This window comes from Nicotiana tabacum, chromosome 11, assembly GCF_000715075.1.
Source record: "Nicotiana tabacum cultivar K326 chromosome 11, ASM71507v2, whole genome shotgun sequence".
Lineage (NCBI taxonomy): Eukaryota > Viridiplantae > Streptophyta > Magnoliopsida > Solanales > Solanaceae > Nicotiana > Nicotiana tabacum.
In genome coordinates, this window is record NC_134090.1 from 12,531,130 (window position 1) to 12,675,308 (window position 144,179).

The 144,179-nt window shown below is 38.5% G+C and overlaps 2 protein-coding genes and 1 long non-coding RNA gene across 3 annotated transcripts; 2 read left to right on the plus strand and 1 right to left on the minus strand.

Moving 5' to 3' along the window:
- Nucleotides 1-2,615: 2,615 nt before the first annotated feature.
- Nucleotides 2,616-56,388, plus strand: LOC142166495 (protein FLOWERING LOCUS T 1-like). The gene is made up of 5 exons (XM_075225892.1): nucleotides 2,616-2,813; nucleotides 5,354-5,419; nucleotides 52,301-52,358; nucleotides 52,856-52,887; nucleotides 56,185-56,388. The coding sequence occupies exons 1-5, from the start codon at nucleotides 2,616-2,618 to the stop codon at nucleotides 56,386-56,388; spliced, it is 558 nt and encodes a 185-aa protein (XP_075081993.1).
- A 966-nt stretch (nucleotides 56,389-57,354) lies between these two features.
- Nucleotides 57,355-61,315, plus strand: LOC142166220 (uncharacterized). The gene is made up of 2 exons (XR_012696413.1): nucleotides 57,355-59,917; nucleotides 60,171-61,315. It is a non-coding gene; the product is annotated as an uncharacterized LOC142166220 (long non-coding RNA).
- On the minus strand, nucleotides 57,355-61,420 carry LOC107789641 (acyltransferase GLAUCE). The gene is made up of 2 exons (XM_016611499.2): nucleotides 60,811-61,420; nucleotides 57,355-58,529 (listed from the first exon to the last, which is right to left on the minus strand). The coding sequence occupies exons 1-2, from the start codon at nucleotides 61,264-61,266 to the stop codon at nucleotides 57,618-57,620; spliced, it is 1,368 nt and encodes a 455-aa protein (XP_016466985.1). The 5' UTR covers nucleotides 61,267-61,420; the 3' UTR covers nucleotides 57,355-57,617.
- Between the last annotated feature and the right edge of the window lie 82,759 nt (nucleotides 61,421-144,179).

The following is a 144,179-nucleotide window of genomic DNA, read 5'->3' on the forward strand; positions in this document are numbered from 1 at the left end:
TTTGAAGGTTCCAACAGGTTCATATGATGATTTTAGACTTAGGCGTATGTCCGGATAGGGTTTTGGATGACCCGGGAGCATTTCGGCGCCTATTGTGGAAGTTAGCATTTTTGGAAGAATTTCATAAATTTGGGTTGAAGTGCATTTCAATGCTATCGATGTCCGTTTGGGATTTCGAGTTTGGGATAAGCTCTGCATGGTGATTCTGGTATTGGGAGCATGTACGGAAGTGGATTTGGAGGTCGATAGGTCATTTTGGAGTCGTTTGGCGAAAGTTAGAAATTTGAAGGTTTTTGAGAAATTTGACCGGAAGTGAACTTTTTGATATCAGGGTTGGATTCCGATTTTGGAAGTTAGAGTAGGTCCGTAATGTTGAATATGACTTGTGTGCAAAATTTGAGGTCGATCGGACGTGATTTGATAGGTTTCGGCATCGAATGAAGGAGTTTGAAGTTTTAAAGTTCGTTAAGCTTGAATTGGAGTGCAATTCATGGTTTTACTGTCGTTTGATGTGATTTGAGTCCTCGAGCAGGTCCGCGTTATATTTTAGAACTGGATGGCATAATTGGATGGGGTCTCTGGAGCCTCGGGTGGATTCTAGGAAGTTAACGGATCAAATATGAAATTTGAAGAAGAATTGACGTAGCTGATATCTGGTGTAACGGCACCTGCAAGGTTTTGGCTGCAGGTGCAGAGCCGCAGGAGTAGCCTAGGTGTCGCAGAAGCGGATCTGGGCAGTCAGGCGATGGACCGTAGGTGCGGAGTTGTGGCCGCATCTGCGTAAGCACAGAAGCGAAGAAAGGGGCGCAAAAGCGGTATTTGGTCCGCACCTGTGGAAGAGCAGCAGCGGTATTTGGTCCGCACCTGTGGAAGCGTAGAAGCGGTCAAGTGACCACAGGTGCGAAGAATTACTGGCCAGTGTGTTTATTTAAAAGATGGGATTTGGCCCATTTTCTTTTATTTTCTCTTGGTTTGGGCAATTCTTGGAGGATTTCAAGAGGGGGTTTTCATCATCAATGGCAAGGTAAGTTTTACCCCTATTATGAGTTAAATATATTGATTATGTATAGATTTTAACATGGAAAATAGTGGGAATTTGGGGTTTGAAGAAAAACCTAAAAAATTGGTATTTTTGAATTTTGACCACGAAATTGTACATGGAATTGGGAGTAAAGTTGAGTTCGTAATGTTAAGAGTAATATTTATCTTTAAAAAATTCCGGAATCCGGGCACGTGGGCCTGAGGGTAATTTTATCGATTCTCCGAGCAGAGTTGAGAATGTTGTAAATTAAATTTTTATGAGTATTAGAGTTTATTTTCATGGGTTGCGCATTGTTTGGCTAGTTTTGGAGCATTGGGCATCGGTTTGAGTCGTTGGAAGGGCTTGGAAGCCGGTTATGAAACTTCGGAGCGAGGTAAGTCTCCTTTCTAACCTTGTAAGAGAGAATTATCCCCATATATGAAATAATTAAATATGTACTTCTATTTGTGGAGGCTACGTATGCACGAGGTGACGAGAGTCCGTGTATAGCTACTATTATGCTTAAGTCCGGGTAGTCTAGGACCCAAAAGTATGGTATACTTGCAATATTTGTAACCTTATTGTCGATTTAAAATGCTTAATCATATCGAACTTGGTAAATAAATTTCTAAAAGTCTAAACATCATTTTCTTGACTTTTAAAAGAAAATTGCCCTTTTTCTTAGATAATTGCCCTTTGATGAATTCTTGATTGACTGTTTGAATATGTTTATCTTTTGTGGAACGGGCCGAACACCTCAGTAGATTAAATAGATGCATCTATGGTTTGCGCCATTTGACCCTCTGGCAGTGCACAGTTAAAATATTATGTTAGATCAGGTCGTATGACCTCGTCATGATTTGCGCATGCTTGTATTGCTTGCCTTGAAATTTATAAATAGTGATATTGCCTTCCCGGACCGAGATAAATTGACAACTAATGAAAGTAAATTTGGAAATCACCCATTAACAAAAGGATTGTTCACTTGCTTCATGATTTTCTTGAGTTCACAATCGTTTTTAATAAAACTAACGACTAATTATACTATTAGTACATTACTGTTGGACCACTAATAAGAGTCGGAGTCGACCTCTCGTCACTACTTCTTCGAGATTAGACTGGATACTTACTGGGTACGCATTATTTTCGTACTCATACTACTCTTGTTGTACATTTTTTTGTACATGCATATACATTTAGTGGCCTTGCGGTGCAGCGACGTGGTTGATACGGGGACTTAGTGAGCTGCATATTGTGTCCCGATCCGCAGCCTGCAGAGTGTCCTTCAGAGTAGCTATATTTTTTATTCCTGTCCAAATTGTATTCTGGGCAGATGTTGTATTTATTTTATTTCTCCTAGTTGATGCTCATACACTTGTGACACCGTGTTCGATTATGGATTTTTCATTATTGACATGTTTAAAAAAGTATATTATTCATCCTTAAATTTCACATTTTTACTATTAAATTGAAGAAAAATCATGATTTCGAAAATACTAAAATGAGAACTAAATTAAGTATTTATGGTTGGCTTGCCTGACGGCTGTATCCAACGTCATCACGACCTTTATTGGATTTTGGGTCGTGACACATAATGTCAAGAGGAAGAGACACATTGGTACTTGGTAGAGTGATTGGAGATGTTTTGGATCCATTTACAAAATCTATTGACCTAAGAGTGGTTTATAGTAGTAGACAGGTTATTAATGGTTGTGACTTTAGGCCTTCTCAAGTTATTCATCAGCCTAGAATTGATATTGGAGGTGCTGATAATTGCACCTTTTACACTCTGGTAAACACTCTGTATTCATTTTATATATCACTCTTTTCGTCTTTCTGTTTTTGTCTTTTCTACGAAGAATGACATTTTTCTGTATTGAAACCACTATCAGAAATTTTTCCGACAAACCTTTTGTCGGAAAGCTTAGGTTTTCGATGGATTTCGGATGGACACGTGAGATTTGTGTCTTTTGATCGGGTCCAACCCTACACCACTATAGATTGGCAAGAGCGGTCGATGCAGTTTTTACCCAAGAAAGTCGGGATCGAATCCACATGGACCTAGAGGTATTTGGAGTTGGATTCCTATCTAATCTAGCAAAGTGTAGTTCTCTTGATTGCACTTCAAATCATTCTTGTTTGTTTGTTACTTCTAATTTTATACTAATGATACACAAAATTAAACTAAGAAGATGTTTTGGTAGGGTTTTCTAAATGGGTAAAAAGGCACTAGGGAAGTGACTTTCTCCTAGGTGAGTATCTAACGGGATCTCAAACTTAGAGCAATAATGTTATAGTTGGGTTCGTGATATAGCCAATGCACGAAGCTACTTACTTTATACCTCTCGGTAGTTTAAGTGACTTTTCCCTAATTGGCTTTCTCAAGCCCAATTTGGTGTTCAATTTATGAAAGCAATGTTGGCTCAAGTCGGGTATTATATCTCTAGGTTTAACCCTTTAATTGAGGCTATCAATCTCTTGAATACACCCTAATTCCTTATTGGCCTGAAATTTCTAGACTTAGTCTCTCTTTCTCAAAAAGAGCCTAAGTCAAAAAGGCACAAATTAGTATTTGCAACCACTAATTCAACATAGAAAGCATAAATCAGGCCAAATATCCATCACCCATAAACATCTAAGCCCTAAAATAAGAGGCTCATTAAATACCCACACTAGGGTTGAGCCGCAATCCTAGCTAATGGGTTTAGCTACTCATAATTGAAGAAGAAATCATAGATTGAGATGAAGAATAATCCATAAAATGTAATTACAAGATAAGAAACTAAGATTAATTGCTAAACTAGCTACAAAATTACTCAAAATAGGTAAAAGTCGTCGTTCACATGCTTACTACTGATAAGATGACCTAAAAATCTGGAAAAAAAAATATTTATACACAACTAAATTTTTCGGACAAAAATGCCCCTGACGAAGGTACCGCTTACAGAGAAAAATGGACCTCTGTAGCGGTGAGGCTACCACGGCCGCATAAAATCAATCGCGGACCACAGTCTTCAATAGTTGGCTCAACTGCAAGTTCTCTGAACTTCTTCCCCGCGGACCACAGTAAATGGACCATTGTAGCGGTAGGTCCTTCGCTGCCGCATAAAAGCATCGCGGTTAGCGGTAACTTGAATTCCAAAAATGACAACTCTCTGAATCCTTGCCACCACGGACCGCGATAAAAGGACCGCGGTCGTGGTGGGTCTTCTGCGTCCGTGGTGGATTTTTCGCTGTAGGCGCTGCTTTGAATTGGCTTTGAACTTATGCAGGTTTCTCTCCTTTTTGAGCTGGTTATGACATCCTTATCTCTTCTTGACCAAACACTGCAAACAAGCACAACAAGTTAGCCTTTGGGAATACTTGTACACATTTTTAATCCAAAACTCAAGCAAAAAGGAGCATAAAATAGACTAGAATCCCTAGTTATCATCTTTCACTATGATTTTTTATTTTACCTTTAATAACATATTTTTATAGCGATAGAAATTTCATAACATGTTCTGGGAGGGGCGGATGCTTGCACTTTTACACTTTGGTAAAGATCCTATATTCATTTTATATATCACTCTTTTCGTCTTTCTATTTTTATATGTTCTGTGAAGAATAACACCTTTCTGTATTGAAACCCATATTAGAAATGTTTCCGACTAGCTTTTCATCAGAAAGCTTAGGTTTTTGACGGATTTCGGATGGACACATGAGATTTGTGTCTTTCTAAATGTGATTTTTTTATTTTACACTTAATAACATATTCTTATAGCCGGAGAAATATCATGACATGTTCTTGAAAGGGCAGATGTTTACACCTTTTAAACTCTAGTAAACATCCTATATTCATTTTATATATCATATTTTTCGTCTTTCTATTGTTATCTGTTCAACGAAGAATAACATCTTTTTGTATTGAAACCATTACTAGAAATGTTTCCGACGGACTTTTCATCGAAAAGCATTGATTCCGATGGATTTCAGACAAGGACGTGAGATTTGTATCGTTCTATCTGTGATTTTTTCATTTTACCTTTAGTAACATATTCTTATAGCCATATAAATATCATGACATATGTAACAACACATGTTCTGATGATACTTTTGATATGTGCAAATAGTTGTTTCTTTCATTCTTGAAATGTTGTGTCCGATCAAATAACATCATGTAAAATAAAACGGAGGCCAACCATATACCATTGTTTCTTGTTTCATTGCACCAGCTGTGCACAAGCAAGTGTATAATCTAGGGTTTCATAATTTTTTATATAGCTTTCTTATTCGGGAAACATTTATCAAGCTAGACATGTTGAAATTGCTCTTCACTTTTTTTATTGGAAGGTAATGGTGGATCCTGATGCTCCAACCCCAACCAACCCAAACATGAGAGAGTATTTGCACTGGTCAGTATATTGTTTGTCGATTTATAAATTTGCATGTACTATAATTAAATTTTTAGATTTAATATTAAAATTTTCGTTTTACTGTTCTTTCTTCTGATGCTTCTGGAAAGTGGCTGGGTGGGGGGGGGGGGGGGTTGAGGTCTAGGCTCTGAGGGTGCAAGGGTAGAGCTATGTATATTAAAAGGGGTTCACTTGAATTCCATTCGTCAAAAATATATATTGTACTAAAAATAACAAAACAATCTTTTTTGGTACATACATAAATTGTTAAATCTCATATAAATAAGCTTTTGATTTAATTAAAAAATGTGGCATAGAAATATAATCACTTTAGACTGCATGTTCAAAATCTTGAGTATTGCATTCTTGTACTTTAAATTCCTTCACTATTATTTCTCAAAGTTATATGATGCATTATTTCTCAAAGTTTAAATTCCTTCACTTTATATGCGTTATATACGCGTATCTGTGTATATATATGTATATGGGATATGGGAAAAGGTTACGGCGTTATATACACACTACCACCTGATCAGTTGGTATACGATGATAATGTTGCCCCCCGATGGCTGAAATATGACTCAGACGGCATTATATATGCGTATATATGTATATATATGTATATGGGATATGGAAAAGGTTATGGCGCTATATACGCAGCACCACCTGATCAGCTGGTATACATTGATGATATTGCCCACAGTGGCTGAGATGATATGATGGGATGCCCTCAGAGGCCTGATGATGTAATGAAACATGTACCTATGCATGACATATCATTCATATGCATATGCATGACACTATAAGTATTTCATGATTTACTAAGCTATCCAAACTTACAGGTTGAGTCATGTACTCCTTGTTTCATCCATGTCCTTTATATACTGATTTACTTGCCTTACATACTCAATACATTATTTGTATTGGCGTCCTTTTGTTGGGGACGCTGCGTTCATGCCTGCAGGTATAGATAATCAATTTGACGAGCCCTCATAGTAGACGAGATTGACATTCAGCAAATGATCGGTAAGACTCCACCTCATTCGGAGTGCAGCCGAGTCTATGAGTCATCGTGTCAAAGTTCTTCTAAAGACTTATGGGTAGGACGGTATCATATCCCATTTGATGTCAAATAATCATAGAGGCTTTGTAACAGAGGTTCATTTCGTATAATATGTCAGAGGCCTTGATAGCCCATATATATTCATGTTTTAAGAAATATGGTTCAGTAATACTGTATTTTCCAGTTATGGTTATACATTATGAGTTGTGGCCATGTTGGCCCATGTTACAGAAGAAAAATAAATAAGTTACAGAGTGGTTCGTTCGGGCTAGTGCAGCACCGGGTGCCAGCCACGCCTACTCAGGTTTGGGGCGTGACAATTAGGCCTAAGCATTTTTCCAATTTTTCACCCCAAAGTCGAATTTAAATGACAAAACTAAGATTAGATTATAGGAATATAACTAGAAAGGGATTAGAAATCGTTACCCATTGATTTCTTCTTCAAAATCCTCCCAAAATTGCCCTCAACCGAGCTCCAAATCGTTTTTCCAAGTTTTGATTTCAAACCCTCGAAATTTCCCTTTTTTTGACCAGTGAAACTGCTTCTGCGGTTAAACTACCGCACCTGCGGTCCTGCCCCTGCGGAAAAGGCATCGCAGGTACGAAAAATCACTTAACTGGCTGGGTCCACATCTACGGTCCTTCGGCCGCTCCTGCGGTCTCGCATTTGCGGTCACCCAGCCGCACCTGCGGTTTTTCTTGGAGCTTGGACCAATTCCGCTTCTGCGGTCACCGAGCCGCTTCTGCGGCACGCACCTGCGGTCCCACACACGCAGGTGCAGTTATGACAGGTTTAGCACTCAGATTTTTGCCTAAGTCCAAATTCAACTCCCGTTAAACACCCAAAACTCACCCGAGGCCCCCGAAACCTCAACCAAACCTGCTTACCAGTCCTAAAACATCATAAGAACTTATTCCAACCCTCGAATCACATCAAACAACGCTAAAACAACGAATCCCTCTCCAATCCAAGCCTAAGAATTTCCAAAACTTACAAATTCCACTTTTGATCAAAAAGTCTATCAAACTTGGTCCGAATGATCTGAAATTTTGCACACACATCACATTCAACACTATGGAGCTACTCCAACTCTCGAAATTCTATTCCGATTCCTAGATCAAAATCTCGCTATCGAACCGGAAACTTGAAAAATTCGACTTTCGGCACTTCAAGCCTAATTAAGCCACAGACCTCCAAAATACAATCCAGACACGCCCATAAGCCCGAAATCACGCAACGGAGCTAATAGAACTGAGGTAATTCCATGCCGAGGCCGTCTTTACACTGCTCCGACTACGATCCAAATTCTAAAGCTTAAACTCTCATTTAGGGACTAAGTGTCCCAGAACACGCCGAAATTCAAAACGAACCCTCTCGATAACTTACAATAGCAGAAACAAATACAGGGAATGCAGCTAATAAGGGATCGGGGCGTAAATTCTAAAAATAACCAGTTGGGTCGTTACATAAATGATATGAAACAACCATCCAAAACTAGTTGTTAATAAGAAAATAACTTTTAACTTTTCTAAACTTAGTAGGTATGTTTCAATTTTTCCATGGAGCTTCCAGAAGTTTGTCACATCTCCCTTTACCACCCGAAAGGGGATATATGAGAGTTTTTTCAATTAAAGTGACATAAATCGAAATGGGATTATTTTGTTTATTTCAGAGTCGCCACTTGGAATAGTTTATTTTGTGTCCAAAGTCACTGGTTTGTTTTAAATTCCAAATTGAGGAAAATCGACTTTATTTAAAAGTCTGCGAAATTAGAAGTTCTAGATAAGAAATTCTGTTAACCCGGAACAAGGTGTTAGTCATTCCCGGGTTCCGTGGTTCGAGCACGGTCGCTTAAACTATTAAAATTGTCATATTATCTTATTTACTACACGTTTTAAACCTATTGTGCATTCTAAACCTTTTAAAATGATTTTAATTAATTATGGAATTATTCTGGAACAAGTTACAATTGTCGTACACTTGTTTCTTTGATACACATTGCGAATTTTGTCACTGGAACTGTACCCACGATCTACAACACGTTTAATTTATTAACATTATTAGAAGTTATGGCCGGGTCCCATAAATGTATCCCCGAATTTGGAAATTATGTATCATAACTATGTCGTGGGAACCGTACCCGTAGCTATGATAGTTTTATTATAAATGCGCCTAAAGCAAACTACGAATGTTCAAAGTGTTTTCTACACTAGTTTTTGCATTAATGTGAGGGCAATAGATTGTGGGATTTATTTGTGAATGACACACCTCAATTTATTTTAAAGGATTGTATATCAACTAAAACAAACTACAGATATTCATTTTTTTTAAAACCAATTTGAAGTTCAATGTAAAGCTATTGATTATGTACATGCTTAGGGTAATAAACTAAGCCTTTAATCATTTGAGAAAAATGGGCCAACGACAGGCCCAGTTCATTATCTAAGAAAAGTCTTGAAGGAAAAGGGGCTGGTGAGAACTGGGCTTAAAATTAAGCCCAAGAAAGAGGACAAAGAGGGAAGACGGCCTTGTAAATTTAGCAATTTCGATTGGGCCTACACCAGACTCATCCCTTTAAAGACAAATTCTCAACATTTAAAACTTGTTCTGATCATATTAGAAGTGAACTTCATGAAATAAATTAATGAAGTTGATTGGGGCTCTGAATCAAGCCCAAAACAGAAATTGGGTCATGGTAGAAGGGCCCTAGGTCAAAACTCGACTGGGTTGTCTTATCTGGGCCAATGCCAGGCCCAATTGAGACTCAAATTCCTCTAAATCACATGCAGCCCAGGGTATTAAGAATTTCAACACAAATCAGAGGCATATTTTAAGTCTAACTATTAACAAGTTGTTAGTATTAACAATGAAAGATTTAAACCACTTATTCATGAGTCACATTAATCTTAAACATGTGATCACTTTAATACTGCTGCAATTCGAGAGGCATGATGAAATTTCTGACTCTAGACATGCATGGCATGATTCAATATGAGTACATACTGCATATCACTAAACTCAGTAGATCAATACAACAAAAAGGCTAAATTATTGAACACATTCATGCATTATCCCAAACTTAAACATGCCATTAATCTATAATATTGAAATTCGAGATGACTCAACTGATAATACCCATGTATACAATATACAGTCAATAGTTTTTATCAAAGTCCCATTAAATTACAACTGTTAAGACTAGCAGACTATCAAGCCATACATGAAACGACTACACTAACTTAAACCTTAAACACCTAAACATTGTGAATACATTATAGAGTAGAACACCAATGTCAGCAATATTTAATCAAAATTGAGAAAAGAAATTGAATCCATGAAAGGGAGAACATCAGAAAACAACTAGCAATGAAAGAAGAAGAAAAATCTGAAGTCATATTCCAAACCAACATGCTACAATTCCATTTTTATCACTTCAAAGCTCATGAAGATACCTGAATACAGCAAAGAACAATGAAAATAAGAACTTCAACAAGGAATGAATGAGAAACAACAGCAAAACAACAGCAGTAACAACTTCAACTAGATCCAAACTCAAACCAGAAATTTCAGGGAAGATTTTCTAAGTTTTTGCTAAAAATAAAAGGAAATAGAACGAGCCACCAATGGAATAGTATCTGAGTCTTTTTTGTGCTTTTTTAGGGTTCTCAAATTTTATTAGTGTGTGTGTGAGTGAGTGCAGCTTTTCTTTTCTTTTTATAGAGTGTGCATTTAAAACAGCATCAAAGAATATTCTACCATAATTATTTGGATGGTACAGTTGCTGTGACAGAATAGTATCTAGCTGTCCATTTTTCAGCATCTTTTAAAACTAATTTTGGACAGCTGGTACTTTTAGAACCTTCCTATTCCTAGATACTTTCTAAAAATTACCCTAAGTTTCTTTTAGTTCAATTAGGACCCTACAGGTTTCTAAAGATTTACAAATCAAGGCAAACAAGGACCCCACCATAAGGAATCAGGGTCCAGATTCAAATGACAAACAAAGTTGAAATGATGCAATTTAAACCCTAATATTGACCTAATCAGTTAATAAGAAAGCTCATCTAATTAACCCTAAGCAAACACTGAATTTAAACGACTAACCATCTAAACAGCAATCAAACCAAGATTAAAAAGAAAACTGTAAAGAAATCCTAAAAATTAAACTACTTAGTTTATAAATCAAAACAAATTAATAACTAAATTAACATTTAGAAATCTGACTAAAACTAACTAATTGCAGAATACAGGAAAGGAACAATCAAACAAAAAATGGAAGCAAAAACAGAATAGTCGTGCAAGCATAAAATCATTCTTAAAAGAAACTTAGGTATAATCTAGCCAAAATATCAAAAATAGAGAAAAGAAACAAAGCGATAATTCCAACCGTTGTTTTTTTAACAAAAACTCAAACAATTAAACCATGCAAAGCAAAGAAAGTTTTTTAAAAAACCTAAATATGCTGATACCCAGAAATTTTAAGAAAAGAAGAACAAAGAGGAGGGTTATTACCTAAAAAACAACAAGAAAGTCTTCAAATATCACTGGATCAAAACACGGGTTTGAACCCTTCCGAAATGACCCGAAATTAATGCTAATCGGTTGTTCTTGTCAAGAACAATCGACTAGCATACATTTTAGGCCAACTCGAGCCTTGAAACTTAACGAATCAGACAGAGAAAGAAAACAAAGAAACTCGATGCTTTTTCTCTCTTCTTTTAGATCCGATTTTGAGAGCATTTGGTGGAGATTTAGGGGAACAGGGTAATAGCTTGATGACAAGGGGAGGTTAAGGAGTATAAGGTATAGATTTGGGTTAGTTTGGAGGTGGTTTGAGGCAGCGCCGGTAGAGAGCATTTGGGAGTGGCTAGGGTTTAGGTTAGAGACAGGAAATAGGAATCGGTCTATAGGTATAGGGGGAAAGCCTTCGTACAGTTTTATAGGGGATTGGGTAACCAGTTCTGAGCCATTGGATCAAATGAATCCAATGGCTGAGATGAAAGACAAGGGTAAACGGAGTCGTTTTTGGAGGGTGGGGATTGGAAAGGGTTTTGAAGGGTTTTGGGCTTGGGTCTGGACTGATTTGGGTATAAGGTTTAGCCCAATTTCAAATTACCCCCCCCCCCCCCCGCCCATTTTTTTCTTTTCCAAATTCTTTTTCTTATTTCTTTTTTTTTGTTGTTTTTCCTTTTATTTTAATTAAAATCCTAAATTAATTTAATTTGTAAAATTAAGCTAATTATAATATTTATAAAAATTAGTTGATCCAAAATTAAAAAGAAAAAAATTACTAATCTAAAAATAAAAGCTAAAATGTAAAAATGAGCCAATTTTTTGTGATTTTTATTTTGATAAATTAATTAATTAACTAATTAATCCTAAAATATGAACACAAAGTCTAATATTCAATGCATGATGGTTTTTTTGACATTTTTGGGGCATTTTTATGATTTTAATAAAAATTAAACATGCACAAAAATGCAAATAATTAATAAAATCCTACAAAATCCTATAAAGTTGCAAATATTTGGAAAAAATCTATTTCTTTAATTTTATAGGAGCATTTTGAATAGGCCAAAAATCACATACTCACAGTTGCCCCTCTTTGCTCGGAAACACGAAGGGTTTTCGGGCAAAGATAAAATGACCAATTACGAGCGATTTTTGCCTATTTGAAACTTCATGGGAAGCATTGTTTTTTTTGGAAAAAGTCTGACCGAACCTTGCTTCGGAGGTTGCCTACTTATCCTTGGCTATAAAGGAATCAGGTCAGTTTAGTTCTGAAAGTTTTGGTAGATTGGACTACCGGGAAACTATGATTTCATTACTATTGCTGTTGTTTCTGCTTGTTGAGTTCCATATTACAGCAAAATGAAAGATGAAAAGCTAAATTAGCTAAGCCTATCAACTATGAGTTACAAGATTCCTATCTATAAACCTTCTACATCTTGATCTTGAGTCTTGGCTGGTTCTTCATGCAGACTCTGATCTGAATCTTGATGCTCGTTAGCTGCAACCGTTGGTTCATTCTTCTTCAGCTTTTTGGATCAAGGCGGAACATGCAAAACTTGTAACTTCAATCATATCTTCAGCAGGCCGCATCTTTTCTTCGCTTCTATACTTAGAGTTCACTTCTTTTCTTGTTTTTCTTTTCTTTTATTTGAATCGAGACTTCTTCTTTTGGTCACCTCAAAACTTGTGCCTCAAGGTAAAAACCTGCTCAGGCACCAAAACAAACAAACGAACGAAATTTTCTGCCCCAGTTTTCACTAGGAAAACTTCGTGAGTTATTGTAACAAAAATCTAAACTACTTCTTTATTGAAAGCAATAAAATCAGGATTGTGTATCCTTGGGAGAAAAGAGATTAGGGAATGGAGCACTATATCTAAAATGAAATCAAATGGGGATCGAAGGTCCTAAGTTGGAAATATTACCAGGTTATGTTGGCATCAACTAAGGAATGGGACCCTGTGCCGGAAAAAATTACCAATTTATGCTGGCAAATCTAGGGAGTAGGACCCTATGTTGGAAAAGATTACGAGGTTATGCTAGCATCATCTAGGAAATGGGACCCTATATTGGAAAAAATTACCAGGTTATGCTGAAACAATCATCAGGTTATGCCGGAAAAGTCCTCGGGTTATGCCAGGAAAGTCATCGGGTTATGCCGGAAAGGTCCTCGGGTTATGTTGGGAAAGTCATTAGGTTATGCCCGAAAGGTCCTCAGGTTATGCGGGAGAAGTCATCAGGTTATGCCGGAAAGGTCCTTGGGTTATGACGGGGAAGTCATCAGGTTATGCCAGAAAGGTCCTCGGGTTATGCTGGGGAAATCATCGGGTTATGCCGGAAAGGTCCTCGGGTTATGTCGGGGAAATTATCGTGTTATGCCGAAAAGGTCCTCGGGTTATGTCGGGGAAAGCCATCGAATTATGCCGGAAAGTTTCTCGAGTTATGCCAGGGAAGGTCATCGGGTTATGCCGGAAAGGTCATCGGGTTATGTCGGGGATCAACTAGGGGGTGGGACCCTATGTTGGAAATGACTACCGCATTATGCTGGAAGCGACTAGGGAAGGGGACCCTATGTTGGAAAAACGTAGCTAGAGATTGGAGACCCTATGCTACCATGGTTTTGAATTTTTCTTCTTCTTTCTTTTCATTTTACTTTTAGCATTTTATTCAGGAGCATGCATGAAGAGTTTGAAAGGGACCTCCCTTTTTGGGTTAACTTTTGCTGCAAGACCGTTTTGGTCTCTGCGTACCTTGCTTTTATTGCACCTGATTCTCACGAGGTTGTTTTGGATTATACCTATTTTCCTGTTTTCAAATCAAAGAACAATTTGTCAGTTTGAAACAGTGGTTGGTTTCGTGGCCTTGATTGTTTCAATCACTTGATCTAGGCCCAGTTCTTTCAGTAAAATCTCCATTGCTCGCTGGCTCTCTAGAAATTGGTCTCATTTCTAACACCCGGGGTCTGGACTTTCTCAGATTCTACATAATGATTGACCCATGTGGGGCTTGGCCTTTTCCATCTTATTTTGCCTTTATGGGCCCTTGACTTTGATTTCCTTTATTTTCAAGAGATTTTTTTTTGACTTTGGAGCATCGGCCATCATGGCCAGTTGAGGTCGACTTGATGCATCTGCTGAGGCCGGGTGCTTTTCTTGAATTTTAGCTTTCTGTCAAACAAAAACCTGTAAAATCAATCTTGCCATCTTTTCTTTGTATTAGTTTCGGAAGAGAATTGGACCGAAAGGGATTCAAAGAAAAGCAAACAACGGACAGGATAATGAATTTAAACGAGAAGTGTCCCTTTAGGGAAAAGAAAAGAAGGACTTATCTGGAGTGCATACAGACTTCAATAGACATGATATGCTTCTTGGACTGGATACCCGATCTGTGCAAACCACCCAACTCTCATAAACCCATCATAACTCATACCTCAAAACCGAGAAACCCTTCCAGGACTCTATCAGTGCCAATGGTTGTAAGGGATCCCTTTTTCGATCAATGGCGCCATTTGCGGGTTTTCACCAACTAACCTCTCTCATTTCACTTCTCACTGTCGCCTTATAGTGCTCTTTGCGAGTTTTACTAACAAGACTCTCTCATTTTCAATTTCTCTTCTTACCATCGCCTTATGGTGCTCTTTGCGAGTTTTCACTAACAAGACTCTCTCATTTTCAATTTCTCTGCTTACCATCGCCTTATGGTTCCGGTGTGGGTTTTCACCAATAAGACTCTCTTATTTTATTTCTCTCATTTGATTGCATCAGATACAAGTAACCATATTCTCCAATTTTAAACATCTAAACCGATTAATCGGAAGGGCTTGAACAAGATTTTGGGGTAAAAAGAGTTTGGATTGAATTACAACTTTGGAACCTTTCTGGAAAACCATCATCGAACCATTATAACATCTGCCCCAGTTTCAAATTTTGAGAAAATGTGGATTTTTGTTTTGGTATGACTGAACCCTGGAGAGAGGCTGCCTACGTATCATTTCGGAATCAAGTCGAACATAGTTCAGGGAACTTGTTTTTTTATTTTTTATTTTATTTTTTTGACAAACATTTTTGGGTTCCAAAGAGGGTATTCAAAGAAAGGTGACAGACTCAAAGGGTTTGCAAAGGTTTAACAGTGTTTGGGTAGCGAGAATGAAAGCCTTCGTCATCCCAATTGGGGAATATTTATACCGCAGAAAGGTTAAACGTAATACCTTTTGACCGCATCCGTATTGACAGCTGTTTCGGATTCATTTCCTTCGATGTCTCCCAAGTACAATGCCCCTTTTTGGCAATAATTTTCTTATAATGTACGGGCCCTTCCAGTTTGGAGCGAACTTTCCGTTTGCCTCCTTATGATGCGGGAGAATATGTCTCAAAACGAGTTGCCCCACTTCAAAGTTCCTAGGCCGCACTTTCTTGTTATAGGCACGGGCCATTCTTTGTTGATACAACTGTCCGTGGAAAATTGCAACCATCCGCTGTTCATCAATCAGGGTTAATTGTTCTAGACGGGTTTTGACCCACTCATTATCCTCAATCTCAGCTTCAACGATGATTCGAAGAGATGGAATTTCAACTTCTGCGGGTATTACGGCTTCAGTGCCATAAACCAATATATAGGGCGTTGCCCCAGCTGATGTACGCACAGTGGTGCGATATCCCAACAATGCAAAAGGCAACTTTTCATGCCATTGTCTAGAACTTTGAATCATTTTCCTGAGAATCTTCTTGATGTTTTTGTTCGCTGCTTCAACAACACCATTGGCTTTTGGGCCGATAAGGGGTAGAATTTCGATGCGTGATCTAAAATTGTTCGCATACCTCCCTCATCAAATAACTATTCAAATTTGTAGCATTGTCCGTAATGACGGTTTTAGGAATACCAAAATGACAGATAATGTTGGAATGCACGCTTTCTTGGTAACGGCTTTGAGAGTGACTGCTTCAACCCACTTTGTGAAATAGTCAATAGTAACTAAGATGAATCTGTGCTCGTTTGAAGCTTTTGGCTCAATTGGCCTAATGACATTTATACCCCAAGTAACGAACGGCCACGGTGCTGACATAGGATGCAGTTTTGAAGGAGGTGCATGAATCAGATCACCGTGTACTTGACACTGATGACACTTTCGGACAAAATTAAAACAATCATTTTCCATGGTCATCCAGTAATAACCTGCTCGAAGGATTTTCTTTGCAAGGACGTATCCGTTCATATGGGGCCCGCATACTCCTGCGTGCACTTCATTCATGATTCTTCTTCCCTCTTAGGTATCCACACATCTTAAAAGGTTCAAATTTGGAGTCCTTTTGTATATGATTTCTCCGCTCAAGAAGAAATCACTTGCGAGCCTTCTAATGGTTCTCTTTTGGTTTCCACTAGCTTGCTCGGGATATTCCTTTGTTTTCAAAAATCTTTTGATATCATGATACCATGGTTGGACATCTGGTTCCATCTCAACTGTATTGCAATAACCGTGTCTTTCTCGGATTTGGATTTCCAATAGGTCAATGTGGACATTTCCTGGATACGACAGCATCGAGGCCAAAGTAGCTAGTGCATCAGCTAACTCATTGTTAAACCGAGGAATGTACCTGAACTCGACGGATTTGAACCGCTTGCTAAGGTCTTCCACATGTTGCTTGTATGGAAGAAGTTTGATATCCTGAGTTTCCCATTCACCTTAAGCTTGTCGGATAATCAAGTCAGAATCTCCCAAAATTAACAATTCTTCCACATCCTGATCGATTACCATGTTCATGCCCATAATGCAGGCTTCATACTCAGCAGTGTTGTTTGTACAGAAAAATCGAAGTCGGGTTGTGGCCGGATAGTGCTGACCAGTGGGTGAAATCAAAATTGCCCAAATCCCGACACCTTTTGCATTCACCGCTCCGTTGAAGAACAATTTCCAAGCATTGGTGTCTTCTGGAATTACCTCAACTGAATTTACCTCTTTATCCAGAAAGTAGGTACTCAAAGGTTGATATTCACCATCAACAGGATTCTCGGCTAAGTGGTCCGCCAAGGCTTGAGCTTTCATTGTCGTGCGGGTGACATAGATTATGTCAAACTCGGTGAGCAGGATTTGCCATTTTGCCAACTTTCTGGTGGGCATCGGCTTTTGGAATGTGTATTTCAACAGATCCATCCTGGTGATGAGATAGGTGGTATAAGCCAACAAGTAATGCTGAGCTTCTGAGCGACCCAAGTTAGGGCACAACAAGTTCTTTCCAACAAAGTGTATTTGGCTTCATAACTAGTGAACTTCTTACTCAAATAGTATATGACTTGTTCTTTCTTCTCGGTCACATCATGTTGCCCGAGAACACATCCAAAAGAATTCTCCAATACAAAAACAAAGGCCTTCCTTTCTCGGGTGGAACCAATACTGGCGGATTCGACATATATTCTTTTATTTTGTCGAAAGCTTCCTGAAACTCATATGTCCATATAATCGCCGCATCTTTCTTCAACAGCTTAAATATGGGCTCACATGTTGTAGTCAGTTGTGCAATGAATCTGTTGATGTAATTAAACCTTCCCAACAGGCTCACAACCTCTTTCTTGGTTCTCGTAGGGGGCAAATCCCGAATAGACTTTATCTTTGTTGGATCTAGCTCGATGCCCCTCCGACTGACTATAAACCCCAAAAGTTTCCCAGATGGAACTCCGAATGCACATTTAGCCGGATTTAATTTCAAATCATACTTACATCGACACTCAAAGAACTTTCTCAGATCCCGCACATAGTCGTCATGTCTTCTAGATTTAATGATCATATCATCCATGTACACCTCAATTTCCTGGTGCATCATGTCGTGAAAGATGGCAGTCATGGCTCTCATGTAAGTTGCCCCAGTGTTCTTCAAACCAAATGGCATGACCCTGTAACAATAAGTACCCTCAGGTGTGGTGAAAGCCGCCTTTTCTATGTCTTTTTCATCCATCAAAACCTGATGATACCCAGCATACCAATCCACGAAAGACTGTATCTCGTGTTTGGCACAATTGTCAACGAGAATGTGGATGTTTGGTAATGGGAAGTTGTCCTTGGGTCTCGCTTTGTTTAAATCCCGATAATCAACATACACTCGGGTTTTCCCATCTTTCTTTGGCACTGGGACCACATTAGCCAACCATGTGGTGTATCGGACCACTAGGATCACATCGGCTTTTAATTGTTTGGTGACTTCTTCTTTGATCTTGTCATTGATGTCTGTTTTGAACTTTCTCTATTTTTGTTGAACAGGGGGATAACTGGGGTAAGTTGGCAATTTGTGCACCACTAAATCAACACTCAGTCCTGGCATATCATCATAGGACCAGGCAAACACGTCTTTGAATTTGAACAAAAGTTGGATCAATGCATCCCTAGTTCTTTCATCGGCATGAATGCTTATCATGGTTTCCTAGACCTCTTCCGGACTACCCAAATTAACTGGCTCAGTTTCAGTTAAGTTTGGCTTAGGCTTATTCTCAAATTGTTCCAGTTCTCGGTTTATTTCACTAAAAGCCTCATCGTCATCATATTCTAGTTCTTGATTCATTATTTCACAGTTAGACAATGTGTTAGGATCTGGGCATGAAGTGCGCAAGCATGTCATGTTGTTTAAGCCCGCATAATTAGAACTGAAAAGAGAGATAAGAAAAATAACAAAAATTAGAAAGAATAATGAGAGAGACTCATAGACGATAAAATATTGATTTCATTTCATTGAATTTGAAGATAAAAGGGTTTACATTGGAATTTAAAAGATAATAAACTAAAAACATTCGAGTTACACCATAAAATAACTCAGATTGCAGAAAAGATGGCAAGACTAAACTACCGGGATTCCCGCCTGACTGGGAACGAAGTAGCCTTCTAATTTTGAAGCTTGGCATTTGGCCCCATATATTGCACCTCAGCAGTGCTTGAGCCTTCACCCGGCTGGACCATGTGAGCCTCATATAACATTTGCCTCATTACTTCAGAGATGTCTTCAATTTCTTCGATCGTGAAGGCCTCATCTTCTTCCTCTATGTATCTTGGTTTGACAAATGTTCTTGCGAGATGCGAGAACGGCTGAGGTAGAACCCACTCATCGTTCTTACATTCATTAGCCCATTTCACGTCGGATTCTGTAGCTCAGAAACCGACACCAAAGAAGTTCTCACTGGCAATCAAGGTGATGTGCTCTGTAATGCCTTGCAGAGATGCCCCGAGCCCTTTCCCGGGATTGTAGCTATGCTTGATCATCTCACTAGCGACATTGACGCATTTGACAAGAAGGGTTGAGGACACGGGGTTCCTTCCTCACATTGGTCTGCGACCACAATCTCAAAAGCTTGGTAGACTATGTGCTCGCTACCTTCTCTAGCCTCCAGACATGGGACTGAGGGGTCCCTGTAGATTGATTGTGCATCCTCTCCGTGGACCACGATTTCTGGTCTTCATGTTCAAACTTAACCATTTGGTGGAGAGTAGAGGGTACGAACCCTGCCGCATGGATCCAAGGCCTTCCTAGTAGAAAATTGTAGGAGGTGTCCATGTCCAAAACCTGAAATGTGACTTCAAAATTCACAAGGCCGATGGTTAGGATCAAATATCCCCTATCGTGTCCCTTTTAACGACATCAAAAGCACGTACACAAACTTTGTTGGGTTTGATCCTTTCATTCCTAATTTCCATTCTCTATAAAGTCGAGAGAGGGCAGATGTCAACCCCAGATCCGCCATTCAACATAACTTTTTCACATAGTATCCTTCACACTTAATGTTCAAATGAAGAGCTTTGTTGTGGGCAGCCCCTTCTGGTTGAAAGTCATTTCGGCTGAAGGAGATCCGATTGACTTCAAAAAATCATTCTGCCATTCTTTCCAATTGCTCAACCGTGGTCTCAACCGAAACATATACTTCATTGAGCATCTTTAACAGCACTTTCTGATGCTCATTCGAGCTTATCAGTAGGGACAAAAGTGATACCTGAGAGGGGGACTTCCTGAGTTGATCGATCACAGTGTAGTCTGTTATTTTTATCTTTCGAAAGAATTCCTCAGCCTCTTCAGCACTGACTGGCTTTTTAAGTGGAAAACGCTTCTGTTTGGTCTTGTTCAATTCCTTCAAGTTGAGGTATTTCCCAGACGGGTTTGTTTCATTCACTTTCCCCATGATTTATTTTCCCCTGTACGTAACCACTGCTTTGTTGTAGTTCCAAGGGACTGCAGTGGGGTCCTTCATAGGCTTCTGTGGCGCGCGGCTGATTACCATAGGCTCGTTCAACCTTGGTAAAATTACCGGCCCCCCCCCCCACCACCACAACCACAACCACCAAATAAGTCCCCTTCGTTACGTACTTTTTGGTACCTTCAGTGTAGCCTTGTTTTGCTCGAACTTTTTGGGAGGACTCAACACAAACTGTTCTTTTCTAGGGGCCTTAGGAACATAAAGAATGGCATCTTTAGGAGGTACTGCCCCTTTCTTGTCTTCCACAACCTTTTCTATGATTCGAGGAGTGGAGTAGATCTTCTTCTCATCCTTAGCTTGATTTGTTACTGCTTTGGGTTTTTTTTCAACATCAGCAATGGCAATGATAGCTTTCAACGTTGGGTCGGACTCGCTGTCCTTACAAATCATCCCAATAACTGGCCCATTGTTGTGAGCTGGCAATGGGTTATTGGTTACATTGGGAACCTCCTCATCCCTCAACACTACCCACTTTTGCTCTATTAGATTTTTGACCGCCCTTTTAAGGGTCCAGCAATCCTCAGTGTCGTGCCCTTCTACCCTTGAATGATAAGCACATTGGGTACCGGGTCGGTAGGAGGGTGACTCTGGGTTTTATTTGTTTGAAGGTACGAACTGCAGCAAACCCATTTGGACCAACTTTGGGAAAAGACTGGAATATGATTCACCGATTGGTGCGAAGTTGGTTTTTTTGGTAGTTCACGGGCACGGGTGTTATATGTGTAAGCACGTGATTTTTGCCCTATGTGAGAATTACTCCCAAAAATTCAAAATAAAACAATGTTTCTTTGTGGGCAATTTTGAGAATTTTCGTGGCATTTTTGGATAATTATTTATATTTTGTCCGTGCATGTTTTGTTAAATTAATAAAAAATACAAAATATGTCTCATTTTGCATTTAGGATTTAATTCTACAATTAGGAGCAGTTAAGTTTGTTTTACAAGAACAAAAAATCATAAAAAATAATGTACGTCGCATTTTTAGCATTTAATGTCCAGATTGTGTAATTTTATTTTAATTGGTGTTTAATTGTGTGTGTTAATTGTTAGGAGAAGTTAATTAGTATTTTTGTAAGTTAATTTGATTTTTTGTAATGTAATTTAGAGTTTTAGTTTTAATAATTAGGAAATAAAAGAAATAGAAAAAAATGGAAAGAAGATAAGAAAACCACGGTCTTTGGGCCATTTCTTAAAACTGAAATAAACCAGCCCAAAAAACCACCCCCAACCTAGCCCAATACCTGCCCCAATCCAGTCCAGCTCAGGGGCAAACCAAACGACATCGTTTGGTCACTTTCCATCGAGGTCATTAAATTAAATCAATCCAGCGGCTAAGATTCAATCACCTTACCCGCAACCCCATACCCGACCTATTACCCGGTTCAGACCGACCCCCCTACTTAAACGAAACAACGCCGTATGGTTTAACTTCCTTGATCTTGGCCGTTGATCGTAATTGATCTAACGGTCGAGATTAAAACACCCCCCCCCCCCCGTATATATAGCCTTAATTCTTTACCCCGCCCCTTCAAACGAACCCCCCCTTTACTCTGTGTCGTCTCCAAGCAGAGTCGATCCCTCCCCAAACCCTAGCAGCCGCTACCCCTCCCCTTCGCCGTAAACCCGGCGGCAACGATGCTGGTGACTACCAAAAACAAACCCCTGAACCCCCAGACCCTCCCCTCTATGAATCCATAACCCTTTCCCCGCGAGTCCTTACCAAACGTCTCGAATCTTCATCTGAAGAATCGGACAAAAACCTTAGTTCACCCAACCGCCCCCAAATCAACACCGAACATCCACCTGACTTCCCTCGTCCCTAAACCATTAACAGGTTCCCTCGAATCTCGTTGGATTTTCTTGAATCTTAAATCGAAGTTTGACCCCAAACCCTAGTTCTTTCAAGCTCGAGGTTCAGTGGACAGTCGAAGATCTGAAGACCAAATTAGACTTTAATCGTGTGTTTTCATATTGAAAACACACGATTAAAGTCTGCTTTGGTCCAGATCAAAGGATCCAAGGATGAGTTCACAATGGAGTCCGTTTTGGCCCCCAAATCCAAAGGTCGGAGGTTCGAACTCGGTCCTCGTTTAAACTGGTAGGTTTCCGCTTATTTCTCCTTTGTTAGTTTCATTCAGTAAGTTCATCTTTTACCCTTTTCTTTAGGATCGAATGCTTTGTGTTTGTTCTGTATTGTGTCTCTTGTTTCTATTGTTGTTCAAATCGAATTGTTCAGTGTCCATAACGCTTTGTCTAAAACCACGGATACTCCTGAAATTGTCTGATGGTTACCGCTTGTTCAAATTGGCCAAGTTTGTTCTTTGTTGTTCATTATTTGTGTGGTTTCCTGCTCATTTTTGTTTGTCTAAGCTAATTAGGATTGGTTCCCAATATGGTTAGCTTATTTCCTGTGCATGTGAATCAGTTTAACTTTAGTAGTTCAATACAGTTTGCCTTGAATCCGTAGTTTCATTTGGGTACTAATCTGTGCGCAAGTTCTAGTTAATTTTGCTAAATTGAATCTCAATGTTTATCCTATATTGGATTCGGTTTTGATGTGCTTGTTAGGTATCGGTTCATGTGGCTAGGTAGCTAATTGATTAGTTGAAATTAGTTATAGCTGATAAAGTACAGGAAATTGGACTAGGGTAGTAATTTCAGGACTTTAGGGGGTAGTTTGGGAATTGAAAACAGGAAGAAATGGGTGGTTTGAGTGCCATGTCCACTAATTATTAAAATAACATTAAACTAATGGATTGATTAGTATTAGTGAGGAACAAAACATGATGGCATGGGAAGTTAATTGTTTATTATAAGCTGCCCATACCCTTTTGGGCACAAGACACCTGATAATGGGCTGAAAAAGGAATGATGGGCAGAAAATCTGATAAGGTAAGGGGGCAGGGTTAGTGTTTGGGGATAAATAGAGCCATTGATAGGCAATAAAAGGGCTGGAAGTTTGAGAGAGGGGAAGGACTTTCTGAAAATAATTTGATCCCATTTTGAAACTGAAAGAGCTCCAGCTTTAACTGTGGGGCTGAGTTTTTGAGTGTTGAAGAAAACTGGGAGTTTGTTTGATAAGGTTCTATTTTGAGGGTTAAAAAAATCAGGACTGTTCCTTGCATCTTTTGCATTTCTGAATACATTCTGGTTCTGTTCTAATTGCTAAATATTTCTGGGGTTTCACTGAGGTTCTAAGTGGTTTATTGAGCTGTTATTTCCCGGTCTGCATTATTTTTGTATTGGTGTTGTTTCATTGAGTATTCTTGGGACTCTACTATTGGTTTTTAAAAGCTATCACTAAGTTGTTCTGTTATACTGCTGTTGTTGTTTAGCTGCTACTGATCTTCCTTTTCTCCCATTGTAAACATTTCTAGGTACACACTTCTGAAACCATGTGTTGATGTAAGCTTGAACTTGAAGCTGAGGTTGAAATGAACTGAGAAATGCACGTTTGCCTGCTTCATAGTATCTGTGGTCAAGATGTAGCAATAGGGCAAATGCTAGGAAGTTTGTATTTGTTTAGGCTCGTTCCAATTGTATTTATTTCGTGTGAATTGGAACATACTCGAACTAATGTGGAATGTTAAATTGTATGATGTTAGACTAATTAGATGTATTTCCATATGTTTAGCAATTTAGTTTGGTTTAGCTGATGATGATAGTATAACGAAGAATATCAATAGGCCTCTGTACGTATTCCGTTGGATCTTTGGACTGTTTAAACTTGTTATGGCCCGGTCCAGTTTGATTTTAAGATAAACACGTATTTTAAGAAAAAATTTCATATTGCGTTAGTTAATACCAACGGATTAGCTATTAATGTCAACTCTCCCGTCCTGTTGAATTCCTTATTTCAACATAAGTTTAATAGTGTAGATTAATAATTAATATCAGCATCGGCTCACCATTTAACGAAGCGGCTGTTTGATAAGTGGACATGAATGAAGTATTTAATCTGAATAAATGTATGGTGTTGAACTCTAATGCTGTTTGGTAAACGCAATCAGGAAAAGTGGGACTTTTGTCCAAAGCGTACATTATATGGTCTGGGCCTTTTGGCAATTGGCTCGTTAGTAGTCAAGCAGCCCAGTGTGAGTTTTAAGTTAGGTAGCGGTTCCAAATTGAAAGGCGCTCCTTTTTTGTTTAGATATGGACTTGAACTTGAAACTCGAATTTTATAATATTAACTAATTAGGATTTATTTACTTTTTTTGAGACAAATAATATAGAAAAATCATAGTTACTTTAGGGTTGACCTTTAAAAAATACGAGATGAGCCTCGCCCAATATAATATGAAATTGCGGGGCCCTCATTAAATGTATATATAAAATACTTAGAACTCAGGATCGGCCGCTTAGCGAATTTCACGGTCTTTTTCCAAAAGTAATAACGTGTTAGTCACCGTTAGGCACGTACTTTTCATAATTTACTTTCTTAAACTCGGGTACGTATTTATGTGACCCAAATCCAAATCTCAACGGGGTCGAGATGTGTCGCTGATCACGGGTACATTGATTGTGACGTGGTTCGAGATGCATTTCCACGACGTTGCAAATTCCTTTTAAAAGTAATGAATGAGACGAGCCTTGACAAACAAAAGTACACCAGTTGCGAGGCCCTCTATACGTGTTGGTAAAATTGCTTAGACTTCGGGATGGACCGTTTAGCCAAATTTCACGGCCCTACCCAAAATAATAATACGCTAGTCACTTTAGGCGTGTATTTAATAATGTTATCTTCTTAAACTCGGGTGCACATTTATGTGACCCAAATCCCAATCTCAACAGAGCTGAAATGTGCCAACAACCACTGGTGCATTGATGTGACGTGGTTCGAGATGTATTTTCCCGATGTTGCAATTCTCGGTAAAAATAATAATGATAAAAGCAGTTAAAAGTTAAAATTCGCACGTAGGTTCAACATGTATTAAAATCAGATAATCAAGCCGAATATGACAGTTGAGCGACCGTGCTAGAACCACGGAACTCGGGAATGCCTAACACCTTTTCTCCCGGGTTAACAGAATTCCTTATCCGGATTTCTGGTGCGTAGACTGTTAAACAGAGTCAATATTTTCCTCCATTCGGGATTCAACTGGTGACTTAGGACACCATAAATCTCCCAAGTAGCGGCTCTGAATCTTTAAATAAAATCCCATTTCGATTGTTCTTTAATTGGAAAAACTCCCTCTACGCCCCTTTGCGGCGACGCGGGTAAAAAGGAGGTGTGACAATATGTAAAATTATTTTATGGTGAACGGGGATTATATGGAGCTTGGTGAGGAGGTTTATTTCAAGGAGGTGGAGCTCGGTTCTGGTTATAGTATTGTTGCGGCCGAGCGTATGGTTGGGCATTCATCACTGCATAAGGCTGAGGAGTCATGGCATATGCCGCATCTTGGTGAGGGTAGTAATGTTGCGAGGTGCTGGAAGAAGAACCAAAGTAACCTCGGGGTTGACGGGGGTTTCTCAGACTTGAGGCCATCATTGTTGCTTCTTCTTTCTTTTTCCAGTTTGCTGCACCCCCCGACACGCTCTGGATTGCTTGAGAGGTGGCTCTTATGGCCGACTGGCTCAGAATGCGACCCGTTTTCAAACCATTCTCTACCATTTCCCCAATCTTTATGGCTTCTTCAATTGTCTTACCCATAGTGGACATCATGTTTTGGAAGTAATCAGCCTCTTGGGCTTGCAAGAAGACGCTGACCATCTCGGTCTCATCCATTGGGGGTTTCACCCTGGCAGCTTGCTCATGCCACTTGATGGCATACTCCCGGAAGCTCTCTGAAGACTTCTTTTTGAAATTGGATAAAGAGTTTTGATCTGGAGCTATGTCCACGTTGTACTGGAACTGTCTAACAAAGTCTCGGGCCTAGTCATCCCATATGTGCCAGCAGGAGATGTCTTGATCCATATATCATTCGGATGCGATTCCGGCTAAACACTTCCCGAAGTAAGCCATCAAGAATTCTTCTTGTCCGCCCGCTCCTTTTTACTAGTTGCAATACTTTTTCAGGTGGGCTATGGGGTCTTCGTGTCCATCATACTTTTCAAACTTGGGCGTCTTGAAACTGATGGGCAGATGAACATGCGGGAACATGCACAAGTCAGCATAGGAGACACTCTTTTGGCCACACAGACCTTGTATGTTCTTGAGACTTTGTTCTATGCTTTTCATTTTCCGAGTGATGTCTTCTTGCTCGGGATTCTTTTTAGTTCTCTCCTATCCCGTGGTAAACTCATACCGAGGTTGTTGAGGGTAGGAGTTTGGGGTAACATGAGCCGTGTCTGATGGAAATGGTGGTGTTTTGAAAGTAAAGGATGATGGCTCAAAACTTGGCCTGGGCAATATTGGTTGTATAGCAATCGAGGTTGGTGGTGCGCTGAATATGTTAGAAGACACTCCCGAAACCAGTGCCTGGGGGCGAACCTCAGAAGGCATTCCAGTGAAATGGGCTGACATAGTGGGGTATCCGAATGGGGTGGTCGGGTAATTTATAAGGATATTGGAGGTCCCACTTGTTCTGGGAATTAGTTCAGGAAAATCGGATATTGCACTAGGCAGCTCTCTACCGTTAGACCAAGCTTCCCACATTTCCAACATGCGGAGGCGCAGTGCCCTGTTCTCTTCAGCAGCTGCTGACTCTAATGTCGAGATAACCGACAACGGACTATCCTTTGAGGGGGTAATTGTTGGTAGCTGACTCTCTGACGTCATTTCGACACTTTCTTTGGATTTTGTAAAGTAAGGGTCCAAAGCCAGGTTACCACAAAACCAACCACCTAAAAACAGAACCTGGTCTCAATAGCATACATAACAAACCAGTTAGTTTGAGACAATTAACACATAGTGAATAGCACATTGGGGAATGCAATGAACCTAAACAGTTAAATGTTTTTCTATATGTTGTGCAACGGTTGCGTGTCTCATCCCGGCTTTTGTGACCTCCCAGATCTTTGAATCTTTCTTCTCTTTTTGCACTTTTCATTATTTACTCTCTTTTCCTCGCACTCTCTCTTTTGCATTATTTTCTCTCTTATTCTTATTTTCTCTCGTTTTTCTCGTGTTCTCTCTTTTCGTCATTTTCTCTCTTATTTGAGTTATATAAAACCATGACCGAATTTGATGGGGATTGCCTACATATTACGACGCCGCATGAATCAGATCATCACGTAGTTCAAGGGATAAATACGAATTAAAAGAAAGAAACAATTTTTTGGGTTTTTTTTTTTCAAATTTTCATTAAAATAAAAACTTCTAATTTTTCTCTATTACAATGACTCCATTATACCTAAAAACTGAAAAACTAAAACAGACTCAAAATAAACTCTAAAAGGAAACTAAAATACAGACTCGAAAAGAAAAATCAGGAATACATAAGTGCCTCCAAAACTACTCTAGGGGACCACGGGACATCAGTCGGTCTCGATGCAGGCCTACGTGCAAGATTTCCTTGGAGGCAATCCAGATCATCCATTATCTGGCGAACAAAAGTCATCACTGCGGCGAAGAAGGTGGATCTAGTCATATCCTCACACTCATGGCATTTCATGACGATGTAGTCAGCAATTTCTCTAACCCTTTCTCTAATGATGCCTTTCTCTTGGAGCAGGCATCCAATTTGTTGAGACCTAGCTTCCAGAACTTGGGTGTCATGATGGCTCTTCCCCTGCAACTGTTTCATGCCCTCTTCCAGTCGAGACATCAATGCATAACAATGTTCCCTCTCTGCCTTAAAGCTCTTTGTCTGTTTAGTCATTTCATTCTCAAGGGTGGTAGTTAGTTTTTTCTTTAGATTCGTGACTTCTCTATCATATTTTCCTTTTAATTGCTGAACAAACTCTGCCCTTCCTTCCGCATTCTTCGCCAACTTTGCACGGGCTCTTGCCAGATTACCTTCGAATTTTTCCAAATCGGCCCCATGCTCACATACTTTCTGCCTAAGACCGTTTATAAGTCTTTCATCTGTTTGGCTCCTTCCCGAGTTTTCAGCAGCTATCTTCATTTTCTAGATTTGGGCTTGGAGGGCTTCATTTTCTTGCGCCAGTCTTTTCTTTTCACCCTTATCCGCAGCAGCTTGCAAACCACTATCAAATTTAAGATCTCTGACTTGCTTTTCCAACTTGCTTATGGTAGCCCTGTATTCATTTTCCTTGGTCAACCAAGCACATTGTTCCTGCGATGCTTCAACAAATTCTTGGATGTGAGGCCTTTTGGTTGGCCTTTCAGGTTCATCCCTTGTAGTGAACTTCTTTCTATACCAAGCAAGATAACCAGGCAAGACCTCACCTCTAGACAAGTCACGTACTCGGGTGTTTGCTATCAAATATTGGCACTCGTTCCAAATATGACGAACCAGTTCTTCATGAAATTGGCCATCAGAGCGAATTTCAACTGCATGAACACTAATATCCTCATCTTGGGGAACTACCTGGAATCTTCCCAACTATCTCAACATCCGGTATGGGGCATAAGGTTGGATGCCCCGAAGGCCCATTAGGAGGAAGTAAGGACCGGTGGAAGGCATGTACACAATTTCTTCAACAGGAAGCCAACCCAGTGTCCACTCTATCTACCCTGCATCTATGGAATGAAGGCGAGATATCCAATCTCCGCCCCTTCTGGCATTTTGAACCCCGAGACCCTTGTGTCGAACTCCTCAATGCAGTTTTTCATTGTGGATCTGTAATTCATATATGGAGGCCGATGACATAGGTGCTCAATCATCCACATTTGTAGCAATAAATTGCACCCTTCGAAAAAGTTTGCTCCAGCTTTGCAAGCTGTGAGAGCTCGAAATATCTCAGATACTATCATAAGGGCGAGGGTGCTCTTGACATTGGTAATCAAAACTTTGACGACTCCAACTACTCGTAGATCAATATTCCCGTCCTTCTTGGGAAACACTAGAAGACCTAAGAATGCCACCATGAAAGCGAAGCATCTATGCTCTTCCCACTTTGACCAGTTCCCTTTGCTACAGATTCCACTTTCCGTGTCGTCAAATCCTCTTACATGCCCGTACCACTGGTATATGAAGTATAGAGTGGAAAACCCACTTGCCAAGTCTGCATACTGGACCTGCCTGCTTATTTTTAACAAATCCAAAAACTTGTGAGTGGTGACGGCCCTTGGAGTGATCAGGTATTTATGTCTTATACCCTCAGTACTCCCAGCATAACCCGATATTTCCTCCAAAGTAGGTGTGAGATCGAAGCCCGAGATGTCACCAGTGCTTTTATTATGTCTTCCCTAGGCCTGATCTTTAGTAATCCGGTGAGCGCCCCCAAGTAATGGTTGACCCTATCTCGCCCTTGCTTTCCCAGATCTTCCCACCACATGTGTAGTTCCAATGGAATCTTGGTCATAACTTTCATTGGTAAATTTTGACTCGTGTTCATTCTGCACATTTAGATTAAGGTGATTGGTTTAAAACAAAGTGAATTTTATTAAGCTGATAAAAAGGGGTCATTTTACAAAATTTAAAATTCAAATAAACATGGCTACTTTTGCAAATACGACCCTTCAGCACTTCAAAAGGGAAGATTTTAGGGTTGTACTTGCTAGGTGGCCAAAATTTGGCAAAGAAACCGTCGATGGCTATTTTTGCAAAAAGGGCCTTCCGGCGTCCTGTTAGGACGTTCGGCTATTTAGACAAAAAACGGTATCACCCACTTTATTTATGACAACAATGATGACATTTTCAAATTTTTGGGTTATTTTTGCAAAAGCGAGGCTGGACCCGATGAGGGTTGCTACGTAACACACGTCCGGTGAGAATCAAACCCGCATAGTTCGGTTAGAAAATATGAAGTATTTTGAAACAATTTTCCCTTCTTTTCTCTTTTTTCAAAATTTCGGTAGAGTTTCGGTATATTTTGGACGAAAGATTTTTCAAAGGTGGGTAATTATCTCTCTCATACCTCAATTTAATTTTTTCCAATTTTTTCTCCATATTCCAGAAATTGGTCAACATGCAAACCGAAAGCAAATAATTGTACAAGTAGCACGTAAAAATGCATCATGATGGTCTTTTAATTTTTGGGTACACCTATCCTAGACGGACACAACCCCTGTGTTGAGTCCCCAAAGTCAAATGCACATGATGCAAACAAGCGTTCCTACTAGGGATCTGGCATGAGGTTGTGTTATTCTGGGTTTAAAACCTGGTTGTATTATTCTAGACCCGGCTTACCTGAGCCGGCAACTCGAGCCGAGGGGAGGCAGCGTACCAATAACCAAAAGATCATCCGTCTTTTCAACTTGTCTAAACCTTGTTCCTAAATTGAGATATGACACTAATAGAAAAGAAGTCATGCTAGCGTGCACTTCCCAGAAGATTAGAAGAGAAGGGTTTCGTAGCAGTTTATATACAGTTCAAATAATATCAAAGCAGTAAAAGCAACATTTAGCACATTAGGCCCAATCATGTAACAAAAATCAGATAATAAAATCCAAATATAACAATTATTCTAAGCTCGAATTCTTGAACCCTGAACCAGAAGTTCTGTGTTTTTATCCTCAGCAGAGTCATCGGAGCTGTCACACCTCCTTTTTACCACCCGAAATGGGATATATGGGAGTTTTTTCAATTAAAGTGACATAAATCGAAATGGAATTATTTTGTTTATTTTAGAGTCGCCACTTGGAATAGTTTATTTGGTGTCCCAAGCCTCTGGTTTATTTTAAATCCCAAATCGAGGAAAATCAATTTTATTTAAAAGTCTGCGAAACCAAAAGTTCTAGATAAGGAATTATGTTAACCCAGGAGAAGGTGTTAGGCATTCCCGGTTTCCGTGATTCGAGCGCGGCCGCTTAAACTATTAAAATTGGCCTATTATCTGATTTAGTACACGTTTTAAACCTATTGTGCATTCTTAACTTTTTAAAATGCTTTTAATTATTTATGGAATTATTCTAGAACAAGTTACGATTGTCGTACACTTGTTTGTTTGATACACATTGCGAATCATGTCACGGGAATCGTACCCACGATCTACAACACGTTTAATTTATTAACATTATTAGAAGTTGTGGCTGGGTCACATAAATATACTCCCAGATTTGGAAATTATATATCACAACTACGTCACGGGAACCGTACCCGTAGCTATGATAGTTTTATTATAAACGTGCCTAAAGCAAACTATGAATGTTCAAAGTGTTTTCTACACTAGTTTTTGCATTAATATGAGGGCCATAGATTATGGGATTTATTTGTGAATGGCACACCTTAATTTATTTTAAAGGATTGTATATCAACTAAGGCAAACTACAGATATTCATTTTTTTAAAAACCAATTTGATGTAAAGCTATTGATTATGTACATGCTTAGGGTAATACACTAAGCCTTTAATAATTTGAGAAAAATGGGCCAACGATAGGCCCAGTTCATTATCTAAAAAAAGTCTTAAAGGAAAATGGGGCTGGTGAGAACTGGGCTCAAAATTAAGCCCGAGAAAGAGGACAAAGAGGGAAGACGGTCTGGTTAATTTGGCAATTACGATTGGGCCAACACCAGACTCAGCCCTTTAAAGACAAATTCTCAACATTTAAAACTTGTTCTGATCATATTAGAAGTGAACTTCATGAAATAAATTAATGAAGTTGATTGGGGCTCTGAATCAAGCCCAAAACAGAAATTGGGTCATGGTAGAAGGGCCCTAGGTCGAAACTCGACTGGGTTGTCTCATCTGGGCCAATGCCCGGCCCAATTGAGACTCAAATTCCTCTAAATCACATGAGGCCCAGAGTATTAAGAATTTCAACACAAATCAGAGGCATATTTTAAGTCTAACTATTAACAAGTTGTTAGTATTAACAACGACAGATTTAAACCCTAGTTATTCATGAGTCACATTAATCTTAAACATGTGATCACTTTAATACTGCTGCAATTCGAGAGGCATGATGAAATTTCTAACTCTAGACAGGCATGGCATGATTCAATATGAGTACATACTGCATATCACTAAACTCAGTAGATCAATACAACAAAAAGGCTAAATTATTGAACACATTCATGCATTATCCCAAACTTAAACATGCCATTAATCTATAATATTGAAATTCGAGATGACTCAACTGATAATACCCATGTATACAATATACAGTCAATAGTTTTTATCAAAGTCCCATTAAATTACAACTGTTAAGACTAGCAGACTATCAAGCCATACATGAAACGACTACACTAATTTAAACCTTAAACGCCTAAATATTGTGAATACATTATAGAGTGGAACACCAATGTCAGCAATATTTAATCAAAATTGAGAAAAGAAATTGGATCCAAGAAAGGGAGAACATCAGAAAACAACCAGCAAGGAAAGAAAAAGAAAAATCTGAAGTCATATTCCAAACCAACATGCTACAATTCCATTTTTTATCACTTCAAGGCTCATGAAGATACCTGGACACAGCAAAGAACAATGAAAATAAGAATTTTCGCAAGGAATGAATGAGAAACAACAACCAAACAACAACAGTATCAACTTCAACTGGATCCAAACTCAAACCAGAAATTTCAGGGAAGATTTTCTAAGTTTTTGCTAAAAATCAAAGGGAATAGAACCAGCCACCAATGGAATAGTAGCTGAGTCTTTTTTGTGCTTTTTTAGGGTTCTCAAATCTGATCAGTGTGTGTGTGAGTGCAACTTTTCTTTTCTTTTTATAAAGTGTACATTCGAAACAGCATCAAAAAATATTCTACCCTAATTTTTTGGATGGTACAGCTGCTGTGACAGAGAATAATGTCCAGCTATCCATTTTTCATCATCTTTTAAAACTAATTTTGGACAGCTGGTACTTCTAGAACCTTCCTCTTCCTAGATATTTTTTGAAAATTATCCTAAGTTTCTTTTAGTTCAATTAGGACCGTACAGGTTTCTAATGATTTGTAAATCAAGGCAAACAAGGACCCGACCATAAGAAATCTGGGTCCAGATTCAAATGACAAACAAAGTTGAAATGATGCAATTTAAACCCTAATATTGACCTCATCAGTAAATAAGAAAGCTCATCTAATTAATCCTAAGCAAATACTGGATTTAATCGACTAACCATCTAAACAACAATCAAACCAAGATTAAAAAAAATTGTAAAGAAATCTTAGAAATTAAACTACTTAGTTTATAAATCAAAACAAATTAATTAACTAAATTAACATTTGGAAATCTAACTAAAACTAACTAATTGTAGAATACAGGAGAGGAACAATCAAAAAAAAATGGAAGCAAAAATAGAATGGTCATGCAAGCATAAAATCATTCTTAAAGGAAACTTAGGTATTAATCTAGCAAAAAAAAAAAGAAATAAAGCGATAATTCCAACAGTTATTTTTTTAAGAAAAAGTTAGACAATTAAACCATGCAAAGCAAAGAAAGTTTTTTAAAAACCTAAATATGCTGGTACCCAGAAATTTTAAGAAAAGAAGAACAAAGAGAAGGGTTATTACCTGAAAAACGACAAGAAAGTCTTCAAATAGCACTGGATCAAAACACGGGTCCGAACCCTTCCGAAATGACCCGAAATTTACGCTAATCGTTTGTTCTTGTCAAGAACAATCGACTAGCATACATTTTAGGCCAACTCGAGCCTTGAAACTTAACGAATCAGACAAAGAAAGAAAAGAAGAAATTCGATGCTTTTTTCTCTTCTTTTAGATCCGATTTTGAGAGCATTTGGTGGGGATTTTGGGGAATAGGGTAATAGCTAGATGACGAGGGGAGGTTAAGGAGTATAGGGTATAGATTTGGGTTCGTTTGGAGGTGGTTTGAGGTGGCGCCAGTGGAGAGCATTTGGGGACGGCTAGAGTTTAGGTTAGAGACGGGGAATGGGAATTAGTCTCTAGGGTTAGGGGAAGCCTTTGGATAGTTTTATAGGGGATTGGATAACCAGTTCTGAGCCGTTGGATCAAATGAATCCAACCGCTGAGATGAAAGACCAAGGTAAACGGGGTCGCTTTTTGGAGGGTGGGGATTGGAAAGGGTTTTGAAGGGTTTTGGGCTTGGGTCTGGACTGATTTGGGTATAAGGTTTAGCCCAATTTCAAATTAAACCACCCCCCCCCCTTTTTTTTTCTTTTCCAAATTCTTTTTCTTAATTTCATTTTTTTCCTTTTTTAATTAAAATCCTAAATTAATCTAATTTTTAAAATTAAGCTAATTATAAAAATTAGTTGATCCTAAATTTAAAAGAGAAAAATTACTAATCTAAAATTAAAAGCTAAAATATAAAAATGAGCTAATTTTTTGTGATTTTCATTTTGATAAAGCAATTAATTAACAAATTAATCCTAAAATATGAACACAAAGTCTAATATGCAATGCATGATGTTTTTTTTTTGTTGACATTTTTGGGGCATTTTTATGATTTTAATAAAAATTAAACGTGCACAAAAATGCAAACAATTAATAAAATCCTACAAAATTGTATATAGTTGTAAATAATTGGGAAAAATTTGTTTCTTTAATTTTATAGGAGTATTTTGAATGGGGCAAAAATCACGTGCTCACAAAGTTTAAAAAAGATTATTTGTAAAAGAGGAGAAATGGGAAAACATCACTATGTTTGGGGTAGGTTTAAAATAGTTTCTTGAATATAATCTTGAACAGTTTGGGTCCTTTAAATTTTGGCAAAAGAGCACTTTTGATCTATTTGTCAGCTATTTAACAAACCCCAATTCTTAGACTATATGAGAATTGTGAAAAAAGAAAGATTTAAATGAGAGCTTGAACCGTACAATTAAATCTCCATTAATATTTCGAACTTCAGCATAGTGTGTTGGAGTTTCACTTGTAAAAGTCTCGAACTCTAGCACATCATGCTGGAGGTTTTTTGTGTTTTATCTAGAGATATTTTGCCTCAATTTTATTTCTACAAATTACATTTCTAATGGTGTCTAAATATTAAAAAGCGACCCAAAAATTGGCAATCCAACGCTATTTACCCGGACCTCCCTTTTGTTTATTTCTGGTAGAAATAACTCCAGATAGCCATCTAGAGGGCTGCTATTTAGAAATTAGCCAGTGTATCCTGAATTTCAGTTTTTCAGGTTAATTTTTCAAGACATAAAGTCTTGAAGTTAAGATTTTTAGTTCAAATTTTTAAGACAAAATAAGCACTGGCTAAACCCTAAATAGCAGTCCTTGTATCCGAACAAGATTAGGTCACCCCATGAATCCTCTAGCTTTTTCACTAATGGGTTAGAAATTAAACTTAGGACTCAATTTAGTTTCTCAAAATCTATTAAAAAAAATTCATATTCTTTTGCAGATAATTTAAGAATTTCTTTCAATAAGTTCACAAATTGTATTGCCAAAAAAATTATTTTTGGAATTACGCAATTTCAGCAAGTGCACTTGTGATGACCCAAAAGGTCATCACGTATTTTAAAATAAAATTCAGCATTCTGAGGTTTTGAAAACCTCTTCTAGCATCACCTCGAATTGTGTGCGTAGTCCAGGCACGTAGCCAGAAAGCCTATACGTGGAAATCTGTGAAAAATGTTAAATTTTGACTATAAAATGAATAAATTTGACTTCGGTCAATGTTTTGGATAAACGGATCCGGACCCATGATTTGACGGTCCCGTAGGGTCCGTAAGAAAATATGAGACTTGGGCATATGCCCGGAATCGAATTCCGAGGTCCCAAGCCCAGGAAATGAATTTTTTAAAGAAAATTATTTTCTGAAATTATTTAAAGGATTCGAAAATGAATTTTGATTAGAACATGTTGGTATCGGGACCGTATTTTGGTTCCGGCGCCCACAGTTCTTATATGTGACTTAAGATAATTCTGTGAAGTTTGGTAAAAAATGGAATCCGTTTGACGTGATTCAGACCTTAAATGCAAAATTTGGTATTTAAAGAAGTTTTGAGAAATTTCATTGATTTTGAGGTTTAATTTGATGTTCATGATGTTACTTTGGTGATTTGATTACACGAATAAGTATGTAGGGTATTTTTGAGGTTGTGTATATATTTGGTTTGGAGCCCCGAGGGCTCGGGTGAGTTTTGGATAGGACACGAGATGCATTTTGGACTTAGAAAAAATTGCAGGTTTTCAGCTAATGTGCACAGGTCTGCAGGCTTCGCAAATGCGAAGACTGGCTCGCAAATGCGAGACCTCTATCGCAAATGCGAAAATAGGACCTGGGCAGGCCTGATCGCAAATATGACCACTTGGCTCGCAAATGCGGAAGGCCAGTCGCAAATGCGACATTATTGATCGCAAATGCGAAACTCCAATTTTCCTGAAGGTTTTGCAAATGCGAGCCTTGCTTCGCATTTCCCAACCTAACAGAGGTCGAGGTTTGCAATTGCGATCCTTTGTTCGCAATTCCCATATCTGAGACCTGCAACTTTTATACTTAGACGAATTTTAACCCATTTTTTCGTATCCTCTCAAAACATAAACACACTAGGGCGATTTTTCAAAGGCTTCTTCTTCTCCAAATCACTTGTAAGTCATTTTGACTAGTTCTCTTCAATCATTAACATCTTTTAACATGATTTCAACTTAAGATCAATGGTTTTCATGGGGGAAATTGGGTGTTTTGGGTAGAACTTAGGTTTTTCAAAAATTGGGGATTTGGACCTCGATTTGAGGTCTGATTTCAAAACAAATCATATATCTGAGTTCGTGGAGGAATGGGTAATCGGGTTTTGGTTTGAACCTTGGGTTTTGACCATGTGGGCCGGGGATATTTTTTACTTTTTGAGTAACACTTTGGAAAACTCATTTTCATGCATTGGGGTTGATTTATTTAGTGTTTATTGATATAATTAAGTAACTTATGACTAGATACGAGCGAATTGGCGGTGGAATCAAAGGGTAAAGCTATAATTGAAACTTTGAGTTGTGTTCGAGGCATCGAGGTAAGTGTTCGGTCTAACCTTAGCTTGAGGGATTAGGATTTGTGTCCTATTTTCTATTTTCTTATTGTTGAGTACGACATATAGGCATGGTGATGAGTATACATACGTTGGTGTCGAGCATGACCGTGAGTCTTAAATTGTAATTTATTGTGTTCTTAAATGATACTGCAGATGCTTTAATTGATGATTCTCAGTATTGAGCAAGGATTAAGATTGTTTTCGAGGAAATTACTTATAATTGAGTACTGGTGTTAGCTGAGATGATTATATGTTGGATTAAGGTTGATAATAGTTGTTTCTCCCTTGCTGGGACGTATTTACTTTACTGTTGATTCCCTTGCCGGGATAGTATGATTCTTTGTTGATCCTTTTCCGGGACTCTTGGTATGGTTGTTGTTAAATGTACAATGTTATATTGGATCGGGTTGCACGCCACAATAAATGTTATATTGAATCGAGTTGCACGCCGCAACAATATCATATTGGATTGGGTTGCACGCTGCAACAATGTTATATTGGATCGGGTTGCACGCAACAAAAATGTTATATTGGATCGGGTTGCATGCCGCAACAATGTTATATTGGATCGGGTTGCACGCCGCAACAATGTTATATTCGATCGGGTTGCATGCTGCAACAATGATACAGTTGGATCGGGTTGCACATCGTAACAGTGTTAAAGGATAGGGATCGGGTTGCGCGCCACAACAGTGTTATTATTGTTTTGTTGGAGATCTTGGATTGTTCTCTCATATTTCTCTTAAGTTTCTGGTGGATTTGATATTTCCCTCTCAGCATGCACCCCCTCCCATTTTCAATTGTTTATTCATATTTTATTTTCCGTTGTATATTATATAACTGCACAGGTTTATCTGGAATCTGGTCCTAGCCTCATCACTACTTCGCCGGGGTTAGGCCAGGCACTTACCAGCACATAGGGTTGGTTGTGCTGATGCTACACTCTGCACTATGTGCAGATTCTGGAGTAGCTTTTGGATAGTAGCACTTGGGGAGCCTGCCTTCAGTCCAGCTAGAGATCCCGAGGTAGTCCTGCAGGCATCCGCAGGCCCCGTGTTTTCTTTTACTATATTGTGTAATCTGTTTTCATTTGATTTCGATACAGATTGTATTTCTTTCAGACATTTGTTGTAGTAATCTTAGTCCGTTCGTGATATTGTGACACCGAATTCCGAGTAGAGACGTGTCTTGTCATTGTCGTACTGGTTTTGGTTATTATATTAGATTAAGTCTTCCGCTTGATTTCATTTATCATTAATATCTAAATGTTGATTACTTGTTAATACAGATTGTTAAAAAGGATTAAAAATGAAAGAGTTAGTGATTTCTATGTTTCGCGGCTTGCCTAGCTTCTACGAGTAGGCGCCATCACGACCCCCGAGGGTGGGAAATCTGGGTCGTGACAAGTTGGTATCATTGCTCTAGGTTGCATGGGTTCACAATTCACGGACAAGCTTAGTAGAGTCTGAGAGATCGGTACGGAGACGTTTGTATTTATCTCTTTGAGGCTACAGAGTTGGGAACTTCACATTTATTTTTTCCTGTTGTGCGGATTGGTTTCTCAATGCTAATTAAAATTCTACTATGTTCTTCGCAGATGGCGAGAACACGTGCTTCCTCATCCACTGACTAGCAGCCCGAGCCCCCAGCAGCAGCTTACATGAGGGGCAGAGGGCGAGGGCGAGGCCGAGGCCGTGCTAGAGGGCGAGGCCGAGGCCGTGCTAGAGGCCGAGGTAGGGCAAAGCTCAGCCCCGAGCAGCAGCACCAGCGGCGGAGCCTCAGGTTGATTTTGGTGATAAGGTTCCAGCCCCAGCAGTTCCGGTGGGCCCAGCTCAGGTCCCAGATGGGTTTATTGCCACCCCAATTCTTCAGGATGCTCTGGTCCGTCTAGTGGGCCTTATGGAGAGTGTCACCCGAGAAGGTTTGCTTCCTATAACACCAGCTGTCTCTCAGGCTGGGGGAGGAGCCCAGACTCCTGCTACTCACACTCCGGAGCAGGTAGCTCCCCTGATTTAGACTCCAGCGGTTCAGCCATTTGGAGTAGTTCAGTTGGGTGTGGTAGCTCAAACCGATGATGGAACAGCTATGTCTGCCGATGCTTTGTGGAGGTTGGATAGGTTCACCAAGCTCTTTACTATACTTTCAGCGATGCATCTACTGAAGATCCCCAGGATTATCTAGATAGTTGTTATGAGGTTCTCAGGAACATAGGGATAGTTGAGACCAATGGGGTCGATTTTGCTACTTTTCGCTTGTCTGGATCCGCCAAGATTTGGTGGAGAGATTTCTGTTTGGCTAGACCAGCCGGATCGCCAGCTTTGACTTGGGAGCAGTTTACTCAGCTATTTCTGGAGAAGTTTCTCCCCATCACTTAGAGAGAGGCCTATCGGAGGCAATTTGAGCATCTCCAGCAAGGTTCCATGACTGTTACCCAGTATGAGACCAGATTCATCGACTTGGCTCGTCATGCTCTTGTCATACTCTCCACCGAGAGAGAGAAGATGAGGAGGTTCATTGATGTACTTATTCAGCGATTCGTCTTCAGATGGCTAGGGAGACTAGGAGTGAGATTACTTTCCAGGAGGCGGCCAATATGGCCAGGAGAGTAGAGATGGTTCTGTCGTAGTGAGGTGGTCATGGGTCGGACAAGAGGCCCCGTCATTCAGGCAGATTCAGTGGTGCCTCGTCTAGAGGCAGGGATTTGTATGGTAAAGGCCATCCTCATAGGCCCTTTCAGTTAGCGCTTCAGGTTTCTCACGTTGCTTCAGGTGGCTATGGTTCTCACATGCACTATCCTGATCAGCAGCCCTACAGTGTACCACCAGCTCCTATTAGTGCACCGCCGCTCCAGAGTTTTCGGGGTGATCATACAGGTCGCCAGGGTCAATCTCAGTTTCCTCAGCCGCAACACTTAAGTGGATGTTTTGAGTGTGGTGAGTATGGTCATATCAGGAGGGCTTGTCTGAGGTTGGTAGGTACTCAGTCACAGCAGCAGGGTTCCCGTGCTATGGTTCAGGCACCAGGTGTTCCACAGACCACCCAGCCAGCTAGAGGTGGGGGTAGAGGTGCTAGAGGTAGAGGTAGAGATGCTAGAAGTGGAGCTCAGACCGCTAGAGGAGGAGGTCAGTCAGCAGTAGGCCGTCCTAGAGATGTAGTTCAGGGTGGTGGGCCCCAACGCTGATGTTATGCTCTTCCAGCCAGGCCCGAGGCTGAGGCTTCAGATGCAAGTATTACAGGTACGGTCTTGGTTTGTGATAGAGATTCTTCAGTGTTATTTGATCCAGGTTCTACGTACTCGTATGTGTCATCCTATTTTGCACTGTATCTAGTTACGCCTAGTGATTCTTTGAGTGATATTATTTATGTGTCTACACCGGTGGGTGATTCTATTGTGGTAGATTGAGTCCATCGCTCTTGTATAGTCATGATTGGGGGTCTTGAGACTCGTGTAGATTTGTTGTTTCTGGACATGGTTGATTTCGATGTCATATTGGGGATGGACTGGTTATCACCTTACCACGCTATCTTGGACTGTCATGCCAAGACTGTGACCTTAGCCTTGCCGGGTTTACCCCGTTTAGAGTAGAGAGGGACTCCTGGCCATTTTACTCGTAGTATTATCTCTTATGTGAAGGCTCGGCATATGGTCGAGAAGGGGTGTTTGGCCAATTTGGCATATGTTTGTGATTTTAGTGTTAAGGTTCCTTCTATTGATTCTGTGCTCGTTGTTCATGAGTTTCCTAAGGTATTCCCTTTAGACCTATCGGGTATGCCACCCGACAGGGATATTGATTTTTGCATTGATTTGGCTTCGGGCACTCAGACCATTTCTATCCCGCTGTATCGTATGGCCCCGCATGAGTTGAAAGAGTTGAAGGAGCAGTTGCAAGACTTGCTTGAGAAGGGTTTCATTAGACCCAGTGTTTCGCCTTGGGGTGCGCCTCTGTTGTTTGTTAAGAAGAAGGATGGGTCGATGAGAATGTGTATTGATTACCGGCAGTTGAATAAGTTTACAATCAAGAATAAGTATCTTTTGTCGAGGATTGATGATTTGTTTAATCAGCTTCAGGGTGCCAAGGTATTTTAGAAGATTGACTTGAGATCTGGCTACCATCACTCGAGGATTAGGGCATCTGATGTCCCTAAGACAGCTTTCCGCACTCGGTACGGGCATTATGAGTTCTTGGTGATGTCATTCGGGTTGACAAATGCCCCAACAACTTTTATGGATTTGATGAACCGAGTGTTCAAGCCTTATTTAGATTCATTTGTGATAGTCTTCATTGATGATATTCTGATATATTCCCGCAGCCGGGAGGAGCACGAGTAACATCTTAGAGTGGTTCTTTAGACCTTGAGGGATAGTCAGTTATATGCTAAGTTCTCGAAGTGTGAGTTCTGGTTGAGTTCAGTTGCATTTCTGGGTCATGTTGTATCAGTAGAGGGTATTCAAGTTGATTCAAAGAATATTGAGGCAGTCAAGAACTGGCCTAGACAAGCATCAGCTATAGAGATTCAGAGTTTCTTGGGATTGGCAGGCTACTATCATCGGTTCGTATAGGGGTTCTCATCTATCGCAGCCACGATGACCAGGTTGACCCAGAAGGGTGCCTAGTTCAGATGGCCGGACGAGTGTGAAACAAGATTCCAGAAGCTCAAGACAGCTCTGACTACGGCACCGGTGTTGGTTCTGCCCACAGGTTCAGGGCCTTATACAGTTTATTGTGATGCGTCTCGTATTGGGCTTGGGGCAGTATTGATGCAGGATGGCAAGTTCATTGCCTATGCTTCGCGGCAGTTGAAGGTTCATGAGAAGAACTATCTGGTTCATGATTTGGAGTTGGCAGCCATAGTTCACGCATTGAAGATTTGGAGGCATTATCTGTATGGCATGGCATGTGAGGTATTCACGGATCACAAGAATCTTCAGTATTTGTTCAAGCAAAAGGAGTTGAATTTGAGGCAGAGGAGGTGGTTGGAGTTGTTGAAGGATTATGATATCACCATCTTATATCATTCGGGAAAGGCCAATGTGGTGGCCGATGCTTTGAGTAGGAAGTCAGCCAGTATGGGCAGTCTTGCTTATATTTCGGTCGGTAAGAGACCGCTTGCTTTTGATGTTTAGGATTTGGTCAATCAGTTCGTGAGTTGGATGTTTCTGGGCCCAGTTGTGTGTTAGCTTGCACGGTCGCTCGTTCTTCTTAATTGGAGCATATCCGTGATCGGCAGTATAATGATCCCCATTTGTGTGTCCTTAGAGACACGGTGAAGCACGGAGGTGCCAATCAGGTTACCTTAGGTGATGATGGAGTTTTGAGATTGCAGGGTCGAGTTTGTGTGCCTAATGTGGATGGGCTTCGAGAGTTGATTTTAGAGGAGGCCCATAGCTCTCGGTACTCTATTCATCCGGGCGCCATGAAGATGTATCAGGATTTGCGGCAGCTTTGTTGGTGGTGGATAATCAAGAAGGATATCATTGCATATGTGGCTCGGTGTTTGAATTGTCAGCAGGTTAAGTACGAGCATCAGAGGCCTAGTAGTTTATTCCAGAAGATTGAGATTCCTGAGTGGAAGTGGGAACGTATCACTTGGACATCGTTATTGGACTTCCATAGACTCAGAGGAAGTTCGATGCAGTGTGGGTTATTGTTGATAGGTTGACCAAGTCAGCACATTTCATTCCTGTGGCAGTCTCCTATTCTTCCGAGAGATTGGCTGAGATTTATATCCGGGAGATTGTTCATCTTCATGGTGTGCCCGAGTCGAGTATTTCGGACCGAGGTACGCAGTTTACCTCACATTTCTGGAGAGCAGTTCAGCAAGAGTTGGGCACACTGGTTGAGTTGAGCACAGCATTTCATCCTCAGACGGACGGGCAATCCGAGCGGACTATTTTGATTTTGGAGGATATGCTCCGAGCTTGTGTCATTGACTTTGGAGGCTCGTGGGATCAGTTTTTGCTTTTAGCAGAGTTTTCCTACAACAACAACTACCAGTCGAGTATCCAGATGGCTCCTTATGAGGCTTTATATGGTAAGCGGTATCGGTCTCCTGTTGGATGGTTTGAGCCGGGAGAGGCTCGGTTGTTGGGTACGGATCTGGTTTGGGATGCCTTGGACAAGGTCGGGACTATTCAAGATAGGCTTCGTACAGCTCAGTCCAGGCAAAAGAGTTGTGCCGACCGCAAGGTTCGTGATTTGGCATTCATGGCCGGTGAGCGGGTATTGCTTCGAGTGTAGCCTATGAAGGGCATGATGAGATTTGGGAAGAAGGGCAATCTTAGCCCTAGGTTCATCGGCCCGTTTGAGATTCTCGATCGAGTGGGAGAGGTGGCTTATAGACTTGCATTGTCGTCGAGCTTATCAGCCATGCATCGAGTGTTTCATGTATCCATGCTTCGAAAGTATCACGGCGGTCCATCTGACGTGTTAGATTTCAGCACTTTCCAGTTGGACAAGGACTTGTCTTATAAGGAGGAGCTGGTAGCTATTCTAGACCGGTAGGTTCGTCACTTAAGATCGAGGAGTTTTCCTTCTGTTCGTGTTCAGTTGAGAGGTCAGCCTCCTGAGGCATCGACCTGGGAGTCCGAGTCCGATATGCGGAGCCGTTATCCCCATCTTTTCCCCGACTCAGGTACTTCCATCTTCTGTACGTTTGAGGACGAACAGTTCTTCTTTTGAGGCTTTGAAAACCTCTTTTAACATCACCTCGATTTGCGTGCGCACTCCGGGCACGTAGCAGGAAAGCCTATACGTGGAAATTTGTGAAAAATGATAAATTTTGACTATAAAATGAATTAATTTGACTTCGGTTAACCTTTTGGGTAAACGGACCCGGACCCGTGATTTGATGATCCCAAAGGGTCCGTAGGAAAATATGGAGCTTGGGCGTATGCCCGAAATCGAATTCCGAGGTCCCAAGCCCGAGAAATGAATTTTTTAAAGAAAATTATTTTTTGAAATTGTTTAAAAGATTTGGAAATGAATTTTGATTAGAACATATTGGTATCGAACCCGTATTTTGGTTCCGGGGCCCGGTACAGATCTTATATGTGATTTAAGATAATTTTGTGAAGTTTGGTAAGAAACGGAATCCGTTTGACGTGATTCGGACCTTAAATGCAAAATTTGGTGTTTAAAGAAATTTTGAAAAATTTTATTGATTTTGAGGTTTAATTCGATGTTCATGATGTTATTTTGGTGATTTGATTACACAAATAAGTCTGTAGGGTGTTTTTGAGGTTGTGTGTATATTTGGTTTGGAGTCTCGAGGGCTCGAGTGAGTTTTGGATAGGCCACGGGATGCATTTTGGACTTAGAAAAAATTGCAGGTTTTCAGCTAATGTGCATAGATCTGCAAGCTTCGCAAATGCGAAAATAGGACCTGAGCAGGCCTGATCGCAAATGCGACCACTTTGTTCGCAAATGCGGAAGGCCAGTCGCAAATGCGACATTGTTGATCGCAAATGCGAAACTCCAATTTTCCTGAAGGGTTCGCAAATGCGAGCCCTACTTTGCACTTCCCAACCTAGCAGAGGTCGGGGTTCGCAATTGCGAACCCCTATTCGCAATTCCCATATCTGAGATCTGCAACTTTTATACTTAGACGAATTTTAACCCATTCTTTCATATCCTATCAAAACATAAACACACTAGGGCAATTTTTCAAAGGCTTCTTCTTTTCCAAATCAATTTTAAGTCATTTTTAATAGTTCTCTTCAATCATTAACATCTTTTAACAAGATTTCAACTTAAAATCAATGATTTTCATGGCGAAAATTGGGTGTTTTGGGTAGAACCTAGGTTTTTCAAAAATTGAGGATTTGGACCTCGATTTGAGGTCTGATTTCAAAATAAATCATATATCTGAGTTCGTGGGAGAATGGGTAATCGGGTTTTGACCATGTGGGCTGGGGGCGATTTTTGACTTTTTGGGTAAAACTTTGGAAAACTCATTTTCATGCATTGGGGTTGATTCATTTAGCGTTTATTGTTGTAATTAAGTAACTTGTAACTAGATACGAGCGAATTGGTAGTGGAATCATAAGGTAAAACTATAATTGAAACTTGAGTTGTATTCGAGGCATCGAGATAAGTGTTTGGTGTAACCTTAGCTTGAGAGATTAGGAGTTGTGTCCTATTTGCTATTTGCTTCTTGTTGAGTACGACGTATAGGCATGGTGATGAGTATCTATACGTTGGTGTCGAGCATGACCGTGAGTCTTAAATTGTAATTTATTGTGTTCTTAAATAATACTACGGATGCTTTAATTGATGATTCTCGATATGAGCAAGGATTAATATTGTTTTCGAGGAAATTACTTATGATTGAGTATTGGTGTTAGCTGAGATGATTAGATGTTGGATTAAGGTTGGTTATAGTTGTTTCTCCCTTGTCGGGACGTATTTACTTTTACTGTCGATTCTTTTGCCGGGATAGTGTAGTTCTTTATTGATCCCTTGTCGGAACTCTTGCTATTGTTATTTTTAAATGTACAATGTTATATTGGATTGGGTTGCATGCCGTAACAAAAGTTATATTGGATCGGGTTGCACGCCGCAACAATGTTATATTGGATCGGGTTGCACGCCGCAACAATGTTATATTGGATCGAGTTGCACACCACAACAATGTTATATTAGATCGGGTTGCACATCACAACAATATTATATTGCATCGGGTTGCACGCCGCAACAATAATACAGTTGGATCGGGTTGCACGCCACAACAGTGTTAAATGATAGGGATCGGGTTGCGTGCCGCAACAATGTTATTATTATTTTGTTGCAGATCTTGGATTGTTCTCTTAAGTTTCTGCTGGATTTCATATTTCCCCCTCAGCATGCACCCCCTCCCAGTTTTAATTGTTTATTCCTGTTTTATTTTCCATTGTATATTATATAATTGCACAGGTTTATCTGGAGTCTGGTCCTAGCCTCGTCACTACTTTGCCGGGGTTAGGCCAGGCACTTACAAGCACATGGGGTCGGTTGTGCTGATGCTACACTCTGCACTATGTGCAGATTCCGGAGTAGCTTTTGGACAATAGCACTTCGGGAGCCTGCCTTCAGTCCAGCTAGAGATCCCGAGGTAGTCTTGCAGGCATCCGCAAGCCCGGCGTTCTCTTCTACATTATTATGTACTCTGTTTTCATTTGATTTCGAGACAGATTGTATTTATTTCAGACACTTATTTCTGGACATGGTTGATTTCGATGTCATATTGGGGATGGACTGGTTATCACCTTACCACGCTATCTTGGACTGTCATGCCAAGACTGTGACCTTAGCCTTGCCGGGTTTACCCCGTTTAGAGTAGAGAGGGACTCCTGGCCATTTTACTCGTAGTATTATCTCTTATGTGAAGGCTCGGCATATGGTCGAGAAGGGGTGTTTGGCCAATTTGGCATATGTTTGTGATTTTAGTGTTAAGGTTCCTTCTATTGATTCTGTGCTCGTTGTTCATGAGTTTCCTAAGGTATTCCCTTTAGACCTATCGGGTATGCCACCCGACAGGGATATTGATTTTTGCATTGATTTGGCTTCGGGCACTCAGACCATTTCTATCCCGCTGTATCGTATGGCCCCGCATGAGTTGAAAGAGTTGAAGGAGCAGTTGCAAGACTTGCTTGAGAAGGGTTTCATTAGACCCAATGTTTCGCCTTGGGGTGCGCCGGTGTTGTTTGTTAAGAAGAAGGATGGGTCGATGAGAATGTGTATGGATTATCGGTAGTTGAATAAGGTTACAATCAAGAATAAGTATATATTGCCGAGGATTGATGATTTGTTTGATCAGCTTCAGGTGCCAAGGTATTTTCGAAGATTGACTTGAGATCTGGCTGCTATCAGTTGAGGATTAGGGCATTCGATGTCCCTAAGACAGCTTTCTGCACTCGGTACGGGCATTATGAGTTCTTGGTAATGTCATTCGGGTTGACAAATGCCCCAGCAGCTTTTATGGATTTGATGAACCGAGTGTTCAGGCCTTATTTGGATTCGTTTGTGATAGTCTTCATCGATGATATTTTGATATATTCCCACAGCCGGGAGGAGCACGAGGAGCATCTTAGAGTGGTTCTTCAGACCTTGAGGGATAGTCAGTTATATGCTAAGTTCTCGAAGTGTTAGTGCTGGTAGAGTTCAGCTGCATTTCTGGGTCATGTTGTATCAGCAGAGGGTATTCAAGTTGATTCGAAGAATATTGAGGTAGTCAAGAATTGGCCTAGACCAGCATCAGCTACAGAGATTTGGAGTGTCTTGGGATTGGCAGGCTACTATCATCGGTTTGTAGAGGGGTTCTCATCTATCGCAGCCCCAATGACCAGGTTGACCAAGAAGGGTGCCCAGTTCAGATGGTCGGACGAGTGTGAGGTGAGCTTCTAGAAGCTCAAGACAGCTCTGACTACGGTACTGGTGTTGGTTCTGCCCACAGGTTCAGGGCCTTATACAGTTTATTTTGATGTGTCTCGTATTGGGATTGGGGCAGTATTGATGCAGGATGGCAAGTTCATTGCCTATGTTTCGCGGCAGTTGAAGGTTCATGAGAAGAACTATCCGGTTCATGATTTGGAGTTGGCAGCCATTGTTCACGCATTGAAGATTTGGAGGCATTATCTGTATGGCGTGGCATGTGAGGTGTTCACGGATCACAAGAATCTTCAGTATTTGTTCAAGCAAAAGGAGTTAAACTTGAGGTAGAGGAGGTGGTAGGAGTTGTTGAAGGATTATGATATCACTATCTTATAACACCCGAGAAAGGCCAATGTGGTGGCCGATGCTTTGAGTAGGAAGTCAGCCAGTATGGGTAGTCTTGCTTATATTCCTGTCGGTGAGAGACCGTTTGCTTTGGATGTTTAGGATTTGGCCAATCAGTTTGTGAGGTTGGATGTTTTTGAGCCCACTTGTGTGTTAGCTTGCACGGTCGCTCGTTCTTCTTTATTGGAGCGTATCCGTGATCGGTAGTATGATGATCCCCATTTGTGTGTCCTTAGAGACACGGTGCAGCACGGAGGTGCCAAGCAGGTTATCTTAGGTGATGATGGAGTTTTGAGATTGCAGGGTCGAGTTTGTGTGCCTAATGTGGATGGGCTTCGAGAGTTGATTTTAGAGGAGGCCCATAGCTCTCAGTACTCTATTCATCCGGGTGCCACGAAGATGTATCAGGATTTGTGGCAGCTTTATTGGTGGCGGAGAATGAAGAAGGATAACGTTGCATATGTGGCTCGATGTTTGAATTGTCAGTAGGTTAAGTACGAGCATCAGAGGCCTGGTGGTTTGTTCCAGAAGATTGAGATTCCTGAATGGAAGTGGGAGCATATCACTTGGACTTCGTTATTGGACTTCCATGGACTCAGAGGAAGTTCGATGCAGTGTGGGTTATTGTTGATAGGTTGACCAAGTCAGCGCATTTCATTCCTGTGGCAGTCTCCTATTCTTCCAAGAGATTGGCTGAGATCTATATCCGGGAGATTGTTAATCTTAATGGTGTTCCCGAGTCGAGTATTTCGGACCGAGGTACACAGTTTACCTCACATTTCTAGAGAGCAGTTCAGCAAGAGTTGGGCACACTGGTTAAGTTGAGCACAGCATTTCATCCTCAGATGGACGGGCAGTCCGAGCGGACTATTCAGATTTTGGAGGATATGCTCCGAGCTTGTGTCATTGACTTTGGAGGCTCGTGGGATCAGTTTTTGCCTATAGCAGAGTTTGTCTACAACAACAACTACCAGTCAAGTATCCAGATGGCTCCTTATGAGGCTTTATATGGTAAGCGGTGTCGGTCTCCAATTGTATGGTTTGAACCTGGAGAGGCTCGGTTGTTGGGTACGGATCTGGTTCGGGATGCCTTGGACAAGGTCAAGACTATTCAGGATAGGCTTCGTACAGCTCAGTCCAGGCAAAAGAGTTGTGTCGACCGCAAGGTTCGTGATTTGACATTCATGGTAGGTGAGCGGGTATTGCTTCGAGTGTCGCCTATGAAGGGCGTGATGAGATTTGGGAAGAAGGGCAAGCTTAGCCCTAGGTTCATCGGCCCATTTGAGATTCTCGATTGAGTGGGAGAGGTGGTTTATAGACTTGCATTGCTGCCAAGCTTATCAGCCGTGCATCGAGTGTTTCATATATCCATGCTTCGAAAGTATCACGGCGGTCCATCTCACGTGTTAGATTTCAGCACTTTCCAGTTGGACAAGGACTTGTCTTATAAGGAGGAGCTGGTAGCTATTCTAGACCGGCAGGTTCGTCACTTGAGATCGAGGAGTTTTCCTTCTATTCGTGTTCAGTGGAGAGGTCAGACTCTTGAGGCATCGACCTGGGAGTCCGAGTCCGATATGCGGAGCCGTTATCCCCATCTTTTCCCCGACTCAGGTACTTCCTTCTTCTGTACGTTCGAGGACGAACGGTTCTTCTTCTGAGGCTTTGAAAACCTCTTTTAGCATCACCTCGATTTGTGTGCGCACTCCGGATGCGTAGCAGGAAACCCTATACGTGGAAATTTGTGAAAAATGATAAATTTTGACTATAAAATGAATTAATTTGACTTCGGTTAACGTTTTGGGTAAACGGACCCGGACCCGTAATTTGATAATCCCGGATGGTTCGTAGAAAAATATGGAGCTTGGGTGTATGCCCGAAATCGAATTCCGAGGTCCCAAGCCCGAGAAATGAATTTTTTAAAGAAAATTATTTTTTGAAATTGTTTAAAGGATTTGGAAATGAATTTTGATTAGAACATGTTGGTATCGGACCCGTATTTTGGTTCCGGGGCCCGGTACAGATCTTATATGTGATTTAAGATAATTTTGTGAAGTTTGGTAAGAAACGGAATCCGTTTGACGTGATTCGGACCTTAAACGCAAAATTTGGTGTTTAAAGAAGTTTTGAGAAATTTCATTGATTTTGAGGTTTAATTCGATGTTCATGATGTTATTTTGGTGATTTGATTACACGAATAAGTCCGTAGGGTGTTTTTGAGGTTGTGTGTATATTTGGTTTGGAGTCCCGAGGGCTCGGGTGAGTTTTGGATAGGCCACGAGATGCATTTTGGACTTAGAAAAAATTGCAGGTTTTCAGCTAATGCGCATAGATCTGCAGGCTTCGCAAATGCGAAAATAGGACTTGAGCAGGCCTGATCGCAAATGCGACCACTTGGCTCGCAAATGCGGAAGGCCAGTCGCAAATGCAGAACTCCAATTTTCCTGAAGGGTTCGCAAATGCGAGCCCTGCTTCGCATTTCCCAACCTAGCAGAGGTCGGGGTTCGCAAGTTCGCAATTCCCATATCTGAGTCCTGTAACTTTTATACTTAGACGAATTTTAACCCATTTTTTCATATCCTATCAAAACATAAACACACTAGGGCGATTTTTCAAAGGCTTCTTCTTTTCCAAATCAATTGTAAGTCATTTTTAACTAGTTCTCTTCAATCATTAACATCTTTTAACATGATTTCAACTTAAAATCAATGATTTTCATGGGGAAAATTGGGTGTTTTGGGTAGAACCTAGGTTTTTCAAAAATTAGGGATTTGGACCTCGATTTGAGGTTCGATTTCAAAACAAATCATATATCTGGGTTCGTGGGAGAATGGGTAATCGGGTTTTGACCATATGGGCTCGGGGGTGATTTTTGACTTTTTGGGTAAAACTTTGGAAAACTCATTTTCATGCATTGGGGTTGATTCATTTAGCGTTTATTGATGTAATTAAGTAACTTGTAACTAGATACGAGTGAATTGGCGGTGGAATCAAAAGGTAAAACTATAATTGAAACTTGAGTTGTGTTCGAGGCATCGAGATAAGTGTTCGGTGTAACTTTAGCTTGAGGGATTAGGAGTTGTGTCCTATTTTCTATTTGCTTCTTGTTGAGTACGACGTATAGGCATGGTGACAAGTATCTATACGTTGGTGTTGAGCATGACCGTGAGTCTCAAATTATAATTTATTGTGTTCTTAAATGATACTACGGATGCTTTAATTGATGATTCTCGGTATGAGCAAGGATTAAGATTGTTTTCGAGGAAATTACTTATGATTGAGTACTTGTGTTAGCTTAGATGATTAGATGTTGGATTAAGGTTGGTTATAGTTGTTTCTCCCTTGTCGGGACGTATTTATCTTTACTGTCGATTCTTTTGTCGGGATAGTGTAGTTCTTTGTTGATCCCTTGCCGGGACTCTTGGTATTGATACTGTTAAATGTACAACGTTATATTGGATCAGGTTGCATGCCGCAACAAAAGTTATATTGGATCGGGTTGCACACCGCAACAATGTTATATTGGATCGGGTTGCACGCCGCAACAATGTTATATTAGATCGGGTTGCACACCACAACAATGTTATATTGGATCGGGTTGCACGTCACAACAATATTATATTGGATCGGGTTGCACGCCGCAACAATGATACAGTTGGATCGGGTTGCATGCCGCAACAGTGTTAAATGATAGGGATCGGGTTACATGTAGCAACAATGTTATTATTGTTTTGTTGCAGATCTTGGATTGTTCTATCATATTTCTCTTAAGTTTTTGTTGGATTTGATATTTCCCCCTCAATATGCACCCCCTCCCATTTTTAATTGTTTATTCCTGTTTTATTTTCCGCTGTATATTATATAATCGCACAGGTTTATCTGGAGTCCGGTCCTAGCCTCGTCACTACTTCGCCGGGGTTAGGCCAGGCACTTACCAGCACATGGGGTCGGTTGTGTTGATGCTACACTCTGCACTATGTGCAGATTCCGGAGTAGCTTTTGAACAATAGCACTTGGGGAGCCTGCCTTCAGTCCAGCTAGAGATCCCGAGGTAGTCTTGCAGGCGTCCGCAGGCCCGGCGTTCTCTTCTACTTTATTATGTACTCTGTTTTCATTTGATTTCGAGACAGATTGTATTTCTTTCAGACATTTGTTGTAGTCATCTTAGTCCGTCCGTGATATTGTGACACCGAATTCCGAGTAGAGACGTGTGTTGACATTGTCGTACTGGTTTTGGTTATTATAATAGATTAAGTCTTCCGCTTGATTTCATTTATCGTTAATATCTAAATGTTGATTACCTGTTAATATAGATTGTTAAAAAGGATTAAATATGAAAGAGTTAGTAATTTCTATGTTTCGCGGCTTGCCTAGCTTCTACGAGTAGGCGCCATCACGACCCCCGAGGATGAGAAATCTGGGTCGTGACAGCACTTATTTGTTTCTACGTTGCTCACTGATATCCCAGCAGCTATAGGAGTAAGCTTTGGTAAGTCTTTGTCCTTCATTCTAATCACGATTTTTATTACTCTTATATTTTTTTGTTACTATTATATTTCATCATTCTTTTTGAAACGAAGGAAGTAATATTTTTTCCTCTAGGGTTATAAGTAGACAAAGACAACACAAAATTGAGAGTTAAAAGTAGCCATAAGTTATATTGCGTGGATTCTCCAAAAAAAATTATCGCATTTGTATTGGATCATTAAAAATACATTACTTTTGGAGGATCCGACACACAGTGACGAAGCTAGAAATTTCGCTAAGGGTGTTCAAGAATTAATATATATGTATAAAACGTAATTTTTTATTTATATATAGAGTATAATTTTTTATATACACAGTATAATTTTTCGACGATGGGCCACTGCCAACGCGCATCAGACGATATTTTTGGAAAGTCCGAGCAACATATAGGCCATAAGATTAGACATGATTTTTAATTTATGTTTTGTTTATTTGATTGTTTATTGGGTTAATTTCTAGGCAATGAAGTGGTATCCTATGAGAGTAGGGGTGTCAATGGTTCGGTTCGGCCAGTTATTTTATAAAAATTTTACCATACCAATTTTTCGGTTATTCTATTATGTATAACCAAAATTAGACTTTTTAAAACCGTTCCAATCATGTCGGTTTCACTTCGGTATTGGTACGGTTCGGTTAATTTTCGGTATTTTTTAAAATGTCATGTAAAATTCACCAGTAAAAATAGAATGCAATAACATACGTTCTTTTATAGGACTTAGCAAACCCCTCTAGACATTTTTATTGTTTAAAGGATAATGAATTAAAAAACATGAAAGATGGCTAGAGTATAGATACACAGCTATTTGACAACAACGTAAAAGAAACCCAATAACTTTTGCATAGACCCTGTATTTGTACTAAAAAATTCATTAAAAGTATAAGAATATTTAGCTTGGAACTCAGTTAGTTGGTCCAGTTATCATGTAGATGAACATGAGATTGTTATAAGAACCCAAAAGCTAAAATTTCTGGATCCGTCTCCGCAAGTAAAAGCAAAGAAAATATAAATCACACGAGTGGAAAGATATTAAAAACCTTTCTAGTCAGTCTTTGTCTGAAAACTCTGTACGTTTCCAGTCAAAGAGGGGCAAATGTAGACATGTGATTTTTGACCCTCCCCAAGATCTTTTATATATTAGCGTAAAATATTTAATTTAGGCATAATATAGATATTTCAAGTAATTTTGACTCTTTTACTTTATTTTAGTACAAAAAAACAAAAACTACAAAAAATAAGTTCATTAATATTTTGTAGTCATTTTTAATCTAAAAAATATATAAAAATAGTATCATATTTTTATTTTTAATATAATGTTTGAAAATACAAAAAAATAGATTTGTTTAATGGTTAGTTTTGTTTTAATAATTATTTTAATAGTAGGACTAATTAATAAATGGGCGCGTATTTTTAATCTCATTCGCGGCAAAAGAATAGAGCTTGGGCTCGGGCAACCCATCTTTAGGCCTAATTTTGGACCTAGCCCACAATTGCCAAGCCCATAATTCCTAGGCCCATACCCTTTAACCTAAAACACTACCACTAACCTAGACCTAGGTATATAAAAACAAGCTAACACTAAAGAATAAATGAAAGGGAGAAGGCAGAAACACAAAAAAGCTGCTTCGTTTAAGAAGCTGATAGGAGCAGCAACTGGAAAAAGCTTCGCAACACAAACGACCCCCCCCCCCCGACCATCATCTTCTTCACGACCCACCATCCCTGCGTCGTCTTCTTCACGACCCACCACCCTTGTGTCGTCTTCTTCGAGCACACGGCCCCCACCCCCTCTACGTCTTCGTCTTCTCCAAACGCACCCTAGTGTCGTTCTCTTCTTCTTCAGCAACAGCCAGCATCCAGCAGCTCCATCGACAACCACCGTTCAGCTCACCATCGTCGCCGGGCCTCTTCACGTCCACCAACGACCATCCTCACGCAAGCCTGAACCAAACAGCCATCACTATCTTTTTCCTTCAGCTATAACACACCCAAACTACCCCAGCCAGCAACTACTCTCATGCCTCCAAACTCCATGGAAGCAGCTGAATAGAGCTCCAAAATAAGCTGACAACTCCCAGTAAACTCGCCTGTAAACCACTCTGAAGGAGCCTCAAAAAACAGTCCAAAATTCGGCTAGGAATCAGAAATAAAGGAGAGTCTCGTTTCTAGCCCATATTTGCCGAAAAACGCGCCTAGTTCATCTCATTATTGTTTCGTTCAAAATCCGGTAGAGTCCGTTTGGTTTTCCATCGGAGTTCCTGTTTTTCCGTTGAGGTCGGCGACTTGTCGAGGTACTGTCGTTGGTTTTCGGTTTGTGTTCTGTCCAGAGGTCGTCGGATTCATCTCTTTTATTTCCCATGTAAGGTTAGTTTCTATTTTATTATGTCATTGATAATAATACTACATTGGTTGGTCAATATTTGTCGCCGGAGAAACTCCGTCGCTAAGGTTTAAATTTTGTTCTTCGGGTGTCTTCTTGGAGCTTTTATATGAGGTTTCATATCATATGCTTTGGTTTTGTTGTTGTAAATATGTGGTTTTCGATGTTAGCGGCTAGGAAGGACAATAATATGACGTGTTTGATTTGTTTAAATATGTGTTAATTCTGTTTGAAGTTGAATAAGCTTTTCATAGGAGATGACAGTTCATTTGAGGGGCTACCTTGGGAATTTATTGTACTTTTACTCTTTTATGGTTTCTAGCCTTCTTTGGATTGTAACACTGTGGTGCTACTAGTAAATAACGTACTATTTTAAAAATGTATTTGGATAGGTTTAAAAGTTTCATCTTAAAAAGGATAGTAAATATAGCTTTGGGTTTGCGCAGGGTTGTATTTGGTATTGCTTTATTATTTTGATCGTTACTTTTGGGCATGCTCTTAATACATCTATCGTGATTGTGTACACGCTCGCGTGACATAATTACGATTCAAAATCAATTCGGAATATGCATTTCGCAACTTCGAGCAAGCTTTCTTAAATTGTTTTAATAAGCCGAAGTGTGCCATGTCGAATAAAATTCCAAAACTCATGGCCCTCATTTATTTATTTACTTCAAATCCTTATAAATCGAGTTGTGTCATTTAGTTGAAATTCCATGGCCCTCGCAAAGTGCAAATGCGTAGTTGCTTTAAACGCGCTCTTAATAGAATTACCTTCCTAAACTCGGGTGCGCATTGATGCGACCCAAATCCAAATCTCGATGAAGTCGAAATGTGTTGACGATCACGGCCGCATTTATTGCGACGGGGTTCGAGACGCGTTTTCACGACATCGTAATTCTTATAAAATAAATAATGATAGAAAAGAGGTTCACAAATTGAGATGAGCTCCACCAAACGAAAATAAATAAATGCGGAGCCCTCAATAAATGGTTATTAAAAATGATTAGAATTTGGGAGGGCCATTTAGAGAACTTCACGGCTTTTCCCCAAAATAATATTACGTTAGAATCTTTAGGCGTGATTTTAATTAAATGACCTTCTTAAACTCGGTTGCGCATTGATGCGACTCAAATACAACTCTCGACGAAGTCGAAATGTGTTGATAACCACGGGTGCATTGATTGCACCTACCCTATATAAATATATTTTTCATATATAAAATTTATTCGGTACGGTTCGTATTTTTCGGTTTATTTTTATAAAATAAAAAACCTACCCTAATTATCGATACGGTTATAGAATTATAAAAAAACCTATGGTTTTTTAAAAAGAAACTTAAAAATCGGTTAGGTACGGTTCGGTTGGTTTAGTCGGTTTTCAAATATCTATTGACACCCCGGGTATGAGAGCCCAAGGCCTACAATAGGAATACATCGGTTTGTTTTCGTGCTATTTCTGCAATTACGTCGAGAGAATAATGTCTATGCTCCTCAAAGTCGTCAGAATTTCAACACAAGAGATTTTGCAGAGCTTTATGATCTTGGTTTACCTGTTGCTGCAGTTTACTTTAATGGCCAAAGGAAAAATGACACTGGTGGCCGTCGACTATAATATGCATCCGTTCAATATGTATAAATAATTTATCTAAAACCCAGCAAATTATTTTTTCTAGAATCAGAAACTCATGAATTCAAAATCCTAACTCTACCTTCTAGCAATATGTGACATTATATCCAAGAAATAAAATAAGTTAATATGCTCTTGTTGGAAAAATACGTGCACTTTGGTGTTTTTTTATGGATTATCAGTTCAAGTATTGCTCCCGTTAGAGCAGTAACGTAGCTAGGAATTTCGTCAAAGATAGTTAAACTTTAAATAGGTCAATAATTTTTTTGTCGATGAATTGTGTAACAAAATTTTAGATCGACTGCGCAACATTTAGCTAAAAAATAAAAAACTTTTAATAGAACTATAATTTTATAAATCATATCAAAATAACAAAAAGACATCATTAAAAGATTTACTAATAAAAACCAAAGAAAGAGAGAGTCGAGAGGATTTGTAGTTTGTAAAGAGCTTTTGTTGAAGAATTTTTTGTAGAGCTTGACTTTTAAATTATAAAATTATTTAAGAAATAACTTTTAGTTAAAAAATTACTTTTTAAGATTAGTTGTTTATTTCTACACAAATTTTAAATTTTAAGAAGGAAAATTTTTAGATTGAAAAGAATCAAATAGACCATACATGGTGGTCTATGTTTAATTTTGGCAAATTAAATAGGCAGAAATTTGAACTCGTGAACAACACGTCATTTTGAACACTCTAAACTGCTGGACTATTTCACTCAACGTAACTATATTAAGGGTATTCAAAATATAATATATATAATCATATAAAGTAGTATTTATCTATATACACATTATAATTTTTCGACGAAGAAAGTATGCTTAACCACTCTTGGCGTGGGGTAGCTACGCAATTGTGTTGGACTTCTTATATACAGATATGAATCAAATAACAAATATTTTTCTATAGGAAAAGTCCAAAAGTACCCATGTAACACATCATCCACAAGTATGCACTCGAAGATCTTTATATATTATATTAACAACCATATATCAGATTTCATCATCTATTACAATAAGCCCTTTCCATCAAAAAAAAAAGTTGTACAAATCATCCTTTATAGTAATAATTTTAAAATCAACATACATATAATTTTCAACACTCAGCATGTTTACAACATATATATAAGAGTCATTCATTTTTTTTAAAGTATAAATTTCTGGTTTTGGCGAACGAATAATCATTGAGTTATCTTCTTCCCGGACAACACAATCTTAAGCCAACAAGAACTTATGGAAGTAAGATTCAAATTTCTCCATTTGTTTGGCAGGAAGAGCAACCAAAATATTAACCCCATCATTGTTGCTGCTTATACCATCATCAATATTAGGGAAGAATAAAATAATATCTTTTCTGTGGCTAACCACAGGACAACTATACTTAGGTTTTCCCCAAGGGTATTCCACTTCAGAAAACCCTAATCTCCACCAAGAAGAAATTAAAAATTCTCCATTTGGAAATCCCTTATAAAATTCTCCCCAATCTATTGCACTTCTAGCATATTCATCAGTCATTCTCATAGCCCCTTTTGATACCATAGCCACAATTTTACTAAATGGCCATTCTTCGAGTTCGTGACACGTGGCGGAAGCATAGGAAGTCAAAACAGCATTTCCAGTGTAAGATTTTGGTAATGGTGGATTTAGCCTTGGCCTTATATCAACAGCAAATAAAACAGTGGAAATTCTCTCTGAATTGTTCTCAACATCAAAAGATAATGCCTTGCATTTCCATACATGAGCAGTTACAGCATTAAAACTTGTAACTTTTGCATGAGGGGCATTTTCGTCTTTTGCCTTGTCCTTTAATGAAGTAATGTCACTTGAACTAAGCTTAAATATTTTGAACACAAGTTCTTCTTGTAGGGTTTCAAATACTGTTGGATTTAGTTCTACACCTATAGGGACTTCCAATTTGAGTAGTTCAGGATGTGGGAAATCGACACGTGGCGGCGATCGAGCGGCTAAAAGAGAACGGTCATTGCATGGGACAATAGCTAAGGGCTTGTCATCACCAAATGCTTGAGAAGCTAAGTTTTGTAAGAAAATCTTGTAGCTTGTTCCATCAAAGGTTATGTGATTTGTTGATGTGCCCATTGCAAAACCACCACACTTAAATGATGTCACCTAGAAGAGGTAAAAAAAATTAGTTAAATTAACCTAAATAATCATCCACCCAATTGCTTAAATTTGAAATATTCGACGGATGTATAGTATCTATATAGTCATGTGTATAACCCCAAGGGGGGGGGGGAGCTAGAGCATGATCTACGAGTTTGGCCCAGTAGCTTTTATCCAAATCATGTATTTGTCTTAAGAAAATCGAATATATACAATTTAGTAATTTAGAACCCAGTAACTTAAACAGATTATATTCCCGAATCCAAAAACTTCAAATCCTGATACCGCCTTTGTGTATAAGTATGTATAATCAGTGTATAATTTATGTATATCAGCTAGAAAAAATAAACAGTGAATCTGATAAATTATTTGTGTAAAGATCCTGAAAATAAATGGTTATGTTGTCACATAACCAAAATCTTGTTGCTTTGGAGAGGAAATATGGTTCTCAATCCCATTTATGATCATTTGATATGGCTTGACAATGATATGTAATTTAGCATGCACATGGAATTTAATGCCAATGTGTTTCAATAAGTAAAATTATGGACCTTAATCTTCTAAGATCAATATTAATCTTGTCTTTATTGTCTTTTGAAAAGCTAGGAGAGCTGTGTAATAGGTGAAGGCTCAACCTTAAAAGTATATATGAATGGGGAACCAAGTGAAAATTTTGTGTTCTTATTATTTCTAAGTAATGACTATTAAAAAAAAAAAAAAGAGTAACAATTTCACATTGTTAGGTGTTGTAAATGATTGCTCATATATGTAGATTCAGTATCTAGTTTCAGTTAACTTAGAATAAGTATACTTAAAAATTTTAATTTTTTCATATGTACAGTCAAACTTTTTTATAACAGCATCCCTATTTAACAGTCATTCACTATAAAAGTCAAGTTTTTTTTGGAACCAATTTTTATGTTATGTTATGTTATATATTTTTTATAACAGCATTTTACTATGTAGTCAAAAAATATCGGAATCAACGAAGTTGTTATAAAGATGTTAGACTGTATATATAATTCAATTTGAAAGTAATGAGTTAGAATTAAACTATAAAATCCGTCTTAAATTCACCTTGTTGTTGTTAATTAATATCAAAGATATTGAGACAAGATGTGAAAGAACATCATTTACTTACCTTGATATAGGAGGCAGCCCAAAACATTGGCATTATTTGTAGCATTGAGTAGTTGGCAAATGGTAAAAACTCGAAGAGAATTAATTAATGACTGCTCTGCGCTTCTATTCTAGCTTGGTCCAATATTACAATAATTAAAGCTACTCATTTAATGTTATTTTTAATGGAAATACAATACATTTCTGTAAAAGGCCAATTGTTAAGTCTTACCTTCTTCTCTTTTCTTTTGGGAGAGAAAAGAACTATTCCCTCCGTTCACTTTTACTTGTTCAATATTTTAAAAATAGATTTTTATTTTATTTTTTATTTTTAGCATATCAAGAGAAGATAATTTTTTTTCTTTTATATCCACAATATTAATTATCCATTTCAAATAATTTTCTCAAATTTAATAAAATATGTATCAATTAATATGGGTATCATGGTAAATTATGCACTTCATTTATTATTTCTTAAGGGGTGTGCAAAGTCCATAATGGACAAATAAAAGTGAACGGAGGGAGTAGTTCAATCAGAGCTCTTTCACAATGCGGCGAACATTATATTATTTTAAGAAAAAAATTATTAGAAAAAAAATTCAACTGAGAGAACTATTAAGATGAGAATTTGACAATTATAAGATTAGTCTTTAAAACAAAAAGAGGAAATCACAAGAAATAGAGACACAAACAAATATTTTGGGACAAAAATAATAGTGGCAAACTTGTGGGTGGATAAGTGACTTTCTATAAGTGAACTACTGATAGATCTCTTAAGATTTCCTAGAATTACTAAAGCCACATATACGTAATCTTTCACAATTATATTGACAGTGTAAAATAATCTTTTATGCTGTCTCTACGTAATATCACTTGTTGATCCATTTCAAAAAGAATAAAATTGTTCCGAGTACGAAAACCAAACATATTAGTTTTCGGTCTAAATCTAGACATCATTTTATAATGTTTTAAAAATAAATTAAATTTACATAATTAGAAGCTTGATTAAACTACAACAAAATCACAACTTTCTAGTTTATATAATTAAAAGTAATAAATTATATATGAGAAAGTTGTGATCAAGAAAAAAATTATTTGACTCCGAAAATAATAACATATCATATAAATTGGAACAAAGAGAGCAATACCAAAAGGAAATGTTTCATACCTGGATAATGCAAAGTGGTTTATCATCTTTTTCCAAATGATCAATGCTTTGAGTTACAAGCTGTTTAAATCCAGGATTAGGATAAACCAAATCACCAATTTCTTTTAATGTTAATTCACTTGAAGCTACAACAAATACAGCCCCTTCTGCATTACAATCTATTTCCAACCTTCCAATTTGGTGATTCATTTTAAGCCTCCCAGCCAAAAAATCATATGGAACTAAAACTTTCGATAACGCGTTTCGGAGTTTTTCTGTTACAATTTCTGGTGGAAATTCAGAATTTGCAGGAAAAAAATGCAATGTTTGGACATCAAAATTGAGGACTTGATCAATATTTGATAAAAACATAGGTTTTTTCTGAGTTTTTTCTGAAGGAAAAACTAAGCTTGTGTCTTGAATTGTGACCTTAAGTTCTTGGATAGTTGATTCAAGGGGTTGATAAAGAGTTCCCATATTGAAAATAGTGATATAATTTTTTTGTGTTGATTTTGTGTGTGTGTGTGTTTTGGTAGCTAGGAGTGTGTATATTTATACTAAAATTATGTAAGGTGGAAGGGGAAAGAAAGTGATTTTGGTGATATTTTTAAGTCACATGGTTGTACATGTTTTAGGTAAGAACAAGATTTTATAGAGATAAAGTTAGATGTGTGACATTTGTAAGAAGTGTACTAGTTTAAATCTAATAATAGTTACATTTATGTGATTTCAGTATCAATACAGCTGGTCTTTAAATTCTTCTCAAGGATGTCATACTACTGATAATTCCTTGGTTTTAAATATTGAAGAAGAATGAACTCAAATATCCGTCCATCCAATTATGTAATTTAGAAATAGTCGGTGAAGATATAATATATACATAATTTATGTATTATATATGCATGATTGTATATAATCAATATATAGCCTATGAATATAACTAGAAAAAATAAAGAACAAATATAATCGGCTATTTGTGTAAAGATCCCATAATTGTAAGGTTTCTTGTCGGACTCGAGCAACTAGTAAAATGTCGGAGAAGTTAAGCAATTGACCATTCGGCCAAAAATATTAATAGCTCTTAATCAATACACATAAATTATATTAATTATATACAAGTACACATATATTATATCTATCGACCATTTCCTAATTAGGCAATTTCTATAAGACGTCCCATATCTCATAAACTATTCACTTGCACATACTCTTCACTTAATTTTGTTGTTTGGAATCTTTACACAAATAGCCGGGATGAATCACAGTTTATTTTTTCTAGCAAGTATATATTTAGTATATGATTATATTCATCCATACATGACTTATACATATATTATATATTCTCCGGTTATTTTTAGTTTAAGTAATTGAGTGAGCGGTTATTTAGGTTAAGTTTTCTCTTTTTTTCTTTAAGAAAAAAAAAATTGAAATATCATTGTTGCTTTAAAATTATAGTACCAACTGTAGTAAGAATTTAGATGTATGAAAACAAACCATTTCTTAACGTATAGAGTCTTAACCTACTTTTAGCAACTATACTAATTAAGAATAATACTGAGTTTGCTTTAAAATATAAAAGATCTTCAACTTTCTGTAAATACTTTTGTAAATAAAAGGAGAAATGTGCTAACTTTGTAAGAATTCAGCCTAATTTTGTAACCTTTTTTCAGCAATTTGATTCCTACAAAACAAACATCATGAGAACTCCATGACGTACCCTCTCTACTTTACAATTAGTAACTCGGTGCAATAGCATTTAAGAATCGGTTGAGTTATATTGATGAAAATGATTGTGTATTTAACAGCTAGAAAAGTTAGTTGGAATAATGTCACTATTAAGAGTAATTATGATACATAACCCATGATTGACAGATATAAAAACTTATATTAAGCTAGTGTTTGGACATAAATTTGATTAAAACTTGAAAAAAAAGCTTTGGAAGTTGTGTTGAAAAATAAATTTTGAAAGCTGAAGTTGTGTTTGGACATTCATTTTATTTGAAGAAAAGTTGAAGTTTTGTGAGTAGAAGAAAAATTTACTCAAAAACTGTAAACATGAAATTTTTTAAAAACAATTCCTCCGAAACATGATCATATTTCATAAACAAACAATATTTTCAAAAAAAATTGAAAAAAAGAAGCCAAAATCTATGTCCAAACGGGAGCTAAAATTATGTATACGGATAATGTCAAAAAAATTATAGTTGAGCGGACCTAGAATATTAGCAGCGAGTTCGGCCGAACGTAGTAGTTTTTAGATCGGATATTTTTATTAGAAAATATATTAAATATATATGTGAATACAATAACGTAACCATGATGGGTTATGGGCTCAGAGGCAAACTCAGAATCTAAAAACTTCAAATCATGACTCAGCTTTTGTCGATTCGTTTACTTTAACCTAATTATTTTTTCTTTCGTTAATCTCTTAGTAAGTAAAAAAAAATATTAAAAAAAGGGGTACGGTGCACTAAGCTCTCACTATGCACGAGATTCGCGAAAGGGTCGGACCATAAAGGTTTATTATACGCAACTTTACTTTAAATTTCTACAAGATATTGTTTCTTCTGCTCGAACAAGTGACCTCTTGATCATAGAACAACAACTTTAATTACCAGTCCTGCTACTACTATATTATTCCTCATCATGATAAGTCACAAAGCATTGCAATTAAGATTTGAAGGAAAGTTGGTGATTGCAAAAAAGCTTTTTCAACCAAATTCTCATCTAAATCTAAGGTTGTCCTAACATTGTTATATAAAGGGCCCCTCTTATGTAATATTAGTCAATGGCTAGTTTGACATTTGAAATTATCAAAAATATTCTTTAACAATTTCCCTTTTAAGAAAATTTGTAGAAGTTGATCCCCCAATAGGAATTAAGAGATATCAAACTGATTAATGATCAAACTAATATCTATAGTTTCTTTAAAGGAGACAATTAAAACTAAAGTTTAATGTCCCTATATGGTCGGTTTTCTATTACTAATTGACTAAGTTCTTCTCCAATCAATTTTTAAGAGACATCAGTCACAATTATTTACTAGGCGATCTATCTTATTATTTAGTCCTCAATTCATTCAGGTCTAAGTGACTTTTTTTTTATTAGTCCGTTTGAAAAAGAGCCACATATTTTTATATTTGATATAAATTTGACTGATTTAGCTTCGGTTTCCTGGTTTTCTGTCATCTATTTTTCTTGCTCTTAGATTACTGGTATTATCTTTTTGGTCTTTGTTGTTATTATTGCTTGTTCTATTATTTCTTTGCATTTTCTTGAACCGAGAGTCTATCGGAATAGCATCTCTACATCTCCCAGGTAGGGATAATGTCTGTGTACCCTTCCACACCTCACTTGTGACAGTCAACTTGGTTTTGTTGTTGTTGTTGTTGTTGTTGTTGTTGTTGTTATTGATGATGATGCAAATTTCATTTATCCTTATTGAAATTTTTTATCATTAGATAAATATTATGGTACGTTTAAGACTACAACGTCATTGCCCACAAGTTTCAAAAAGTGTTTTAGCAAGACAAATTTTATAATATATGTAAGATCATAAATTTTTATTACTTTCATTTATTTCTTAAACGCATTATAGCGTCGGAGTATATCACATAAATTAAAAATGGAAGGAGTAGATGATTAAAATCCTTGTTCCTTCAAAATCCATATCTTTGCAACATTTATTTTCTCACGTTTAACAAAAAGATGAACTTCCTTCAATATTACTCTTAAAATTGGTTACATTATCATTTACACAAGAAAAAATCATAACAAAAAAAGAGAACTTTTACGTACAAAAGACAATATGTGACTTCACTTTCAATGGCACATGGTTGTATAGTGAAGACAAGGAACTTTCAGTTGTTGAATTTAATTAGATATAATGAGTTGAGGGACAAAGCCCAACTATACTGTTAAATAGTCTAATTAATGCCATTTTCATATATCGCATTCAATCAATTGTGACGGCCACTTACTAGTAATGTTTTAGGACCACAAATTAGGTTAATATAAGATGATTTCCTTCACCAATAAGAAGCAAACATACACTAAACAAAACTTACTCAGCTTCTCATGTTTGTATCAAATCGATGAATGTAAATAAGTATCTCATATTATATTACTCTTTCCGATTTCAAAAATTAGTGTCATTTTTGGTAACTACGTAGAATTTTTGCAAAATATTTGACTAAGAGCAACCCAGCCATAAGAATGTGTAAAATTTTGAAGAAACCAATGTTAACTGCTGGTATTTAAAGTTCTAAAGCAGGGGTGTAATGTGGGCCAGGCTCGGGCCTAAACGGGCCTCGTGAGCCGATCCTAAGTGGGCCTGAGCTTCGTGGGCCGGTCCTACGTGGTTCCGAGTTTCGTGGGCTTTTTTTGTAGGAACCGGCCCGGGACCGGGACCACTAACTAATGGTCCCGGGCTAAGTGGGCTGAGCCTTTTTTCAAAAAAATTTTTATCTAAAGCAATTTCTTATATATATATATATTAAGATGAACTCGGTATCAAACTTGCAAATTAAAGTTTACATTTAATACTTCAAATTGAGAGAGATTGATGATTTTGTGAGAAAAATGAAAGAATGAGGGGTATTTATATAGTTGAAATAGGGAAAAAGTATAATTATAAAAAGTTTGGGGATAAAATAAAGTTGGGATGGAGGGGGAGGAGGTTAAATGGCTATTTTATAAATAGCCAACAGCTATTTTGGCAGGTAAAAATGCTATTTTTTAAATGCCATAACGGGTAGAAACGGCCATATTTGGCAGATTTTTTTAAAAAAATAGTCGTTGGGCCCGTTTAGGACCGACCGAACCAGCCCACTTCCCAGCCGGTTCCGGGCCGAAACGGTCTCGATCTCGCGGGCCTCAATCATGGGAGCAGCCCACTTCCAGGTCACCCCCACCTGGTCCCAGTTCTATCCGGTTAGGCCCGGTTAGGCCCGGTTAGGCCCATCACCCATTTGGGCTTGCATGCTTGGGCCGGGTCGGGCCTAACCGGCCCACATGCCACCCTTATTCTAAAGTCAGACACAGTTATGATCTTTGTTTAGTTCAATTACTTTTATGTGACATTTTTTTTAGGTAACTTCTTATAACGAATAAACTTCAGTGATTATATGTGAAATATATTAACCGTGCGACACCAGTAATGCATTGGATATTGCAACCATAGGATGAGAATCGGTTTATACAAATGTCACTAGCTATTCAAAGTTTAAAAACGAACAAAATGAACTCGTAATCAACCAAATTTCACGAGAGCTAAGCTCTCGTTTGGCTTGTAATCAACCAAATTTTAAAAATATTGTTTATTTATGAAATATGATTATGTTTTGGGGGAAAAAAATTTAAAAATTTTTAAGTTCTCAAAAATTGGTTTAGGACAGTTTTTGGGTGCACTTTTTTCTTCCACTCACAAAACTCAACTTCGAGTAAAATGCATGTCCAAACACAACTTCAACTTTCAACAATTATTTTTTAACACAACTTCAAAAACTCTTTTTTCAAGTTTCAATCAAATCTATGTCCAAACGCTAGCTTAGAATACTGGTTGCAGACACATAGCAAGTTAAGAGATTTTGAAGTCAGATCTTTTGCCTTGACACTGAAAGTTACCCGTCTATCTGCTTGGGTGTTGGGAGAAGTGGCGAAGCCATTTTTGTCTAAGAGGTGTTAATCGATATCCCTTCGCCGAAAATATTAATTTATAGTTAGGTAATTTATATATATATATATATACTACTATATTTTGAATGTCCTTGAATTTTTTGTGTATTTATTTTTTTATATTTTGACTATATTTAATAATAATTCTAGCTCCATCACTGATTTAGAGGGGGATGAAAGACTCTTCTGACACAAAAATTACTACCACAGAAAACGGGGTCTAAAAAAGGAAAGTAGAGAGAGTTTAATTTGGGACCCTTTCAACAAACTTCTTAAGTGCTAGACTAGAACATGAGTTATTATAATATATCATATCCCATTGGACATTTCCTAACAACATGAGCTGTAATTTGATACATCAATCTTCAACATAACAGCTCTCCATTGATGGAGACAATGTGATGTTTATAGTTATCGACTTACCATAGAATTAGTGGTAAAGAAGGTGTGGATCATTAATGTTTATTCACATTACAGTGTTAGTGGTAAAGAAGGTGTGGATCATTAATGTTTATTCACATTACAGTGTTTGATGTGGGGCTATAATTTCATAGTTTAGTATATTATGTGCCTTGCTTTTTACATGCTCTAATGATAAATTACACTTTATTTAGGCGTAACGGAGTTTATTTTATGTGTAGGTAAATTGGAGATGAAAGAAAAGCAAAAGAAATACTTAAACGTTGAAAGTATGCTCGAGAACAGTGAAAAGGTGAGGCCATGCAAAGGCCAGCTTAACCAGGTTTTAGCCTGGCGAGGCCAGGCAAAGGCCAGCTTAACCAGGCTTTAGCCTGGCGAGGCCAGCCAAAGGCCAAGCTGAAGCTGGCATTAGGCTGGCGCTGCAAAGCAAAGGCCAGATTGAGGCTGGCGTTAGGCTGGCGCTGCAAGGATAAGACCAGGCTGAAGCTGGCGTTAGGCTGGCGACGCCAGGCCTAGGGCGAGGTCCAGTCCGAGTTTTGAAGACTTAATTCATTTTCTGGCTTGACTAGGATTTGACCTACATATTTAGGTCTTGTCCTAAACATATAAATAGACCTAAAAACGCCACTTTGAAGGAGTTTTTGCGACCGGAGGCAAAGACATCACATGGACAACTTTTGGAGGAGAAAATCATAGAGTTCTTCATCCCTTTTTCTTTTCTTTGTAATTTGTTTATGCAATATACTTGAAAAATAGTCACTACGAACATGAGTGGCTAAGCACTCTAAGTTCTAGGGTTGTTGTTGACATTACTATTATCGTTTATTAATTACATCCTCATTAATTTGGATTATCATCTTATGGTTGTTTCTTTAATTCTAGTTTTAACTTGTGAATTGTTGTAGCTACCAATTCACTCTACTATCTATGCTATGCTTGGAAAAGCCGTGTTTAGATTAGAGTAGAATTAGGGGAGCTTGTTTCTGAACCGTGGCTCGGGGGAAGATTTCTCGATTAGGATAGGAATTTACCTAACAGTCTTGCTTAATTAAATAACGTATTATATCTGTTCATGATATATTCAATACCATAGGAATATAGGATTGATATTTTGTGGGCAGACGAGTAGTATTGTGGGAACATGCTATTCATATAAATGATCCGGTTAATTAGCAATCATAGATAATCAGGATTAACGAGTGCAGTTATTAAACTTAATAGGATTGATAAACCAACCACAACCCTGGAATTTCCATCTCCTCTGAAGTAAATCTTGTCATACAAAATCACATTCTTGGTAATTTAGTTGTTATTTGTTTAATTTCTGCAATAGTAGATTAATAGAAAAATATCACTCTTAAATATTTTGGACAATTAATTGACCGGGTTGGTTCGATTTTTATTAGAACCAAACCAAACCAATTATATCGGTTTAGATTAATAAAAAAATATCTCTATGAGTTCGACATCCGGCTTTCAAATCACTTTATTACTTGACGACCACGTATACTTGCGTGTGTGTTTGGTCCCAACAGTGTTATATTGTAATAATTAAGCAGTGGCGGACCAGTCTTTTAAGGTTGTCGGTGCTCACCACCTTTAACATAAAGTTGCTAAACCAAAAACACTCAATTGACTTTTTGTTTATTGGATGCTCACTGAAATATTATAATCAGCTTTAATTTTTGACTCCTTTGTGTATTACTATACATTGTTTGGATTACATATCTCTATTGAGACTGTATTTATCTCTTTGAGTGAAAGGGAAAAAATTAGGTCTTATATATATATATATATATATATATATATATATAAGATATTGCATTCTCCGAATAATTCAAAATCGAAGCAATTAGTAATTCTTGTTTGATTATATTGAATATCCTCCTAACACATATATCAAAAGCTTAGTGTAAAACTTGAATGAGATATCTCTTTCTTTTTTTTTAAATTCAAAATTGGAGTAATTGAAGCTCCAAAATTTCAGTTCCACTCGGGCATACTCTTCAGTAGGGGTATACAAACCGAATCGAAAAATCGCACCAAACCAATTAAAAAATCCAATGAGGTTTGGTTTGATTTGGTTTGGTATTGAGTAAAAAAATCCGAACTAAACCGAGATATAAATATATAATATTTATATATAATTTTAAGACTTTATATATAATTTTCTTTAAAAAGTGTATAGAAATAATTTGGGATTCTCTTATGGGATGTAATATTTAATAGAATATGAAGTGCTGCATTTTTATTAACTTTAAATAATGTGTTGTATGATCACTTTCTTGTCAAGTGTTATTGAAATGCGTCAATCTCTTTATTCGTCCATATTCATATATAATGTATATCAAGATCTATTAAATTCTTATATCTTTTTCGAATTTAAAGTGGTATTTCGATAATTGAAGTTAAATAGAACATATCATTATTTAAGTATCATATTGATTTTATATATTTAATTACTAAATTCGATTAACCTTGAAAGTGTACATCAACGAAGAGTTATTGTCAGACAACTAAAAAAAATAACTATCATGTGCTACTAAAAAAATTCTCCCATAAGAATATTTTAATAGACCATATGTTTGTCAATTTTTTTTTAATTTTTATTAAATATATATTTACTTATCGAAAATGTAATAAAGTAAGATTGACATATTATTCATGTAACAAAAAAATTCAAAAAACCGGAAGAATCCGACAAAACTGAACCAATCCAAACCGATATAGTTGGTTTGGTTTCGTTTTAATAAAAATCGAACCAACCTGGTCCATGTACACTCCTACTCTTCAGTCCCATATTATTGTAGAAATCAAGCAAGTGGTCTTATTGATGATAGTGATGAAATACGAGAAATGCGTATCAATGCCCTCAGTCCGGACGGATGCGTACAAGATGTTGACGAAGAAAATGAAGATAATGACAATGAATAGTGTCAGGCAGTGACAATAATAGCAAATGAAAATCGTTATTTATTTCATGAAGTTATTTTAATTATTGCATTGAATCTTCAATGTTAATTGTCAGTATTTGAGGCTATTGGAAACTTAATTTATTTCATAAATATTGACAGCAGCACCATTACAGACATTTAGTACAACAAAATAAACTACAACAAATCATTAAGTTTATCCTTGAATAGTTACATTTATGTGATTTCAGTATCAATACAGCTGGTCTTTAAATTCTTCTCAAGGATGTCATACTACTGATAATTCCTTAGTTTTAAATATTGAAGAAGAATGAACTCAAATATCCGTCCATCCAATTATGTAATTTAGAAATAGTCGGTGAAGATATAATATATACATAATTTATGTATTATATATGCATGATTGTATATAATCAATATATAGCCTATGAATATAACTAGAAAAAATAAAGAACAAATATAATCGGCTATTTGTGTAAAGATCCCATAATTGTAAGGTTTCTTGTCGGACTCGAGCAACTAGTAAAATGTCGGAGAAGTTAAGCAATTGACCATTCGGCCAAAAATATTAATAGCTCTTAATCAATACACATAAATTATATTAATTATATACAAGTACACATATATTATATCTATCGACCATTTCCTAATTAGGCAATTTCTATAAGACGTCCCATATCTCATAAACTATTCACTTGCACATACTCTTCACTTAATTTTGTTGTTTGGAATCTTTACACAAATAGCCGGGATGAATCACAGTTTATTTTTTCTAGCAAGTATATATTTAGTATATGATTATATTCATCCATACATGACTTATACATATATTATATATTCTCCGGTTATTTTTAGTTTAAGTAATTGAGTGAGCGGTTATTTAGGTTAAGTTTTCTCTTTTTTTCTTTAAGAAAAAAAAAATTGAAATATCATTGTTGCTTTAAAATTATAGTACCAACTGTAGTAAGAATTTAGATGTATGAAAACAAACCATTTCTTAACGTATAGAGTCTTAACCTACTTTTAGCAACTATACTAATTAAGAATAATACTGAGTTTGCTTTAAAATATAAAAGATCTTCAACTTTCTGTAAATACTTTTGTAAATAAAAGGAGAAATGTGCTAACTTTGTAAGAATTCAGCCTAATTTTGTAACCTTTTTTCAGCAATTTGATTCCTACAAAACAAACATCATGAGAACTCCATGACGTACCCTCTCTACTTTACAATTAATAACTCGGTGCAATAGCATTTAAGAATCGGTTGAGTTATATTGATGAAAATGATTGTGTATTTAACAGCTAGAAAAGTTAGTTGGAATAATGTCACTATTAAGAGTAATTATGATACATAACCCATGATTGACAGATATAAAAACTTATATTAAGCTAGTGTTTGGACATAAATTTAATTAAAACTTGAAAAAAGAGCTTTGGAAGTTGTGTTGAAAAATAAATTTTGAAAGCTGAAGTTGTGTTTGGACATTCATTTTATTTGAAGAAAAGTTGAAGTTTTGTGAGTAGAAGAAAAATTTACTCAAAAACTGTAAACATGAAATTTTTTAAAAACAATTCCTCCGAAACATGATCATATTTCATAAACAAACAATATTTTCAAAAAAAATTGAAAAAAAGAAGCCAAAATCTATGTCCAAACGGGAGCTAAAATTATGTATACGGATAATGTCAAAAAAATTATAGTTGAGCGGACCTAGAATATTAGCAGCGAGTTCGGCCGAACGTAGTAGTTTTTAGATCGGATATTTTTATTAGAAAATATATTAAATATATATGTGAATACAATAACGTAACCATGATGGGTTATGGGCTCAGAGGCAAACTCAGAATCTAAAAACTTCAAATCATGACTCAGCTTTTGTCGATTCGTTTACTTTAACCTAATTATTTTTTCTTTCGTTAATCTCTTAGTAAGTAAAAAAAAATATTAAAAAAAGGGGTACGGTGCACTAAGCTCTCACTATGCACGAGATTCGCGAAAGGGTCGGACCATAAAGGTTTATTATACGCAACTTTACTTTAAATTTCTACAAGATATTGTTTCTTCTGCTCGAACAAGTGACCTCTTGATCATAGAACAACAACTTTAATTACCAGTCCTGCTACTACTATATTATTCCTCATCATGATAAGTCACAAAGCATTGCAATTAAGATTTGAAGGAAAGTTGGTGATTGCAAAAAAGCTTTTTCAACCAAATTCTCATCTAAATCTAAGGTTGTCCTAACATTGTTATATAAAGGGCCCCTCTTATGTAATATTAGTCAATGGCTAGTTTGACATTTGAAATTATCAAAAATATTCTTTAACAATTTCCCTTTTAAGAAAATTTGTAGAAGTTGATCCCCCAATAGGAATTAAGAGATATCAAACTGATTAATGATCAAACTAATATCTATAGTTTCTTTAAAGGAGACAATTAAAACTAAAGTTTAATGTCCCTATATGGTCGGTTTTCTATTACTAATTGACTAAGTTCTTCTCCAATCAATTTTTAAGAGACATCAGTCACAATTATTTACTAGGCGATCTATCTTATTATTTAGTCCTCAATTCATTCAGGTCTAAGTGACTTTTTTTTTATTAGTCCGTTTGAAAAAGAGCCACATATTTTTATATTTGATATAAATTTGACTGATTTAGCTTCGGTTTCCTGGTTTTCTGTCATCTATTTTTCTTGCTCTTAGATTACTGGTATTATCTTTTTGGTCTTTGTTGTTATTATTGCTTGTTCTATTATTTCTTTGCATTTTCTTGAACCGAGAGTCTATCGGAATAGCATCTCTACATCTCCCAGGTAGGGATAATGTCTGTGTACCCTTCCACACCCCACTTGTGACAGTCAACTTGGTTTTGTTGTTGTTGTTGTTGTTGTTGTTGTTGTTGTTGTTGTTGTTGTTATTGATGATGATGCAAATTTCATTTATCCTTATTGAAATTTTTTATCATTAGATAAATATTATGGTACGTTTAAGACTACAACGTCATTGCCCACAAGTTTCAAAAAGTGTTTTAGCAAGACAAATTTTATAATATATGTAAGATCATAAATTTTTATTACTTTCATTTATTTCTTAAACGCATTATAGCGTCGGAGTATATCACATAAATTAAAAATGGAAGGAGTAGATGATTAAAATCCTTGTTCCTTCAAAATCCATATCTTTGCAACATTTATTTTCTCACGTTTAACAAAAAGATGAACTTCCTTCAATATTACTCTTAAAATTGGTTACATTATCATTTACACAAGAAAAAATCATAACAAAAAAAGAGAACTTTTACGTACAAAAGACAATATGTGACTTCACTTTCAATGGCACATGGTTGTATAGTGAAGACAAGGAACTTTCAGTTGTTGAATTTAATTAGATATAATGAGTTGAGGGACAAAGCCCAACTATACTGTTAAATAGTCTAATTAATGCCATTTTCATATATCGCATTCAATCAATTGTGACGGCCACTTACTAGTAATGTTTTAGGACCACAAATTAGGTTAATATAAGATGATTTCCTTCACCAATAAGAAGCAAACATACACTAAACAAAACTTACTCAGCTTCTCATGTTTGTATCAAATCGATGAATATAAATAAGTATCTCATATTATATTACTCTTTCCGATTTCAAAAATTAGTGTCATTTTTGGTAACTACGTAGAATTTTTGCAAAATATTTGACTAAGAGCAACCCAGCCATAAGAATGTGTAAAATTTTGAAGAAACCAATGTTAACTGCTGGTATTTAAAGTTCTAAAGCAGGGGTGTAATGTGGGCCAGGCTCGGGCCTAAACGGGCCTCGTGAGCCGATCCTAAGTGGGCCTGAGCTTCGTGGGCCGGTCCTACGTGGTTCCGAGTTTCGTGGGCTTTTTTTGTAGGAACCGGCCCGGGACCGGGACCACTAACTAATGGTCCCGGGCTAAGTGGGCTGAGCCTTTTTTCAAAAAAATTTTTATCTAAAGCAATTTCTTATATATATATATATTAAGATGAACTCGGTATCAAACTTGCAAATTAAAGTTTACATTTAATACTTCAAATTGAGAGAGATTGATGATTTTGTGAGAAAAATGAAAGAATGAGGGGTATTTATATAGTTGAAATAGGGAAAAAGTATAATTATAAAAAGTTTGGGGATAAAATAAAGTTGGGATGGAGGGGGAGGAGGTTAAATGGCTATTTTATAAATAGCCAACAGCTATTTTGGCAGGTAAAAATGCTATTTTTTAAATGCCATAACGGGTAGAAACGGCCATATTTGGCAGATTTTTTTAAAAAAATAGTCGTTGGGCCCGTTTAGGACCGACCGAACCAGCCCACTTCCCAGCCGGTTCCGGGCCGAAACGGTCTCGATCTCGCGGGCCTCAATCATGGGAGCAGCCCACTTCCAGGTCACCCCCACCTGGTCCCAGTTCTATCCGGTTAGGCCCGGTTAGGCCCGGTTAGGCCCATCACCCATTTGGGCTTGCATGCTTGGGCCGGGTCGGGCCTAACCGGCCCACATGCCACCCTTATTCTAAAGTCAGACACAGTTATGATCTTTGTTTAGTTCAATTACTTTTATGTGACATTTTTTTTAGGTAACTTCTTATAACGAATAAACTTCAGTGATTATATGTGAAATATATTAACCGTGCGACACCAGTAATGCATTGGATATTGCAACCATAGGATGAGAATCGGTTTATACAAATGTCACTAGCTATTCAAAGTTTAAAAACGAACAAAATGAACTCGTAATCAACCAAATTTCACGAGAGCTAAGCTCTCGTTTGGCTTGTAATCAACCAAATTTTAAAAATATTGTTTATTTATGAAATATGATTATGTTTTGGGGGAAAAAAATTTAAAAATTTTTAAGTTCTCAAAAATTGGTTTAGGACAGTTTTTGGGTGCACTTTTTTCTTCCACTCACAAAACTCAACTTCGAGTAAAATGCATGTCCAAACACAACTTCAACTTTCAACAATTATTTTTTAACACAACTTCAAAAACTCTTTTTTCAAGTTTCAATCAAATCTATGTCCAAACGCTAGCTTAGAATACTGGTTGCAGACACATAGCAAGTTAAGAGATTTTGAAGTCAGATCTTTTGCCTTGACACTGAAAGTTACCCGTCTATCTGCTTGGGTGTTGGGAGAAGTGGCGAAGCCATTTTTGTCTAAGAGGTGTTAATCGATATCCCTTCGCCGAAAATATTAATTTATAGTTAGGTAATTTATATATATATATACTACTATATTTTGAATGTCCTTGAATTTTTTGTGTATTTATTTTTTTATATTTTGACTATATTTAATAATAATTCTAGCTCCATCACTGATTTAGAGGGGGATGAAAGACTCTTCTGACACAAAAATTACTACCACAGAAAACGGGGGTCTAAAAAAGGAAAGTAGAGAGAGTTTAATTTGGGACCCTTTCAACAAACTTCTTAAGTGCTAGACTAGAACATGAGTTATTATAATATATCATATCCCATTGGACATTTCCTAACAACATGAGCTGTAATTTGATACATCAATCTTCAACATAGCAGCTCTCCATTGATGGAGACAATGTGATGTTTATAGTTATCGACTTACCATAGAATTAGTGGTAAAGAAGGTGTGGATCATTAATGTTTATTCACATTACAGTGTTAGTGGTAAAGAAGGTGTGGATCATTAATGTTTATTCACATTACAGTGTTTGATGTGGGGCTATAATTTCATAGTTTAGTATATTATGTGCCTTGCTTTTTACATGCTCTAATGATAAATTACACTTTATTTAGGCGTAACGGAGTTTATTTTATGTGTAGGTAAATTGGAGATGAAAGAAAAGCAAAAGGAATACTTAAACGTTGAAAGTATGCTCGAGAACAGTGAAAAGGTGAGGCCATGCAAAGGCCAGCTTAACCAGGCTTTAGCCTGGTGAGGCCAGGCAAAGGCCAGCTTAACCAGGCTTTAGCCTGGCGAGGCCAGCCAAAGGCCAAGCTGAAGCTGGCATTAGGCTGGCGCTGCAAAGCAAAGGCCAGATTGAGGCTGGCGTTAGGCTGGCGCTGCAAGGATAAGACCAGGCTGAAGCTGGCGTTAGGCTGGCGACGCCAGGCCTAGGGCGAGGTCCAGTCCGAGTTTTGAAGACTTAATTCATTTTCTGGCTTGACTAGGATTTGACCTACATATTTAGGTCTTGTCCTAAACATATAAATAGACCTAAAAACGCCACTTTGAAGGAGTTTTTGCGACCGGAGGCAAAGACATCACATGGACAACTTTTGGAGGAGAAAATCATAGAGTTCTTCATCCCTTTTTCTTTTCTTTGTAATTTGTTTATGCAATATACTTGAAAAATAGTCACTACGAACATGAGTGGCTAAGCACTCTAAGTTCTAGGGTTGTTGTTGACATTACTATTATCGTTTATTAATTACATCCTCATTAATTTGGATTATCATCTTATGGTTGTTTCTTTAATTCTAGTTTTAACTTGTGAATTGTTGTAGCTACCAATTCACTCTACTATCTATGCTATGCTTGGAAAAGCCGTGTTTAGATTAGAGTAGAATTAGGGGAGCTTGTTTCTGAACCCGTGGCTCGGGGGAAGATTTCTCGATTAGGATAGGAATATACCTAACAGTCTTGCTTAATTAAATAACGTATTATATCTGTTCATGATATATTCAATACCATAGGAATATAGGATTGATATTTTGTGGGCAGACGAGTAGTATTGTGGGAACATGCTATTCATATAAATGATCCGGTTAATTAGCAATCATAGATAATCTGGATTAACGAGTGTAGTTATTAAACTTAATAGGATTGATAAACCAACCACAACCCTGGAATTTCCATCTCCTCTGAAGTAAATCTTGTCATACAAAATCACATTCTTGGTAATTTAGTTGTTATTTGTTTAATTTCTGCAATAGTAGATTAATAGAAAAATATCACTCTTAAATATTTTGGACAATTAATTGACCGGGTTGGTTCGATTTTTATTAGAACCAAACCAAACCAATTATATCGGTTTAGATTAATAAAAAAATATCTCTATGAGTTCGACATCCGGCTTTCAAATCACTTTATTACTTGACGACCACGTATACTTGCGTGTGTGTTTGGTCCCAACAGTGTTATATTGTAATAATTAAGCAGTGGCGGACCAGTCTTTTAAGGTTGTCGGTGCTCACCACCTTTAACATAAAGTTGCTAAACCAAAAACACTCAATTGACTTTTTGTTTATTGGATGCTCACTGAAATATTATAATCAGCTTTAATTTTTGACTCCTTTGTGTATTACTATACATTGTTTGGATTACATATCTCTATTGAGACTGTATTTATCTCTTTGAGTGAAGGGAAAAAATTAGGTCTTATATATATATATATATATATAAGATATTGCATTCTCCGAATAATTCAAAATCGAAGCAATTAGTAATTCTTGTTTGATTATATTGAATATCCTCCTAACACATATATCAAAAGCTTAGTGTAAAACTTGAATGAGATATCTCTTTCTTTTTTTTTAAATTCAAAATTGGAGTAATTGAAGCTCCAAAATTTCAGTTCCACTCGGGCATACTCTTCAGTAGGGGTATACAAACCGAATCGAAAAATCGCACCAAACCAATTAAAAAATCCAATGAGGTTTGGTTTGATTTGGTTTGGTATTGAGTAAAAAAATCCGAACTAAACCGAGATATAAATATATAATATTTATATATAATTTTAAGACTTTATATATAATTTTCTTTAAAAAGTGTATAGAAATAATTTGGGATTCTCTTATGGGATGTAATATTTAATAGAATATGAAGTGCTGCATTTTTATTAACTTTAAATAATGTGTTGTATGATCACTTTCTTGTCAAGTGTTATTGAAATGCGTCAATCTCTTTATTCGTCCATATTCATATATAATGTATATCAAGATCTATTAAATTCTTATATCTTTTTCGAATTTAAAGTGGTATTTCGATAATTGAAGTTAAATAGAACATATCATTATTTAAGTATCATATTGATTTTATATATTTAATTACTAAATTCGATTAACCTTGAAAGTGTACATCAACGAAGAGTTATTGTCAGACAACTAAAAAAAATAACTATCATGTGCTACTAAAAAAATTCTCCCATAAGAATATTTTAATAGACCATATGTTTGTCAATTTTTTTTTAATTTTTATTAAATATATATTTACTTATCGAAAATGTAATAAAGTAAGATTGACATATTATTCATGTAACAAAAAAATTCAAAAAACCGGAAGAATCCGACAAAACTGAACCAATCCAAACCGATATAGTTGGTTTGGTTTCGTTTTAATAAAAATCGAACCAACCTGGTCCATGTACACTCCTACTCTTCAGTCCCATATTATTGTAGAAATCAAGCAAGTGGTCTTATTGATGATAGTGATGAAATACGAGAAATGTGTATCAATGCCCTCAGTCCGGACGGATGCGTACAAGATGTTGACGAAGAAAATGAAGATAATGACAATGAATAGTGTCAGGCAGTGACGATAATAGCAAATGAAAATCGTTATTTATTTCATGAAGTTATTTTAATTATTGCATTGAATCTTCAATGTTAATTGTCAGTATTTGAGGCTATTGGAAACTTAATTTATTTCATAAATATTGACAGCAGCACCATTACAGACATTTAGTACAACAAAATATACTACAACAAATCATTAAGTTTATCCTTGAAAATTGGGCACATTGGATGAACTGCCACCAGGAGCTGAATTACCACTGCTTTTCAAACCGACTAAAGGACATTTACTGCAATCATGTCTTGTTTGGGAACATATACCAGATTTACACGCATAAACGGTATCACCAACATCCATTTAGTTCCGTGTCCAAGTTCTTTTTTGTACTTGCCGGCGACGCGCATAATCCTTGTTACACACCATTTTAAATAGTTCTGACGGTCAATAATGCTCAGCACCCTCTGGTTGGAAATGGCCGCTATAGGTATTTACATATGCAACAACACTATATTCTTTATCAACGTACCTCGTCGCAGCAAAACCATCATGTTAAAAGCATTTCATGGCATGTGAGAATGGCAAGTGATAGATCAACCATTTTTCAAACGAAAATAATCTGCTGGATTCGTTGATGGGCATAGGTATTATTACCGTGATTTTGATGCATGCTAGTGCAAACTTCAGAAATATTTCGCTCGTTGTAATATTGCAAATATGTAGGCCATTATGCTCGCTCCCTATATTTTTCAAATAGTTTCATCGGATGTGGCATAGATTGAATACCGCTTTCCAACAAGGATGATGCACTTCAGGATCTTCCAACAAACCTCTTCGACATCTACTTGAATGACATCTGCACCATAACAGTGATAGGCAATCCAACCCGTTGAAAGACTCTGACATATTTTAGTCAAAATTCATCATCTTCTGCCACCATCCTTATGCAAAGTCCACTTATCAAGCTCATATTGCATCAACCAATAATAAGCTCCTGAGTCTTACTGCCTAATCAATTCCATTCGCATCCTGAATTTACACTCTTGATGATCTATTGAAGACATCCACATTAAATCATGTAAGCTCTTGATCGGATAAGTGGAAATTGGTCTTCAAGTGCCTAACACAGTAACTGTGGTAGACATATGGTTCCTTCCATGCATCCAAAGTCTGTACAAGACTTAAACTCCCATCACACCGATCAGATATTAGACAAATACCTGAACGTTGTCTGACAACATGCTCCTTCAAGTGGTTCAAAAACCATGTCCATGTCTCTTGAATTTCATTGGCACAAATAGCAAATGCGAGGGGAAATACACTTCCATTAGCATATACTGCAATGGCAATCAACATCTTAATATCATGCTTTCCATAAACATGTGTGCCGTCTATGGAGATTACCGGCCGACAATGCACAAAACTATCATTGGCTGGTTTAAATACCCAAAACATATATCTGAATATGTATTCTGGTATTTCCGATTCCGCTCAAGATTCCATTCAACAACAGTCCTGGGGTTAAAGTGTTGCAAAGCTGCAATGTACTTGGGTAGATCAGTAAATGGCTTATCCCAATTACCATAAACAATCTCAAACACATGTTTACTCCCGAGAAATACCTTTCTTTTGGTAATTGTATAACTATATACCTGGTGGACCGATATTATACACTCTTTAATATTGTACCTTACGGACAATTCAATATGTGGAATCAAGACAAGAGAAATCAAGTCAACATTCAAGTTAAAATGACTCCCATTGACATATCACAAGTGTGGTTGCTAATGTATTTCCCCACCATCCACATATTGGTTTTCAACTTTCTCGTACGTAGCATCCACTTATAACCTTGAAACCATCTACGACAAATAAACTTATATACGTATGGGGTTGATTCATGAACCTCGATCTCACGATAGAGTTTTATGCTGTAAATTCGCACAGGCGCGCTTTTTTAGCAAACAACATATTCTTTGACTGCTCCATTGGTCTAGATTCATCCCACATTGTTGTCCGAATGTTATCAAGATCCCTTGTGAGAGTATCCACATCCGACATACTAGATAACTGATCAAGGTAGGGAATTTCCCTTAAATGTAAGGGCATAGGGACTCATACACTCTGGGTCTAATGGTAGGTTGAGTCTGCATATATGGAGTATGCTCATTGGTGGCATCATGCTCCCTCGTCAAATCAGGCTGCTCATTCTCATTCTTATCAGCAAAGTGTGTTTCCTTATCCTCATCACCCTCATCAAGAAAGGGTGTATCATTTCCAAACTTATCAGTATTGTTGTCATAATCACTATCATCTTCCTGACTCTGTGCATCTACCAGATCCTAATTAAATATATCGTCTTCGGGCAACTGAATAAGGATAGGACCTTTATGTTGCTGTCACGACCCCAACCCCGGTCGTGATGGTACCAACACACTGCTAGGAAAGCCTAACCAATTAACAACCTCAACCTATTTTTTATATAGTTCATTATTAGCTAACACAGTTAAATTACCAAAACACCATATTAAAAGTCTGAAATCAGAGTTAAATAGGCGGAGTTTCAAATGATAAAACTACTACTGCATAGCCCATATAGATCCGGTGTCACAAGTCTGAGCCTCTAATACCAGTTTATCACCTTAATACATATCAATCTAGGGAATGCGGATAAAACAAAAGGATAGAAAGAAGAGATCAGGGCTGCGGACGCCATGCAGCTACCTCGATGCTCCCGGATACGCGCTGCTCAACTGAAAATCCTCACTCAGCCTCAGATGCACCTGGATCTACACACAAGGTGCAGAGAGTAATGTGAGTACTCCAACCCAGTGAGTAATAAGCATAAATAATGACTGAGAATATGAAATCAGGGAGAAACATAGAGTAATCTATAATGCGGCATTTTAAACAAGTAATATAAAAGCAATAAACCAATGGAAATGCTACAACAAATAAGCAGTTAAGTAATAGACATATAAAGAAAATCAACATATAGAACGATACCCTATAGTACTCGCTGCGGCGTGCAGGCCGATGCATTTATCATCAACGGCGCTCACTAGGGGTGTGCAGACTCCGGTAGGGGCCCCTTACGGCCCAAGCGCAATATCAAGCCATCTCGTGGCATCAAATCTAGGCCCTCGACCTGATATCAATATCAGTGTAACACTGCTGCGGTGCACAACCCGATCCCATAGTATCCTTACATCTGGCCCTTGGCCGTAATCAGTCCAGAAATCATATAAGCCCCTCTGACATTAGTAAAACAGTAGTTCTCAGCCCAAAACATCATTTAATATATCATTTTAGTATCAAAACCAAGTAAAAAGTGGCTGAGTTATAAAACAGTGGAAAACGGTACAACTGAGTTCAAGTAGTAAGTCAAAACAATGAGGAAATAGTAATAAAACTCCCCGGAGGGCTCAAATAATTGGCACGAAGCCCAAATATGGCAGTCAGTTCAAACATTGATGAGAACAAATAGGTTGCAACCAAAATACGCGGTAAAAGCATCACTCAGGACAGACCAAGTCATAATCCCCAATAGTAAACGATCCCACGCTCATCATCAAGCGCGTGTCTCACCTCAATATAGCACTATGATGTGCAAACCGGGGTTTTAAACCCTCAGGACATCATTTACATTCATTACTCACCTCGAACCGGCTAAAGCTCTAACTCGCTATGCCCTTGCCTCTCAAATCGGCTTCCTCGCGTATCGAATCTGACCAAAACCAGAGCGAATACGTCACAATATGCTAAGGGGACAAAGCCCAAGCGAAAACAATCGAAAAATATCAAAAATCCCGAAATTAGCAAAACTCGAGCCCCGGGCACACGTCTCGGAATCGGGTAAAATTTACATTTTCGGAATCCTCATACCCTCACGTGTCTAACGATACCAACATTATCCAATTCTGATATCATTTGGTCCTTCAAATCATCATTTTATATTTTTGAAAGGTTTCACAATTTTCTTCCCAAATTCCATCCCAAATTACAAATTAAATGATGATTCAATGATAGATTCATGTACTCTAGCCAAATCTGAGTTACAATCACTTACCCCGATGAATTTCTTGAAAAACCTTCAAAAAATCGCCAAAATCCGAGCTCTGTAGGTCAAAATATCAAATAAAACCGAAAACCTTGTATTTATAGAGTACCCCTCATATATCAGCCTCTGCGGTCCACACAGAACCACCGCGGTCCGCGCAAAAGCACTGTAATCCGCACAAAACCACCGTGGCCGCACTTCCTTTTGTGCGGTCAACGTGGGTGGGTTCCGAGGCCTGCAACCCTTCTAGACCTGCTACAGCTATGATTTTGGCCTAAAACATCCCGGAACCTACCCAGAACTCCTGGAATTCCAAACCAATTGCACCAACACATCCCATGACATCGTTCAAACTTGTTCAAAACCTCGGGACGCTCACAACAACATCAAATCACTAATTTAACAGGGAATTCAAGCCTAAGAACTCCAAGAACTCTTAAATTATGCTTTCGATCAAAAAGTCTATCAAATCTCGTCCGAATGACCTAAAATTTTGCACACACATCCCAAATGACACAACGAAGCTACTGTCACTCTCGGAATTCCATTCCGACCCCTATATCAAAATCTCACCTATCAACCGGAACCGCCAAAATATCAACTTCGCCAATTTAAGCCTAAATCTTCTCTACAACTCTAAAACTCATTCTAATCGCGTTCCTAAGTCACAAATCACCTCCCGAAGCTAACCGAACCTCGGAACTCACTTCCGAACCTTCTAACACATAAGTTAACATCTAGTTGACTTTTCCAACTTAAGCCTTCTTAAAAGAGAATAAGTGTCTCATTTCTTACCAAATCCTCTCCGAACTCGAACTAATCAATCCGATCACATAAAACACGGATAACGAAGCATAAATAAGCTGAAATAGGAGGAAATGGAGGGGTAACTCATAAGACGACTGGCCAGGTCGTCACATCCTCCCCAACTTAAACAAACGTTCGTCCTCGAACGAGTCAAGAAACATACCTGAAGCCTCAAACAGGTGAGGATATCTGCTCTGCATCTCCCGCTCGGTCTCCCAGGTAGCCTCCTCCACGGGCCGACCTCTCTACTACACTTTCACTAAAACTATATCCTTTGACCTCAACTTTCGAACCTGACGACCCAAAATTGCTACTGGCTCCACATCATAGGTCAAATCATTATCCAACTGAACCGTGCTGAAATCCAAAACATGAGACGGATCCCCAATATACTTCCGAAGCATAGAAACATGAAATACCGGATGCACACTCGACAAGCTGGGTGGCAAATCAAGCTCATAAGCCACCTCCCTAATCCTCTGAAGCACCTCAAAAGGCCCAATAAACCGCGGACTCAACTTCCCTTTCTTCCCAAACCTCATAACACCCTTCATGGGCGAAACCTTCAGCAAGAACTTCTCACCGACCATGTAGGACACATCTCGAACCTTCCGATCTGCATAACTCTTCTGACGCGACTGCGTTGTATGAAGCCTCTCCTGAATCACCTTCACCTTCTCTAAGGCATCATGAACCAAATCTGTCCCCAATAGTCTAGCCTCGCCGGGCTCGAACCAACCAACTGGAGATCTACACTGCCTCCCGTACAAAGCCTCATACAGAGCCATCTGAATAATCGACTGGCAGCTGTTGTTGTAAGCAAACTCTGCAAGTGGTAGAAACTCATCCCATGAACCTCCAAAGTCAATAACACAAGCACGCAACATGTCCTCCAATATCTGAATCGTACGCTCGGACTGTCCGTCCGTCTGAGGATGAAAAGCTATGCTCAACTCCACCTGAGTACCCAACTCTCGCTGAACAGATTTCCAAAACTGGAAAGTAAACTGAGTACCTCTATCTGAGATGATGGAAACCGGGACACCATGCAACCGAACAATCTCTCGGATATAAATCCCTGCCAACCACTCTGAAGAATAGGTAGTACACACAGGGATGAAGTGCGCAGACTTGGTCAGCTGATCCACAATCACCCAAATAGCATCAAACTTCTTCAAAGTCCGAGGAAGTCCAACCACAAAGTCCATAGTGATCCTCTCCCACTTCCACTCGGGAATAACCATCTGCTGAAGAAAGCCACTTGGTCTCTGATGCTCATATTTTACCTGCTAACAGTTGAGACACCGAGCTACAAATCCCACAATATCTTTCTTCATTCTTCTCCACTAATAGTGTTGCCTCAAATCCTAGTACATCTTCGTGGCACCCGGATGGATAGAATACCGCGAGCTATGGGCCTCATCCAGAATCAACTCTCTAAGCTCATCCACATTGGGCGCACAAATCCGGCCCTGCATCCTCAACACACCATCGTCACCAATGGTCACATCTCTGGCATCATCATGCTGAACCCTGTCCTTAAGGATAAGCAAATGCGGATCATCATACTAATGCGATCATATAAGGAAGACCGAGAAACCACACATGACAACACCCAACTGGACTTCGAAATATCCAACCTCACGAACCGATTGGCCAAGTCCTAAACATCAACTACAAGAGGTCTCTCCCCAACTGGAATATATGTCAAACTCCCCATACTCACTGTCTTTCAGCTCAATGCATCGGCCACTACATTGGCCTTTCCCGGATGATACAATATGGTGATATCATAATCCTTAAGCAACTCCATCCATCTCTGCTGCCTCAAATTAAGATCCTTTTGCTTGAACAAATATTGAAGATTGCGATGATCGGTGAATATCTCACAAGATACACCATACAAATAATGCCTCCAAATCTTCAATGCATGAACTATGGCAGCCAACTCCAAATCATGAACAGGGTAGTTCTTCTCATGGGGCTTCAACTGACGAGAAGCATAAGCAATAACTCTACCCTCCTACATCAATACACAACCAATACCAACTCTCGAAGTATCACAATATATGGTATATGAACCTGAAGCTGATGGCAAAACCAACACTGGAGTTGTGGTCAAAGCTGTCTTGAGCTTCTGAAAGCTCTCTTCACACTCGTCCAACCATACAAATGAAATACCCTTCTGAGTCAACTTGGTCAAGGGCGATGTGATAGATGAGAATCCCTGAACAAACCGGTGATAATAGCCTGACAACCCAAGAAAGCTACGAATCTTTGTGGTTGAGGATGGTCTAGGCCAACTCTGAACCGTCTCTATCTTCTTTGGATCAACCTGAATACCCTCTCTGGACACCACGTGTCCCAAGAAAGCCACTGAACTGAGCCAAAACTCACACTTGGAGAATTTTGCATAAAGCTTCTCCTCCCTCAATCTCTGCAACACAACTCTCAAATGCTCTGCGTGCTCCTCCTGACTATGCGAGTACACCAGAATATCATTAACAAATACAATAACGAACGAATCCAGATAAGGCTGGAACACGCTGTTCATCAAATGCATGAATGTTGTTGGGGCATTGGTTAGCCTTCACAAGAAACTCATAATGACCATATCTGGTCCTGAAGGCAGTCTTAAGAATATTTGAATCCCTGATCTTCAATTGGTGATAACCGGAACGGAGATCAATCTTGGAGAACACTCTCGCTCCCTGAAGATGATCAAAAATCATCAATGCGAGGCAAATGATACTTGTTCTTAATTGTTACTTTGTTCAATTTCCTATAATCAATGCACATTCTCATCGTGCCATCCTTCTTCTTCACAAACAAAATCGACGCACCCCAAGGTGACACACTAGGCCGAATGAACCCCTTATCTAGGAGTTTCTGAAGCTGCTCTTTCAATTCCTTCCAACTCTACTAGTGTCATACGATACGGCGGAATAGAAATGGGCTGAGTGCCCGGCACCAGGTCAATACCAAAATCAATATCCTTGTCCGGTGGCATGCCCAACAGGTTGCAGGAAAGACATCGGGAAAATCCCTCACAACTGGGACAAAATCAATACTAGGAATCTCAGCTCCAACATCTCTCACAAACGCTAGATACGAAAGGCAACCTTTCCCAACCATGCGCTGGGCCTTCAAGAAAGATATCACTCTACAAGGAACATAATCAGTCACACCACGCCACTCGATCCGCGGTACACCCGACATAGCCAAAGTGATTATCTTAGCATGACAGTCTAGAATAGCACGACACGGAGATAGCCAATACATGCCCAAAATGACATCAAAATCCACCATGCTCAATAGCAATAGATCTACTCGAGTTTCCAGACCCCCAATAGTCACCACACATGACCGGTACACATGATCTACAACAACAGTATCGCCCACCAGGGTAGATACATGAACAGGTAAAGCAAGAAACTCATGGGGAGTACCCAAATAACGAGCAAAGTATGAGGACACATAAGAATAGGTGGAACCAGGATTAAATAATACTGAGGCATCTCTGTGGCAGACTGAAACAATACCTGTAATGATAGCATCTGAAACAATAGCATCTGTCCTGCCTGGAATAGCATAGAAACGAGCCTGGCCACCGCATGATCGACCTCCCCCTCTGGGGAGACCCTTGGCTGCCTGACCTCCACCACTAGCTGACTGGGCAGGTGGTGAAGTAACTGCAGCATAAGTCGAGGGCTGACCCCTCTACTGAAACTGACCATTACGAAGTCGAGGGCACTGCCTCCTTATATGTCCAAACTCTCTGCACTCATAACAACTACCCTGTGCTGGAGATGGGGACTAAAGGGAACCTCTCGCACCGGAGTGACTAGCAGATGCACTCGGTGTAGAAGAACACTGAGCTGATGAGGCATGAGATGAACTCTGATCTGGGAGGGCGCTGAATGAAGGCTGGCCCTGCTGGGACCCTTGATGAACACGACCTGAAGATGCCCCATGATACTCTAGACGGGCCGACTGAGTAGGCCTGAAAGAAGGACCTCTACCATGCTGGGACTGGCCCCTCGACGGAGCTCCACTGTAACTGCCCGATCCTCGAGGCCTCTTGGACTCCCTCTCCTCTCGCTCCCTACGATGAACCGTCTCAATCTCACGAGTGATATCAACCACCTCCTCGAACGTAGCACCCAATACTCTCTCTAGTCATCAGAATACGGAGATGGTAGTTAAGGTCATCCACAAATCTTCTGATCCTCTCACGATTTGTCGGAATCATCCAAATGGCATGACGAGCAAACTCAAAAAAACTCATCTCAAACTGGGTCACGGTCATACCCCCCTGCGTGAACCACTCAAACTGCCTACGCAACTCCTCTATATGGGACTGCAATACATACTTCTCTAAGAAGAGAGCGGAGAACTGCTGCCAAGAAAGGGGTGCTGCATCGACAGGCCTACGCCTCTCAAAATCCTCCCACCAAGTGAAGGCAACCCTCGATAACTGAAAGGTGGTAAATGCCACGTCACTAGACTCAAGAATCCCTGCCGTACGGAGCATCTGCTGACACTTGTCAAGAAAACCCTAGGCATCCTCGCCCTCAGCACCACTGAATAACGGAGGCTGGAGTCTACCAAACGTCTCAAGACGATGCTGCTCATCATCCGGCATAACCGGTACCATGAACTCCTGAACTGGTGCAACCGGATGAGCTGGAGGTACCCCCAGCATTTGTAGTCCCTGCACTACCTGCTTAGGTGTGCGAACAGCGGGGGTCTGATTGCCTCTCTCGGCCTGTGAAGTAGCTGCTGTGGTAGTGGCTGAAACTGCCTGAGCCAGGCTAGTGCAAACTGATAAGATTTGTGCCAAGGCCTCCTGAATACCCGGAATCACGATGGGCATAGCTGGTGCCTGAACTGGTGCTGCTGGAGCCTGATCTAGATCCAGGGTAGCTGGGGGATCAACAGGTGTTGCCCTCGCTGCTCTGCCTCTACCACATCCATGATCGCGTCCCCGGACTCTGGTGGCCTCAGTGGGTGGAACTGTTGGTCGTCCACCTCGTCCGGTAGCTCACGTCCTCACTATCTATGAGAGAATGGAATAACAGAAGTTTTAGTACTCGGACTAACAAATTCGCACGATAAGAATTTCAAGAATATGAAGTTTTTCCTAGAGGTTCTGCAGCCTCTCGATGATAAATACAGACGTCTCCATACCGATCCGCGAGACTCTACTAAACCGGCTCATGACTTGTGAGACCTATGTAACCTAGGCTTTGATACCAACTTGTCACGACCCCAACCCCGGTCGTGATGGCGCCCAACACACTGCTAGGCAAGCCTGACCAATTAACAACCTCAACCTATTTCTTATATAGTTCATTATTAGCTAACACAATTAAATTACCAAAACACCATATTAAAAGTCTGAAACCAGAGTTAAATAGGCGGAGTTTCAAATGATAAATCTACTACATAGCCTATATAGATCTGGTGTCACAATTCTGAGCCTCTAATACCAGTTTATCACCTTAATACATATCAATCTAGGGAATGCGGATAAAACAAAAGGATAGAAAGAAGATATCAGGGATGCGGACGCCACGCAGCTACCTCGATGCTCCCGGATACGCGTTGCTCAACTGAAAATCCTCACTCAGCCTCAGATGCACCTAGATCTGCACGCAAGGTGTAGGGAGTAATGTGAGTATCCGACACAGTGATTAATAAGCATAAATAATGACTAAGAATAAGAAATCACGGAGAAACAGAGTGTAATCTATAATGCGGCATTTTAAACAAGTAATATGAAAGTAATAAACCAATGGAAACGAAATATGGAAATGCTACAACAAATAAGCAGTTAAGTGACAGACATATAAAGAAAATCAACACATAGAACGGTACCCTATAGTACCCGCTGCGGCGTGCAGCCCAATCCATACATTTATCGTCGACGGCGCTCACTAGGGGTGTGCAGACTCCGGCAGGGACCCCTTACGGCCCAAGCACAATATCAAGTCATCTCGTGGCATCAAATCTGGGCCCTCGACCTCATATCAATATCAGTATAACACTGTTGCGGCGCGCAGCCCGATCCCATAGTATCCTCACATCTGGCCCTTGGCCGTACTCAGTCCAAAAATCATATAAGCCCCTCGGGCATTAGTAAAACAGTAGTTCTCATCCCAAAACATCATTTAATATATCATTTTAGTATCAAAATCCAGTAAAAAGTGGCTGAGTTATAAAATAGTGGAAAACAGTACGACTGAGTTCAAGTAGTAAGTCAAAACAATGAGGAAATAGTGATAAAACTCCCCGGAGGGCTCAAATAATTGGCACGAAGCCCAAATATGGCAGTCAGTTCAAACATTGATGAGAACAAATAAGTTGCAACCAAAATACGCGGTAAAAGCATCACTCGGGACAGACCAAGTCACAATCCCCAAGAGTAAACAACCCCACGCTCATCATCAAGCACGTGTCTCACCTTAATATAGCACTACGATGTGCAAATCCGGGGTTTCAAACCCTCAGGGCATCATTTATATTTATTACTCACCTCGAACCGGCTAAAGCTCTAGCTCGCTATGCCCTTGCCTATCAAATCGGCCTCCTCGCGCGTCGAATCTGACCAAAACAAGAGCGAATACGTTACAATATGCTAAGGGGACAAATCCCAAGCAAAAACAATCGAAAAATATCAAAAATCCCGAAATTAGCAAAACCTGAGCCTCGAGTCTACGTCTCGGAATCGGGTAAAATTTACATTTTCGGAATCCTCATACCCTCACGAGTCTAACCATACCAACATTATCCAATTCTAATACCATTTGATCCTTCAAATCATCATTTTATATTTTTGAAAGGTTTCACAATTTTCTTCCCAAATCACGAATTAAATGATGAATTCAATGATAGATTCATGTACTCCAGCCAAATCTAAGTTAGAATCACTTACCCGATGAATTTCTTGAAAATCTTTCGAAAAATCGCCAAAATCCGAACTCTGTAGGTCAAAATATCAAATAAAACCCAAAACCTCGTATTTATAGAGTACCCCTCAGATCTCAGCCTCCGCGGTCTGCACAAATCCATCGCGGCCGCACTTCATTTTGTGCGGTCCGCACAGTACATACCGTGGCCGCACTTCCTTTTGTGTGGTCCGCGCGGGTGGGTTCTGAGGCCTGCAACCCTTCTGGACATGCTACAGCTATGATTTTGGCCTAAAACATCCCGGAACCTACCCGGAACTCCTGGAATTCCAAACCAATTGCACCAACACATCCCATGACATCGTTCAAACTTGTTCAAAACCTCCGGACGCTCACAACAATATCAAATCACTAATTTAACAGGGAATTCAAGCCTAAGAACTCCAAGAACTCTTAAATTATGCTTTCGATCAAAAAGTCTATCAAATCTCGTCCGAATGACCTAAAATTTTGCACACACATCCCAAATGACACAACGAAGCTATTGTCACTCTCGGAATTTCATTCCGACCCCTATATCAAAATCTCGCCTATCAACCGGAACCGCCAAAATATCAACTTCGCCAATTTAAGCCTAAATCTACTCTACAACTCTAAAACTCATTCCGATCGCGCTCCTAAGTTACAAATCACCTACCGAAGCTAACCGAACCATCGGAACTCACTTCCGAACCTTCTAACATATAAGTCAACATCCGATTGACTTTTCCAACTTAAGCCTTCTTAAAAGAGACTAAGTGTCTCATTTCTTACCAAATCCTCTCCGAACTCGAATTAATCAACCCGATCACATAAAACACGGATAACGAAGTGTAAATAAGCTGAAATAGAGGAAAACAGAGAGGTAACTCATAAGACGACTAGCCGGGTCGTCACAGTTGCTCGTTTTCACTCCACAGCCAATATAATAATGAGTTTCTCAAAGTTATCCCAACATTATATATTAACTTTATCTCTTAACTTACAATTCAAAATCTTTTGATAGCCATGATGCACATTATCGAGTTGTTGATGACTCGCGGATGGACCAGCATGATCCAAACTACCAAAATATGGCATATTCCAATGTTGGTTGGTTCATAACTTGTAAAATTAATATCTAAACAGTACCTGCTTTGGAAGATATGAGTGTTATTACAAATATGAAACATAAAAAATCATACTAGAACAAGGAAAATTGAACTTTACCACTCGACGAGTGAATTATGTAAATTTAGGGAGAAATTATGTCCTCGCTCCTCATTCACCCTTGGATATAAGTTTAGATCTGGACAGACTCTTTCAAATGGAACATGTTTAGATAAAACTGCTAAAAAAATACCACCAGATGATTGAGGGTTATCCCTATTTTACGGAACCTCAATTGTGATGACCCAAAAAGTCATCTCGTATTTTAGAACCCAATTCGAGGTTCCAAGGCCTTCAAGACCTCATTTCTCTTTCTCCTTGATTTGTGTGCGCAGTCCAGGCGCATTTCCAGGAAGCCTTTATGTGAAATTTAAGAAAAATATTAAAATTTGCCTTTAAAGTTGATTAAAGTTGACTTCGGTCAATGTTTTTGGTAAACGGATTCGGACCCGTGATTTGATAGTCCCGTAGGGTCCGTAGTAAAATATAGGACTTGGACATATGCCCAGAATCGAATTCCGAGGTCCCTAGCCCAAGAAATAAATTTTTGAAAAAATTATTTGCTGGAAAATATAAGGATTTGGGAATGGAATAGTGTGTAATCTCGTTGGTATCGGACCCGTATTTTGGTTCCGGAGCCCGGTATAGGTTTGATATAGTATTTAATTCGTATCTGTGAAATTTAATGAAAAACGGAAGAGATTTGATATAATTTGGACCATTGGTTGAGAAAATAGAAATTTTGAACTATCTTGATAATTTTATGAGTTTTGGTGTTAAATCCGTTGCTTAAATTGTTATTTTGGCGATTTGATTGCACGAGAAAGCCCGTATGATATTTTTAGACTTGTGTGCATGTTTGGTTTGGAGCCTCAAGGGCTCGGGTGAGTTTTGGATAGGCGACGGAGTGTTTTGGACTTTGGAAAATATTGCTGGTATGCTTCAGCTGTTGCAGGCCTCTGATCTCGCAATTGCGAGATCAGGCTTCTCAATTGCGAGCTTCACAGGCTTGGAAATTGTGATCCTTTCATCGCAAATGCAATCAAAAGGCTCAGCCAGCATAGTTCACAAATGCGAACAAACCTTTGCAAATGCGAAGGGAGTCTGGGAAGGGAACTGACCGCAAATGCGATCATTTGATCGCAATTGCGAAGTTTGTGATCGCAAATACAACACTTTACTCGCATTTGCGAAGGCAGCAGAAATTGTGGAGGCTTCGCAATTGAGATAGCCATTTCGCAATTGCGAGCTTCGCATTTGCGAAGCTCTGGTCGCAATTGCGACATCTGCAGCTCAGTAAAAGGGTCTTGGACGGGATTTTTCATTCATTCTTCAAATTTTCAAAACCTAAACTCCAAGAGGCGATTTTCCTAGAGCAAGTTCTTCCCCAAATCATAGGTAAATGATTCATAACTTATTTCTTCCAATCTATCTCATCTTTTTACAAGATTTCATCACAAAATCTAGGGTTTTTCATGGGAAATTGGGTGTTTTGGGGTAGAATTTACAAGTTTCAAAATTTGGGGATTTAGACCTCAAATTGAGGTCGAATTTCAAAACCAATTGCATATTTGGGTTCTTGGGTGAATGGATAATCGGGTTTTAGTTCGAACTTCGAGTTTTGACCAAGCGGGCCCGGGATCGATTTTTGACTTTTTGGGAAAAATATTGGAAAATCTACAATTAAACATTGGATTTGAGTTCTTTAGCATTTATTGATGTTATTAAGTAAATTATGACTAGATACAAGCTATTGGGAGTGGAACCGAGAGGTAAAGTGGTAATGAGGCTTGATTTTGGCCGTGGAATTGAAGTAAGTGTTTGGTCTAACCTTAGTTTAAGGGAATAGGTATTGTTGTCTTATTTGTTACGTGTTAGTGTTGAGTACGATGTATAGGTGTGTTGACGAGTATCTATATGTTTGTGTCGAGCATGCAAGTGAGTCTTATACTGTGACTGTTGTGACTTTTATTATGTACTGTTCGTGTTTAAATTGATGATTATCCATGTTGAACAAGTCCTATGATATTTTCTTGCTATTGAGTATTGACTCAAGTTGAGTCTTATTTTGTGAAGTTAACTGTTGAAACGAAGTTGGTTATAGCTGATTCTCTTGTCGGTATATTATTGTTTCTATTTTTTGGGTGAGGAAGAGTGTAAAGCACGAAGGGTGATGCCGTGCACGATATTGTGAGAGAGTGTTAATGCACGAAGGGTGATGTCGTGCCATGATTATGAGAGAGTTAATGCACGAAGGGTGATGTCATGCCGTTTCTGTTGATTTTTATGGTGAGGACGAGAGTAAAAGCAAGAAGGGTGACGTCGTGTACGTGTTACTGTGTTATCATTTCTATTGGTTCAAAGTTTGATATTTACCTTGCTTCTTTACTTTATTATTGTCAGAATTTGATATTCCCCCCAACATGTTACCCTTTCTCGTCTTTATCTATTAAATTTCTATTATTATTGTTCCGCGTATATGATTTAAGTGCACAGGTTTAGATTGTTGTCGTGTGCTAGCCTCGTCACTACTTCGCGGAGGTTAGGCTCGACACTTACCAGTACATGGGATCTGTTGTACTGATGCTGCACTCTGCACTTTTTGTGCAGACTTGGGTGACGGACCTCGTGAGTAGATCTAGGGTTTCTGCCTTCAATCCACAAGAGACCTGAGGTAGATCTGCCGGCGTTCGCAGACCCCGGAGTCCCCTTCCTTCTGTTTTAGATTTTCTGTCTCTTTTCATTTCGAGAACAATTGTATTTTCTTTCTAAATTAGTATTTGTAGAAATTCGTAAATGTTCGTAAACTTGTGACACTGGATCATTGGGGTAGTCTTGTTTTAGAACTTTGAGCTGCTATGAAACTTCCGCACTGTATATTTGATTAGCTTTTGTTATTATTTATTACTATTTGGGTTAATAATTAATGCGTTAGAATGTATCTGTTTGCTTGCCTAGCTTTCAAGAGTAGGTGTCATCACAAGCTCGACGGTGGGAAATCCGGGTCGTGACATCAATATTGCGGACGTCTTCAGACTTGATGTACATTTCAAGCATTTTTATCACAAAAAAGTTCCTGGTGTTCATCCGGAGCCCTCAAAAAATCTTTTAGAGTTTCATCGCCTTCGATATTAAACTCAGCATAACAAGCAACCCCTTGCGGAGTAAGCGAATATGGATATCTTCCGGTTACATTAATATTAACCTAATATTTACTCACACTCATTCTTTTACATATCAAAAAATCAATCTATCGTACTCCATTGTAAGTGCCAACTTAACAATACACTGTAGAGAACGCCTATAGCGTACTGAGTTATTCTCCACGACAACCTCATCCCCCAATATAATGCAACCCTAATTTTTCGTTCTTCAGATATTATGACAAAATGCATAAAAAGTTAAGTAAACAAATATTTCGGAATGAATAGGAAAAATACAAGGGATGCTGAAGAATGAATTTTTTGGATAAATATTTGAAGAAGGAATGAAGCTCCTCAAGTAAGCAAATATTATGTGCGATGGGTACAATAATTGGAGGGTATAGCGCATTTAATTTATGCGCTATACCCGCCAATTCATGCGCTATATATAAAAAGATCACCTAGTTTTTTTCACCTATTATGGTGCTTTGAGTCCAAAAAACTAACATTTTGGTTCCGGACTCCTTTTTTAGCGGCCCTCTTCCCTTCCTTATTTTCTTTAACCCACGCCCCCAAATTATCCCATTGCCGGACACTGGTCCTTCACTGTACAAAACACCGTGAACCCACTATACCCCAAAAGATCAACCGATAAGGCGATAAATTAAGTGAAACAAATTCAGTTTCAAAAATATTACATTTATCCCCATAATGTAAAATAGATTGAAATTCATGATCTTAAAAAATTATTGAAATAAAGAAATCAAGAATGAAACATTCAAGCAAAACCTACTTCAGACTCAGTAGATCAACCACACATAGTCTGTATCAAAGCAAAATATGTTGAAAATTTTATGAAAATTCTCAATAAGAAAATCAAAAAGATGGAAGAACTGAACAAGTGTCAAATCTAAATTAAAACAAATATAATAAAGAAAAATAACTACCAGAGTAAGCAAAACAGGAAAGAGGGCGTTTAATTTTCTACAACTAATAAACAAACTATTAATTGAAGTAGTACTAATAGATGTTATTTTCTTTCTAGCAATAAAGCAATACCACAATAATAATAGTGTCAAATGGGTGTTTGGTAACTATAAACAGGTAAATGCTAAGTTACGGTAATGTGGGATAACGGGGGAGGAACAAGGGCGTCTCAATAAAATTAATAATCTAAAGTCAAACTTTAACAAGAGACATAAACTATTTTTAATATATATTTATATATAATTAAAAGTCTAAGGCCTCTTATTAATATTTGCCTTTAGGCTAGTGCTGCCTTTCGTTTTGTACTTTGTTATTTTATAATGTAGTATGTGTCACACCTCTTTTTTACCCGAGGGGGATATGGAATTTTTTCAATTAAAGTGACATTAATCGAAATGAGATTATTTATTTATTTCAGAGTCGTCATTTGTAATAATTTATGGCGTCCCAAGTCACCGGTTTATTTTTAGAATCCCAAATAGAGGAAAAAATGACTCCGTTTTAAAGTCCGCAAAAACCAAAAGACGGGGTAAGGAATTCCCTTAACGCGGCAGAAGGTGTGAGGCACTCCCGAGTTTCGTAGTTTTAACACGGTCGCTCAACTATTAATAATTGGCCTAATTATCTAATTTATTACATGTTTAAAATCTATTGTGCCTTTTTAACTTTTTAGAATGGCTTTTAATTATGCATGGAATTTATTTGAATAAGTCGCGATGTCGTGCACTCATTTGTTTTGTACACACTGCGAATCGCATCACGGAAGTCGTATCCACGATCTACAACATGTTTAATCTTATTAATATTTGAAGTTATGGCCGAGTCACGTAAAATGCACACTCGAATTGGGAATTACGTTTCGGAACTATGCTACGGGAACCGTACCCATAGTCACGAGGATTTATTTATTAATCACGCCTACAGCAAGCTACGATGTTCATATGTTATTCATCTCCTATGTTTGTATCACGACCCGGATTTTCCACCCTCACAAGTCGTGATGGCGCCTACTAATGTGAGCTAGGCAAGCCAAACCTTTAATCTAATTACTTCATTAACCAATTACTTCTTTTTAACAAATATAAGATGATAACGTGGTAATAGCGGAAATTCAAATTTAAGCGGAAGACAGTAATAAGATTTATGAAAAATGCATCTATTACAAATACTTAAGCCTTAACCACCCAAAACCTGGTGTCACAATATCACAGACTGTCTAAGAGATTACTACATTCAAAGTCTCAAGAAAATGACAATACACTTTTTCTGAATAAAAAGGAAAATGAAACAGGAAATAGGAATAGAGGAGACGCCAGGGCCTGCGGACGCCTGCAGGTCTACCTTGGATCTCCGCATGGACTGAAGGTAACCTCCAAACTATAGTCCGAAAGCTGCTCCCGGATTTGCACATAGTGCAGAGTATAGTATCAGCACAACCGATCCCATGTGATGGTAAGTGTCTAGCCTAACCTTGGCGAAGTAGTGACGAGGCTAGGACCAGACTACCAAATAAATCTGTGCAGTTATATAATATACAGCGGAAAGTAAAGCAGAATAAACAAATAAAGATGGGAATTGGAAACATGCTTCGGGAAAAACAGGTAAAACAGAATATCAAGAGAACTATAAAGGAATCAAAATCCAACCGCTAACAAGAATAAGGAAAACAAAGGCAGATTTCACTTTCTTTTCACATCTTGTTGTAGGCGTGCAACCCGGTCCCGTTTCCTGTATATCGTGGTAGGCGTGCCACCCGCTCCAATTTCATTTATCTCTTGGCAGGCGTGTCACCCGCTCCTATTTCATTTATCTCGTTGCAGGCGTGCCACCCGCTCCCATTCCATTTATCTCGTGGTAGGTGTACCATCCACTCCCATTTTATTATATCTTGTGGTAGGCGTACCACCCACTTTTATTTCATTATATCTTGTGGTAGGCGTACCACCCACTCCCATTTACAAGCCAAAAATAATCACAAGGAATTCCGGTAAGGGAACAAGAATAATATAACAACTTTCCGGCAAGGGAACAATGATATTGCAACAACATCCCAGCAAGGGAGCAATACTATCAAAACAAACATCCTGGCAAGGGATCATTAGTATCAAACAAGCATCCCGGCAAGGGAACAATGGTGATAATAACATATGAATCGCAATAAACCACAACGAAGTCATAACAATTACAATACAAGACTCACGGGCATACTTGACACCAACGTATAGATACTCGTCACCATGTCTATACGTCGTACTCCACAATTAACATATAGAAAATAAGACACAACTTCTAATCCCTCAAGCTAATGTTAGACCAAACACTTACCTCGATGCCACGAACACAATTCACATTTCAATTATAGTTTTACCCGTTGATTCCACCACCAATTCGCTCGAATCTAGCCACAAGTTACTTAATTACATCAATAAATGCTAAATGAATCAACCCCAATGAATGAAAATGAGTTTTCCAAAGTTTTACCCAAAAGTCAAAACTCGCCCCCGGGCCACGTGGTCGAAACCCGAGATTCGAACCAAAACCTGATTACCCATTGCCCCACGAACCCAAATATATAATTTGTTTTGAAATCGGACCTCAAATCGAGGTCCAAATCCCCAATTTTTGAAAAACCTAGGTTCTACCCAAAACACCCAATTTTTCCCCATGAAAATCATTGATTTTGAGTTGAAATCATGTTAAAAGATGTTAATGATTGAAGAAAACTAGTTAGAAATCACTTACCAATGTTTTGGAGAAGAAAGGTTATTTGAAAAATTGCCTCTTATGTTTTTGGAGTTTTAAAAAATAAAAAATAACTGAAAATCTCGTCTTAATATACTACTTTCAGTTACCCTGTGCGGACCGCACAAAATCAACTGCGGCCGCACAACTCCCATGTGGACTGCAGTCACATGCTTTAGTATTTTGGCCATAACTTTCACTACAGATATCTAAATTGTGATTTTTTTAGCTTTCTGGAAACTAGACACGAAGAAATACAACTTTCATTTTTGAATCATTTCAAAATTCCTTGTAAATCAAAAGATATAGGCTTCCGAAATCGGACTAGTGAAATATTCTTCACCGCGGACCTCACAGAATCTAGTGCGGCCGCAAAGCCCTCACTGTGGTCCACACAAAATCCAGTGCGGCCGCACAAGCCCCTCTGTGGCAGCATTCCTTTTTGTGCGAACCGCACTGATCTGTTCAGAGGCCTTCCACTTCTCTGAACCTGCAACAACTATATTTTTAAACCTAAGACATTCCGGAACCTACCCGAAACTCACCCGAGTCCTCGGAATTTCAAACCAAGTGTGCATACTAACTCAAAAAAAATATGGACCTTCGTGTGATCAAATCGTCAAAATAACATGTAAAATCATGAATTAAACCTCAAAACTCAACATTTTCATCAAGAACTCTCAAAGTTCATAACTCTTCAACTGGAAGTCCAACTCACGTCAAATAAACTCCGTTTTTCATCAAATTTTATAGTTATTTTTCAAATACTAAAACAAGTTTGTACCGTGCTCCGGAACCAAAATACGGGCCCGATAATAATGGTTTCAAACATTAATTCTTTTCTTTATTTCTTAGGTAATTCAGTAAAACAATTTCTTTCAAAAATTGATTTCTAAGCTTGGGACCTCGGAATTCATTTTCGGGCATATGCCCAAGTCCCATATTTTACTGCGAATCTCCCAGGATTGTCGGAACACGGATTTGGGTCTGTTTGCTCGAAATATTGACCAAAGTCAACCATAATCAAATTTTAACCCTAGAATTTCTATTTCTCTTATTTTTACATAGAAGGCTTTCCGTATATAGGTTCGAACCACGCACGCAAATCAATGTGGGTTAAAAGGGAGGTTTTTATGCCTCGGAACACTGAATTCACTTGCAACACAAGTGATGACCCCATTCTCCACCTCCAAAACAATCGTTCGTCCTCGAACGGACATAATAAGGAAGTACCTGAGTCGTGAAAAAGATGAGGATAACGGCTCCGCATATCGGACTCGAACTCCCAGGTCGATGCCTTAGCGGGCTGACCTCTCCACTGAACACGAACAGAAGGAAAACTCTTCAATCTCAATTGATGAACCTGCCGGTCTAGAATAGCTACCGGCTCCTCCTCATAAGACAAGTCCTTGTCCAACTGGACAATGCTGAAATCTAACACGTGGGATGGATCGTCGTGATATTTCCGGAGCATGGACACATGAAACACTAGATGCACAGCTGATAAGTTCGGCGGCAATGCAAGTCTATAAGCCACCTCTTCCACTCGATCAAGAATCTCAAACGGACCAATGAACCTAGGGCTAAGCTTGCCCTTCTTCCCGAATCTCATCATGCCCTTCATAGGCGACACTCGAAGCAATACCCGCTCACCGACCATGAAAGCCACTTCTCGGACCTTACGGTCATCATAACTCTTTTGCCTGGACTGAGCGGTACGAAGCCTATCCTGAATAATTTTGACCTTGTCCAAGGCCTCTTGAACCAGATCCGTACCCAACAACCGAGCCTCTCCCAGCTCAAACCATCCAACCGGAGACCGACACCACTTACCATATAAAACCTCATAAAGAGCCATCTAGATACTCGACTGGTAGTTGTTGTAGGCAAACTCTGCGGATGACATAGTCCGTCCGTCTAAGGATGAAACGTTGTGCTAAACTCAACCCGCGTGCCCAACTCCTACTGAACTGATCTCCAGAAACGTGAGGTAAACTGCGTACCTCGGTCCGAAATGATAGACTCGGGCACACCATGAAGGCGAACAATCTCCTGGATATAGATCTCAGCTAACCTCTCGGAAGAATAGGAGACTGCCACAGGAATGAAATGCGCTGACTTGGTAAGCCTATCAACAATGATCCATACTGCGTCGAACTTCCTCCGAGTCTGCGGGAGTCCAACAACGAAATCCATAGTGATTCGCTCCCACTTCCACTCGGGAAGCTCTATCCTCTGAAATAAACCACCAGGCCTCTGATGCTCGTACTTGACCTACTGACAATTCAAACACTGAGCCACATATGCGACGATATCCTTCTTCATTCTCCGCTACTAATAATGTTGCCCCAAATCCTAATACATCTTAGCGGCACCCAGATGAATAGAGTACTTGGAACTATGGGCCTCCTCTAAAATTAACTCTCGGAGCCCATCCACATTAGGCACACAAACTCGACCCTGCAATCTCAAAACTCCATCATCACCTAAGGTAACCTGCTTGGCACCTCCGTGCTGCACCGTGTCTCTAAGGACACACAAATGGGGATCATCATACTGCTGATCACGGATACGCTCCAATAAAGAAGAATGAGCGACCGTGCAAGCTAACACACGAATGGGCTCAGAAACATCCAACCGCACGAACTGATTGGCCAAAGCCTGAACATCCAAAGCAAGTGGTCTCTCACTGACCGAAATATAAGCAAGACTGCCCATACTGGCTGACTTCCTACTCAAAACATCGGCCACCACATTGGCCTTTCCCAAATGATATAAGATGGTGATATCATAATCTTTTAACAACTCCAACCACCTCATCTGCCTCAAATTCAACTCCTTTTGTTTGAACAAATACTGAAGGCTCTTGTGATCCGTGAACACCTCACATGCCACGACATACAGATAATGCCTCCAAATCTTCAATGTATGAACAATGGTTGCCAACTCTAAATCATGAACCAGATAGTTCTTCTCATGAATCTTCAACTGGCGCGAAGCATAGGCAATGACCTTGCCATCCTGCATCAACACCGCACCGAGCCCAATACGAGATGCATCACAATAAACTGTATAAGGCCCTGAACCTGTGGGCAAAACCAACACCGGTGTCGTAGTCAGAGCTGTCTTGAGCTTCTGAAAGCTCGCCTCACACTCGTCCGACCATCTGAACTAGGCACCATTCTGGGTCAACTTGATTATCGGGGCTGCGATAGATAAGAACCCCTCAACGAACCGACGATAGTAGCCTACCAATCCCAAGAATTTCTGAATCTCTATAGCTGATGCTGGTCTAGGCCAGTTCTTGAATGCCTCAATCTTCTTCGGATCAACCTGAATACCCTTTGCTGATACATCATGACCCAGGAATGCAACTGAACTCAACTAGAACTCACACTGCAAGAACTTAGCATATAACTGACTATCCCTCAGAGTCTGAAGAACCACTCTAAGATGCTGCTCGTGCTCCTCCCGGTTGCGGGAATATATCAAAATATCATCAATGAAGACTATCACAAATGAATTCAAATAAGGCATGAACACTCGGTTCATCAAATCCATAAAAGTTGTTGGGGCATTTGTCAATCCGAATGACATCACCAAGAACTCATAATGCCCGTACCGAGTGTGGAAAGCTGTCTTAGGGACATCGGATGCCCTAATCCTCAACTGATGGTAGCCAGATCTCAAGTCAATCTTCGAAAATACCTTGGCACCCTGAAGCTGATCAAACAAATCATCAATCCTCGGCAATGGATACTTATTCTTGATTATAACCTTGTTCAAATGCCGGTAATCAATACACATTCTCATCGATCTGTCCTTCTTCTTAACAAACAACACCGGCTCACCCCAAGGCGAAATAGTCGGCCTAACGAAACCCTTCTCAAGCAAGTCTTGCAGTTTCTCCTTCAACTCTTTCAACTCAGGCGGTGCCATACGATACGGCGGGATAGAAATAGGCTGAGTGCCCGGAGCCAAATCAATACAAAAGTCAATATCCCTGTCGGGCGGCATACCCGGTAGGTCTGAAGGGAATACATCAAGAAATTCATGAACAACGGGCACAGAATCAATAGAAGGAACCTCAGCACTAGAATCGCGAACATATGCCAAATAGGCCAAACACCATTTCTCGACCATGCGTCGAGCCTTCACATAAGAGATAACACTACGGGTAGAATGACCAGGAGTCCCTCTATACTATAAACGAGGCAAACCCAGTAAAGCTAAGGTCACAATCTTGGCATGACAGTTCAAGATAGCGTGATAAGGTAATAACCAGTCCATTCACAATATAACATCGAAATCAACCATGTCCAGAAGCAATAAATCTACACGAGTCTCAAGACCCCCAATCACAACTATACATGAACGGTGAACTCGATCTACCACAATAGAATCACTCACTGGCGTAGACACATAAACAGGATCACTCAATGAATCACTAGGCATGACCAGATATGGTGCAAAATAAGAGGACACATACAAGTACGTAGACCTTGGATCAAATAATACTAAAGCATCTCTATCACAAACCAGAATCGTACATGTAATAACTGCATCAGAAGCCTCAGCCTCGGCCTGTCTGGAAGAGCATAACATCGGTGTTGGGCCCCACCACCCTGAACTACATCTTTGGGACGGCTTGGTGTTGGCTGGCCTCCACCTCTAGTGGTCTGAGCCCCACCTCTAGCACCTCTACCTCCACTTCTAGCACCTCTACCCCACCTCTGGCTGGCTGGGCGGCCTGTGGAACACCTGGTGCCTGAACCATAGCACGGGAACCCTGATGCGGAGAACTGCTCGAAGCTCGAGGGCAATACCTAGCAATGTGCCTCGTGTCGCCACAAGTAAAACAAGCCCTCTGCTGCTGGGGCTGATGACCCTGGAAACTCTGATGTGGCGGTGCACCGATAGGAGCTGGTGGTGCACTATAGGACTGCTGATCAGAATACTCCATGTGAGAATCACGACCACCTGAAGCACTGTGAGAAACCTAAAGTATTGACTGGAAAGGCCTGGGAGGATGGCCCCTACCATATGAATCCCTACCTCCAGACAAGGTACCACTGAATCTACCTGAATGACGAGGCCTTTTGTTCGACCCATAACCACCTCCCTGTGACAGAATCATCTCAACTCTTCGGGCCACATTGGCCGCCTCCTGGAAAGATATCTCACTCCCAGTCTCCCTAGCCATCTGAAGACGAATCGGCTGAATAAGACCATCAATAAACCTCCTCACCCTCTTTCTCTCTCTCTCTCTCTTGGTGGAAAGTATAACAAGAGCATGATGAGCCAAGTCGATGAATCTAGTCTCATACTAGGTAACAGTCATAGATCCCGGCTAGAGACGCTCAAACTGCCTCCGAGGCTTCTCTCTAGGTGATGGGGAGAAACTTATCCAAAAATAGCTGAGTAAACTGCTCCCAAGTCAAAGCTGGCGATCCGGCTGGTCTAGCCAAATAGAAATCCCTCTACCAAGTCTTGGCGGATCCAGACAAGCGAAAAGTAGCAAAATCGACTCCATTGGTCTCAACTATCCTCATGTTCCTGAGAACCTCGTGGCAGCTGTCTAGATAATCCTAGGGATCCTCAGTAGATGCACCGCTGAAAGTAGTAGTGAAGAGCTTGGTGAACCTATCCAGCCTCCACAAAGCATCGGTACACATAGCTGCTCCATCACTGGTCTGAGCTACCACACCCGGCTGAACTGCTCCAACTGGTTGAACCGCTGGAGTCTGAATATGGTGAGCTACCTGCTCCGGAGTGCGAGTAGCAGGAGTCTGGGCTCCTCTTCTGGCCTAAGAGACGGTTGGTGCTACAGGAAGCAAACCTGCCCGGGTGACACTCTCCATCAGGCCCACTAGTCGGACCAAAGCATCCTGAAGAAATGGGGTAGCAATAAACCCTCTGGGACCTGAGCTGGGCCCACGGGAACTGTTGGGGCTGGAACCTCATCATCAAAATCAACATAATGCTCCGCCGCTGGTGCTACTGCTCGGGGCTGAGCTCTGCCCCTACCTCGGCCTCTAGCACGGCCTCTGCCTCTGCCCCTCGTGGAAGCTGCTGCTGGGGACTCGGGCTGCTAGTCAATGGATGAGGAAGCGCGTGTTCTCGCCATCTGCGAAAGAACAGAGTAGAAATTCAATTAGCATTGAGGAACCAAACCGCACGATAGGAAAGAATAAATGTGAAGTTCTTCTTAACTCTGTAGCCTCTGGGATAAATACAGACGTCTCCGTACCGATCCCTCAGCATCTACTAAGCTTGCCTGTGAACTGTGAGACCCATGTAACCTAGAACTCTGATACCAACTTGTCACGACCCGAATTTCCCACCCTCGGGAGTCGTGATGGCACCTACTAATGTGAACTAGGCAAGCCAAACCTTTAATCTAATTACTTCATTAACCAATTACTTCTTTTTAACAAATATAAGACGATAACGTGGTAACAGCAGAAATTCAAATTTAAGCGGAAGACAACAATAAGATTTATGAAAAATGCATCTATTATAAATACTTAAGTCTTAATCGCCCAAAATCTGGTATCATAGTGTCACAGACTGTCTAAGAGATTACTACATACAAAGTTTGAAGAAAATGACAATACACTGTTTCTGAATAAAAAGGAAAATGAAATAGGAAATAGGAATAGAGGAGACGCCAGGGCCTATGGACGCCTGCAGGTCTACCTTGGATATCCGCGTGGACTGAAGGTAGCCTCCACACTACAGTCCGAAAGCTGCTCCGAAATTTGCATATAGTGCAGAGTGTAGTATCAGCACAACCAATCCCATGTGCTGGTAAGTACCTAGCCTAACCTCGGCGAAGTAATGATGAGGCTAGGACCAGACTACCAAATAAACCTGCGCAGTTATATAATACACAGTGGAAAGTAAAGCAGAATAAACAAATAAAGATGGGAAGGGAAAATATGCTTCAGGGAAAAAACAGGTAAAACAGAATATCAAGAGAACTATAAAGGAATCAAAATCCAACCACTAACAAGAATAAGGAAAATAAAGACAGATTTCACTTTCTTTTCACATCTTGTTGTAGGCGTGCAACCCGATCCCGATTCTTGTATCTCGTGGCAGGCGTGCCACCCGCTCCTATTTCATTTATCTCATGGCAGGCGTGTCACCCGCTCTCATTTCATTTATCTCGTGGCAGGCGTATCATCCGCTCCCATTTCATTATATCTTGCGGTACGCGTACCACCCGCTCCCATTTCATTATATCTTGTGGTAGGCGTACCAGCCGCTCCCATTTCATTATATCTTGTGGCAGGCGTACCACCCGCTCCCATTTCATTATATCTTGTGGTAGGCGTACCACCCGCTTCTATTTATAAGCCAACAATAATCACAAGGAATCCCGGCAAGGGAACAGGAACAATATAACAACTTCTCGGCAAGGGAACAATGATATTGAAACAAATCTCGGCAAGGGAACAATACTATCAAAACAAACATCCCGGCAAAGGATCATTAATATCAAACAAACATCCCGGCAAGGGAATAATGGTGATAATAACATATGAATCGCAATAAACCACAACGGAGTCATAACAATTACAATACAAGACTCACGGGCATGCTTGACACCAACGTATAGATACTCGTCATCATGCCTATACGTCGTACTCCACAATTAACATGTAGCAAATAAGACACAACTCCTAATTCCTTAAGTTAAGGTTAAACCAAACACTTACCTCGATGCCACAAACATAATTCACGTTTCAATTATAGCTTTACCCCTTCATTCCACCACCAATTTGCTCGAATCTAGTCATAAGTTACTTAATTACATCAATAAAAGCTAAATAAATCAACCCCAGTGCATGGAAATGAGTTTTTCAAAGTTTCACTCAAAAGTTAAAACTCGCCCACGAGCCCACGTGGTCAAAACCCGAGGTTCGAACCAAAACCCGATTACTCATTCCCTTACGAACCAAAATATATAATTTGTTTTGAAATCGGACCTCAAATCGAGGTCCAAATCCCCAATTTTTGAAAAACCTAGGTTCTACCTAAGACAACCAATTTTCCTCCATGAAAATCATTGATTTTGAGTTGAAATCATGTTAAAAGATGTTAATAATTGAAGAAAACGAGTTAGAAATCATTTACCAATGTTTTGGAGAAGAAATGTTATTTGAAAAATCGCCTCTTATGTTTTTGGGGTTTTGAAAAATGAAAAATAACTGAAAATCTTGTCTTAATATACTACTTTCAGCTGCCATGTGCGGACCGCACAAAATCAACTGCGGCCGCACAGCTCCCATGTGGACTGCAGTGACATGCTTTAGTATTTTGGCCATAACTTTCTCTACAGATGTTCAAATTGTGATTTTTTTAGCTTTCTGGAAACTAGACACGAAGGGATACAACTTTCGTTTTCGAATCATCTCAAAATTCCTTGTAGATCAAAAGATATAAAGTTTCGAAGTCAGACCAGTGAAATGTTCTTCACCGCGGACCGCGGAGAATCTAGTGCGGCCACAAAGCCCTCACCGCGGTCCGCACAAAATCCAGTGCGGCCGTACAAGCCCCTCTGCGGCATCATTCCTTTTTGTGCGGACCGCACTGGTCTGTTCAGAGGTCTTCCACTTCTCTGAACATGCAACAACTATGTTTTTAAGCCTAATAAATCACGAAACCTGCCCGAAACTCACCCGAGCCTTCGGAACTCCAAACCAAGCGTGCATACTAACTAAAAAATATCATATGGACCTACTTGTGCGATCACATCGTCAAAATAACATGTAAAACCATAAATTAAACCTCAAAACTAAACATTTTCATTAAGAACTCTCAAAGTTCATAACTCTTCAACCGGAAGTCCAACTCACGTCAAATAGACTCCGTTTTCACCAAATTTCACAATTAGCTTTTAAATACTAAAACAAGTTTGTACCGGGCTCCGGAACAAAATACGGGTCCGATAATAACGGTTTGAAACATTAATTCTTCTCTTTATTTCTTAGGTAATTCAGTAAAACAATTTCTTTCAAAAACTGATTTCTAAGGCTTGGGACCTCGGAATTCATTTCCGGGCATGCGCCCAAGTCCCATATTTTACTACTGACCTCCCGGGATCGTCGGAATACGGATCAGGGTCTATTTGGTCAAAATGTTGACCAAAGTCAACCATAATCAAATCTTAACTCTAGAATTTGTACTTCTCTTATTTCACATAAAAGGCTTTCCGGATATAGGTTCGAACTACGCACGCAAATCAAGATGGGATAAAAGGAAGATTTTTAGACCTCGGAACACTGAATTCACTTGCAACACAAGTGATGAACTTTTGGGTCATCACAATTTGAGATTATTGTGAGGCCATAAGTTATGGAAGTCAATTGCGAATGAAGAGTAAAATTTAATTAGCAAGATCACTGATATATCTAAGTTGTTGGAAGCATTTGACACACAGAAAATAAAAGAGGACTAAATAAAAGAGCGGTCCAATTCATGCTCATAGTTTGTTTTTAACTTTTCATTTTTATTAGGCCGAGCCCGATACCTAAAATATGGAACAAATTAATTGCTAACGGGCTTCGGCCTTTCTACCACTCCCCACAACCCCACAGTCATTAGCAAACGCTAACCAAATAGAATCGTGCACCCCACAAAAATATGAAAATAGACATCCAAAGGATATACATACAAGATAGCAGAGGAAAGCGAATAACAGTAAAAAGAACCAAGTGTTGGATCCGAATATGATAAGAGCCGTATGACATCTCCATCACCACATTCTGTATCATACCCCTTTCAGAAAGGGCCAAGTGACATTCAAACTTTGAAATACTAGTTTTGGCCATTCAAGATTAATACATCATAAGAAATCACATAGAAAGAAAGCTTCAGAACAAAACTCAACAACCAAACTTGTTTATGTATGGCATGTTAAACACGTTGAAATCATATCACAGATATTTGGACAGAATGAACAATTGTTCGGCAACCGAAACAATTTCTTTACTGAAACTTTGGCAACATATATCACTTAATTTTTTTTAAGAAAAAAACAGAATTATCAACTCATGAATCGATGCCAACAATTCAAAATCAGTTCAATCATGATAAAACATTAAACTAGACATTACTACCTTCGCACACAATGCCACAACTCCAACTTAATGTTAAAGACAGTCACATAAGTCAGGCTTTTTAAAAAAAAAAAAAAAAAGGCACAAGCGTGCCTTAACAGGAAAGCCTGGGACTTAAATTGATCAAGTTGAACACACAGCATATTTGTGCACCAGACTCATCCGTAAGCTTAACAGAAGGGAAAACTATCCGAAAACAAAACCATGGAGACAAGAAAACTCCTAGGAATCCTCAGTTCAGTAAATCAATCAATCTAATTACTAAAAGTGAAACTAATAACATACTAAGAAAAGACCCGCCAGAAAACAAAGACCAATCAATTTTGTAGAGACTTAACCCCAACTTAAAACACTTTAATTCGAACCATTAAGCCTACGCTTAGACATGGCGAAATCAACAGAGCACATAGCGTGGTGTGAAACCATGCAAGTTAATCACATACACTTCATCACGTGTCAAGTCATTAAGTAAATACCAATATTCAATCAGATTCCTCGCAAAATCACGACGGTACAGAATTTCAAAACTAAGCAAATCGGGTCGAGGATGATCAAGAGACATCAGAGAAGATTACTGAGTTCATTTCTAGTTTAAACTTAATCAAACAAACAAAAATTCTTACGAAAATTGCAGACAATCACATGACGGCTTCACATTTTGTAAACTGTTACAAACTGACTCGAATAACACTCGTTAATCCCAGAAATTAATACTTCTCAAACAGATAAAGAGTCGAACAATCTGTAAATCAACTAAACCTCCCTGGCTCTCATCATATTCGGATAAAACACCTTTAGACAGAGATATAGAAGAGAAAGAGATATGAACCTAAAATTAGAGCTTTTCGATTAATGCTGAAAGTGAATACACGCAGGAGATAACTCGACAAAGAGCTTGAAAGTGAGAAAACAGTAGCAAAATGAAATTCCACCGTGAACCTCAAACCTCGAACAACAATCGATGGTGATGAACTCCCAAACGCCTCAAACAAACTCCAGTTTTTAGTAACCAAAAATTCCGAAATTTAAACAGAAGAAACAGAATATTCTTTTTGTATTTTTTGTTTTTCGAAGTAAAAGAAAAAAAACTCAAGAATCTTCTTAATTTTGCTGAAGAATTGAACACTAAAGAAGAAGAACCCTAATTTCTTTTGTCAAAGTTTTTCTTTTTTGTTCAAAAATTCCTCTGCCCGAAAAAATCTCCTAAGGATCCCTATATATATATATATATAAACTAGAAGCTTCCATACCTTTCTCTCCAAGTCATGCCCCAAAATTTCCTTTTCCCATCCGAAAATCCACAAGAAAAAAATCTGATTCCCCTTCTTTGTGAACCAAATCGGACAAATGGAGGCCTAGGATCTTAAATCCCTCAGATCCTACTACTACCATTTATCCAAAATCGTTCTCAAGATAAGGAGCGCGTGAGGCATAGGGGAGAAGAGAATATTTGTTGTCAGGGGTCGTTGTGGGACAGGTGACACGGAGGATGGAGAGAGGAGGGATCACGTGCACGAGTTTGTGAGTTAACTCGCCTGATTCCGGCAAGTTTGGGCATATTGTAGCGGCGGACAGAGGTGGGGAAAGGGGCGCCGTTTTTGGTGTTCATTTAGGATTAATGGGATATGTGTTAAGAGTTACAACTGAGGTTTTATATGATTGGGGGAATTATTATGGATCTTTGGATAAATATGGATGGAGGGCTGGGATTAAATGGGTGTATTGAACGGGAGATGGGGCTGATGGGTCGGATAGACTGGTGGATTGGTGAATTTGATTGGGCCATTGAAGTTTTTTTTGGTAAAAATGGCGTGTAGTAGCCATTAATTAAGGGTGTCTTTAATTTTTATCCACTAATTATAATGCTCAGTAAAAATAGCCACTACTAATAGGAAAAAGATAGTTTTACCCTTTCTTCAATGTATATATTCAGAAACCCTTGTTTTTTTCATTCAGAAGAGGGAAAATTTGAGAGCGAATCTTTCAGGGCAAGCTTCGTGTGTTCTCAGCATCTGTATCATCCTCGCATGTAAACAAGTTGCACTTAATCTTTCTCCTTCTTCATCTTCTCTGTCATCTTCTCTGAATCGAACGATCGAACTGGTAATTTTTTTTTTGTTTTATGCATTTTTGTTTTTCTATATGTGTAATCGCTATCAATGTCGTGTCAAGTATGTGTGAAATTTCAAAAATGATCATTATAAGTTGATTCAGTGTCGGAGAAGTAGCATATTTTGTGATGGTGTTATTCAGAAATTTTTGGTGTTGAAATGTGAAATGTGTTTGTGGTTGATTCAATATATTTGATTATGTAAGGACATTTCATAAAAATAGTCGTATAAATTCATAAGCTTACTATGTTTATGAATTTTTAGTTAACTGTGTTCATGAAATATAAAGACCAAACGACATTAACTTTTGAAGTTGGAACTCAAAGTTAAGGACTGAGTGTCGTTAACTTTTGAACTTGAAACTTGAAGTTAAGGATCAAGTGTCCTTAACTTTGGAACTTTAAAGTTGAAGTTCAGGACCAAGTGTCCTTAACTTTTCAACTTGAAACTATAAGTTAAGGACTGTCTGTCCTTAGCTTTTTAACTTGAAACTTGAAGTTAAGGACCAAGTGTCCTTAACTTTTGAACTTGAAACTATAAGTTAAGGACTGCCTATTCTTACCTCTTTAACTTGTAAATCTAAGTTAAAGACTAAGTGTCCTTTACTTTTGAACTTGGAATTCAAAGTTAAGGATTGTTTGTCCTTAACTTTTAAACTTGAAACTTGAAGCTAAGGACCAAGTGTCCTTAACTTTTGAATTTGAAACTATAAGTTAAGGACTGCCTATTCACCTCTTTAACTTGTAACTCTAAGTTAAGGACTAAGTGTCCTTAACTTTTGAACTTGGAATTCAAAGTTAAGGAATGTTTGTCCTTAACTTTTTAACTTGAAACTTGAAGTTAAGGACCAAGTGTCCTTAACTGTTGAACTACAAATTTGAAGTTCAGGACTTATTGTCCTTAACTTTTCAACTTTAAACTTTAAGTTAAAGACTGCTTGTCCTTAACTTTTTTACTTGAAACTTGAAGTTAAGGACCAAGTCCCTCCAACTAACTGTAAGTCCTAATCTTTATTTTCCTTTTTCCTTCTTTGTAGTGTGATAATGGAAGGAGATCGTGTGTTCAAGTTTGATGTTTGGCGTAATTTTATGGTGTATTGGAAAGGAGATTTACAGTATAAAGTTTTTTGTCAAACATGCAGTGGAAGAAGTTGAGGGATGGTATTTTTGGCAACTTCTTCCGATTACAAAGTGTAAAGTTCTATGGTAAACTTATTCACTGTATATTGCTTTCAGAAATTGTAAATAATGACCCTGATTCGATAGCATTCAAGGTTTTTGACCATGAAATTAAGTTTACACGTGACGCATTTTATATAATTACTGGTTTAAAGTGTTATTCCTCACCGGACATCAAAGGTTTACATGAAAAAGAGAATAGGCTTTCGAAAGTCTATTTCCCCGGAAAGGATAGAGTTGAGTTGGGTGATTTGTTTAATTTTATTACTAGTCACCCACATTGTACAACTGCAGCATTTGTAGGCAGCGATGATGATGCTATGAAATTGGCAACAATTTATTTTGTTCAATCTGTTTTGATGGGCAAGTGGAAGAATATGAATATGTCCGAGCAGATAATGAAAATTGTAGACGATGATGAACTCTGCTCTTCTTTCAACTGGGGCTCTCTTTCTTATGAAACATTATTAAAATCATTGAAGAGTTATTTGAAGCCAAATGAGAATGAGACTGAGAAAGAGAAAGACAAGGATAGCTACACTATACTTGGCTTTCCTTTTGCCTTTTGTGTTTGGATTATAGAAGTAATTCCTATTTTCCAAGAAAAACAATTTGTGAACTTCCAAGAATCTAGTTATCCTCAGATGTTATGTTATTCGGAAATGAAATCTCCACAGTTTGATTCTTTGTGTAAAAAATACTTCCATAATGAAAATGTAAGTCAATCTAATTACTAGCTATTTTTTTGTTTATTTGTTTTAGTTCTAAAAATTTATGTTTATTTTTTGTTATATAATAGTTGTATAAGTTGATCGAGGTGTCACCATTTATTCCTGTTGAAGAAGATACAAAGCCTCTTAGTGTGGACGAGCCAATTTCTCAAGATGAAAGCTCAATGCCTTCTTCCACACAATTTGATGAAGTCATGCTTAAGGAAATTGTTAAAGTAGGTTTTCTGCCTTTGAATAGCATTAGTTTTTTATTTGATTATTTTTTTCTTACGAGACTTTTTTATTTTTATGTTTTTTGATTCAGAGATTATCAGAGAGTTTTAAGAAGGATCTTCAAGCTGAAGTTACTAGAATAAATCACAAAATAGCTGTAGCAGAAAACAGATTGAGAATGAAATCATGGTAATATCATTAATTTCAGTTAGTCCAAGTTCAGGACTATGTGTCTTTAAGTTTTTGAACTTAAAATTATAAGTTAAGGACTGTCTGTCTTTAACTTTTTAACTTAAAACTATAAGTTAAGGACTGTTTGTCCTTAACTTTGAACTTAATACTTGAAGTTTAGGACCAAGTGTCCTTAACTTTTGAACTTAAAACTATAAGTTAAGGATTGTCTGTCCTTAACTTTTGAACCTGTAATTGAAACTTAAGGACTGTCTGTCCTTAACTTATAAACTTGGAATTCAAACTTAAGGACTGCATGTCCTTAACTTTTAAACCTGCAAGTCAAACTTAAGGAATCATGTCCTTAACTTTTCAACCTGTAATTCAAACTTAAGGACTGTCTGTCCTTAACTTTTGAACATGTCCTTAACTTTCTAACTTAGTTTCTTTCTCACGATTTAAAGAAAACTCTAGGATCAAAGCTTGATACTTTGTTGAAAATTTATGGGAAACCTGATGAAAGGAACATAGAGAAAGAATCTAGTGTTCCAATTACTAAAGATGGAGTTGATGATCATTGTCATGATACAGAGCCTACTATTGCAATTAACAAAGATGCAGGTGGTGATGAACGTGATAATATGGATATGCATGCAGAAGTTCTGTATGAACGCGATTTTAAATATGCACATCTAGATGATGAAACTGAGAACGTCACTGATATTGGGAAAGGTTAGATATAGGTTTTGAATTTTTTTTCATTGAAATTTATATTCAATAGCGTAATACATATAAACTTTTTTTGTGATTACAAATATTTGTAGAATCTATTGATGGAGTGGAAGTTCAAGATGTAGGAGAATGTCAAAACCAGGAAAATTCAAAAGAGACAGGAGTAACAGAAAAAATTTGTAAATGTGGATGGCAATCTCAGGAGGATTTAGAAAGTTCATTGGGAACAAGTGTCAGTGAGATTGTATGCAAATGCTTAGAAGGAACATATGATCTGTCTACACCTCTGTCATATAAAGAAAAATTTAGAGTTCAAACTTGTGCCAATCAAGGTTAGATAAAATTTTCATGATATATTAAATGTTAGTTTTAGTAAATTATTAGAATGGGTATTAATTGCGTCGCATTACAGAATCTTTTAAAGCTGCAGGGGAAGAAGCTAGAGTGGAGTATCAAGAGAAAAGTGGAGTATAATCTCAAGACCTAGAAAATACCGAAGGAACAAGCAGAAGTGAAATTGTTTCCAAATTCATAGATGGAACATGTAATCTCCCTACACCTCCCTCTCTTACCGACAATATTGGAACCAAAGAAAATGCTAGCGAAGATAATGATGTAATTGGGATGATCTTGACTATTGCAAACGGTTAGATAGTGTTTTTTTTTAATTTTATAAATTGTTTGTTTTAATCAAAGATTAGTGACAAGTACTAATTGTGTTAGCTGTCGTAAATATTTTGCAGAATCTTGTGAACTTGTAAATAAAGAACATGGAGAACAATTACAAGATAAAGAAAATGTGCAGCTGGAAGATAAAGAAAATGATGCAAGCAATATTTTAGCAGAATTGTCTCTTGAAAAAACACAAGAAGGCAGTGTGAACAAGACAGGTAATGATTGTATCCTAAATATTATATTCATAATTGAAATTTTGTCTCTTTATTTAACGACTTGCAGCAAACTAATATATTTATATAGTGTTGCCTGCAGAGAAAAACAATGATGAAGATCCTAACCAATATACGAGGAAAAGAAAGAGAGATAGTATTTGTTATGATGGTCCGTCATTTTCTATTCGTACTCCTACTCCTCCAAGTACACAAATGAGCATTGATTGGGGTTTGCCTTTGGAGGTTGAAGGAAATGTTGAAGAAGAGCTTGGTCTATTTAAAAGGAACAAGAAGCTTAGTTGGCAGTTGAAATCTCCTTTTGATCAGGAAAGAAAAAAAAGGAATATCGATGACAGACAATCAAAATACTCCCAAGATTTCAGGCTGGATAAAATCAACATATACTCGTAGGTGTATTTTTCATTATGCCACAGATGATGCAAAATTATTGAAGAAATTCATTGTGTGGTTGGGCAAGGAGAAAAGGAGAGGTCACAAAAAAGAGTAAGTCCCTTAATGTATTTCAGTATTGATATTGAAATTGCTAAAGTTAAGTGTCCTTAACTTCTATGATTGTAAGTCTAAGTTTAGGACCAAGTATCCTTAACTTTTGAATTTGAAAATCAAAGTTAAGGAGCTATTGTCCTTAACTTTTCAACTTGGAAATCAAAGTTCAGGACTAAGTCTAAGTTAAGGAGCTACTAAGTGTCCTGAACTTTTGAACTTGTAAGTCAAAGTTTAGGACCATGTGTCCTTAACTTTCTAACATGTAATTTAAAGTTAAGGATTGCATGTCCTTAACTTTTGAACCTGCAAGTCAAACTTAAGGATTGTTGTCCTTAACTTTTGAACTTGATACTCAAAGTTAAGGACAGACAGTCCTTAAGTTTTGAACTTTGAACTCAAAGTTAAGGACAAAGTGTCCTGAACATTTAAACTTGTAAGTTTAAGTTAAGGACCATGTGTCCTTAACTTTTGAACTTGAAACTCAAACTTCAGGACCAAGTGTCCTTAGCTTTTGAACCTGTAATTCAAATTTAAGGACTGCATGTCCTTAATTTTCAACTTGAAAGGCAGGACTAACTTCTAACTTTGACATTTTCAAAATTTTCAGGGGACAGACTGATATATATGCTGATGATAATGGTGTGAGAAAGAATCCATACAAATTGTATCATCAAAAAATAAGTAGCAAAATGTTCTTCCTTGAGCTTTCAGATAGTAGCTTTGTACTTGATGATAAGGTTAGATAATTTGCAAGACATTTATTTTCTTTATTCTTTATTTATCACTAATTATTTTATGACAGATGGATTTGTTTTATTTTTTGCTTTTTTATGAAGCATATTGACATTGCCCTATATTATCTGAGAAAGAAGGAATGCTACCACCCTCGCGACCATCCTTTTCGTTGCACAACTACTGATATTCTTTTTGATAACTATATAGTGCTTGTGTATAAAGATTTCAGTGAAGATTCTACTCATGAATTTTGGTGTGCTGGTGATAATCAGTTGTTTCTGACACCATATGTGGGGGGGGGGACAGTCGTAGATGTGGAATTGCTTGGACAGAGGTTGACAAAATCTTTTTTCCGTGTCGGCTTTCTTTAGAAGATGATAATGTTGTGATACACTTTGTTTTGGGGGTATTGGACTTGAATCAGAAAAAGATTGATGTATGTCACACCTCCTTTTTACACACCCGGAAGGGGTATATAATAAGGGAGTTTTTCCAATTTAAGTGACATTATTTGAAATGAGATTATTTATTCAATTTAGAGTCGCCACTTGGAATATTTTAATTGGTGTTCCATGTCACCAATTTATTTTTTAATCCCAAATCGAGGAAATTTCGACTTTCCTTTTGAAGTCTGCGAACCAAAAATTCTAAGTAAGGAGTTTTGTTAACCCGGGAGAAGGTGTTAGGCATTCTCGGGTTCTGTAGTTCTAGCACGGTCGCTTAAACTATTACAATTGGCCTATTATCTGATTTTACTACATGTTTAGCCTATGGTACATTTTTAAACTTATTAGCCGCTTTTAATTAAGTTTAGGAAAATTCAACGTTGTCTAAAACACGTCTTGAACCACACCACATGAAATGCACCCGCGGTCCACGACACATTTTATTTAACGTTGTTGAGATTTGGATTTGGATCACATGAAATGCACACCGGAGTTTAAAGAAATTAATTTAAATTACGCGCCTAAAGCAACTACGCACTCTCAAGTTTGCGAGGGCCGCGGAAAATTCAACTAAATGGCACGCCTCGATTTCTAAAGATTAAAATTAATTAAATGAGGTCCATGAGTTTGGGATTTTATTTGACACAGCATGCCTCAAATTATTCTAACCCAAAGGATTTCTAAATTTAATTTTTAGGGCCATACATGGTTTCTTTAACATATAATTACTACTACTATAGTGACCTAGGCAAAATAAATTATAATTAGGAGATCAACATGATATGAACAAACAACTGTCTTTGAAATGCAGCACACTTCGGTTACATGGGAATATGAATCACGAGGACCGAAGAACTGCATTCAATGCTTTTAAAACAGAAAAAATCAGCACTTCTGTTGTCCAGACATACACATACATATATAAAAAAAATAAAAAAAAATAAAAAAAAAATTCACGTCCCATTATTAACAAGTTATAAGCAACTTCTCTATTACAAAGTAATTGTCAAACACCTACCCTTATGTATCTTTGCATTTCAACTATCAAACAAAAAAAAGGAAAATAATATATCATGAATATTTAAAGCATTTCCTAAATAAATATGCACATCATTCGAAACCGCAAATCCAAAGACGCAGGAGTTTCAAACCAAAAGAAAACATACTATCACAAACAAAATTATTGATACAGCTACAATTTAAATCCAGATTGAAGAGCATCTCCAACGATCAAGTATAAATCAAACAAAGAAGAATGGAGGAAGAAAATGTAACAAAATGGGTCAAAATATTACTTCCTGTCTAGCTAGGGGATTTAACAAATCTCAAAACATAGTTAACAAAATTAGATATGAATTTGCCATATGTCCAGAATATCAAATTGTTCCATCACATAATTGTAGTAGTTTATTAGTTATCCTTTATCATCAACGATCTAACTCTAGCTAGTACGAAAATAACTGTAAAAGGAAAATTCAACTTTAGGAATTTAAGAAATGGACTACCAAATAGATACTTTTTTTTAACATTGAGCATCAGTTAAGCAAAACACAGCACCGCAACAAAGAGAGGAATAAGAGTGACCTTTGAGTGCGTCTATCTTTTAGATTAAAGGGAGCAGAACCTCCATGAAAGATGTACAACCAACAATCTACAAAAACCGCTTGGACGACAAATGAAATCATAATGAGATCTACAAATTGGAGCTCGGCTTCAACAGAAATCAGTGATTCGGACTTCGAATGACACCAACCCAAGAAAAACTTTTGAGCTTTAAAGCTTCCAGATCTGATTTTTTTTTATTTTTCTTTAAATTTCAAACTTGTTTCCTCTTTCTATTTCATGTGTGTTTATGGGAATTTCAAATGAGGAAGATGAGTAATAGAAGGAGGAGAGGATGGCCAGATGTTTTCTTTGATGAGAGGAGTGAGAGATGGCCAATCTCTTTCTTCTTTTGTTGAAGATAATCCCAGAATCAATCCGAGGGGACAAGGCGCTCGTCAGGTTATGAGATTGGGGATGGGATTAGAGCCTAGGAATTATGGCCTTCGGAATTATGGGCTAGGTCCAAAATTATGCCTAAAAATGGGTTGCTCGAGCCCAAGTTTTATTCTTTCTCCGCGAACGAGACTAAAATACGACTTCATTTATTAACTAATCCTACTTAAGCAAAATAACTATTAAAATAAGACTGACCGTTAAAATAAACTATCTTTTTTTAAATATTTTTCAAGACTAAAAATGACTACAAAATATTAATGAAATTATTTTTTGTAATTTTTGTTTTCGTGTAATAAAATAAAGTAAAAAAAATAAAAATGAATTGAAATAGCTATATTATGCCTAAATTAAATATTTACATGCTAAAATATAAAAAATCTTGGGGAGGGTCAAAAATCACATGTCTACAGTTGCCCCTCTTTGACTGGAAACGCGAAGAGTTTTCAGACAAAAAATGACTAGACTGGTTTTTTTGACCCGATCCTTATTTGGAGAGACCAAAAACTAAAAGAAAGGAGAATGTGACCGAGCCCTAGTATCTGAGCTGCCTACATATCCTTGGCTATAAAGGAATCAGGCTACGTGTAGTTCATAGGTGAGTGAGATGATGGAGTATACCGAGATGGAGAGCCAGTCGAGGTGTTGTTCCGCTGAGGTTTCGGTCTGCGGTCCCGTTATTACATCAAAATCAAAAATGAAAAAGACTAACTAAGCCTATCAGCTACGAGTTACAAGATTCCTATCTATGAGTCTTCTGAAGCTTGATCTTGAGTCTTGGTTGGTTCTTCATGCGGACCCTGATCTGAACCTTAACGCTTGCTAGTTGCAGGTGCTAGTTCGTTCTTCTTCAGGTTTTCAAACCAAAACGGGACATGCAGAGCTTGTGACCTCAGCCCTGTCTTGAGCAACTCACATCTTTCATTAACTTCTGCATTTGGATTCACTTCTTGTCTTTCTTTTTTTTTTATTCTGGATTGTGACTAACTTCTGTTGATCATCTAGGACTGCTGACTCGCATTCTTGACGCGAGCTTCTTTTGTTGCTGACCTGAATTGCATTCTGAATTGAATTCCCTTTTTTTCCAGGTCACCTGATTGTTGAACTTGAACCGTCTTCTCTTGTTACTTGACACTGTTTTCCCTTGCACCTTGAACCATTTTCCCCTAAAACTTGAATTATCTTCCTTCGAAATTGATTTCCCTTGAAACTCGAGTTGTCTTCCTTCAACACTACTTTCCCTAGAAACTCGAGTTGTCTTCCTTCAACACTGCTTTCCCTAGAAACTTGAGTTATCTTCCCCTGTTCTCTAGGTGAGCGCCTGATTACAACAAAACATATAAAACAAAAGAATTTTTTTTCTGCCCCAGTTTGCACTAGGAAGATTTGTGAGCTGTTAGCAAAATTGTAAACCACTCGTACTATTGATGCAATGATGAGAGTAAACTAAAAAATAGACAAGGAAAACTATAAACTAAGCTTGACTAAAGTAAAAACTGACCCTATTCTCAAGGCAGGCCCCCCTGATTTTAGGAAAACTAAACATTGATAATCTTAAAGAAACTAAAATAAAATGACTCCCATTTTTTTCAAATCCAGACTTCCCTTTTTTTTCAAATTATCCTAGGAGAAAATTCGTCAGACTAGGTTTTCTATCTTAGGAGAAAGATCCATCAGACTAAGACGTTTATCTTAGGAGAAAATTCGTTAGACTAGGTCCTTTTTTCTCTTTTTTTTTCCTTTTGTTTTTGTTATCTTAGGAGAAAGATTCATCCGACTAAGACGTTTATCCTAGGAGAAAATTCATCAAACTAGGTTTTCTATCTTAGGAGAAAAATTCATCAGACAAAGATTTTGATCCTAGGAGAAAGTTCATCAGACTAGGTTTTCTATCTTAGGATAAAAATTCATTAGACTAAGATTTCGATCCTAGGAGAAAGTTCATCAGACTAGGTTTCTTTTTTTCTTCTTTTTTTGATACCTTAGGAGAAAGATTCATCAGACTAAGATTTCTATCCTAGGAGAAAGTTCATCAGACTAGGATTTCGATTGGGAGGAAAATCCATCAGACTAGGACTTTTTATCCTATGAGGAAAAATGTGAAGATCAATGGCAAGATTTTATGCACAATAGCAAGAAAAATAAAGGCCAAGATTTGAGAAACCCCTTTGTCGGCTCTTCTCGTCTTTTCTCCTTCTTCTTTTTTTTTGTTTTTTTCCTTTTTTCCTTTTTTTCTTTTTTGAATCACTTTCCCTGCACCGCTTTGTTCCTGTTTCATACAAAGTAAAATTTGTCAATTTTGAAAATGGTGGTCGGTTTGTGGCCTTGAGTCTTGGGCAGCTTGGCTTCTGCTCAATCAGCTTGAGTCGGTCTCAAAAGACATTTGTTCTGCACCAACTCTGATTGTTTCACACCAGTACCATTAGTATTTGTGGCTCAATCAGCCTTATCCCAACTGGAGATCTTTGCTTAGGTGACCTTTTCTGATATCTTGAATGACTTCCTACTTTTGAGCAATTTGTCTGTCAGGGAGAATCACCAGTTATCTTTGCTTGCGCCAAGTAGGCTGACAAGAGTCTCTAGGAGGAGCCTTTGCATGAATCCTTAAGGCATGTTAATAGTAACAACTAATTGTGCTGGCCAAATTCACTTTGTGTAACTGAAAAGCTGGTAGCAGATTTTGAAATCTTTTCTTTCTTGTTTTGACAAGGACTGACTCAGAGTGAAGGATACAAATGATTCAAAGAAATAATATTAACAAGAAATATCCCTGTTGGAAGGATAGAAGGAAGAGTTTTTTTTTCTTTTTCTTTTTTTTTTCAATAACTAGCCTTAATGATCATGACATGCATTTTGGACTAAACGGCCTGATCTATCAAACTAATCCAATCTTCCCTTTTACCATTTTTATGACCTTTGAAGTTGTAACGACCCGAACCGTCATTTCCTGTATTTACGTCTCGTATTCCCCGTTAAATGCTTATTCATGTTTCAATATGTGTACTTGGTGAATTTGAGTCAATTCGGATCGAGTTTGGTATGAAATGGGACAATTAGTCTCTTTAAGGAAGAATTAGTTTGGAAAAGTCAACCGGACATTGACTTGTGAGTTAGAGGGCTCGGAATTGAATTCCGATGATTCGGTTAGTTTCGGGGGATGATTTAAGGCCTAGGAGCGCAATCGGAATTAATTTTGGAGGTCCGGTGAAGAAATTAGCTCATTTTGGCGAAGTTAGTATTTTGGCGATTTCCGGTTGATAGGTGAAATTTTGATCCGACGGTCGGAATGGAATTCTGAGAATTTCTGTAGCTCCGTTATGCCATTTTGGATATGTGTGCAAAATTTCAAGTCATTCGGACATATTTTGGTCGAGTTTTGATCGAAAGCGCGTTTTGGAAGTTTTAAAGGAACTTAGACTTGAATTCGGTGTAATTCGATAATTTTGGTATTAGTCGAGGTGTTTTGATAATTGGAACAAGTTTGAATAATATTATAAGATGTATTGGTATTTTTGGTTGAGGTCTCGAGGACCTCGGGATGATTTTGGATGGCTAACGAGAATTTTTCAAGTTGGAAATTTCATAATAGACGAAAGTTGTAAATAAGTGCGCACAAGGCCTCACTTTGAACGTAATATCTCTCGTTATATAAGGAGTTGTGTGATCTACAACCTATCAAATTAAATCTCTTTCAGTATAGTTTCCAATGCAATAAACCGTTCGTCATTTTGAAGTGTTTACAGGAAGTTATGATCATTTCACTGGTCAGGTGTCAGAGCGCGCGAAGTATCGCGCAAAGTCGCGCACTTCGCGCGTCTGAGGCAGAATACTCAGCAAAACGCCCGAACAAACACGCGAACAACGCGCGAACTATGCGACTGAAGGTTTTTAAGTACTCCAAGACCGGCCTAGAGAGTTCCCAACTCATTTTTGGGGTTAAGGCTTGCTCTCTCAAGGGGGTTTCGTCCCAAACTTCATCCCTATGATCCTAAGGTAAGATTTTTGGAGTATTTTGAGTTGATTACTACTCCCAAACACTTATATTAACTTGTATTGATCTTAAAAATTCTTAGATTTCAAGAAATTCCTTCAAGAACTCAAAGAAGGGTTTTGCAAGATTTCTTCCAAAAGGTAAATCCTACACCTTAGACTCACATATATGGATATATTATGGAAATATGAGTATGAGTCAAGTATTACAACTTAGTGTATGGTGGTTGGAAGCCATAAATTCCCTATTTAAATACATGAACATGGTAGGGATTTAGAGGTGTTTATTTGATGGAATTTTTGTTGGTTTGGGTGTGAATGGTTGATCACACATGTGATGTTAGGAGTATAAATTGTTAAAGAATAATAGTGTCATGAATTGTTGGTTAATTGTGATAGTTGGAGGAACCAATGCTATAGTTAAGAGGTGTAAATATTTATACCTACAAGATGTTTGATAATATGCCTAAATGGCATAATTTATGGGATCTAGTACTAATATTGGCCATATTGAGTGTTATATTGTAGATTGAAGTTACATAACTGTATGGGATCATTATAGTATCATTAAGGGGCGAATTTCAGATATGTATGGTTAAAACCCCATCTTTTAGAAATCGAACTTCAATGAGGTTTGTGTGATTTTTGGCAGATTCGTCACACGAGGAGGCCAATTAGAGAGGCAAGGGCATAGCGAGCTAGAGGTGAGTAATAGATGTAAATGCTGTTATGAGGGTTTGAAACCCCGGACTTTCACATCGTAACGCTATATTGAGGCGTGACACGCACTCCATGGCGAGTGCGGGGTCGGATACTATTGGGGATTGTGACTTGGTCCATCCCGTGTGATGTTTATACTATACTGGCGATTGATACATATACTTCATTGATATTACGGGGCTTGATGCCATGTTTGGGGCCTTGTGCCGATTTTTGTAAAATCCTTCGAGGATTGATATTACTGCTTAGCATGATTTGCATATAATTTAATTTCAGTCCAAGGTTTTAAATGCTGTTTTGCAAACTCAGCCATAATTCTAAGTGTTGAAAACTCAAATGACATTTTAAATGTATTCCGGGCTGGGAACTTCTATTTTGTAAATGCCTAAGGGGCTTATTATATTATTTTCTTGACTGATTATAAAGTGACTTGAAACAGTGGTAACAATGACACTGTGTGATATACTTGAAACAATGGTAACAATGACACTGTGTGATATACTTGAAATAGTGGTAACAATGACACTGTGTGATATACTTGAAATAGTGGTAACAATGACACTGGATGATATACTTGAACAGTGGTAACAATGGCACTATATGATATAAATTGGTCAGGTAGCAATGGCTGACCGGTCAGGTAACAATGACTGACCAAGATATTGCGCTTGGGCTGTAGGAGCCCTTCCGGAGTCTATACACACCCCCAGTGAGCGCCGTCGACGATAAATAAATATGGATGGCTCGGGCTGCACGCCGCAGTGGGTACTGGAATATACCATCATATGCATTGCAATGTATTCATGTATTTGTATCTATACTATTGTTTAGCTGTTCAGTTCCATATGTTACTGTATATTTGGATTTTAGCTTACTTTGTGTATTTACTAGGTTTTCTTATCTTCGGACTGTAGTTACTTTTATTACTCACTGGGTCGGAGTACTCACATTACTCCCTGCACCATGTGTGCAGATACAGGCAGAGCTGAATTCGCTCCTGAGCGCTGATTCTTTCCAGACCAGGCGGTGACTAGGAGTAACGAGGTAGCTGTTGACGTCCGCAGCCCCGTTTTCTCCCTTATCTTTGTTATTTATGATAAGTCCAGACTTTGTAAAATATTAGTAAACTCTGTAGTAGCTCATGACTTGTGACACCCCGATTTCGGGCTGAGTTGGGATGGTTTTCTTTGTTCTATCACGTTAATTTCGCATTTAAGATTATATTGCCCATGATTTAGACTTATTCCTGCTAAGTAATTATAAAGAGATGTACTGTTTTGTTGATTGGCTGGCCTTGTCCTCATGAAAGGCGCCATCACGACCGGGTTGGGATTTTGGGTCGTGACAGAAGTCGTGCCTGTTTATGCCAATTCTTCGCATCAGCTTCACGACTCACTTTCGACTAATGATGCCCCGAGGAATTTTCACCAACAAGGCTATCTCATTTATTTATCTCTACTTACCTTCGCCTTACTGTGCCCGTGAGGGTTTTCACTAGTAAGACTCTCTTATTTTTCTTTTTCTTTTTCTTTTTCTTACTTTTTGTGAGTAATTTGACAGTGTTATATGTCGTGTGACAACCGTTGCTCATTGCATGTTTCTCTTGGCATTCTTGAAGGCATATCGGGAGGTCTTTATTTGGAAGGTTTTTGGATAGGGTTGGAAGAAAGGACGTCATGAAGGCTCAAAATAAACTCAAAGTAAAGGGTATTGTAGACTTACAACTCTTGGAATCGACTCTTTCAAAAGTGAAATAAAATTTTTGCCCCAGTTTCAGCTATTGGGGATTTTTGGATTTTTTTTTTTTGAATTCTTATTTGGTTGGACCGAGCCATGAGGCTGCCTACATATCCTTTTTTTAAGGAATCAGGTGAAACGTAGTTCAAACATCTGACCTAAACTATTTTTCATCTTTCTTTCTATTTCTCTTTTCCTTTTTTCTTTTTTTTCTCTTTTTTCCTTTTCTTTTTTTTCTTTTCTTCTTCTTTTTTTTGTTTGCCCCAACTTTTATTTTTGAGGGCATGGACCTTTGACAATTCTTTTTTTTTCTGAACTTTCTAAGAATTGCCCCAGTTTGTACTCTTGGGACATGGATTTTTTTTTTTTTTTTTGAATCTAAACTTTATTCCCAAAGAGAGTAGTCAAAGAAAAATAACACAGGCTCAAAAGGGGTAGCAAAAGATATAAAGTGTTTGGGTAGCAGAAAAAGGGCCTCCCAACCTCAAGAACGTCAAACATGGTATCTTTTCGCGATCACAGCATTGACGAACATGTCTGTCTTCTTGGTGTGCCGTGGTCACAAGATATTTTTTCATCCCTTAGTGACAAACTTTCCAACAAACTTCAATTGATTAAACATCCTCAAGCCCGATCTTCACAATGATTTGAAGGTGAATTTTACTCGACCTTAGTTTCAAAGTATTCCAACTCTTTATTTATCCTCAAAAGTATTTTTTTTAGTTATCGAATTCCAAATTAAATCAGTTCCTAAGATCTGGCCAAAATTTTCGCATGCATGTCATGTCATTAGAACTAGCGAGAAAAAAACTAGGAACAGAATGATACAAAAGGACAAACTGTATTTTATTGAGTAAAGGATGAAAGAGTTTTACAACTAAACAAGCAACCCAAAATACGAGTTACAACCCTAAAATAACCCGAATAATGAAAATAGCAACAGAACAGACAGACAAGACTCACACAAACAGAATGGAGGGATAGAAGGGTTTGACTCAATAAAATAAATAAAATCTGGATCACAACCCTGAAATAACCCAGATAATAGAAAAAACATCAAAACAAGCTACCAAGATTCCTTCCTAGTGAGGAGGGAAGGACTTTTCAATTGCTAGGCTTGACATTTAGCCACAAATTTGCTCATCAGAATCAACAGAGCCTTCTCCAATTTCAACATCATTAACTTCAGTTAGCAAGTTCCCGAGAGGATTATCATACTCCATGTCACCAGGCATCATCCCCACAAAGTGTGCATCATGATGTGCAGGTAAAGGATTCTGCGCGACATTCTGGGTGTCATTGTCTTGGATCACAATCAGGTTTTCCTGAATCATCCTTTCTATTTCTCTTTTCAAATCCCGACAACTTTCAACATTATGCCCCTGGGCATTGGAATGGTATTCACACCTTTTAGAAGGGTCAAAGCTTCTCACACGTGGGTCCACATGATTTGGAGGAATAGGTGCAATCATGCCATAATGCTTTAACTTCTCAAATAAGCTTGCATAGGACTCTCCTATTGGTGTAAAATTATCTTTCAACCTTTGTTCCCCTTTATACCTCTGGCTTGGATGTGGGTTATAGAGCACCTGAAAATTTTGTGGAGGCTGCTGGAGATTTCATGATGCTCGTGCTCGCCTTCTGGGTAGTTTTGGTGGCTAGACAACATACTGAGGTGGAGCGACAGAGTATTGAGGGTTCTGAGGTAGATAATACTGCTCAGGGGAGTCATGGAAAACTTGAGGAGGCTACTCATACCTTCGAGATGTTCTCCTGGGACCTCTTCTCGACCCTGATTTCATCATGATTTCTTCAACCTTCTCATTTGTGTCGCTAAAATTATCAGATTCAACCCGGACAACCTGAGTTGCGGCTTTAAAAATTGATTGACTTATAATTTTGCATGTCTTAAGACCATTCTCTACAATTTCTCCCATTTTGATTGCTTCCGAGAAGGATTTGCCAACTGCGGACATCATGTTTTGAAAGTAATCTGGCTCTTGCGCTTGAAGGAAGATAGTAATTAGCGCGTGGTCATCCATGGGTGGCTTAACTCGAGCTGCTTGCTCTCTCCATTTAATGGCATATTCCCTGAAACTTTTACTTGGTTTCTTCTTCAGGTTTGAAAGGGAAATGCGGTCTGGGGCAATGTCGATGTTATATTGGAACTGTTTGACAAAGACCTGTGCCATGTCATCCCAGACATACCAACGAGATGTGTCTTGATCCAAAAACCATTTGGATGCTACTCCCGTAAGGCTTTCCCCAAAATAAGCCATCATCAATTCTTCCTTTCTTCCCGCAACTCTCAGTTGATTGCAATACCTTTTCAGTTGGGCTATGGGGTCTACATGTCCATCATACTTTTCAAATTTGGGAGTCTTGAAACCAGGCGGCAAGTGGACATCGGGGAACATGCATAGATCTTTGAAGGCAACACTTTTTTGACCTGCCAATCCTTGCATGTTTTTCAATCGTTGTTCTAAGCTTTTCACTCTTTGAGTTATTTCTTCCTGTACCATCTTTCGGTCAGGCTTCTCAATGTTTGCAGGAAGATCAAATGAGTATGAGTGGTACTCAGGAGCATGGTATTGCTCTTGCTGTGTAGCAAATTGTGACTCATGACGAGGCTGTCCTTGGCCATTGGCCCATGCTTGACACATTTCGGTCATTTGCTATTTCAGTATTCTATTTTTCTCAAACACAGTAGACTCTTGTTAAACCCTCTGACCCTGAGTCTCTTGAGCACTTGTAACAGCTTCGATGTCAGTTATCATTTTTCCTTGGATCTTGTGTTTCCAGCTTACCACAAACCAACTAACCTCAACTTTCTTCACAATTCAAAACAAAACATGTTAGAATGGACTCAGTCGATCCTTATTATTATCAATATTTTTTCATTTCTTCATTTTTTCATTTCTTTTTTTAATGGTGATCGAACCTGATTTGGGTTGTTTACGTATCATGTGGGAATATGAATCAGATCTTGCGTAGTTCGGGAAGATCATGAATAAAGTAAATAAACTGACTTTTTTTTTTGAATTTTTTATTTTATTTTTTCGAAAGAAAGACTTATAAAGAAGAAAGGGAATATTTTTGGATTTTGGTTTTTCTTCAGCATTTTTGCAAAGAAAGATTTTTTTTTGAATTTTTTTTCCGGAATTTCGAAAGAAAAACTTTTAAAGAAGAAAGAAAATATTTTAGAAATTTTATTTTGAATTTATGAAATAAATGCTTCTAAAAAAAAGAAAATATTTTTGAATTTTGAATTTTCTTTTCAATTTTGAAAGAAGAATGAAAATATTTTTTTGGATTTTTGGTAGAAATTAAAAGAAAATATTTTTGTATATTTTTTTAAAAAAATAAACAATTAGGGTCTAAAAGAAAGACTTTCTAAAGAAGCAAGTAATGGAAAATATTTTTGAATTTTTTGAAAATTGGGGTCTAAAAAAAAAGACTTTTCTAGAGAGGAAGTAAAGGAAAATATTTTTGGATTTTTGAAATTTATGGGCTGGAACCGATGAGGTTTGCCTACGTATCTCATATCTTGTGAGAATCAGACCCGCGTAGTTCGCCCGTTTTGATGCAACAGGAAAATATGACTTATTTTGAAATGACTTGTTCACTTTTTTTCAAAATTTCGGCAGAGTTTCAGGATAATTCAAATACCTACTTCTCACTCTCTTTTCTTTTCTTTTTTTTTCATTTTCTTTCCCTATTCTAGAAGTCAGCCGACATGCAAGCCGAAACAAACAGATACACAAGTAGCACGTAAGATGCATCAGGATGGTCTTTTAATTAGGGTACACTTGTCCTAGACAGACCCAACCTCTGTGTTGAGTCCCCAAAGTCAAATGCACGTGATGCAAACAAGCGTTCCTACTAGAGATCCGCCATGAGGCTATGTTATTCTAGCTTTAAAAACCTGGGTGTATTGTTCTAGACCTGGCTTACCCGAGCGGACAGCTCGAGCCGAGGGGGCAGCGTACCGGGAATACAAAAGCTTCACCGACTTTGCAACTTGTCCGAACCTCGTTCTAAAATTGGGATATGACTCCAACAGAAAAGAAGCCACACGAAGTGCATACTTCCCAGATGATTTAGAAGACTCTGAGATAAGAGGGTTTCGTAACAATTTATATACAGTTCAAATAATATTAAAGCAGTAAAAGCGGCATTTAACACATTATGATCAAACATGTAAAAATCGAATAATAAATAAAAGCCAAGTATAAGAGTTATTCTAAGCTCGAATTCTTGAATCCTGAACCAAAGTTCTGGGTTATGATCCCCAGCAGAGTCGTCAGAGCTTTCACACCTCCTTTTTGCACACCCGGAAGGGGTGTATAATAAAGGAGTTTTTCCAATTTAAGTGACATTATTCGAAATGAGATTATTTATTCAATTCAGAGTCGCCACTTGGAAAATTTTAGTTGGTGTTCCAAGTTACCGATTTATTTTTTAATCCCAAATCGAGGAAATTTTGACTTTTCTTTTGAAGTCTGCGAACCAGAAATTCTAAGTAAGGAATTCTGTTAACCGGGGAGAAGGTGTTAGGCATTTCCGGGTTTCGTTGTTCTAGCACGGTCGCTTAAACTATTACAATTGGCCTATTATCTGATTTTAATACATGTTTTTGCCTATGGTACATTTTTAAACTTATTAGCCGCTTTTGATTAATTTTAGGAAAATTCAACGTTGTCTAAAACACGTCTTGAACCACGCCACATGAAATGCACCCACGGTTCCATGACACATTTTATTTAACGTTGTTGAGATTTGGATTTGGGTCACATGAAATGCACACCCGGTTTAAAGAAATTAATTTAAATTATGCGCCTAAAGCAACTACGCACTCTCAAGTTTGCGAGGGCCATGGAAAATTCAACTAAATGGCACGCCTCAATTTATAAAGATTAAAATTAATTAAATGAGGGTCATGAGTTTGGGATTTTATTTGGTACAACAAGCCTCAAATTATTCTAACCCAAAGGATTTCTAAATTTAATTTTGAGGGCCGTAAATGGGTTTTTAACAGATAATTACTACTACTATAGTGACCTAGGCAAAATAAATTATAATTAAGAAATCAACATGATATGAACAAATAAATGTCTTTGAAATGCAGCACACTTCGGTTACATGGGAATATGAATCACGAGGACCGAAGAACTGCATTCAATGCTTTTAAAACAGAAAAAATCAGCACTTCTACTGTCCAGACATACACATACGTATATGAAAAAAATCACGTCCCATTATTAACAAATTGTAAGCAGCTTCTCTATTACAAAGTAATTGTCAAACACCTACCCTTCTGTATCTTTGCATTTCAACTATCAAACAAAAAAAAGGAAAACAATAGATCATAAATATTTAAAGCATTTCCTAAACAAATATGCACATCATTCGAAACCGCAAATCCAAAGACGCAGGAGTTTCAAACCAAAAGAAAACATACCATCACATACAAAATTATTGATACAGCTACAATTTAAATCCAGATTGAAGAGCATCTCCAAGGATCAAGTATAAATTAAACAAAGAAGAATAGAGGAAGAAAAAGTAACAAAATAGGTCAAAATATTACTTCATGTCTAGCTAGGGGATTTAACAAATCTCAAAACATAGTTAATAGAATTAGATATGAATTTGCTATATGTCCAGAATATCAAATTGTTCCATCACATAATTGTAGTCAGTTTATTAGTTATCCTTTATCATCAACGATCTAACTCTAGCTAGTACGAAAATAACTGTAAAAGGAAAATTCAACTTTAGGAATTTAGGAAATGGACTACCAAATAGATACTTTTTTTTAACATTGAGCATCAGTTAAGCAAAACACAACACCACAACAAAGAGAGGAATAAGAGTGACCTTTGAGTGCGTCTACCTTTTAGATTAAAGGGAGCAGAACCTCCATGAAAGATATACAACCAACAATCTACAAAAACCGCTTGGATGGCAAATGAAATCAAAACGAGATCTACAAATTGGAGCTCGGCTTCAGCAGAAATCAGCGATTCGGACTTCGAACGGCACTAACCCAGGAAAAACTTTTGAGCTTTAAAGCTTCCAGATCTGATTATTTTTTGATTTTTCTTTAAATTTCAAACCTGTTTCCTCTTTCTATTTCATGTGTGTTTATGGGAATTTCAAATGAGGAAGATGAGTAATTGAAGGAGGAGAGGATGTCCGGATGTTTTCTCTGATGAGAGGAGTGAGAGATGGCCAATCTCTTTATTCTTTTGTTGAAGATAATCCCAGAATCAATCCGAGGGGACAAGGCGCTCGTCGGGTTATGAGATTGGGGACAGGATTATGTTAGGGATATGGACCTAGGAATTATGGCCTTCGGAATTATGTGCTAGGTTCAAAATTAGGCCTAAAAATGGATTGCTCGAGCTCAAGTTTTATTCTTTCTCCACGAACGAGACTAAAATACGACTTCATTTATTAACTAATCCTACTTAAGCAAAATAACTTTTAAAATAAGACTGACCGTTAAAATAAACTATATATTTTTTAATATTTTTCAAGACTAAAAATGACTACAAAATATTAATGAAACTATTTTTTGTAATTTTTGTTTTCGTGTAATAAAATAAAGTAAAAAAAAGTAAAAATGAATTGAAATAGCTATATTATGCCTAAATTAAATATTTACGTGCTAAAATATGAAAAATCTTGGGGAGGGTCAAAAATCACATGTCTACAATGTATATGAGTCCTTATATAGTGAGCCATATGAGGCAAGAATGAATCACATGGAAATGCATGCACGCATGATCCCCCACTTGCTAAAGTTCTCACAGTTTGACAAACATTACAAGTCTTTTGGAAATGCCTTCAACAAATTTGATATTCAGTGGCAAAGATCACCACACCAAACTGGATCGTACGTGTTGTTATTTGTTATATTATTTATATATACTTTATATTTATTGTTTAATTCACTGCATATCTTACATTTTTCTTAGGACTGATTGTGGTGCATTCCTCCTGATCAATTATGTGGAGTTGTTGATGATTGGAAAGGATGTGGAGAAATTCCAACCTGAAGACATAAAAGACTTTAGAAAAGAACTTGCCGCAAATCTTTGGGTACATGGTGAGTGGAAAAGAAATTCTGGTTATGATACACCATCAGAAAATATTGGCGATGACTATGAGAGTGAAAATGAAACTTGTTGTCCCAAGGAGTTGTGCAATCCTATTACTTTAGGATATTCTTCTTAAAAATTTCTATTACTATTTTAATTTAAAAACTTATTATAATATGCTATTACTAATTTAATTTGAGAATGTATTATATTGTCCAAATTTATTTAGAAAAGAGAGAGCCTATTTATTATAAAAGCATAAATACAATATTGAAGTTAAGGACTACTTGTCCTTAACTTTTGAACTTGAAACTCAAAGTTAAGGACAGACAATCCTTAAGTTTTGAACTTTGAACTATAAGTTAAGGACTGCGCGTCCTTAACTTTTGAACCTGTAACTCAAAGTTAAGGATTGTCTGTCCTCAACTTTTGAACCTGTAACTCAAAGTTAAGAACTGTCTGTCCTTAACTTTTGAACCTGTAACTCAAAGTTAAGGATTGTTTGTCCTTAACTTTTGAACTTGTAATTCAAAGTTAAGGACTGCATGTCCTTAACTTTTGAACTTGAAAATCAAAGTTAAGGACTGCCTGTCCTTAACTTTTAATCTTTGAACTCAAAAAGAAACAAAAAGAAGGTAAGCAAAAAGAATTTTTGTAAATTCAGACATCTGCTCAAATAAGAATAATCTAAATGAATTCAATTTATAGCAAAAACTTAAAAGAGTCGATAAACATAAGTGGATATATCTACTATTCTCTATGCTTTCTTGAAAATGGATGGATTGCCGGAGAATATATACAAGTTGTTCTATTATGACCAATTCTTCTGCAACGACCACATTTGAAAGTTATTTTTGATGACTCCGTAGCTGGAATGTGCCTTTTCTTCTGCCTTCTACCTGGTGGCACTTTGAAATCTGGAGGTTTAACAATTTGTGACTTAACACTCTCTGGTACAATCCAAGAATCAGTATATCCTACAGGATGTATTTGTAATTCATATGTTTTTAGCCAAGATTCCTTTAAGTACTAGTGCGAACAAAAGTTGGACTTCTTGATGTTTCTCTTCTCGATAGCTGCAATTGCATGTATGCATGGTAATTCATCAAATTGAAACTGAAAACAATCACATGTTCTTTTGTTTGAGTCCACCAAGAAAGTTATTCCTTCTTTTTCAACTCTAGAACGCCATGAATCAACGGGGAAGACCTTCAATGTTAAAAAATTATAAGTTAGTACATTATGTTAAATTATATTAAAATCATAAGATAAACATAGAACATAATACTTACATTTAAAGTAAATGCTAAATCTATATTTTTCTTCAATTCCTCCTCTACCCAATAAGAAACATCATAAAAAGTTCCTTCTACTTCGTTTCTTCTTTCATAAAACCAACGTTGTAGCTTCACTTGAATGAAATCCATCATTCTTAATATAGGCAGCTACCTTGCTTCTAATAGGATAGAATTCATTGACTCAAGTATGTTTGTTGTGAGTGTAAGCACGTGATTTTTGACCCTCCCCGAGATTTTTCACATTTTTAGCGTGAATATGTGAAATTGGGTCTAATATAGCCATTTTAACTATTTTTACTTTATTTCGTTGCAAAAAGAAAAATCACAAAAAAATACATATATAAATTTTAGTTTATGCATTTCTCATAAACGTGGAAAAAATACAAAAATTGTACTTTATTTTGGTACTTTATATAAATTCAAAAATTACTAAAATATATAGTTCTATTAATGTTTGCAGTCATTATAATTTTGAAAAATACAAAAATTGTACTTTATTTTGGTACTTTATATAAATTCGAAAATTACAAAAAAATATATATAATTCTATTAATGTTTTGTAGTCATTTTAATACAAAAAATATTATTTTATATTTTGTCTTTATTAAAAAACGAAAATTACAAAAAATAGTTTTATTAATATTTTATAGTCATTTTTACTTTGAAAAAATACAAAAACTATTACTTCATATTTTACCTTAATATTTACGAAAATTACAAAAATAGCTTTATTAATATTTTAGAGTCATTTTAACTTTGAAAAAATACAAAAATATTACTTCATATTCTATCTTAATATTTACGAAAATTACAAAAATAGTTTTATTAATATTTTGTTGCTATTTTAAATCCTTAAAAATATTTAAAAGATATAGTTTTGTTAAATACTAGTCTTATTTTTGGTAGTTATTTTTGCTTACATAGGACTAGTCAAGCAACGTGTTCCTATTTCTCGGGTCTGGGCAAAAGAATAATATTCGGGTTCAAACTACCCGGTTTTAGGCCTAATTTTCGGACCTAGCCCATAATAAACCGTGTCCAAGACACATGGAGAACCCCACCACGCGTGGGGGACATATGCCTTGAACCCCACCACGCGTGGGGCTCATTTTTCTGGGCAAAACACTACAAAACACGGACAAAGGCAAAAGCATAGAGGAGGGACTTTTGAAAAATTGGCAAAAAGCTACTGTTGCTCTTTCTTCTTCAAAGAGAAGAAAGTAAAAACCTACTGTAAAAAAAAGAAGCTCCGACCATCACTTACCCGGCGTCAAAAAACCCACGACGACCCTCCTCTTCGCATCGTTCAAACCCAAAGACCTCCCCGTCACTTCCCCCACGCTCGACCCCTCCGGTAAACCACCCCGCTAACCCCTCCCCGTCACCTCCACCATAACCGACGACCAAACGACCACCCGTCCCCTCCCTTCACAAACGCCATAACCACCGAACAACAACCACCCTACTGCCCCCCAGCGTCAAGACCAAACCGGACCACCCTCCTCCTCCTAAGCTTCCCACCGGAAAAACAAGTCTGTCGCATCCCCGTCACCTTCCCCAGCTCCGTCCGTCCATAACCACCACCCAAACGAACGCCATAACCACCACCCCCCACGTCCAAACACCGACGGAAACCAGTCGCCCCCCACAGCTGCTCCCCGTCATCCCTGTCCACGTCATCCCTGTCCAGCCGCTACCAGCTCCCTCAATCGCTGCAACCCCGACGACCACTGCTGGTCGCAGTCCCCAGTCCAGCATCCAAACGACCCCTTGTGCTTCATATTTGCGTATCAGTCTGTTGCGTCGAAAAACAGAAATACAGCAGCAACCAACATTTCGTGCGTTGGCAGTCTTGGCCGAGGTTTCAGTCTCCATTGAGGTCGTCGTTGTTCGTCGAGGTCCGGAACGTCGAGGTCGTTCCGAGTTTTCGTTGTGGTTCCTCGTTCAGTGAAGTCCAGCTTGAGTCCCGTCGGGGTCTTGTTTGTCGTTCTAGGTTTGTCGAGGTTCGAAGGTTAGTATTCTTCATCCTTTGTTTCATTCCGTTCATTTCGCATATTATCGTTCAAGGTGAATAAGAGTATTATTTGATATGGATGTATGTCAATAATGCATTTTCGTTGTTTCTTTTGTAAAAAAAAAAAAGAAAAGCTTATTTCATGGTTAGTTACCGCATATGCTTAAAGTAAATGAGAGAATATATCGTGGGCTTAAGTTTTTTTTTACGAGAATGTTTACTTCTATGCATATATTTGTGTTTATTAAGGGAACAATTTGACATCCAGTGAATTGTTGCGAAATGTATGTACTCACGTGTATTATGTACTCTCGTTGCAACAAGTATGTGGACGTCTGAATGAAAAAAAAATCATGACTACTGGCGTTAAAGCCATATTTCTCATTTTTAGTAATAGAAGTTAGATTTAATAACAATAACAATACGCTAGCAAAGTTGGGATTAATAGGAGCCTTATTAAAATATTTAGGTTCTGGGACGGGCCGTTTAGCAAATTTCACGGCCTTACCAAAAAAAAAAAATAATGCTCTAGTTGCTTTAGGCGCGCTTTTAATAATGTTATCTCCCTAAACTCGGGTGCACATTTATGTGACCCAAATCCAAATCTCAACGGAGTCGAAATATGTCTCTAGTCACGGGCGCATTAATTGTGGCGTGGCCCGAGATGCATTTCCATGACGTTGCAAATTCTTTAAAAAATAAGAACGAGATGAGCCTCGCCGAATAAAAATACAAATTGCGGGGCCCTCAGTAAATACTTGCTTTAAATTACTTAGAATTCAGGAGGGCCGCTTAGTGAATTTCGTGGCCTTCCCAAAATAATAACGCGATAGTCTCTTTAGGCGCGTGTTTAATAATTTACTTTCTTAAACATGGGCGTGCATTTCATGCGACCCAAATCCCGATCCCAAAACATCAAATAAAATGTGTTCCGGATTATGGGTGCATTTCATGTGACGTAGTCCAAAGACGTGTTTTAAAGGATGTTCACATCCTTGTAAAAAATAATAATTATAAAAGCGGTAAAAAGTTAAAATTTGCACATAAGTTCATATTTGTATAAAATCAGATAATCAAGCCGAATATAACAGTTGAGCGACCGTGCTAGAACCACGGAACTCGGGAATGCCTAACACCTTCTCCCGGGTTAACAAAATTCCTTACCCGGATTTCTGGTACGCAGACTGTAATATGGAGTCATTCTTTTCCTCGATTCGGGATTAAAATTGGTGACTTGGGACACCCTAAATTTCCCAAGTGGCGACTCTGAAATAAATAAACAAATCCCGTTTCGATTGTCCTTTAATTGGAAAAAACTCCCCTGCCCCCTCGCGGGGCGGAAAAAGGAGGTGTGACAGCTCTGGCGACTCTGTTGGGGATCCCTTGACCTAGAACCACTCGTTCAGGGTTAGAAATTCGAGCTTAGATAAATTGTTATATTTGGTTTTATCTGATTTTTACATGTTTGAGCCTAATGTACTAAATGCTACTTTTACCGCTTTGATATTATTTGAACTGTATATAAACTGTGCCGAAACCTTTCTCTTCTTACCTCCGGGGATGTGCTTACTGGCTGAGACTCCCTATTCTGTTAGTGTAATACCCTAAATAAAAGAGGCTCGGAAAGTTTCTAAGCCGGCTGGCCTTTTGGTTCCCGGAAAAGAGCTCCTTCCTCAGCTCGAGTTGTCCGCTCGGGTACACTGTCTAGAACACCGACCCAGGTTTTGAACATAGAATAACGTGACTTCATGCCGGATCCCTAGTAGGAACGTTTGTTTGCATCATGTGCATTTGACTTAGGGGACTCAACACAGGGGTTGGGTCCGTCTAGGACAAGCAACCTGAAAATAATAGACCATCCTGAGGTATCCTATTTGTTTTCCGTGCATTTATTTTGTCTCGCTGACCGGTGTTTGAATATTATGAATATTGTGAAATTGAAAAAAAAAAAGAAATAGCGGTTAGGGAATTGATTGTTTATTTTTGAAAAAAACCTAATACACAAATACTGTCAAAACTCTGCCAAAATTTTGAGAAAATGAAAAAGTGTCTTATTAGTTTGTTTTATTAAAAGCAAGGGAAAAATAGAAAAAAAGAGTAGTGGCTTTGTCTTGTTTTTCAAAAAAAAAAAAACAAATTAGAAAAAATAGTTTGTCTTGCCATAAAAATGAAAATAAAAAAAAAGAGTCTTGTTTTGAAATGAGTTTTTATTTATTTATTTGTTTATGAAAATGCCAAAATAAAAATAAAAAATAATAAAATAGTTTGTTTTTTTAAAAAAAAAATTAGTTTGTTATTAGTTAAAAATAAAAAATAATAAAATAGTTTGTTTTTTAAAAAAAAATTAGTTTGTTATTAGTTGCAAATATATATATATATAAATCCAAAGGTTTTTCATTATTTCCTAAAATGTATATATATCTTTATTTGTTGCGAAAATGTTTGTCTTGCAAAGTCTAGAAAAGTTCTTTTAGACTCCCAGTTTTCGAAACAAAAATCCAAAAATATTTTCCGTTATTGACTTCTTTAGAAAGTTTTTTTTTAATTATTAAAAAAAAACATATATATATATAATAAAAAGAATCGTATATATATATATATAATAAAAAGAATCCGAAAATATTTTCCCTCTTCTTTAAATATTGAAAAGAAAATTCAAAATTCAAAAAAAAAATATTTTTAGAAGCATTTCTTATATTAAAGGTAAAATTACGAAAAATATTTTCTTTAGAATAAATAAAAAAAAAACGAAAATTCAAAAAATATATATCTTAGAAGTCTTTTCTTTAAAAAAGAAAATCAATCAAAAAAAAAATAATACTTCCTTTCTTCTTTTAAAGTAGTTCCTTCGCACATTCAAAAAAAAAAAAAAAAAGTTAGTTCATCTATTTATTCCTGATTGCCCGAACTACGCGGGTTTGATTCTCACCGGATGTGAGATACGTAGGCAACCCTCATCGGGTCCAACCCCACCTTTTGCTAAAAAACCCAAAAGTAAATAAATAACAAAAAGTATAGGTCAAATTTTAATTTTGGTGATGTTGTTTTGTCATAAATAGCCGAATGTTCCCGAATGGGACGCCGGAAGGCTGACTTTGCATAAACAGCCACCCTTGGGTCATTTTTTTTTTTTGGTCCAGTCGACCCACATAGCCTTAAAAATCTTCGTCCCCGAGGCATCGAAAGGCCGTGTTCGCAATGTTGAATTTTCTATTTTTGAAAAAAAAGATAAAAGAGTCATAAACAAGTCCGGGTGATGCCGCTTATGTCAAAAAGGGCCAAATGTTCCCGAAAGGAACTCCGGAAGGGTGCCTTGGTACAGACGGCCACCTCGTTTTTTTTCCCCTCACACAACCTTAAAAATCTTCGTTCATGAAGTGCTGAGAGGTCGTGTTCAGAAATCCTTTTGAGAAAAATCGTATATATTTTTGTTTTTATCAGAATAAGTTTCGTTTGTTAAAATCTTATTAATAAATGTGCAGAATGAGCACGACTCCAAATGAACCCTTTTCAATCATGAGTAAAATCCCCCTCCAATTGCGGCTCTGGTGGAATGATTTAGGCAAATAAGGGCATGACGAAATCAAGAAGTATCTGGAAGGCCTCACGAGTTTGTTGGATATCAGGCCACGAGGAGATATCATAAGGGCACTAGTCCCCCATTGGGATCCTGCGCACAATGTCTTCCATTTCTCGGATTTTGAACTTACCCCAACTTTAGAAGAAATAGCAGGGTATATCGGCAGCGCTGAGACTCCTTTGAGGCACAAATATCTGATTGCTCCAAGAGCTGTAGCAATACACCGGTTTCTGGACTCCTTAAAGATAGTCAGAACAATTCATAACCCTGACTTGGCAAAAGGTTTTTGCAGCATGAGTTTCATATATCAAAGATATGGTCACATAGGAGGATTCGACAAGCCAGAAAACCAGTTGTGCAGCAAAAGTAATCGTCAAAAGTGGGAAGAACATAGACGGATTGCTTTCATGATAGCTTTCTTAGGACTACTAGTATATTCCCAAGAAAAGACGGGAATATTGACATAAAGATAGCAGGGGTCGTCAGTACGTTGCTCACACAGAGAGATAGTACGTTGGCGCCCATGATAGTATCTGATATGTTCCGGGCTCTCACGTCTTGCAAAGCCGGAGGAAGTTTTTTCGAGGGTTGCAATTTGTTGTTGCAAATGTGGATGACCGAACACCTATGTCACCGAGCCCAGTTTCTGAGCCATGGATCCGCTGAAAAGACCTGCATAGAGGAGTTCTATACCAGAGTTAATGAGACCTACCTACCGGAAGGAGTCACAGCATGGACCTCATATTTCCATACCCTCAACGCCAGTCAAATACAGTGGGCGCTAGGATGGTTACCGATCGACGAAGTCATATACATGACAGCAGCCATGCCCCATTTTCTCTTAATGGGACTTAAGAGCATTCAACCATACGCGCCGCATCGGGTTTTAAGGCAACTTGGGAGGTATCAGATAGTGCCGAAAGACGAGGATCTGAGCATCCAGGTAATTGAGATCAGTCCCGACGGCCAGTTTTCTGAAGCAAGGGTTCGTCAAATTTGGAGCCAATGTCAATACTTAGAAGCAAATACTTGTGTAATGAATCGGGCAAAAGGGGAAGTTTCGCCCGGGTATCAGGCCTGGTACAAAGGGGAGACATCATCTGGAAGACCGACCAAAAGACCTCACCTGCAAGAATTTGCCAAATCTTCACAAGAGCAGTGGGGCTGGTTGGCCAAAGAGCGGGAATATCTTGCCGAAACAGGCAAACTGAAGCAACAAGTTCAGGATATGAGGTTTGAATGCCAATTACAGTCTGCTGCCCACAAGGGAGAAAAGAACAGATTAATCAGAGAAGGCGAGATCCTCAAAGCTCAGATCCGGAGGATGAAAAGGGAGGCTGATAACCAGCCGAGAAGCCGAGCGGATAAAAGATTGATAGCAGGGTTAAAGGATCAGGTTGCGGAATGCAAGGACGATTTGGAAAGAGCCAAGGCTAGCACAGCAAGATTGCGGACCAAGTGGGCAAAGGGTACAATGGCCCGGAGGCAGCGCCTGCAGCAAGTCATAAGGGATTATGAACTGAACATCGGGACATTAAGGGAAACGAATGCCTCTCTTCAAGAGAGGATCTTCAAGCAAACACGGGATGCCCAAGCCGACAGAAGGCGATGTTACGATGCAATGACCAGAATGGAAAGACAAATGGAGATGTTCCAGGATCAGCTTGCCAACAATGCGCAAACACTAGGATTGAAGAACCGACAGATAAGGCAGTTGTTCGCAGAAAGGGACAACATTCGAGGAAGGATCGACGAGATTGGGCATTACATCTACATGAGATGCCTGGCATGCGAGCAAATGCCTCGGAAGACCCTCCTTGTTTCCATCATGGGTTGCGTCCACCGAATCATGAATGAGTTGAAAAGCCTGCAGAGGGACCTCACACCAAGGGCCGCGGAAAGGCCGAATGATGCCTCGCGGGCCCCTAAGTTGGAAAATTAATCTTTGGTTGAGTCTTATTTATTTGGCTTTGTTGCTTTTCCATATGTTGTTTTCTTTTCTTTTAGTCAAAACGGGTTAAGAACTGTGGAGTCTGTACTATTGCTATTCCTTGCTTGAAGTAATTTGTAATAGCAAAATTTTGAGAATGAATTTAACGATTTCACAAGAATTTTGTGTTTCTTTACTTTAAGGCAGAACTACGCCTGGTCTGATTCGCACGGGGACGTGATACGTAGGCAATCCCCATAAGATTCGACCGCTGTTAATAAAGAAAGAAAAGGAAGTATAAAAAAAAAAAAAAAAAAGAGGGATAAATGAGCAAACCGGGATGACGCGTGTTGTTTAAAGCAAAGCATGTAGAAACGGTCAATTACCTAGGAGCATTGCATCCTCTATGTGTTGAGATTGAATCCGTTAAACTCTAACGCTAACAAAGTTTGTTGTTGTCTGATGAAGAAGTTAATTGTTAAAGAATTCTGGCAACACACCCTTATCAAACCAGATCCAAAGGACCGATAGCAACCAGCATGACTACTTCAGAGAATAGTAATGAGGAAGAGAGGCCGATGAGCCAGTTGCTAAAAGAAGCGATGGAAAAGATTGAAAGGATGGGACTAGAGATGAATGCAATGCAGCTAGCCATAGCCAAAACACAAAAGAGCCCTGAAACACTGGGGCACATGACAGAATACCCTCACTCTGGCCCTTCCACAAGCCGCCCAAAATCCCCCTTATCATCAAGAAAGAAGCCCTCATGATTCCCAAGCTCCACCACCCCACCAACCTCTCCCAACACCCAATATTCCCATTTTTGTGGGACCTACATCAGCCCCTTTGCAGAGAACGACCAGTGAGCCATTGTTTCAGGCTCACGATACACAATACTATCCCCCTGAGCCTACATTCCATGCACTCGAGCCTCAAGCTTACAATCCACATTTAGAAATGCCGGCAGAGGTTGAGAAGCCAGTTAAGGCTCCTGAACAAGATGAAGTGTTGAGAAAGTTCAAAAGCCTGGAGCAGTCCTTCAGGAACTTGCACGGATTGGGCAATCAAATCAGCGTAGCATACAAAGATCTGTGTCCTTTCCCAGATGTCCAACTCCCGGCTGGTTTTAAGATGCCTAAGTTTGATTTATATGAAGGGCACGGTGATCCCATGACACATTTGCGGGGATTCTGTAGCAAAATGAGAGGGGCAGGCGGCAAGGATGAACTGTTGATAGCTTATTTCGGCCAAAGTCTGAGCGGATCTGCACTAGAATGGTATACCAGGCAGGATTCCAGCAGGTGGTACACGTGGGATGATCTGGCGCAGGCTTTTGCGGGTCATTTCTAGTACAATCTTGAGATAGTCCCCGACCGTCTCACATTATTGAGAACTGGGAAGAAACCCGGGGAAAGTTTTCGCGAGTTCGGGTTCCGCTGGAGAGAACAAGCAGCTAGAGTCGATCCTCCCATGAGAGAGGGAGAGATGGTGGACTATTTCTTGCAGACATTGGATCCAACCTACTTTGGTCACTTGGTGACAACAGTTGGAAAATCTTTCAACGAGGTGGTCAAGATAGGGGTCATGATAGAAGAGGGTTTAAGGTCTGACAAGATCTTGAACTATTCGGCACTCAAGGCCACAACCCAGGCTATTCAAAACGGCACGGGAGGTGCGTTGAGAAGAAAGAAAGAAGAGGTTGCCACGATCGAGGCAGGCAGTTGGTCCAGGGCTGGCAGGCCACACTACAACCAACCCAGACCTCACAGGTCAGAATACCCGTACAGCCCACCACAAAATTTCTATCCACCTCGAGAACCACATTGTTCCGTACACCAAGCCCAGACATACACTCAGCCTCCGGTTCGCCCACAATAGCGCGCACCAGCTCCCCGGAACATATATGCACCACCACAAAACACCTACCCTCCACCGAGGGCGTATAGAAACCCTTCAGGGGTAGGCTTTCGGGGAAATCCAGATGCTAGGAATGACAGGTTGCGGAAGCAGAGAACTTTCACGGAGTTGGGAGAAACCTACACCGCTTTGTTCCACAAGCTGAGGCAATTGGGTTTGGTTAGTCCTGTCCAGACTCGAGAACCAAATCCCCCACCTCAGAACTTGGATCGATCAATCCGTTGTGAATACTGTTCAGGGATGCTCGGGCATGATACCGAGAAGTGCTGGAAATTAAGGCATGCCATACAGGATCTTATTGACACCAATAAGATCGAGGTCCAGACACCGGAGGCTCCTAACATCAACCAAAACCCACTGCCAGCGCACCACGAAACTCACATGATTGAGTTGGTGTGTGAGGGAGGAGAATTGAGAAAACCCTCACAAACAGTGATGATGATCCAAGCCGCCCCGAAAGAAGTCTCAACCAGTGGAGGAACGAGTGTACAGTCGCAGGGAGAAGGCGTCAAGCCGGTAGTGATATTGGGAAAGAGCCCGTCCGCCATAACAAGCAAACCCGAGCCAAGCAAGTTGGTAATACCAGGGATCCCGCCCACACCGGCGGTCGTGTTGAAAGGGGTATGTAGAGAACGGGTGACCATAAAGCCTGTGGTCCAGCTGCCGATGATTGACAGCAGGGCTGTGCCTTGGAAATATGAAAAGGCGGTGGTGATGTACAAAGGAAAACAGGTGGAAGAAGTCAGTTGTGAAGCGCAAGGGTTGACTCGATCAGGTCGATGTTTTGCTCCGGTGGAGCTAAGAAGAACCAACCCAGTTGCAACCAAGAAACCCGTGTCGGACGAAGAGGCTGAAGAGTTCCTGAGGAAGATGAAAGTACAGGACTATTCTGTGGTCGAACAGCTGAGAAAAACACCGGCCCAGATCTCACTGTTGTCGTTACTGATCCATTCTGAGGAGCATCGTCGGGCCCTGCTAAAGATATTGAACGAAGCTCATGTACCCAGTGAGATTTCTGTAAACCACCTGGAAACCATTGCCGGCAAGATTTTCGAGGTAAACAGGGTAACATTCTCAGATGATGACCTACCGGTGGAAGGTACGGAGCACAATAAAGCTCTATACCTAGCCGTCAAATGTGAAGACTCGGTGGTAACTCGAGTATTGGTGGATAACGGCTCAAGCGCCAACATTTGTCCATTATCCACTCTGGACCAGTTAAAGATCAACCGCGGGAGAATCCGCAAGAATAGCATCTGTGTCCGAGGGTTTGACGGAAATGGAACAGCCACTGTAGGGGATGTTGTACTGGAACTAACCATTGGTCCAGTCCTGTTTACCATGGAATTCCAGGTGTTAGATGCCGCAGTTTCTTATAACCTGCTGTTAGGACGACCCTGGATTCATGCAGCCAAAGCGGTGCCTTCCACCCTACATCAGATGGTGAAGTTCGAGTGGGAAAGACAAGAGGTCGTGTTACACGGCGAGGATACAACGTGCACCGTGGGCGGAACCATTGTACCTTTCATAGAGACCACTGATGACAAAGGTCCTTGGGTCTCCCAGATTTTCGATACAGGGTCGGCCAACAAAATTTCTGAAGGAGAAATCATCCCGCACCTTAGGGTAGCTGCCGCAACAGTCATGATGGTCTCAGAAATGCTGGGTAATGGATTTGTGCCAGGAAAAGGCCTGGGAATCGAGCTTCAAGGGCTTGTCCAACCTGTCTCCCTTCCTAAAAATCTGGAAACTTTTGGATTGGGGTTCAAACCAACCGCAGCAGATAGGAAGCAAGTGCGAAAAATGAAGAAGAGGGTTTGGTTTCTGCCTAAACCAGTGCCACGTCTCTCAAGGTCTTTTGTCAAAGCAAGTGCCAAGAT

Coding starts and splice junctions, on each gene's coding strand:
- LOC142166495 (XM_075225892.1), top strand. CDS start 2,616: ATGTCAAGAGGAAGAGACACATTGGTACTTGGTAGAGTGATTGGAGAT. Junction 5,420..52,300: donor GAGAGTATTTGCACTGGTCA/GTATATTGTTTG, acceptor GGGTCGTGACAG/CACTTATTTGTTTCTACGTT. Junction 52,359..52,855: donor AGCTATAGGAGTAAGCTTTG/GTAAGTCTTTGT, acceptor GTTAATTTCTAG/GCAATGAAGTGGTATCCTAT.
- LOC107789641 (XM_016611499.2), bottom strand. CDS start 61,266: ATGGGAACTCTTTATCAACCCCTTGAATCAACTATCCAAGAACTTAAG. Junction 58,530..60,810: donor AACCACTTTGCATTATCCAG/GTATGAAACATT, acceptor TACCTCTTCTAG/GTGACATCATTTAAGTGTGG.